The 144,179-nt window shown below is 30.5% G+C and overlaps 13 protein-coding genes and 2 pseudogenes across 15 annotated transcripts in view; 7 read left to right on the plus strand and 8 right to left on the minus strand.

Annotated features, from left to right (window-relative positions):
* The window catches only part of LOC129304472 (rho GDP-dissociation inhibitor 1-like), a 2,957-nt gene extending 1,543 nt beyond the window's left edge, over positions 1 to 1,414 (plus strand). Inside the window, exons 4-5 of the mRNA XM_054944142.1 lie at positions 1 to 117; positions 1,103 to 1,414. The exon at positions 1 to 117 is cut by the window's left edge and continues 8 nt beyond it. Coding sequence (XP_054800117.1) covers positions 1 to 117; positions 1,103 to 1,174 — 189 coding nt within the window. The 3' untranslated portion in view covers positions 1,175 to 1,414. The remainder of the gene's footprint in view (positions 118 to 1,102) is intronic.
* A 4,359-nt stretch (positions 1,415 to 5,773) lies between these two features.
* On the plus strand, positions 5,774 to 8,271 carry LOC129304478 (acyl-CoA--sterol O-acyltransferase 1-like; annotated as a pseudogene).
* Positions 8,272 to 11,783: 3,512 nt separating this feature from the next.
* Positions 11,784 to 13,049, plus strand: LOC129304476 (acyl-CoA--sterol O-acyltransferase 1-like). Its single transcript, XM_054944151.1, has one exon. The coding sequence runs from the start codon at positions 11,885 to 11,887 to the stop codon at positions 12,980 to 12,982; it is 1,098 nt and encodes a 365-aa protein (XP_054800126.1). The 5' UTR covers positions 11,784 to 11,884; the 3' UTR covers positions 12,983 to 13,049.
* Positions 13,050 to 14,455: 1,406 nt separating this feature from the next.
* On the minus strand, positions 14,456 to 18,964 carry LOC129306108 (fumarylacetoacetase). The gene is made up of 14 exons (XM_054946474.1): positions 18,691 to 18,964; positions 18,254 to 18,332; positions 17,973 to 18,031; positions 17,756 to 17,880; positions 17,574 to 17,648; positions 17,162 to 17,237; positions 16,924 to 17,023; positions 16,777 to 16,836; positions 16,525 to 16,595; positions 16,348 to 16,410; positions 16,158 to 16,222; positions 15,670 to 15,766; positions 15,407 to 15,532; positions 14,456 to 14,679 (listed from the first exon to the last, which is right to left on the minus strand). The coding sequence occupies exons 1-14, from the start codon at positions 18,892 to 18,894 to the stop codon at positions 14,617 to 14,619; spliced, it is 1,263 nt and encodes a 420-aa protein (XP_054802449.1). The 5' UTR covers positions 18,895 to 18,964; the 3' UTR covers positions 14,456 to 14,616.
* A 10,471-nt stretch (positions 18,965 to 29,435) lies between these two features.
* Positions 29,436 to 32,028, minus strand: LOC129306591 (mavicyanin-like; annotated as a pseudogene).
* Positions 32,029 to 40,990: 8,962 nt separating this feature from the next.
* On the minus strand, positions 40,991 to 44,182 carry LOC129304486 (uncharacterized). The gene is made up of 2 exons (XM_054944163.1): positions 43,450 to 44,182; positions 40,991 to 43,305 (listed from the first exon to the last, which is right to left on the minus strand). The coding sequence occupies exons 1-2, from the start codon at positions 44,180 to 44,182 to the stop codon at positions 40,991 to 40,993; spliced, it is 3,048 nt and encodes a 1,015-aa protein (XP_054800138.1).
* A 1,543-nt stretch (positions 44,183 to 45,725) lies between these two features.
* Positions 45,726 to 52,886, minus strand: LOC129306975 (phosphatidate cytidylyltransferase 2-like). 2 transcript variants are annotated; one of them, XM_054947810.1, is made up of 12 exons: positions 52,758 to 52,886; positions 51,170 to 51,321; positions 50,529 to 50,782; positions 50,224 to 50,375; positions 49,903 to 50,044; positions 48,686 to 48,842; positions 48,213 to 48,260; positions 48,029 to 48,115; positions 47,766 to 47,894; positions 47,616 to 47,672; positions 46,096 to 46,179; positions 45,726 to 46,009 (listed from the first exon to the last, which is right to left on the minus strand). In XM_054947810.1, exons 2-12 carry the CDS (start codon positions 51,248 to 51,250, stop codon positions 45,920 to 45,922), a joined length of 1,281 nt encoding a protein of 426 aa, XP_054803785.1. In that variant the 5' UTR covers positions 51,251 to 51,321; positions 52,758 to 52,886; the 3' UTR covers positions 45,726 to 45,919. The 2 variants fall into 2 exon arrangements, with proteins under 2 accessions (XP_054803785.1, XP_054803786.1); XM_054947811.1 differs by lacking the exon at positions 52,758 to 52,886 and having other exon boundaries at positions 51,170 to 52,750.
* A 6,570-nt stretch (positions 52,887 to 59,456) lies between these two features.
* Positions 59,457 to 60,647, plus strand: LOC129304488 (uncharacterized). Its single transcript, XM_054944165.1, has one exon. It carries the CDS (start codon positions 59,457 to 59,459, stop codon positions 60,645 to 60,647), a length of 1,191 nt encoding a protein of 396 aa, XP_054800140.1.
* A 5,033-nt stretch (positions 60,648 to 65,680) lies between these two features.
* Positions 65,681 to 69,970, plus strand: LOC129306679 (recQ-mediated genome instability protein 1-like). Its single transcript, XM_054947385.1, has 8 exons — positions 65,681 to 66,243; positions 66,740 to 66,910; positions 67,523 to 67,668; positions 68,038 to 68,171; positions 68,265 to 68,830; positions 68,934 to 69,044; positions 69,129 to 69,257; positions 69,343 to 69,970. Exons 1-8 carry the CDS (start codon positions 65,710 to 65,712, stop codon positions 69,508 to 69,510), a joined length of 1,959 nt encoding a protein of 652 aa, XP_054803360.1. The 5' UTR covers positions 65,681 to 65,709; the 3' UTR covers positions 69,511 to 69,970.
* Positions 69,971 to 77,614: 7,644 nt separating this feature from the next.
* LOC129306902 (mediator of RNA polymerase II transcription subunit 11-like) lies at positions 77,615 to 80,616 on the plus strand. Of its 2 annotated transcripts, none has more exons than XM_054947701.1 (4): positions 77,615 to 77,963; positions 79,197 to 79,286; positions 79,401 to 79,505; positions 80,258 to 80,616. In XM_054947701.1, the coding sequence occupies exons 2-4, from the start codon at positions 79,233 to 79,235 to the stop codon at positions 80,432 to 80,434; spliced, it is 336 nt and encodes a 111-aa protein (XP_054803676.1). In that variant the 5' UTR covers positions 77,615 to 77,963; positions 79,197 to 79,232; the 3' UTR covers positions 80,435 to 80,616. The 2 variants fall into 2 exon arrangements, with proteins under 2 accessions (XP_054803676.1, XP_054803675.1); XM_054947700.1 differs by having other exon boundaries at positions 77,626 to 77,963; positions 79,389 to 79,505.
* A 3,467-nt stretch (positions 80,617 to 84,083) lies between these two features.
* Positions 84,084 to 87,276, minus strand: LOC129306687 (serine/threonine/tyrosine-protein kinase HT1-like). The gene is made up of 3 exons (XM_054947392.1): positions 86,433 to 87,276; positions 85,493 to 85,948; positions 84,084 to 84,502 (listed from the first exon to the last, which is right to left on the minus strand). Exons 1-3 carry the CDS (start codon positions 86,865 to 86,867, stop codon positions 84,254 to 84,256), a joined length of 1,140 nt encoding a protein of 379 aa, XP_054803367.1. The 5' UTR covers positions 86,868 to 87,276; the 3' UTR covers positions 84,084 to 84,253.
* A 23,791-nt stretch (positions 87,277 to 111,067) lies between these two features.
* On the minus strand, positions 111,068 to 113,099 carry LOC129304496 (zinc finger BED domain-containing protein RICESLEEPER 1-like). Its single transcript, XM_054944180.1, has 2 exons — positions 111,156 to 113,099; positions 111,068 to 111,106 (listed from the first exon to the last, which is right to left on the minus strand). The coding sequence occupies exons 1-2, from the start codon at positions 113,097 to 113,099 to the stop codon at positions 111,068 to 111,070; spliced, it is 1,983 nt and encodes a 660-aa protein (XP_054800155.1).
* A 2,347-nt stretch (positions 113,100 to 115,446) lies between these two features.
* On the plus strand, positions 115,447 to 121,624 carry LOC129304559 (uncharacterized membrane protein At1g16860-like). Its single transcript, XM_054944257.1, has 4 exons — positions 115,447 to 116,312; positions 118,928 to 119,083; positions 120,249 to 120,460; positions 121,056 to 121,624. Exons 1-4 carry the CDS (start codon positions 115,578 to 115,580, stop codon positions 121,246 to 121,248), a joined length of 1,296 nt encoding a protein of 431 aa, XP_054800232.1. The 5' UTR covers positions 115,447 to 115,577; the 3' UTR covers positions 121,249 to 121,624.
* Positions 121,625 to 124,977: 3,353 nt separating this feature from the next.
* LOC129306353 (tropinone reductase-like 3) lies at positions 124,978 to 128,321 on the minus strand. The gene is made up of 6 exons (XM_054946906.1): positions 128,047 to 128,321; positions 127,151 to 127,267; positions 126,613 to 126,747; positions 126,346 to 126,471; positions 126,141 to 126,242; positions 124,978 to 125,370 (listed from the first exon to the last, which is right to left on the minus strand). The coding sequence occupies exons 1-6, from the start codon at positions 128,182 to 128,184 to the stop codon at positions 125,221 to 125,223; spliced, it is 768 nt and encodes a 255-aa protein (XP_054802881.1). The 5' UTR covers positions 128,185 to 128,321; the 3' UTR covers positions 124,978 to 125,220.
* A 6,958-nt stretch (positions 128,322 to 135,279) lies between these two features.
* Positions 135,280 to 140,754, minus strand: LOC129306749 (uncharacterized). The gene is made up of 4 exons (XM_054947483.1): positions 140,196 to 140,754; positions 138,423 to 138,872; positions 136,604 to 136,919; positions 135,280 to 135,553 (listed from the first exon to the last, which is right to left on the minus strand). Exons 1-4 carry the CDS (start codon positions 140,631 to 140,633, stop codon positions 135,420 to 135,422), a joined length of 1,338 nt encoding a protein of 445 aa, XP_054803458.1. The 5' UTR covers positions 140,634 to 140,754; the 3' UTR covers positions 135,280 to 135,419.
* Between the last annotated feature and the right edge of the window lie 3,425 nt (positions 140,755 to 144,179).

Consider the following 144,179-nt stretch of genomic DNA (forward strand, 5'->3'; position numbering starts at 1 on the left):
ACTAAAGAGATGATTGGAACGTTCAGCCCACAGGAAGAAGCTTACACCCACGAAATGGCTGAAGAGACGACACCGTCTGGCTTGTTTGCCAGAGGCACCTATTCAGCTAAAAGTAAGGTAATTCATTTTTTTTAATCAATTAATATTTCACGTCCAGGTATATATGATCAATTGTTCATTTTCATTCTGAGACTTAGCTTGCTTAAGAAAATCAAAAGATCCGAGTACAAGTTAATGCCTAATTAATTTGCGTTAATTAACCAGTATACTAATGAATAATTTGGAAGGAATTCTCTCTATAGTACTTGGCGTAGTTCAAGGATGGAGCCAGAATTTAATTATGAGAGGGCTGAGATTGATAAGCAAATACTGGATTTGATTTTATCTATACATTACTTATTCTAATTACTTTATCAGAATCAATCAGATGCAATTAAACTATCGATATTGTTTGAAAAATATATAAATTTTAGTTTATCTTTATTAAATGCATCATCTGATCTTTAAAAACAATTTCTTTCTCATATATAACATTATTTTACTTTACTCAAAGACAATGACAAAAAGGTAAAATTGAAAAAAAAAATTTAAAGATATACCTTTTTGATGCAAAGTTAATTATAAAAAGGACTACTAATTTCTTGTAAAATGTGACTTATATATAGACTGTAAGGAATATATTTAGTATAAAATTTGTAAGAATTTTAGAGTCAAAAAATGTATAATACTTAAATAATACTGGGAAAAAAATTGAAAACTCTACGTGCTTATTAAATGAAACCTACTACTGCAAATTGCAATAGTGAGTTTAATTTTTCCTGGCGGTGCAAATTGCAAACAAAGTAATAATCAGGGTTGATAACTATAATTATTGTAAGACATTTACTAATAAAGATTGATTCAGTTAGCAAGAAGTTAACTTAATTATATCCCATTAGAATATGTGTAGTCCGATGCAAGCCTTGCTCACTCCAAATATAAGGATCTTATTGGTAATTTGATGTGCTTTTTTTTATAATTTTCTATGAGCTTTCAAAACCGACATGCAACTAAATTTGAAACAGATTTCTGACAAGCATTAATGTTGTTTCTTGATTTTCAGTTTGTTGACGATGACAACAAATGCCACTTGGAGATCAACTACACTTTTGATATCCGAAAGGAATGGAATTAAATTTAGTTAGGAGTCAATTAATTAATTGATTTCTTTAATTTGACGATAATATTGTTTAATCCTTCATCGTTAATTGTTCTTCTGGCTCTAACGCTCCTCAATGTTTTTTTTCCATTAATTGGTTATTTCTTTCTAATCCTGTCTGAGAATAGTAATCTTAACGATGAGGAGAGGATCACAACATTGGTTATCATTTGGTAGATTTAATTTTTGTCAATAAAATTGAGTTCTTCCTGCTTTCATCACCACTATGGTATTTCTTTTCTTGTGTACAATATATATATATATATATATATTAACTCTAAGTTTAAAAATATAAGGTATTTTTAATCGAATTCACTCTCTAATAAAGTAATTATCTACTTTTCAACTAACTCTAACTTTTTATATTTATCCCTATTAAATATCGTACAATAAATATAAAGTTATTATCAATAGGGATACTTTTTTAAAAAAAGATAATGATTACACCTCAAAACACTAGAAATGCCTTACATTTTTTAACATTTAATTTTTTAAAAAATGCCTTACATTTTTTAACGGAATGAGCATTTGATAATTGATGGTATATATATTATTTCATTTTTCAATCTTCCAATAAAAAAAATTCAATCAGTGATCAGTGAGCTAACGCCAAAGTAGTACATTTCTATTGAAGTTATGATTTTTACAATTCAACTCAGTTTATTTTTTTAGGGAGAGAGAGAGAGAATGGGTTCTTTTAGAGTTAAGAATATGTAAATTTCATAAATTTTTTATTTTTAAAGAAGAGAGAGAAAATTTTATGTTTTATAAAAAATAATAAAATGATAAAATATTGAGACAAAAAATTCATAAAAATTCATAATTCTGATCAATTTTAGATATTTTTTTAATAGATTAAACAAGTTGGTGCAATATAATACATACCCCATGTGTTATGGTCGTAAGGTGTACTGAATGTGTTGATGGGATGGTGTGCATATGCGCGTGCTTCTCTAAATCGTAAACCTTTTCCCCCCTAAAATTTATCAATTTTTAAAAGAAAATTACTGTCATTTAAACAAATAATTAGGATTCAAACTCCAGTCATTGTATATGTATGTATCTACACATTGTTTTTAGTACCTCGTGTGGGAGATATTCTTCTGTTGTCAGTGTAACTTACTCTTTATACTTACAAAAAGAAAAAAGAAAATTATCGATTACTCTATATAGTTACACATTGTTTTGTACTTTATTATAAGATAAAAATTAAAATATTTATAAATTTATAAATAACCAAAAAAACAAAATGCAGTTTAGACAGTTTATATATACTATTTATTTATTGAAACTATGAGGAAAAAAAAACCATACTGATTAAGATTGATCGAAACTGAGGAAAAATAAATCATAATTCAATTACTATTTTCACACTCTTCTTTTCCCTTAAACACGCACACGAATATACATTAGTAAGAGTGTCAAGTTTACCAAAGCCAGAGTATGCTTCCAAGTTTAAGGAATACTAACAATGGTATTTACATATTATCCATCAACAAAATCTCTACATTAACAGTGAGATTTGAACCTACAACCTTATGGGTTATAGATTTAAAATTTTTAAAATTGATATTCATGAATTTATGTGAAGTTTGTGTTTTTATATGTTTCTATAAAAAATAATAAAATGCGAGAAAATACCCAAAAAGAAAAACTTTACACAAATTCAAGGTATCAACTTTAGAAAATTTAAATCCCAGAAGAATAAATCAACCATGCATGGTTTACGCATGCATCATGATTTATTGTAATTTTTATTTAGTTCTTGTTTTTGTGAAGGTTATGGGAATCAAGTGATGTGAGTGTGTTGTGGACGCAAGTAGCACCTCCAAAAGCTTTTCTGAGACGTATATTGAATAATAACAATCAAACAATGAAATCAAGCGTTAAAACTGGAAGGCTAAAATTCGTCGTTTTCGTCACAGTTGCCACACCACCTCTATTTTCAGGATTGGTGCTTAAGTTGTCGAGGCCAAAATTTTGAGTATAGTGATTACTGGTTAGTTGAAGTCATGTGTTGTCGAGGCCGGTGCAAGGGAATTAATAGCTATAGGGAGAGCATGTTAGTGTGAACATGAAATAAACAGATCACACATGAGAAAAAATAGAATGCTCAAGTGTGAAAAAATTGTAACAAAAATAATGGGATCAGCTTAACTAGAAAACTCAAGTTTAAATTTTGAAGATACAACGGCCTCAGTGTTAGAGCTTCCATCGAAAATGGTCCTAACTTAACTCGATTTGGATTAATTTGGGCCTATTGAAGTCTGCTCAACTTAATGTGAGACAAGTTTAAGATATATACCAGGTACTCAACCAAAAAAAAAAAAATAGTAACAAAAAGTATCTCATTTAAAAGTAGTAACAAAGAATATTTATTTTCTCTCAACTTATTTAAATGTATATAATTTTATTTATAGAGTAAAAAGAGATTATTAATTTTGGTTCTATTTATAAGGCATTTCATTATTTTCTATTTTCTATGTTTATTGTTACCTTTCTGCTTTTATTAAATATTGCTAGGAAAACATATTAAAAATGGTTTTTTTTTGTCTTTATGAATGAATAGATGTGAAAAATTATTAAATTTTAAGAAAGTTAATAAAGTTTTATGTTTTTCTTAGTTCAAATGAAACATACTAGAATTGATTTATAAATAAGACTAGAAGAGTATTTCTTAACTTAAAATCAAATAACATTAAATTTATGAGTTATTTTCTCTTATATATATATATATACTCCCTCTTGTTCCTATTATAGGAAACTTTTTTAAAAAAATCTTTTAATCCTTAATATAAAACACTTGACGGGGATATTAATTACCTTTTTTTAATATTACCTATAATTAAACTCATTACCTTTAAAAGAAAGCGTTGAAAGCTTTTAAAGTCCTCCCTAAGGACCAGCTTTGTGACAGAAGAACTCGAAGAAGTTCTTTGACTCCATCAACGGATGACCACCCAAGAGATAAGTGAAGGGGTGGTTGGCATAGAAATTATCTAGGAATGGCTCCTGTTGAAGGTTGGAAAAGTAGGCCGTCGTCCACAACTTCAGAAACCAGACGGGCCCATGGAAGTTGCTGAAGGGCTTCTTGATTAGCGACTCCCTCATGCCATTATAGAGATGACATAGAAATATAGTCCCTAGGGCTATTTAGTTGCTATAGAGCAGGGACTGGGTGATCCTCAAATGCAACTGCACGAGGCCAGGATCCATTGGCTTAGCAAGATCCATATGAAGACCAGGTCTTCTGTGATTGTGACGGGCTTAGAGGCTGGCTTCTCAAAGAATAGCTCCATAATCTTTGTATAGGAGCCTGCAGCCCTCATCTCCCTCTCCAAGTCAACAAGGAGGGTAGTGTAAGAGTCGTGCTTATCAGAGATTGCGTAGAAGTTCTCCTCCCCAATGATGGGCAGCCCCAAGAACATAAAGACGTCCCATAGTGTGAGGGATATTGGACTGAGCTCGAAGATCAAGGCATTGCAACTCGAAGCCCAGAAGTTGAGAAGGGTCGTTAGAAGGTCCACGGGGACATCGACATCGGCCAGAGATGGTTGAATCAAGTAGTATAATCCCATCTCCTTCCACTGAGGCGCATGATCTGATTTCAAACACCTCACCCAGTTGACCCAAGCATGAGGAGACTGGGGCCAATTCCTAAGCTTTCTGCAGGATGACTCGGGAAAGGGTAAGGTCGTTCGGGCCAAGACCAGGTTGCGAAGAGAGGTTAATGGCCATGGATTCGGTTACGTGGGAGCAGTGACTTTGGACAAGTCAGGAGAAATCGTCAGATACTCGACGTCGCTTTTGTTAGAGACTTGAAAACTCTAAGGCAAAGTGCTGGACAAAAAGGAAGCAGAGTTATGCACCTTTCAATAAAATAGAAAGGCTAAACACGAGAAGCAAAAAACTCACTAAAAGCTACTGATTCGTGGAATGACAAATCCTCTTCAAAAGAAGTGAATGATTATTAGAGTAGGAAACCAGTCTAAAAGAAAAAAAAGGGTTTTCCAAACAATAAAATACATACCGTTATGAGCCCACCTAGTTGGTTTACCGAGTTTTGGATAGTCTCCAGAGACTACCAGCAAAAGTAGAAGGTGCGACGGTGGAAGAAATAGCAGAAGCAGATGAGGCCATTTGAGGGTTAAAGTAAGAGAAATGTAGCAAACTGAAGACTTGAAGTTCAACAAACAACAAAGAAAGCAAGAGAAGTAGCCAGAATTTGGAAATAAGCTTATATCAGCAGAAGGTGCTTAGAAGCAAAGCGACATTTTAATTTTTTCAAACGTGCCACGTGGCTTTTGTTACTAGCTATTGGCACGTGGGGGACATTGTTTGGGCCAAATATGAAACGTTGCTCAAATAGGTCACGAGGCTAGTTTTGCTGAGTAATTGAAACATCAGGCCTAATATAAACTAAAGAGGCCGGCCCAAAGCTCAATAAAGTCTACAACAAATAAACATGTCAAAATTCTATCAGTTTAAATATTAGACCGTTAGCACAAAGATGCGATCCTAAGTAATGTCGAAGTCTACGCCCAAGGAGTTTGGTAAAACGGGTTGTTTATTAAAATGGAGAGACCATGCCATAAGTTTTACGAAATTTTTGATTCTTTGGTAGAACTTGCTAAGTCTCAAAGAAAAGACTTCTGCTATTCGACACTATAAATAGAAAAAAAAATAGAGAAAGCTAGTCAACACTCAATCAAGACTCACATAATTTACATTTACTAGTCCTTTTCAATTCTTAGTTTTTAATCTATAATTTTCAATACTTTAATAAAATTACACACTTGTTTTACCAAAGCCTATTATCTTTTTATATTCAAGCAAACTGTGGTAAGAAAACTCGGGACCCCTTTCATTATCTATTGAGACTCAACGTCTCTGGCACACCTGTTATTTATTGTTCAACCACAAACACAAGGCATGGCTACTTCAAGTGATAGTATCTCTGTTACTGCCATGCCATACCCAAGCTTGCTCCCAAGGGCTTTCTCAGACTGTTAGCCATCTTACCATTGAACTTCCTCTTTCTCACTCTTCCTCTCTCTCTCTCCCCCCATACTGTTCATCTTAGTGGCTCCATCAGTTTCTTCATCTCTTGGATCGCCAACTTCAAGCTTCTTCTCTTTGCTTTCGATAAGGGTCCTCTGCGTTCTCAACCGCTTCTCTCTCGCTCTCTCTGCTCATCGTCCTCGCCTCCTTGCCGGTCACGACAACGACGACGATGCAACAAAATCGTAGTTCGGTCAACAAACGTTTCCTCATGATCCGTTATGCTGTTAAAGCTCTGGCTTTTGCCGCTGTATTTTGGGCCTACAGTTACACCCATTACTTGCATCTCAAATAGCTAGGTTCAATTTTTGTTCTTTCTTTTGGTTTTCTTTATGGGAAAATTTTGAAATTAATTACGACCAAGAAACAGGCATATCTGGCAACAATGACTAAGCTTAATTTAAAGCTGCATTATAATCACTATCACAAAAAACATTTACGAAAACGTTTTGAGTGTACTTTCGTAAAGTAGACGCTCCCATATATTCAGATGTGGGAGTGCTTTCTTGAAGCAACGCTCTGGTAAGTTCACCTATAGGTGTGCTTTTGAGCAGAAGCGCCCTCACATATGAATCTACAAGATCGCTTGTAGTCTTGTAAGTTAATTAGGTACGTGAGCGCCTCAAACAAAAAGCACTTATGTAGCCTCATTTATTTTTTTTAGGGGAAATTAATTATTTGAATTTCATAATTTTAATTTAATTACAATTCAATTTTTAAACTTTAACTCATTATAATTCAAGTTTTAAAATTTTGACTTAATTGTAACTTAGTCCTCAAACTTTGTTTCAGTGTAATTCAATATTTATAGTTTTAACCATTAAAAGATTAGTTCCTATATATTAGAAGATAAAATTATAAAGATTAAAATTATTTTAAAACTTTAATCTTTATGATCTTTATGAAGATTAAAAGGTTTATTAATTTAAAATAGCAGTCCCTAAATGTCAACATAATTTTAATTTTCACAAATTTATTTTCAAAATATATGGATTAATATTTTAAATGGTTAAAATTATATGAATCGAGTTGCATTGAGTTAAAGTTTAGAGACTCAACTACAATCGAATTAAAACTATAAAAACTGAGTTAAAAAAATTAAAATTCAAAAATTAAATTATAACTGAATCAAAACTATATAGACCAAATGTTTAATTTTTCTTTTTTATTATAAGGGCTCCTACAATTTATTTATTTATTTATTTGTTATAGAAATGCTTAAATACTACTACAGATTCCTAAAGCTCATTTGAAGTTTGTTTGCAACTGCTGTTACATTTCAAGACTTAATCCTTTGCCAAATATATATTTATTGTAACTAGTCCTTACTTGAAAATTTTCTCTTTTTTGAAAAACCATCTTAGCTTTTCAAGTTTGTCATGTAACTTGCTAACAGATAGCTGGGAAGGAAATTTTCTTGATTTTAATAACAATTTTTATTTTTTTATATTGGAAAGATAATTGATATATTTTATTTTTAATTTTCTAATAATTTTTTTGAGATAATATATTTTATCTCATTTTTCTAACAGGTTCTACTATCTTTTTATTGCATCCACATGTACTTGATCCGTGAGGCCAGTCGAAACATGATTGCGTTTTTGGCTCAGAGCTTTGTGAGTAATGAGCTTAAACCACAATTCAATGAGCCCTACCTCTCTACCTCCCTTCAAGACTTTTGCAGCCGAAGATGCAACCTTGTGATCGTCAAGATTTTAAAGCCCACTGTGCGTGCACCCATCTTAAGCTTGGCCCAGATATATTGGGCCGTATTTGGGCCACTTTTCGGCAGTTGGGGCCACGTTCTTGGTTTCTGGGCTAATGCAAGAGCTCATTCTTTATTAAATTGGAAGCGTGAAGCCTACGTGGAGGTCACGCGGTTCTTTGTATTGCAGGGGTTTTGTACGCTCGTTGAGTTGCGTTTAAAGGTAAGCATTACCGCCGCGCTCCGGTTGCCGAGAGTGATGTCAGGAATTTTGACAATTGGATTTTTTATGAATACCGCTTTTTAGCTGTTTGAAAAAAATTATGAATGACAATTTTATTTTATTTATTATAAGAGATATTCTAATCTTCTAATTTATATTTAATCATAAAAAAATAAGTATTTCCTGTAATTATTTCTTCATACCATATATAATTTTAAAGTTTCATTTTCACTCGCAATCTTACATCCAATCCCAATTCTACTCTCGGCATGAGTAATTGAGGTCTTGCGATTGAGGATCTCATACTTGAGAATGATGATTGAAAATGGCTGCCATGGGTGGAAGACAATGTTGATGCCAAAGTTGGGAACAAGTCTGACGAGGGAGAGGGATGGAGTAAGGGGCAATTTGGTCTAAAGATTTTCAATCCTGGAGTTGATTTTACAATATGGAGATGGTACTAGGTAGTCTTACCTAGATGGAATTGGGTTTGGCATTATAATTTTTATTGGCACTTACCAAATATAAAAATGAGATTACTCAATTCTAGAGTTGGGAATACAGGCGGGCTCGACCCTTAAGGGCCTAAGCTCTAAAGCTCGGTTTTTTATTTTAAACCTCATTTCTCAAACTCGGCTCATATGTGAAGGGCTTAGGGTTAGGCCTGCAAGCTCTTTTTCAAAAAAATAAAAATAACAAAAATAAAATTAAAATTATAAATAAGTTAAAATATTCTAAAATTAAAAAAATAAAATTTTCATAATTTTTTAAAAATTAAACAACACACATTTAGAAGTCTAGTAATAAAATTTAAATCTTGGTTAAAAAAATTTCACTTTTTATAAATACACAAACATAATAATTATAAAAAAAATAAAAAATATCAAGAATTTTATACTATATACTGATATTTATTAAATTATATTAAATTAATTTTAAAATAAATTAAAATTAATAATAATATAATGTATAGGATCATGTGAGCAAGCCATTGGCTTCAAACACGTGTTCTACCAAAGAAAAAAAAATAATAATAATAATAATATAACAGGGCTTGAAGAGCTACTCGAGCCTGAGTCATTTTTTACAGGGTTTATCAGGGCTAAGCCCTCAATCCCGATTACTTTAAAAAAAATTATTTTTAAAGTTCAAACCCTTATTTAAATAGGACCTCCAAGTCCAACTCTTTAAACCTGACCCTTATTTCTGACTCTACTCAATTCTAGTCTTAAGCTTCCAATCCTTCATATCTAAGTTCATATCTAAGGAGGCCTAACATACAATCAAGAAAGGGCGCTTGTGCAATACGCGGAACTAGGCGCGCTTGTGAAGAACGTTGCTCATGCTTTCGCATCCAAAGCTTCGCCCACTGCTAGATTTTTAGTTCAATAATATAGACTAATTGAAGTACTAATCTCTCTTTAGATGGGAAAAAAATAGTTGAAAGAAAAAATATATGAAGAGAAAATTAAAAAAAATATTATCATCCATTTCATCTAGAAGGGTAAGAGAAAATAGAGAAAAAAGCAAGTAAATAAATATCACAATGACTATAATATCTTTATATTAAAATATATACTGTTTCATATAATTATAAAATATGTTATTTTTATTAAAAATAAAAATTTGACATTTTTTAAAATTAAATAAAATATAACACACACAAAGGTGTGTATTAGGTATTATATTATCCAACATTATCAAGAAAAAGTAGATTATCCAACATTATTAATAAAAAAGAACAAAGATATTTATTTTGGATGAAACTTGCACGGAAATCGACAGCAAAACATGTGGATCAATCTTCACTCCATATTTTCTTTACTTTCCTACTTTATTTTCTTTCATCCAAAACATAGCATGTTACAATATTTTACAAGGGAACTTATCATAATAATTGCTTATTTGTTATGTATCAAGGTGATTGTACAGTTGAGAATTTGAACTTGTACTTTCCCACATCATATCAGAATATATATGAACTCAAGTAAGCTAAGCTAAAATACTTAACAATTATTTTGTATTAATTAATCTCTGCGCAGTCGGAAATACGCATCAATACAATTTATAATAAAATCCAATAAACATAGATGTACAATTAGTCCAAATATAATATATATCCTAATTCAAAACCTGTATTTATAAGGTAAGTGTCCAATATTTATATAGCTTCTAAATTAAACTAAGTTGCCTAAATAATCTATCAAATTAGGATTGGCTAATTAAGTACCTATAAAATGTCACAATACCGTAAACAATCTAAACAAACTACTCGCATATATGGCTAATACTTTTAGACAGTACCCAATTCCGGAACACCATTATAGCCAACTCGATCAAGTGCTTCTTCAATTTGAGCACTATAATATCTTTTACAATAAATGTTCTTAAAATACTGAATGCAAAGTATCACAACAAAATTAAGTTACATAACTATTAAAATCGATATTCTAAGTATTGATAAATAGCTTATTAGGAATTGTGTTGCCACCCTGGGTGATGATGCGTGTCGTTCATCAATTTCATGGCGTGGTAGCCATTATCTACGCTTCTGGTTGTAGTAAAAATTGTAAATTATTGTACCGGCAAATAAATACCTTCTTGGCTCTGATCCTGTTTACAAGTCATGTCATTAAATTTTTATATCAAATTTTTTCTTTTACTCTCCATTAAATATTGAAGAGAAAAAATATATTATTGAAGTATGTATATTTAATAGAGATAAAATTAATAATTTATTAAATTTTAAGACAAAATTAATGAGTTTTAATATTTTTCTTAATACTGATAAAATATATTAAAAATAACTTATAAATAGAATCAGGAGAGTATATTACATTCCCCAAGTATATGGAATCACAAGGTTTGAATGGGAGGCTATCCTTTTTAAAACTAACTAAAAGAACATAAATCAGCTAAGCGACATCGAATTTTTGTATTTTAAAAAAACAGGAAAAGAGGCCAAAAATTTGAAGGGGGCTCAAATCAACAAATAAAGCCCAGAAGAGGACGTGCGGCGGAGAGCTTGCGTGTCGATGGCAAAGAGGGCTAAAATATCTCGTTGAATGGGAGAAGTCGGACAAAATCAGAGAGCTTATAAAATGTTTACTTAATACAAAAATAATCCTAATAAATACACGGATATATACAAATCTATATAAAATAAATCTTAATTAATAATAGATTAATTGCCATGCCTTTAAAGCATAATTTTTATTTAGTTAGTCTTGTAACGTAATTTTAGAATTGTTTGGTCCTAATTATACACTAAAAGTCTCCCAATAATTAAAATGCTCAAGAACTACGGCTTCATATTTTTTTTATTAATATTGCTTATAAATAGCAATTCAATTCAAACTATAATCGGATACTAAATGTCAACATTTTTTCAAAAATTTTTAATTCATCAAGTTGGGAGACTAGCCTTCTCTGCCAGGGGCAGGCCCTTCATCATTGTACGGACGGAAGCTACATCGATATTTAAATTGTAGTTGAAAAAAAGAAACGAATGAATCAGAAATTCAGAATCCACGTGATCCGCGAGAAAATAAAAGGGAGGAAATAGGAAGTACGACGAAAGACGTGTAAATCAGATCTCTGGATCTAAGTTAATGTTCATAGTTATTCACTTCACACATTTCTTCAACTATTCCTTTGACGAGAACTCTCAAGATCTCTAAAAGATCAAGAAACAATAATGGAGGTTGAAGGTGAGATCAACAACTTCATCATCGTATGGACTGTAGCTGCAGCATCATTGTGTTACTGTCACACAATTGGGAAGCTCATTCCCAAAGGCACACTTAGACTCATCTTCCTCCTTCCTGTAATTCTTCTCTTTCTTCTTCTTCCTCTCAGACTTACCTCCATTATTCTCGGAGGTCCCTCTGCTTTCTTCCTCTCTTGGCTCTCAACTTTCAAGCTTTTTCTTTTCGCTTTTGGTAAAGGTCCTCTTTCACCAACCCCACCACTTTCACAGCTTTCTCTCTCACATTTCATCCCTCTTGCTTGCCTCCCTATTAGGTTTCATCAGTTTCAGATCAAACCTAAAAAGTCTCATAAATCCAAGTCTCTGGTTTTGAGGATGAAGCTTCTGGTTTTGCTCACTTCTAAGCCCGTCGTTGAAAACAAAGAACGTATGAATCAAAAGCTCGCTTTGTTTTTGTATAGTATTTACATGTATATAGCATTGGAGATCATTTTGAATGCCGTCTCAGTGCTTATTACTCGAATGTTGTTTCTTGGGGCTGAGTTGGATCCACCGTTCGACGAGCCGTACATGGCCACCTCGCTGCAAGACTTCTGGGGAAGAAGATGGAACACAACGGTGAACCGTATTCTACACCCCACCGTGTACGATCCTGTCCTGGGGACGTGTAGCCTCGTGATTGGGAGAAGGTGGGCTCCGTTGCCAGCCATAGTTGCGACTTTCATGGTGTCTGGGTTGATGCATGAGCTGATATTTTATTACATCAAGCGGGAGAAGCGCACGTGGGAGGCTTGGGAGCCCACGTGGGAAGCGACATGGTTCTTCCTGCTTCATGGGGTGTGTTTGGCCGTTGAGGTGGCCATCAAGAAAGCAACGAGGGAGAAGTGGCGGTTGCCGGCGGCGGTGTCGGGGTTGATGGCGGCGGCTTTTGTGATGGCGACGGGGTTGTGGTTGTTTGTGCCGTCGCTTGATAGGTGTCGTGTGGATGTGAAGGCGTGGAGAGAGTGTGCTGCTTTCATAGAGTTCGTCAAGAATGCCTGTGGCTTCTTAAGATTCTCATGTTTTTCGGTCATAATAAAAAGATAATAATTTGATCATTTTTTATGATGTGTCATGCTGTTTGGCTTTATTTTCCTGGAATTAGATTGGCTTAAATCCACTTTAAATATTAGTTATATGACAAAATCTCACTATTTAATTAAATCAATGGATATGTTGTTGAATCACATGAGAACTATTCTTCAAATATTACAAATATCAATTGATATTTACAAATTTTATTCTAATATTCACAATTTTTTTAAATCATAAAAATTCAATAATAATTCACAAATTTGTAAATATTTGTTTTGAAGGTTGAGATTTTTATTTCAATTAAAAATAATTTGGTCTTAATTTATTAATCATAGAAAAGTCCTTACTTACTTCCTAGAGACTTTAAAAAAATTTTAGCATTTCAACATACCAAAATGTCATTTGAATAATTTAAAGAAATTTTAATGTGATTTTCTTATAAATATAACATTTCACCGTTTGATTATCATCTACATTAAATATTTTTCTCATTCGGATTTGATAAAAATAAAATAGACTTACTATGGGTAGAAATTTAAAGTACGGATACTAGAATCAATCCCAGAAATTTTCATGAAATCAGTCATGTGGGGTATCGCGTGTGAGAATCTATATCTCAGTTTATTAGGGGAGCTTAAACTTAAATACGTGTTGTCGGTAGTTCACTTTCTAGCACACGTACGTGAGCCATAACTATCATGGAGCTTACTTCTAAGCCTAGTGATAATTTTTCCACAAAAAAGTCATAAATATTAATTTAAATAATTACAAATTCAAAGTTCAAATTATAGATGGAAAATCTAAGCTTTAAATATAACTTTCATTTTACAACCAAGATTCTTATAATTATCTAAATTTACATTTATAACTTATTTTTCAAGAAAATATTATTGAAAACTTCACTATTGTTAATTTTACCTGTCATTCTTCCTAAACAGCTTCCAAGGAATCTTCCCCACAATATAGTCACCACGCAAAGCTACCATGCTGACTTTGGGAGGATTACATTTGGGCATTTTATCAGAAAATTATTGAATTTGAAGACATCCATTTACAATTATCTTTGTTTTTTTAAACAAATTTAAATGTGATCGGTTATGATATTGAACACATCTATTTATAATAATATGTTAGTTCGATATATTAATAGCCTTTTTTTTGTTTGTGTTTTTGAGTGTCAATAATTTTCTTGTACAAGCCCCATGTTAGTCTGCCCTTAGTTTTTCTCCTCCTAACGTGTATCTTTTTTAGACTTGACTGTCATTCTACCAACTGTTTAATTTCTAGGACTTTTTCTATATACAAACACTAAAAAGGAGGAAGGAGGAGGAGGAGGAGGAGGAGAGGAGTTCCACCAAGACCCAACTTGATAAAGTCCTTGTATGAGATATTTTCGGAAAATTATGTTGTGATTGATACCATACTGTGACGCGTACAGTAGTACGCTTACTCCCCACCCTAAGAAAAATGAAAAAAGCATGCTCCTAAAAAAAGCCAACTTTTATTAAATTGTCTCCGTCCATCACATTAAATTGTACCAAAAGTACAAAAGAAGCGAAGCAATGACGAGGACTACCCATCTCCTTGATTGTACAGCAACAACAACAACAGTCTTACCCAAGTGGAGAAAAAGAATAAGACTGTCCTCAAGGGGGTGATGGAGCAACCTTGCCAAAGCAGGTCCCAAACCCAACTTTGTAGCCGTTCCCCTGCAAAACAAATATTTTCACGGCTAATCTCAAGAATCCTGTGTCATACTAGAAATAGAATGATAAGATCATAAGCAGATGAAACATTACGTGCGATGCATCAAACATTTCAGCACAGAAAGTTGGATCAACTAGAATTTTAACATTGCCATGTGATTTGATTCAAATGGTACTTCCACTAGCCACAAGTAGCAAGAAGTCTTAATGCAAGTGGTTTCAATTTCTATCCTGTCTTTTTATCCAATACCTTACTCCCAATCCCTTGCAGACTCCTTGAAACCGGAAAAATATTTAATTATAAACTTCCCCAGGATATCACTGTTAAAGATTTGAAGTCATATAATGATTAGCTAGCAAAGGATCTCAAGACAAGGTTGAATGACTTTTAAACTACGCAAAACACAGAATTAGATTTGCAACATGAGGAACTGTCAATAATAAAGTTCTTCTCCGTAAAAGATGCTAAGCAGTAATTGAAGACTCAGCTCTAAAAATTAGCTCTCTAGAGTAAGCTGAGCACAAGCAGCTGTAAACGAAATGCTCACAAGAATTTAGTCACAAGATCTGAAGCAATAAAAAATATATTAGCAGTCATTTAGCTATATGTTAAGCTATCATAGTCTCTGTTGGCCACAGAGGATGTGCTGGTGCATGAGCTTGAAACTAATTCATGCACGTATTCAAGAGAGAAAAACAAGCATGATTTAAGTAATTAATTGATTGTAACCTGGCAATATCCAGTAAATATGACTTCATCTCCATCTTCAAGGTATTTCCGAGTTGCCCCATTCAACGATAGTTCCTTTTGTCCATTCCAGGTTAACTCAAGCAAGCATCCAAGGGAATCAGGCTCCTGCAGTGAAAAAGGTGAATTTCAATAAAAAAAATATATACTTATTAAACAATGATGAGTAACTCCACTTAAGTGTAAATAAAAGCATGGATCAAGCAGTTAAAATTATTTTTTTTTTTTGGGTTAAAAAATCTTACAGGTCCACTAATTGTCCCTGTTCCAAGGAGATCCCCTGGCCTTAGGTTGCAGCCATTAACTGTATGGTGAGCAAGCTGCTGAGTCAGTGTCCAGTATCTGCACAACAATAGAGACAGGTAGAATAAGAAGGCTGTATCGGTTAAAATATAAACATCATTAATAGCTTTTAAGGATGAACAATTCAAAAACAAGATACATGTCCATATGTTTGACCCAGGTTAGAAACTCATGTCAAACAGGATGTAGTGTTTTATTTCACATGGGTTATAGATATTGTTCTCATGACATGGTGTCCATATCTTTGTCAATACCCATGCTTCTTGGGAAATGGGTAAGCATTGTCATGAACACTAAGAAACAGGGACAACTTATATTTTGTTGTGTCTTGGTATTCAACACATTCCAGACTTTATATTACAATCACATCACAATCAGCCATTGAAATAGACTTCAAGGCTAGTTGATAAAAATAACTAAAACTCCTTACAAGTGCTTCAAATTACTCCGTGTCACCAATGATAAGTCCTCGTGCTCAGCTGGTTTAATTCGAACCTTGCAGCAAGAAAGAAGTTTTAATCATTCAGGAAAAAGATAGAACATTATAATACTGGCATACAAATGTAAAGAAGACTATTCGATGCATATGTAAAAAGGTGCCAACCATATATCAGTTTTACCTCCAATGAAATATCGTAGTTTTTGGACACTTTTTCAGCCAAATATGGCAGTGGAGGAGGATCCTGCATTACACGGATAGATCAGATAGGATGCACAATTTTTTGTCAAACTTAGATGCAAGATGGCCAATGGCAAAACGACTACAATACTAGTCTCCAAAGAAGGGATCCAGATACCTGTTTTGGGGCATCAGTAGCAAAAGGTTCTAATGCTTCTAAGGTCACAATCCAAGGTGATATCGTGGTACCTAATTAATTAGGCATCAAAATGTAAGGCTGCTTCCCAAATGAGCAACTTAAACCTAATAGTTTTTCACTAATATACAATATGCAATCACCCATGTTATAACATGTACAGCAAAACAATGCTGAGATCTAACTTTTCCAATAGGGATTAAAAGTATGAATCAAGTACTCTAAATTCCTTACCAAAGTTCTTGCCAAGAAAAGGGCCAAGAGGAATGTATTCCCATCCCTGAATATCTCGAGCTGCCAAGACCAGTTTAATAAACATTAAGAAAAACAACAGAGAGAGGAGGAATTTGAACCAAAAAAAATTTCAAATTGGATAATTACCACTCCAGTCATTCATCAGAACAAGTCCAAAGATATGATCAGCAGCCTCATTAATATCCACAGGTTTTCCCAGTTCATTTCCAGGTCCAATAACAGAAGCCTGTAAAATATTAGAGTATCCGTTACCAAAAGTTGTCAACGCAAAAGATGTGAACTATGAGTTTTCAATTTTAAAATGGAATTTTATGTATCACTGAGTCAAATGGCCAATTATGATCTGCACAAAGAAACGACTAACCATTTCTAACTCGAAGTCCAGCTTTAACGAAGGACCAAAATAAGGTGTGGAGCCACCAATTGGATGACCCTGACCTCTAAAGCAGCATAATATAGCATAAGATTGTGAGGTAGAAAGCATAGCAACAGAACTCATAGTACTTAGGACCATAACCTAGTAATGTAGATGTAGTTGATTTGATTTCACTTATAATGCATAAGACATAAGAATCTGATACGAATTTTACACATTACACATCCACGTAGGCATGAATTAAAAAGGCTCATGCATAAAAGGGAAAAAACTACGATTCAATATATCTCCATAGGTTCATCACCAACAAGACTCACAAGAAACAGATAGATTTTGAAAGATGCTTAAGCAAATGAACTCAATAACAGCAACGGTTCATAGTTAGCTATAAACTTCTAACCTTGGCCTGACAATATCAGTTCCAGAAATAACAACAGAAGAAGCTCGCCCATGATAGGCAACAGGCAAGTGGTACCTATGACATAAGAGGCACTTTATAAGTTAAGCCTGAAATTTACTCTTTTTTTTTTTTGTTTCAAGTAATATTCAGTCCAGATTGTAAAACCTTTCAAATCAACATACCAGTTTTCAAGAACAGGATTCTGTGGCCCACGAAAGATTATCCCACAATTTTTAGTATGATGAAGTGAACAAAAGAAGTCAGTATAGTCCCCAATGGCAATAGGAAGAAGCAATTCTACCCTGTTCTGCATATGTAGTGAAAGCAAAGTTAACTAGGGGAAAAATGATAATGCATTACCAGGTAAACCAATTAAACGAGAGTATTAATGTGCAATACCATTGGCACGAGGGATTTCTGCCTCAAAGCTGCATTGTCCCTCAGGGCCGGTTCATTAGCTACGTCAAACAACACCAGTTTAGCCAAACTAATCTAATCGACCACAAAAAGTCATCCTACTCAGTACAAATTGCACAGTTGTTGCGGATAAAGGGGCCAGAACTGCAGCCCATACAAAATTAAACTTGAAATATACATAGATGTTTAGTTATTTACAATTTCTGAGCTAATAATTTATTTAAGAGGTGAGCATTTAGTAAGAACATGAAGTTGGGTTCAACCTGATAAGAGTTTTTGAAGTGTAGCACGAGCTTCCTTCCAGGCTGGCCGTCCCAGGGATACAAACTTATTCAGATTAGGCTATAACCAGAGAAAAATGAAATCAATTAGTATAAAACCCTATCAGGAAGACAAAAGATGACACTGCCTTCAGAAACAGTAACAAATAATGTAGACAACTACTTAAAATGAAATGCCATGCTCAGAAATTATCTCTAATTGGTAACATCTAAGTGCAAAGAATGTGTCAATCATGATAATTCGATATTGGCAATCACTTTCCGCCTATTTCTTAGGGGGAAAACTAGCAAAACAACCCGAACCAATGAAGGTTTTAGAAGTAACCCAAGCGCATCTTAGAATTTTAATTCCTGACCATCATCATGATAGAAACTAACAAAAACAAAGAGTGCGAGTGAGAGACAGATGAATGAGGAACCTGGAGGAAGCAATCGGAGTTCTTGAGGAGAGGACCGTCAAAAAGACCGGCAGAGGAAAGCTCAGAGAGGTCCAAAACGTAGTCGCCGATGGCGACTCCGGGTCGAGGAGACGAACCGGGCTCGGGCTTGAAGACGCCATAGGGAAGATTTTGTATAGGAAAGTGAGAGTCAGAGTGAACTTCGACGAAAGATTGCAGAGCCATTGCTGGACCGAAACGGCGTCGTAGCCGGTGGTGGTGGTCGATGAAGAAGAAGAAGAAGAAGAAGAAGACAGTGAAGTAGGAAGAGGGTCTGGCTATTTATCTTCCACGCTCTTTTCTTCTATTGACTCTGTCTTTACGTGTACAATAATAAACAATTAATTAAATAAAATTTATTTAGTATAATTTCTCAAAAAATTGATCTCTTCCCTTAAGTCCTTCAATTCAGTCTCTCAAAAAAAAAATTAGTAATAAGATTGGGTTGTAAATTGAAATCAAATCATATTAAATGACTAACACTTGAGGGCTTAAGGGCTGAGCTGCAAGAAGTTAACTAATTTTTAAAAATATTTTTGAATTTGAATTGGAGGGCAATTCAAACCCTTTTTTGTGCGGCAAAGGACGTGATTTAATGAATATATAAACAAATTTGGCGGTTGAGTTTGGGGTTGATGAATTTTGGGAGGAGGTGCGGTTAGATATAGATAAGCCACCACCTACCCTTCCACAAGAGGCCAGGGCCCACTTTGACTAGGTAGATAGTGATGGTGTTGCATCTTGCTGGGTTCGCCGTGAATTCCTGAATTATACAAAACTCAGATAAAATATTTGGGAGAATTTTAAATGAGGTCCAGAAATGTGATATAATTACTAATGAGTCTTAAAAAATTATAAAATTTTAGTTCAATTTAAAGAAATAAAAGTAAAAATAATTCTGACTATAAAAAAATTAAATACTCTTCATTTATCATGTAGAATCATTAATTGTTAATGTTCTTACATCTCTTATTAATTTATCAATATTATTTATAAATTACATTCGTTTGTTAGTAATATTAATTATTAATTTACCAACATCATTTGTAAATTGCAAAACTTGTCAATAATTTATAATTGATGTTAATAAATTAATAAATAAAGTTAGCAATTTAATAATTGATATCGCTGCTTATGATTAACAAATAATATTAAGTTTTATATAATTATTGACATGTTAATTTATATAATTTACAATTCATATTAATAAATTGACAAATGAAGTGAGGAAATTAATAATTAGTAATTCTGTAAAACAAGTAAAGGGTACATTAATATTTTCATAATTAAAAGTATTTTCACTTTTATTCCCTCAAACTAAACTAAAACTTCAAATTTTTTTGGAACCCAGTAATTATGTTACATTTCTTATTCTTATTTAAAATTCTCTTAAGTATTTATAGATGGGGTCAACATTATGTTATATATTGTCATGAAAGGAAGAGTTGTAGTGGGTGGGTCTAAAAAAAACAACGGGGGAGATCTGTATATAAGTTCAAATAAGGAAAACAACATTTTGAGTTATTTGGGACAAAATCTCATAGATGTTTAAAGTTTCTTAACATCAAAGGTAAGGGATCACACAATTTCTCCTCTTCCTCTTCAATTTATTTGTGGGAATACATTGTCGATGATGTTTGGTGGGATGACAGTGGAGAATCTGAATTTTTGATAGAATGTGGAAGTTGTTTTGAAAGATTGAGGTAAGTTTTAGTTTTATCTTGACTCGTTTAAGTTTTTAATCGACGGATTTTTTTTTTAAAAAAAGTGATTATTTAGACAAACTCTAGGTTATTAGAAGAGGAAGTTCGAATTTCTAAAGATTTAATGAAATTTTCAAGGAATTTTTTTTTGTTAGAACAGTTGGATTGTTGCTACGTTATGAAATTGATTCAACTAAAATTTTTGGATGATAATAGTGCTATATTTAAAATTTCAGAAGGCTTAAAATTGATTTGGTTTGTTGCATTGAACTCAATATTGTTACTCTTAAAATTAGAAAAAAAAAATTGATTGTAAATGAAACGATGGGACAACTGAATATAAATGGCGATGAATTGTGTTGTTGGGCTTGTAGGCCAATCTTGACCACATTGGAAGGTTTGAATTGGTGGATTTGGTTATATATTAAAAAACAAAAAACAAGAATTGTTGGATTTGACACTCATACCCTAATACTATTGGTTGTGGTTACCCTTTCTTTTTTAAAGAGTAGAGGCAGCTAGGGTTTTGTTTCTTCCCATTCTTATTTACAAACCATTATAAATAAATGAACCTAATGATGTTAATTAGATATGGCCTTAACTGGAATTGTGGATATTGGCATGAGTAGGGAAAAACAAGCGAGTTACATTGTGATGTTGAGACTGTGTATGTATGTACACACACTATCCTGGATGAGTTGTACTGTTGACATTGACTATATATGTTTCATCCTTTTATTATCACACAGTAATGGTGCATGGCTATAAATTATTAACCCATGGCCGGATGTTAGAAGGAGCGTACAATTAATTTTAACCCACCTCACCAAACCATTTACCTTTGGTCTAGTAACAAAATGTGTTGGGATAGGACTACAATGCTCATAAATTATAGCCCACTAGGCTTCAAAAGGTGTGGGCCTAATTTTACCTAAATCCTAAACTGCAAGTAGTATATGAGAAAGGGAAGAGTTGTATGATCATAAATTGGGACTTGATCCTTGAAGCCGATCAAGTTCGTTTTGACATTATTGAACATTTGTGATTTTAATCAAAATGGTTAAACAAGGCCGGTAATATTTTAGAAATACTCAAGTTTAATATTTTCCATATGATAGATTCAGTGATGTAAGGAAGGCAGTTGACTAGTGACCTCTTGTTCTCTTCAATGCAGACCACTACATTCCCCTTAGTACTTGGTACTTGTACATATTAGCTGGAGTTTGTTGTACAAATACCAAGTGTTTAGGAATCTATTTTTACTGCATAGGGTAAAATGGTAATTAATGTATTTATAAATACTCATGAATGTTTTGTTAATTGTGCTGAATGTTGCGAACTTCAATTGATAGTATAAATAACGTAGTATAATGGAATAGTATTTGTTGTGTTTAGTGAGAGGGGAAGCCCCTCCACTGCAGCAATAGATTAGTTTTATTTATGTTCGAGCTCCTCAAATATGGTCTTGAAAGTTCATGTGTTGACTATGGCAATAGATTGATTTTATTAAGATTTTAGTTAAAATTGAGTTAAGGGTGTTACAGATTGGGAACCTTCAAGTTAATATGTAATAATTTATAATTCTTTTTTCAAAATTTATAAATCCTCCTTTAAAATTTTTTAGCTCAACTATTGTATTTAAAGATTTATATATAAATGCATTTTTTACACTAGTTGAGTTGTAAATTAAAACTATGTGATAAATTATACGTTTTTCTTTAAAATCTATAAGTCTTTCTAGTTGAATTGCAAGTTTGGTTGGTTTATCTAATTATAGATGAATTTTTGGGATATTTTTAGTATGAGCAATTGAGGTTTTTTTTGGCTAAGGAATGAATTTGGTTAAAAATCTTAGGTGATAAGGCCCTTTTATCTAGAATTTCATATTAAATGAATTTGATTTGAGTTATTATTTTAAAGGAAAATATCATTAAAATCCCTTTAAATTATTTAAATAATATTTTGATCCTTTGAAATGCCATAATTCTCCTAAAATCCTTAAGAACTTTTCTATCATTAAGAAATTAATATAAAATACCAAATTACCCTTGATTAAAATAAAAATCTGAAGCCTTAGAATAGATACTTCGCATGCTTTTCTACTTTTGCTTCTTCTTCCCCTTCTTCTTTTTAATGTTTTTTTAGTTGCTTAAACTTTGCAACTTGCCAAAAGACAAAGATATAAGTGACCATTCTTCCTCTATTAGCTTGCATTGGGGTAAAATAAATTTCTTCTTCTCTTATGTTGATTTAGGTATTGATTTCTATGTGGGGTAAATTTCTTCTCCGATCCATGAAAATTGAAGTTGATGTGAGTAACCTTAAAGTTGAAGTTAAAGTTGATGTGCTTAAATGATTAGGATCTCCATTTCTCTACATGTGTAAGGATTGAATCATGTAGGTAGGAGTACGGACTCTGTATGAATAAATGTTAAATGATATTATTTTTAGTTGTGCTGTAAATACATAAACCAAAGTTGTTAATAATAAATACAAAGTTGTAAATATAAGAAAAATAATTGTTGTTGGATAAAACATAACATTTATATAATTATGATGTTTAGAAAATAGACATGTTGATGAACGGCTGTTTCATGGTTAAGGTCTAAATTTATCCTTGTGCTTATTTTTTAAAAGCACTAGACACCCTATACTCTTAAGTGGGGTAATTTTACCCTTAAACTATTTTTTTGAGAAGCAAAAAACCCTTTATTAATGAATTGTTAACTCTACCATTATATACTGACGTGGCATGTGCATAGGCTCATGTATAGTGTGACACGTAAGACTTTGACCATGTTCTTTAATACTAATTAGCCCCTGAACTATTTTTGTACGAGTGCTGAGCACCCTAAAGTCTTTTTTTAGGAGTGCTGGACTCCCTGAAATCTTGTTAAAATAAAATTTAATAAATATTATTAAAATATTGAGTATTTTAATATTTAATAATTTAAATATTATTATTTAAAACATTATGCCACCCATTTAATATTTTTAATATTTTATAATTTTGTATTAAAAATGAAGGGAATGAACCTCAAATTAATGAAGGAATTTTTTCTTTTATTTCTCTATTTTTTTCTTATTAATAACTTTTTTGTAGCATATTAATGGAATAAATGATATCTTTTAAATAAATATTTTTGTTGTCATTTTGTTGGTCTTGATTGTCATATTTCTGATTTTACTCCTAACACTACAATATACAGAGACTGCAATATACAGAGAGTATTAAATTTAAATAGTGCAATATTTTGAGAAAAATCGTTAGTTGGCAAAAAAGTTAAGGAACTTAATCAATATTAAAAATATAAGTAAGTTTCGACATGTATAAAAAGCGTAACAATTTGGGCATTGTCTCAGAAAAAAGATTAAAAATTGATATATAAAAAATGAGAAGTCATCTATAAATTTAAAAAATGCTAATTTGCATTGTTAATATTTAAAAAGTAATTTATAAATTTTGAATGAAAATTTATAAATAATAATATTTAAATTATTAAATGTAAAAGTATTTAATATTTTGGCAGTATTTGTTCAATTTTAATTTATTTTAATAAAATTTTAAGGTACCAATGCTCTTAAAAAAACTTTAGATTACTCAGTGCTTTTGAAAAAATAGTTCAGAGGTAAATTGGCACCAAAAAACATGATTACAGTCTTACCTGTCACTATGCATGGCCTCATAAACATGTCACATCAGCATAAAATGACAGAGTCAACAATTCATTAATAGACAGGTTTTTTGCTCCTCGAAAAAATAGTTCAAGGGTAAAATTACCCCACTTAAGAGTATAAAGTGCCTAACGCTCCTAAAACATAAGTATAGAGATAAAATTAGACCTTAACACCTATTTCATTATTTCAGGGTGATATGAGAAATAACTTCTTCTTCTGCTTCTAGTTTTAGAAAAGAACTGTTTTGTTATTGCCACATAAGGGGATAATTTTTAAAAAATATAAAAGTAAAATACAATATGATAGGGGAGTGTGAGTGTAGAACTAATAAGAGAGAGAATGATATTTGAAGAATTGAAAATAACGATATCATCTTATTTTGACATTGACACTAATTTTAGTGACATAAAATACACTGTGAGCTTTGATGAAAGGATCCTCAAAGACCTTGTTGATGACTGTGGAATTACTATTCTATTTGAGTATAATGTTGGAAGCAGTTATATGTATATAGGTTGTAAAGAAAATGACGGTAGAAAAACAACAATTGAAGAAGCACCAATGTAAGTTACTATATTAATTTCTCTAAAGAGTTATCATTTGCTATAGAATACTTATTATTTTAGTAACTAAAGTTATGATTGTCAGTATAAATGTAAATGACACGTGAAGTTAGATAGATTGTAAATGTAGGATGAAGCAATTCTTCTCACTTTTAGATCCAAACTCTCATTCTCCTATCGTACAAGATCATGATTTTGAAAGTTGTAAATCATGTATGTTGGGTAGTCTATCAAACCTATGTAACTGTCAATAAAACCTTAGATAGTTATCACTTATTAAAGTTTTCTTATCATTTAAATTAATGAAAGTTGTTATTTTTTTAATTAATGTGGAAAATCATTTTTACTAATTTAGTCAATTTTGTAGGGTATTGATAAACTATAATTCCTTATTGCATTGTTGAAACTTTAAGAAAAACAGTTGTGAATATTAGAATAGAACTTATGAATAGCTATTAATATTTGTAACATTTGAAGAATATCAAAATTTTAAATGTAAACTTGCGAATTATTGTTGAATTCTTACAATTTTAGGAAGAAAAATTCTTAATATTAGAATAAAACTTATAAATGACAATTGATATTTGCATCACTTAAGAATATCAAGATTTTAAATGTAAACTTGTGAATTGCTGTTGAATTTTTGCAAATTTAAGAAGAAAAGTTATAAATCTTAAAACAAAACTTATGAATATCAATTAATATTTGTAACACTTGAGGAATATTAAGATTTAAATGTGAACTTACTAATTGCTGTTTAATGTTTGAGACTTTAGAAAGAAAAGTTAAAAATCTTAAAACAAAACTTGTGACTCAAGGTACAGAGTATCTGCCTTGAGGTTTGGGATTTTTATTTCAATAAAAGATAATTTGATCTTTTACATTAATTCCTTAATAACAAAAAAGTCTCTAAAGATTTCAAGAGAATTGTGACATTTTGAGGGATCAAAATGTTATTTACATAATTCAAAGAAATTTTATTATCATTTTCTCTACTTTAAATTCAAGTTTCTTACTCTAAACGTGAATATTGATATAGATGCTCTTCATAATCACATTAAATAAGGATTAAAGACTACCTTTCCTAGATGACTAAGTTTTATTAGATTAATAACATCCATTGCTAACTTTTTAATATTGGGTTTTCAAAGTTTTTGAAGGAATTTCTACTTATAATTCTGATCTTTTACACTAAATCAAATGAGTGTAAATTAGATATAGAAAGAAAAATACAATGACTATCAAATAAGGCACATTTCACGCCCAATCTCATCGTTCTATCACATCATATTTGGATGCATAATTATCCTCCATCCAATAAAAATTGTAAGACATTTTATTTCAAATATTATATTAAATAAGACCAGAGAAGTATATTTAAAATGAGAATAAAATGAAAACTTGCACATAGTTAAAGGATTAAAGAAATAATTTAGCCAATTTTTTAAAACAGAAGAGGGATATGGGGGTAACATAGTCTGAGATAACAAATTTTTCTATATATTTGGTATTATCATAAGGTAACATATCATAAAATAGTTTATGTGAGAATAAAATAAGTTATCATTCAACCTATTAAATACATGGGCAATGATTTTTTTTAAAAAAAATAAGTTTAGATTATATTTCAAATTGCAGGAGGTGAGAAATTTTAAAAAATATTGATATTTTTTATTATGTGTGCCGGTAACACAAAACAAAATAGAGGTTGTTCCTTAAATTTAAAAAAAGAGTAAGTGTACATAAGACCCACAATAAAGAATAATGGGCGTGGGACATATCATTAAAAAAATGTGGGGTGAATATAAACCCATAATTTAATTAATAAAATTTATTTAGAAGTGGAGAAATTTTTTTGTTATATATAGTTGAATTTGTAAATTTTAAAATTTAAACAAGGTGTAAAAAATAATAAGTTTTCATATTTTAAAAGATCATATAAGATCCACAATAAAAATTAGAGGTGGCTGTAAGATTCTCAGTAAAAAATAATATACATGCTCCATCCGTTCAAAATATAAGATATTTTTTGAGAATTGAATGTTTAAAAATAAGTATTTTTGATATTTGAGGTATAATCATTCCCTTTTTTAAAAGTGCCCCTATTGATAAATGATTTTATATTTATTGTAGGGTATTTAATAGGGGTAAATATAAAAAAATAGGGTTAGTTTGAAAGTAAATAATTAATTTATTAGGAATAAGGTTTGATTAAAAATAATTTTTATTTTTTAATAGAGGGAGTAGATCGTGCGCGGTGCACACGTATGTAATAAAAAAAAAAGGGGTAGAAGTATATTTTTGCGCTTTAAAGTATGCTTTAAGGAACATCCAGCACCCTAAACTATTGGTCAAAATAATTTGATCCTTAAATAATTAAAATGTAACATTTTTACCTTTACTGTTAAATTTCCCAACAGTTAATGCTGAAGTTTAATTAGCATTTTCTAACAGTAGATGTGGGTAATTTAACAAAGAATGCTGGGTGTGGGGTGCTTTCCGGAGAATACTTCATGGGTAAAAATACACATTATTAATTAAAAAACTTATTTGATAAAGTATAAAAAGTACATAGTAACTGGATGAGTTATTTCGAAATTAATTCACGCAAAAATAATAAATAAATAAAATAATTTATTACTTTAAAATTTTATATGTATAAAATAATAAATTATAGAATAAAAGATACAGGTAAGTGTTTAAAAATAATTTACAATTATTTTATTAAAATTTTACATTTTAAATAAAAATAAGAATTAGTTATTTTATTATATTGAATTCATTTTGCATTAATTAACTAAGAAAATTCATATTTTATTAAGTTTTTTCACATACTACATTTTAAAATTTTTTAGAAAATTATATATTCAAGTTTAAAATGATTATTAAATAATTTTTATAATTATTAGATTTAAAAAATGAATAAAAATTTAAAAGCATATATCATTTAAATGTTTTGGGGTAATATGAATAATTTTTAGATAATATTTATATTTAAAAATTATTTTAATTCAACATTATGATTTAATTGTCAACTAATGATTGGGTGGATGGAAATAAAAATTTAAAAGTTAAAGTATATTTAATCCTTTAACTTTACAAATATTTTACTTTAGTCCTTTAACTTTATAAGATACCTTTTAATTCTTTAACATTAATGCTGTTCGTTTTATCTCAATAAATTTTTACATTAAATTTTTAAATATTAAAATATTAAGTTTAATTTCTTTAAAATAACAATGATTGAAACAAAAAAGAATCATTTGAAATTAATAATATTAAGGTTAAAGGATTAAAAAAATCCTTTACAAATTAAAACATTAAATTAAAATTTTTATAAATTTAAAAAATTAAAAGTATACTTTAGCCAAACTTAAAAATAAAAAAATTGCTTGTATTTGTATATATTGATTTTAGAGATGTTTGTATAGATTTTAAAAATAAAAAAAAAGTATATACATTAAGATAAAATAGAGAGAGGACAATATACTTTACTTTAAATTTTAAGTATTTTAAAATCATTTTTAAATTTTTATAATTTTTATTTTATCTTTTATAACTAAAAGATTCTCATGCATCACCTAGGATTAAATATCGTATATATGTTTGTATGTTAAAATGTTACGCTTTGTATATCATGTGGTTTTCTAATAGAAAAATAAATGTGCGATCCATGGTAAAAAATTTAATAGCAAATATAAGATTTATATAAAAATGATCTGATGAAATATATTATTTGTTGCTCATATTTTGTATAGATATAAACATAATAAATTTTACACTAAAATACAAAGTTAAATAACAAATTATAATACAGAACATTTTATTTTTTAAATTTTAATTTATATGAGAATAACATATATAGAAATAATATTTTTTTATATTTTTAACATACAGGTAACAAATTTTTATATATAATTGTTTAGGATTTACATTCTTTAAAATATCTAGAAATTTTTTAAAGTTTGCTTCTTTTTTTAACAAAGAAATTTTTTTATATTTTACAAAAAAATAAAATGAAAAAAATATAAAGAATTTTTTTTTATGATATGTCTATATGGACAATGTTACTTTCTTTAGAATTTAAATTTATATATATTTTCATTATAATAATAGACATATCACAAAAAATAAACACTTTTTTAACACTCACATTTCCTACCAAAGGAAGCTATAAATTATGTTATACTTCTTTCATTTTCAACTGGAATTATTTTAAATTTCCTTATAAGCAATTGATCTACCGAATTTTGTGAAGAGCTGTTTACATGTAACACGTATGTACTTCCAAAAACAAAAAAAAAAAAAAACAAAAGAAAAACCAATATCAAATAGCTTCGTTCGTGGAGGATATAATAGATATGTCATATTTGCCGAGGATATACACCCACTCCACCCCATGATTTCAATAGGAATCTTTTGAACTTTAAAGGTGGACCCAAAAGAACCCAAAAGAAAAAGTCTCGTGAAAATTTGTACTAATTATGTTTTAGCCTTTTTTTACCTGTCCAATAAGTGCCTGAGAAGAAAAAAAAAAAAACATTACACACACATACACATACATTTTTTGGTTTATCATTCATACACTGATTTCTTACCTTTCAATGAATTGATTTATTGATTTCAAATATAAACAATTACATATAAACAAACGGACATAGGTATTGTGTCGTATTTAATTATTCAATATGCAAACTGATGCTTGCTTATCACGTCTACTTTACTACTATCTATTGATGCAAACAAGTGATTTCATCAGTATTCAAGAGGAAATACACGAATCTGCAAACAGTAATAATCTGACATTTAGCAATTTTCCAACAACCCAGATAGTCATAAAAAGCAAAGGCCAAAATCCTCAGTCTAATAAGACGCTGCCACATATACAAACTCCACCTTCTCAAAATTACTTACTTTCAGCCCTCAATAGATTGTTCTAGAAGCAGCAATCGCATCAATATGTGAAATAAAGGGGCTTTGCAAAAATCAATAAGCGAAGCCCATAGTAACATAAAGCATCGGAACAAGCAGCATCAGAAGAGAGCTCGTACGGTAATGGGCTGATCCAGAAGGTGAAGAGGGCCCATCCGCCACAGCTTTGTTGGGGACAGTGGAAATAGTCGCCATGGAGGAATTGTCTATGGTTCTTGGGAGAACGTGAACATGGAGCTTCAGGCCGTTCTTGCAGTTCTCGGCATCCGTGCTTGCGAAGTACCTTATTCCTTCCTTTTCAAGCGGGATAGTGTGCAAACCGTCCGTGTACATCTTGATAGGTTTGTCAAATCGCACGATTCATATTCTTCCTTGCTATGCAGCTCAGCCACTAAACCCTGCGCCACAGAGTAGGTGAGCCCTGCCCATAAGGCAATCACCCGCAGGCAACAGAATGTCCTCGTCATTCACATTTTTCGAGAAAATATTCAACATAAAAAATTATATAATCAGAATATTAAAACTACTCCTAAATTGTACATTTAATTATAACAAAGCTGCCATGCCATTGCAGATATAAGAAGAGGTTGTGACATTCTTTTCCTTATTGGAGCTACTCTGTCTTAAGTGGTTTGCTGTTATGTTCCAACTTTCAAGCTTCAAAACACAGGCTCGAGAGCTGCAATCCAAAAAAATGATATTCTTTCATTTATTATTTTACTTTTTAAATTTTCTGTTAATTTTTTATATAAAAAAAGAAGATTAAAGTTTCAAGTTTCATCTAGTGGAGACTTTGCCAATAGTTGATCGCTCTTTCCAAGAAAGGAAGGGAAGCAGAAAACAGAGAAGTTTATATGTAATATATATATATATATATATATATATAAAAAGGAAAATAACGTTTAAACATATTTACATTATAAATATTTTTTAGGTGTTAAATATAGAAATAATGATCAAATTTTACGAATTCATAATAAAAAAGTTTATACTAATTTTTGAGAAAGTCAATTTATAAATTATTCACAGCTATATTTATTAAACAAAAAATAAATTCTCTAAATTCTATTATAAATTTCTTAATTTTGATAATAACTCTAAATTTTTCAGATATTTTGATATACTTTTTAAGAGGTTTGAGTTATTAATTGTATTTCCCCTCGGGAAAATACAGAGGCCGTGCGTTGTCTGATTGAAGCTTGATGTGTAATCTGAATGAATTTGATTCCCAAAGAAAAAAGTACTTGTAATAAATAAAGAAAAAAGTACTAGTTAAAAGTAAGTTAATATTCTAATTCTAATCCTCTAAAATTGGAAATGGTTGTTGTGGGCTAACAGTCTCATTGAAACTAGCATCCATGGATTACACTCGTCAATCTTTCTGGCGCAAACAAGCCAATAAGGATTTAAAGCCAGTTTTTCTGTAGAGCCAAAGAACCATGCACAAATTGAAAAGTGGCGATTTAAGTCACAAAAATACAAAATAGAAAAATGGCGATTAGGAATTGGACAGAGTCAGAAACTCCTAAAAACAATGGAACATCAGAGAAATGAATTGCTAAACTCTTGTTTCCTGAAGATCATGAAGAGAAACTGAACGATAAAACCATCGCAGTGAATCCACAACAAATTCACATTCCGAGGCCAAAAATTTGATAAAAGAGGACGACGTTATTTACCTTATTGAAGACCAACGAAAGATTATGTACCAAAGCCAGAAACTAAGCAAGAATTGAATTGAAGAATCTCCTTATAACAAATGACACAGGAAAATGATAGATGAATAGATAACTAGAGTAGATTTACGAAATTATCACAGTAACCTGTTGATAACATAAAAATATGCAGCACTGAAGCCTGAAAATCAGTAGTGGTTGAATTGAAGAATCTCCTAACAACAACTGACAGAAGAAATTAAAGGAATCGATGAATAGATAACTAGAGGAGATTTACGAAATTCTCGCTTTAATTTGTTAAGTTATGTAGTAATAAAGCCCGAAAATCAGTAACAGTTGAATTGAAGAATCTACTTATAACAAATGACACAGAAAGGAAAGAATCGGTGAATAAAAAGATAACTAGAATGAATTAAGAAAATCTCACTTCGTTGATTAAAAAGAAACGAAACACTCACAGATTTCGTCGCCGACTCTGAATGTTTTACCGGAAGACCAGGAGGCGATGTCGGAAGATGGATCCCAGCCACGGTCTCCTCCGACGACATGGCGAACCTGAGCTCCAACAGGTTTGCCACCGAGGCTCGCCATAGCAGAGATAAGAGCCAGAACAACGATGATGCCTTGAAGCCTGACCATTTTTCACCTTCTCGAAAGCCTCAAAAGCGAAACGAAGGATCTCTCTGCACGCAGCTTGTTTGTGTGTGTGAGGACTGAGTGAGGAGAGTGGAGTGCGAGGGAAGAAAAATGCCTTTTTATTTGGTACCGTATGGCGTATTCGTCAACCGTCACTCGCAAATCCTACAGATATGAAATTGACTGGCAGGTGAATATCAGAATATGGCGCGCTCTCCTTCGCCCGCCACTCGCTTCGTTTTCACCCTACACTTGTCCAGTTCTCCTCCGTATTAACTATTTTTTACTGTAATGCCATTGCATATTTAAAATCACATTTGAATTTATTTATTTATTTTTTAATAGTAGGGCACGTGCTAAGTGACAAAATGTATCATGTTAGCTTATAGAAAAATTTTACGACTAAAATGCAGAGTATGAAAAATGTGAACGTTTGGATTGTCGATGAGCCAATCAATTATTTTTTAAAAAATATAATTAAAAGTGATCATTCAATCCCTTATAATAAGATCTTTAATTTTGTTAATAATCATAATTAGAGAGTGATTTATAGAAAATTCATTATGTATTAATATGTGAGTTTTTATAGAGTCAGAATAGATATCAATTTTATCAAATTTTTCAACTTAACAAATATTAAATCCTTTCAAGATGCTTATAAATTTTATTGCTGTACTTGAATAATATTCAAAATATTTAAAGAAACTTTTAATCTAATTACTTTTAAGCTACTTTCCAAATGAATGACTTGATCACGTTTGAATTTTGATACACGGGAATCAAAGGAAATGAGAAAGAATGCAATGGATGTCGGGAGCGTCTCGAAACAATAGTGATACCCCAGAAAATATCAACAAATGTAACCTAAAAAAAATTTAATATCTAATAAAGATTTTGAACATATGCGGCGCTTATTAATTTATTAAAATTTACTTGTTAAAAATTATTTTAATAGATTAATTTTTTTTCGATTTTTTTACTAATATTCTCCCTTTTAAAATCTACATTTTTTTTATAAGCTTGTTTAAATGCAGAATGACAAATAAATCGTATTGAAATAGGAAAGTGATAAATAAATACAACGAAATTTGATAATTTACTTTGAAATCTCTTGAGACTTATCCAACATTTTTTGCAAAATTATATTTATGACCCTAAACAAAATAATAAAAAATATAGAAGTTAATATGCAAATAAAAATTGTTCATAATGAGGGTAAATTTGTTAATATAAGAAGTGTAGAATTTGAAAATGGTGAAAATTTTTGTTCTACTAGAAGCGTATTTGGATTTCAATTAAATAAAATTGAAGATGAAAATACTAATTAATATGATTAATTTTAATTATGATAAAATATATAAAACCTTTCATGAATTTTGAGATAGTTGCATATGATTCGCACCTTTAAAAATTTACAATTAACTCTCATAACTTTAATTTTATTTTTCAAATCCCCTATGTTAATTACCTTGTTACGTTATTAACAGAATTTACCATGTTAGATCAAGAAAAGCTATATAGAAGCTTATATAGTATTTTACGTAAGTAAATAATAGGTATATAAAAATTATATTATTTTTAATATTTATTTTTGTATTTGTTTTATCCATTTTTTGTTATTAATACTGCATAGTTTTCTTTCATAAAATGATAAATTTTTATTTATACAATTCTTATCAATTATAACTTTTAAATATTTTTATTTTCACTTATTTAATACAAAAGGTTATTTTAATTTATAAAGAATAATAGAATTGTAATTTTTCTACTTAAATTCTGTTAAAAATTAATAAAAATATTTTTATGTCATATGCCATGGGTATTTGATTAATCTCACATGGAAAACTCTACTAATAATATAACAGAATTAATTAATTATAAGGGATTTTGTAAAATAAAATTAAATGTTAAGGGAGTTAATTTTAAATGTTTAAAAGTGAAAGGGTCATATGTAATTACATCAAATTTAAAAAAGTTTTATATATTTTAACTTTTTAATTATAATTAATTATATTATAAAATAATTGTGTTTGGATTTTTTTTCCTAAGGTATCCGGATAATTGACAACTATAAGACTAATTTTTTAAAAAATTTGAGCACCATTATTTAAGAAATTGTTTTCTTTCAAGTGATGCTCTTCTTGCACACTTCCATGAATTTACAATAATTAAGGCTCTGCCTGTGCGTTGTGCAACTTACCTGAAGTTATAGTTTAAATTATATTATATTGTAATTATAGCTTAAATATATAAATATAATTTAAATTATATAAATAAAAAATAAATGAATATATTTAAATTTAAATAAAATTAATAAGTTAATAAATGGATATATAATGGCCCCACAATGCACATTCCTTTATGAGGGAGAATTCACATATGTCCTTTTGCATGGAAGAAAAGTGATGTAAGGATATATTTGTACAGTTATAAAAGTCTGACAAAATTCTATCAACTCATATGGTCTCACTTAGATAATTGATAATAAGAAGCTACTGAGAGGAGCTTCATTCATAACCAAGTTGTGGAAGCAAAATTGACTTATGAGATGATAAAAGTAATTAAGTTAAGAAATTTTTTAAACATTTTGGATGTCAATCAAATATAGTGGTTGAATTTTTGGATATTTTAGAAGAGCTTCAACTTTGTTAAAATATGAGATTTATTAAAATTAATATCTATTTTGATTCCATAAAAGCTCCCTTCTTATTCAACATAATATCCTTAATAATCATTCCATTTTTGAAAATATTAAGAGAGTTAAATATTTTATCATGAAAGACTGGATTATTACTTTCAATCACATGTTTAGGGAAGTAAATAATTATGCCAAAATTCTTGTTCATCAACTCTCACAAAAAAACCTTGATATTGTTATATTTAATGATCCACTGTCAAGCTATCACTCCCTTATGAAATTTCATATGACTTGATTCCGTTTTTTTTTTTGCACCGATTTTTTTTGGTCTTGTACTAAAAAAATTTTTGACTTATGGGGAAGAGGGCATGTTGGGCATTCTCCCCAGAACCATGATTTTAAATCTGTTTGAATTGATTGCGAAACCTATCCAAGCAGGTACGAGACTCGATTGGGTGAGGTCGTAAAAAAGTCATTTCAAAGCTCTAAAGAAATTAAAATAAGAGTTGTCTAATCCAAATGATAAATCAAAACTTCTTACAAGATTTATGGAAATGAAAAAAATTATACCCTAAAAAGGAAAGTTATAAAAAAGGCAAATAATGAAAATCCATATTAATGACCTAACGTTATGTATTTGTACTTGTTTTTCTTGTAGTTCTGAGTTCTGAACTTAATTTTTAAATTTGTACAAAGACCATGTGGTTATTTTTTTTGTTTAACGAAGCATGTTTTAATATTATTTGATCATATGCTTTGCATATTTATGTATTTGCTCTTTAATACTGATGAAATTACTTGCTTACTTCAATAGATAGTGATGAAGTACACATATAAGTCCTTGTTTGGAACCATGGAATGGGGTTGAGGGAAGGAGTGGCTTTTTTAAATGTTTGAAATAAGCTAATTCGAAAATAGAATGGCCTATTACTTCATTTGAAGTAAGTCTCATTCCATTAGCAGACATACAAAAAGAATAGTCCTTATTTTCTGGAAGTGATTTTTTTTTAACCAAACTATCCTTTGTTAATAACTTTTTAAGACAAAATTATCATTTATCTTTTGCTCTCCACTTTTCCTCTCATCCATTCTTTTATTTGTTTTGCTTACTTCTCCTTTCACCTTTGCCAATGGTAGCCACTACTTCTTGCCACATTATTATCAACAAAGTAATTTAGTTCCAGGCACAAAGTCAATATAAAAATAAATCAGTTTTATGATTATTTTATATTAATATGTAATAAGATTTTTAATACAAATACTCAAAATAAAGATATCATGTTTATGTAATTACAACAAAGTGCCTAATATGAAAAAGAGAAAGAATAATATCTCTAAATAATGTGAGTGGAAGACGTTAGATTTAGGATTTGTGTCAAGCCCATTTTCTGCTTAGAGTCTATTTAATTTATAAGTAAAATTCTAGCTTATTTTACCAAAAAAAAATATATATATTCTAGCTTACATGTCTAATTTAGTCCCTTTATAATTCGAGAAAACAATTATCTATCAACCTTCACACACAATACAAGTAGGATAGAATCAAGGGATTAGTAGGGACTATGACTTCCTAATTTTTTTAATAAAGTATAAGAATTATATATTTTTGACTTTTTTAAATTGGTATTACATAAAAGCCTTAAAATATTATATGAAATTTTCATTTTAATTTTATAGTAATTTTTTCTGCATGCATAATCTATATGTTTTAGTAGCTCAAAGATATAGTTATTATAGAATTTATTTATTTTCAACAAGATAATGCTACAATTGCTCTTAAGATATTGATGTCATTTGATTTTACTCTCATTTTAATTAAAAAGGTTATAAGAATTATTACTAACAAATTTTGTCGAGCACTGTAGCAAAAATTTCAAAATATTAAATGCTATATGCTTGATATCTACCATAAAATACTTATCCAAAGTTAAGATGTTATGGTTAAGACATGTTCTTCTAGAAAAAAAAAACATAATTTTATATCCTTATACTTTGCTTACATTTTGTTATTTATCTTTGTACTTTTTTTGATATTTTTGATACCTATACTTTTATTTTTTATCATTTTATATCATTCCAAAGTCTCTATACTTTGCTTACAGAGGAACATAAAATAATAAAAAATAAAAATATAGGAACCAAAAACATTAAAAAAAAGTACAAAGATCGATGGTAAAATACAAGTAAAATATAGGGGTCAAAAATTATGTTTAAAATTTTTTTTTTAATAACCAAGCTATTAAAATTTATTATACGAATGGCTTTTACTATGATACACTCAGATATTGTCAACATAAAAAAGCTGTGATAATTAAACATGATTATCATATTGATATATTTATTTATTATAATTATTAATTAAAATAATTAAATAGTAAATTAAGTAATATATATTTTTAGATTGTAAAAAATTTAAATCCAAAGAACGCGTTTAAATCATCCAATACTCATGGAAAAAATGAAAAATCTTCACAATTTAATAATAATTTATATTAAAAAGAAATTTGTTAAAAATTTAATTGTAAACATAATAATTAATTATTTTTATATCATGAAAAATTGATGAGTTAATTGAAAAAATAATATATATATATAATTAAATATAAATATATATGTTAAAATATTTATATTATGTAAATTATATATATAAATTTAATTTTTTTATTATATATATTTTATCATCTCAATCCTTCTTAATAAATTTTTTTAACTGCACCCCTAAATATGAGGGTGTGGGTGCTAGTTCTATGGGATGGAAACATATAATAAACAAACAACTTCTTTCACGAGTCCCGTCAAGTTCCTCCTTTTCTCTGCTCTCGGTGTGTTGTCATTTGCTGTGTATAAATATAAGACTAATTTTTATGTGATTTAAGTATTATTTGGCTACTAAAAAAATAGGTTGAAAAAATAAACTAAATCACCCTCTCTTTAATAAACATGATAAAATTTATTAATTTATTATAAATGTGAGAATTATTATATTCTTTAAGAATATCATAAATCATAATTTTTAACTCCAAAAATTAAATTGCTCATTTTCTTTATAAATATGCTTATCTATCTTTTTTTATTATTTTATTTTTATCTTTATTTTTAAAATATATTCTGTTTCATTTCTTTCTAGTTGGTAAGTAACATCAGATAGAATCCGGGACGTCTTCCAAATTCTCACAATTTTCATTCTTCCAGTTTTTTTTATACCTATTTTTATTCCCTTCAAAATCTTTTCGCTGCAGTAAACTAACCGGTGTTTAGTCCCTATTATAGGTTTGGATCACATGCACTTCTTTAAAATAACCGGTGTGCATTTCTTCTTTTTTTTTATGATTTTTTTAAATATTTTCTTAAGCTTATAAATATTTTGAATATCTCCCAAAATATATTTTTTTAAAAAAAATAGCACACCATGCATTTGTTCGCAAGAATGCGTATTTATTATCCAATGCCGTGTTGTTTGTAATATAGTTTCTTCACCCTGTCAAAGCTTTGTGAAGTTACATGTTTTGTAATTTTGTGTACCCAGAACAGTGCATTGTAGTAAGCCAATAATAGCCAATCAAGACTCGTTAACAATTTCACATGCGAGGAGTGGAAGCGAAGCTTCCTATATGCAACGAGCACAATTCATTGCTCGGACAATTTACCAGATAATAAATTTACAATGTGGGTATAGCAATAGCTAGAGCCGGTAATTTTGACCAAGTTTAACAGGTCAGTGTAAATCCATTTGAAAAAAGTTAAGATTGAATTTGATTATATGAACTTTTTTAAAAAGATAAGATAATTTAAGTCGGATGAGAATAAGTTAACCCCAATTGAGCCCAAGTGTTGGAATTACTAGCTCTACATGTATGTATAGGCAGTAATTTTGGCCAAGCCCGACAAGCTAGTTCAAATCAAGTCGAAAAAAATTAGGGCTAAGCTTGATTATATGAACTTTTTTAAATAGTAAGATACTTTAAATCTAATTCAAGTAAGCTCAATCAACCCAAATTATCAGTTCTAGCAACAGCCATGTAAGTTATTCCATTTTTTTTCCTATTTTTTTTAAATTAAAGGTGAAATTGTGGGCTCAAATTTATTAGACTTTAAGTTAAAAAAATTTAGTTCTTGGTCTAAGTTAAAAAGTAACATAAAATGAGTTTAAAATTTAAAATATTAAAATAAAGGGTGTAAAATATAAAAACATTTACCACATACATGTAATTTCCCTCCAAGTACCCGTGGCTCCGTCACTCTCTTGTTTCGATCCATAAAGCAATTTTTATGCATGAATGCTCAACGGTGGCAAATTGGATTATGCCAACAAACAAGACATGGTATGTAGTTACTGATATGTGTTGCTGTTACTGACATGCATGAAGTATTGTAGTTCATGTGTTTGAACTTCGCACACCATTCAACATATCTTTGCAACTTTGTAATTTTGATGTTTCGATTATTTATGCAAGAGTTATAACACTTTCTGTAGGATTGTTTATTTTATACCAAGTCCTTTAGTTTGCACTTTTCTACTGATAAAGATTAATTATTTTCTCTGATATTTATGTTACACATACAAGTCTCCTTGGAACATTCCATGATGGGTGTATCTATAGTGGTGGAAAATCTTGTTAGCCTCCCAGAGATCAGTTTTTCATATTTAATTTAGTGACCGATCATGTTTAATTTTAAATTTGGTATTTTACAAATGAGGAGGGGTGAGGTATTTACAGGCCTCCCCTTAGATCTAGAATGTTCCCACCTCCTTAATGGACGGTGGAGATTAAATCTATCCTACGGTTACAATTAATTCTCTAGAATTCTCTTAACAAATATCTAGATATTTAAATGGAAGAATCTAGAGACAATATTAAAATATTGAGGCTAGAGTTGTGTAGGCTTCTCTAGAATGTTCTTGCACTCTCTAGCACTCTTAAGATTAGCTGGGAGCCTTCTGGAGGGTTCTGGAGCACTCCGGACCTTGTGAAAAATGACGAAACGTGACATTCTCCCCCACTTGATTTCGCGACGCCCTCGTCGCGCCTTCCTCCTTGTATCGTTGGATTTGGTCAGTGAACTGCTACAGGAGGTCTTCAGGTTCCCAACTTACTTCAAAGTCTGGTTGACCCTTCCACTTGATTAAGTACTCAGTATAGTTGGGAACTCCTCTCTTTCTGATCACCCTATCTGCAAGGATTTCTTCTATCTCCTTGTCGTACTAGGTGACGACCGTTGTTGGTGCTCTCTTAGAGATACCTCGAGATGGATCTTCTTCATCTCTATAGTATTTCTTCAAGAGACTAACATGGACGACAGGATGAATCTTAAGCTTGGGAGGGAGTTGTACCTGGTACGCAACCTTTCCCACACGTTTGATGATAGGGAAAGGGCCTTCATATCTCCTGACCAAGCCTTTGTGGACTTTGCGTAGTGACTTGAATTGATTCGGCAATAACTTAACCATGACCAAGTTACCGACTTGAAACTCAATGGGGCGCCGCTTCTTGTCTGCCCACTTCTTCATTTTTCGAGAAGCTTTATCCAGGCATGCACGAGTAACGTCGGCTTCTTGCCATTCCTTGGTAAACTTATAGGCAGCTGGATTGTCTCCCTTGTATGGTGTGGCAAGTGCGTTGGGGGTTAGAGGTTGTTGTCCGGTAACTATCTCAAAAGGGCTCTTACCTATCGACTCGCTTCGCTGCAAGTTGTAAGAGAATTGGGCCACATCGAGCAACTTAGCCCAATCTCGTTGATGAGCGCTCACATAGTGTCGAAGGTAGAGCTCTAACAAAGCGTTGATTAGCTCTATTTGTCCATCGCTCTAAGGATAAAAGCTTGTTGAGAAATTTAAATCTGTCCCCAAGAGCTTGAAAAGTTCTCTCTAGAATTTCCCGGTGAATCGGGGATCTCGATCACTGACGATGTTGCGAGGGATCCCCATAGCTTCACGACATGTTTGAAAAACAAGCGTGCCGCTTCATCAACCTTGCAATCTGCTGGGGCTAGTATAAAGGTGGCATATTTACTGAATCTATCAACCACCACCATGATACTCCCACATCCTTCAGACTTAGGGAAAGCAACTATGAAGTCCATGGAGACACTCTCCCATGGTATCTCAGCCACCGGCAAAGGTTCGAGTAGACTAGCAGGATGTTGTTGTTCAACCTTATCTTGCTGGCACACTAAGCAAGTTCTCACATATGCTTCGACATCGTCTTGCATATGTGGCCAATAGAAATGATTTTGTACGAGAGTAAGTGTTCTGGTCATACCTGGATGTTCAACCCATATGGAATCATGGCACTCTTTTAGGACATCCCTTCAAAGGTTGCCCTATTTCAGCACATAGACTCGGTTCCCAATGGTGTAGAGTATTCCATTATTCACCCAAAATCTTCGAGTCTTGCCTTCGGTGGCAAGCTTTACTAAGTTGCTTGCGGTTGAGTCCTGAGACATACCTTCCTTGATTCATTCAAGGAAGTCATTATGGGGCATGCTTGCTGAGAGAGTGGCTAACTCGGCTTTCTTGCTTAAGGCATCTGCCACCACGTTCACTTTGCCTGGCTTGTACTCCAACCAATAATCAAACTCAGCAAGAAAATCTTGCCAGCGAGCTTGCTTTGGGCTGAGCTTCTTTTGTGTTTGGAAGTAGCTCGTAGCAACATTGTCTGTCATAATAGTGAACTTACTCCCAAGTAAGTAATGACGCCAGGTTCGTAGACAATGGATGATGGCAAACATCTCTTTCTCTTGTACCGTGTAGTGCCTCTCCGTGTCATTGAGCTTTCGGCTCTCGTACGCAATAGGGTGTCTTTCTTGCATTAACACGCCGCCTATTGCAAAGTCTGAGGCATCAGTGTGTACCTCAAACGGCTTGGAGTAGTCGGGCAAGGACATAACAGGCTCTTGTACGACCATCTGCTTGAGCTTTTCAAAAGCATCTTGGCAATCTTGTGACCATTGCCAAGACTTATTCTTCTTGAGCAAATCTGTTAATGGAGCAGCGATAGTTGAATACCCCTTAATAAACCGTCGGTAGTAGTTCACCAGACCAAGGAATGATCTTAACTCTGGGACCTTGGTGGGCGGTTGCCATTCTTGAATAGCTTGCACTTTAGTTGGGTCCATCATGAGCTTCCCATCCTTGATCTTATGCCCCAAGAAGTCCACCTCTTGTTTGGCAAAAGAGCATTTTTCCAACTTAATATAGAGTTCGTGATCAGAGAGTACCTGGAAGACTTTCTTCAAGTGTTGAGTATGCTCTTCAAAAGTCTTGCTGTACACCACAATGTCATCCAAGTATACCACCACGAACTGGTCCAAGTAAGGGTGGATCAACTTGTTCATGAGTGTGCAGAACGTTGCCGGGGCGTTCGTCAGTCCAAAGGGCATGACAAGGAACTCAAATGCTCCATATCTCGTCACGCAGGTTGTCTTCGGCTCATCACCTGCGGCGATGCATACTTGATAGTACCCAGATCGAAGATCAAGCTTAGAGAAGTACCTGGCCTTTCCAAGCTGATCGAACAAGTCGGCAATCAAAGGTATCGGGTACTTGTTCTTGATTGTGATCTTGTTCAAGGCCCTGTAGTCAATACACATCCGCAGCGAACCATCCTTCTTCTTCTGGAAGAGGACTGGAGCACCATATAGGGCCTTGGATGGTTGGATGTACCCAGAATTAAGGAGATCTTGGAGTTGTCTCCTCAATTCAGCAAGTTCTGGAGGTGACATGCGGTAAGGTGCCAAGGCAGGTGGTTTGGTACCAGGCTCCAACTCGATCTGATGGTCTACCTCTCTTCTAGGGGGTAGTTTCTTAAGCAACTCGTCAGGCATGACGTGCTTGTGCTCCCGTAGCACCTCTTGGATGCAAGCTGGCAAGGTTTCCCGTGGCTTGGTTGGGCCATTCTCTTCCTCGGCCAATGAACGTACAGTGGCAATATACCCTTCTAAGTTCTTGAGACCCCTCTTGAATTGCAAGGTAGAAATCATAAGGTTGGATTTCTCCAAGCGTTTCAAGGGGATTACCCGAATCATGTTAGAGTCAATGACCACCATAGACTTGGCTTCGGGAATAGGGAAGGCATGTGCTTTGCAAAAGAAAGCAAGTCCCAATACAACTTTGAAATCATCCATAGGGACAATAGTAAAGTCTAACGTACCTTGCCAGTCCCCGATCTTCACCTTCACATCCTTGGCAATCCCAAGGACTTGTTTGGCTGGGGAGTTCACTGCCTTGATGGTGCCTTCTCCTTTGTTGAGTTGGATACCCAATCTCTTAGCTTCTTCAGCCTCCATGAAGTTGTGGGATGCTCCTGTGTCGAGCATGGCAAAGGCGGACTTGCCTTGAATGGCAAGATCAGCATAAAGTAGACCTTTCTCTTCTTTCTTAGATGGAAAAAAGAGTCCAGTCAAGGAATTCAAGTGTTGGAGGGAACCAAGGTCGATCTGTTGCTCCTTGTCCCGGCTATCCTTCATCTCAGCAACTAAGGCATTCATAGCCTTGCGGTTGGGGCAGTCACGAGTCCAGTGTGGACCATCGCACATGAAGCATGGCTTCGGTGACTTTGAGGCATCACGCTTGATTGAGAGTGGTTTATCCTGTCTAGAACTCCCACCAAAGAATCTACCACCATCCTTACGATCAGAGTTCTTCTTTTGTCCTCTTTTGTCTCCTCCACTATTACCAGGATTAGGCTTTTTGGACTTGGTGGAGTAGTCGATTATGCACTCAGCAGCAGCAATTGCCTCATCTAGAGTTTGCACTTTGCATCTATCGAGTTCTACTCTCGCTCAGTCTTTAAGTCCATCCATGAAGTAGAAAAGAGCCTCCTTGTTGGACAGGTCCTCGATCTTGAGCATGATAGTAGTAAACTCTTTAATGTAGTCAGGAATACTACTAGTTTGTCTCAACCTATGAAGCTTACCTCGAGCCTCTGTCTCAGCATTGTGGGGAACAAAGTGCTTGCGGAGTTCTGATTTGAACAGCTCCCATGTGTTGAGAGTGCAGATGCTCTTCTCTCGCTCAGCATGCTTTCTGCGCCACCATAGTTGGGCTGCATCCCGGAGAAAAGTTGAAGCATTGTTGATTCTGATCAAGTCGTTATAGACTCCTATGGCCTCGAAGTACTGTTCTAGGCCAAAGAGAAAGTTCTCCACAATTATGGCACTACGTGCCCCATTGTATATGGCCGGCTTGGGCACTTTCAGTCCCTGAGAAGTGGCGTTTGAAGTACTACCACTAATAGGGCTACTCACACAGCGATGATATTCCCATTCATGACGAATCTCATCCATTTGAGAGTGTAGACCTCGCACCTCATCTCTCACATATTTGCCGAGATCGGCGAGATCACGTCTGAGGGAACGAATGTCTTCCCCTAAATCATCGTTAAGGTCTGCAATCATCAACTTGGCAGCCTGCGTTATCTCAGCATTCTCTTGGATGAGATTGTTGAGTTGATCGTCGAGTCCCCCTATAGTAGTTCTCACTTCCTCCATGTTAGATTCCAAGCTAACAACACGAGGTTCAAGGGACTCACCTGCGGGTGCCCTGCTCCGGCCTCGCTCTCGCTTGGACCTGGGGTGAGCTTGCTCCTGTTGCGCATGAGCTTGCTCCTGTGCTTCCGTGCCAACGACGTTTCCTTCCTCAGTTGCCATCGTACAATACCTTCCTTCAAGCACAACGGCAGAACCGAGCTCTGATACCAACTGTCACGGGGCTAGTTTTTCGACCCGTGTGGTACTTAGACAATCTTCACTGAAAGTTGCTAAGTAAGCCTGACTTGTATGAAAGGAGGATACTTGGCTAAGTAGAGGAAAGGAAAAGCTTGAGGGCAAAGAAGAGTAGAGAGAGTTTGGAGAATGTGAGAGTTCTATTGCTTTGAGAACTCAAGGATGATTTACAAATGAGGAGGGGTGAAGTATTTACAGGCCTCCCCTTGGATCTAGAATGTTCCCACCTCCTTAATGGACGATGGAGATTAAATCTATCCTACGGTTACAATTGATTCTCTAGAATTCTCTTAACAAATATCTAGATATTTAAATGGAAGAATCTAGAGACAATATTAAAATATTGAGGCTAGAGTTGTATAGGCTTCTCTAGAATGTTCTTGCACTCTCTAGCACTCTTAAAATTAGCTGGGAGCCTTCTCGAGGGTTCTGGAGCACTCCAGACCTTGTGAAAAATGACAAAACGTGACATTATGCTCCCTACGTCCATTCTTCCATTTATTTCCATCAGAACTTATCAGGCAAACATTTCAGTGTATAATAAAGTTTACAAGTAATTTGTATAATAATTATCTAATATTTGAAAAATTGTGTCAAATTACTATAAGAACTTGAAAATTTTTGGTTAGTAGCTTGAGACCTTGCAAGTAGAGTTGGAAATATGAGCCGATTTAAACCATATAGGTTGTCCCATATTGAATAGGAGAAATGTGAGTTAAGTTGGACTCAACTTAATTTTATATGGACTAAAAAAATCTCAATTCAACTCAGGCCTTGAGGGTGTCAACTTATTTATTTTTTTTCAATTTATTTTTTAAAAAAATATACTTAAATAATGAGTTTCAGATTAATATTCTTTCATAATTCATTCTAGATCTACCAAAATATTAATCTATAATATTTGTATAAAATATATAAATTGGTTCAGTTAAATAAGTTATACCCAATATACTTTATACCTACAAAATTTTTCCCTTTTCCTTTTTTAAATTTTTTAAAAATAATATGGGTCATTTGTGCCAACTCTAACCCCTTAAGTTTAACCCATATGATTCATGATTATATGATCTGGCTCAGAAAAATTCAGTTTCTATTTTGGTCAATTTTCTCTCCTATCAAACCCGACCCTTATAACTGGTTATTCGAGCCAACTCACATAACTGAACCTATATTCTCAATTCTACCTACAAGCTCTTTTCTTGTTCTGACAGAATATTTTTCTTTCTGGCATAAGAATGTCAATGAGCAAAAGAATGGAAAATAAAAATCAAATTAATTACTGTTTTTGCCTTGGAACATGACTAATTCAACTTGGTTCTCCAAAATACAAAATCCTTAATTTTTTTTCTCTCTCAATAATTTTTGCTCACTCAGTACTACTCTTCCACAGCTAAAATCTGTGAAACTATTTCCTCAATTTGATCTTTCAAAAAAGACAAATCAGAAGAAAATAATTGTGAGCACCAAAAAAAAAACTTGATCACATTTCAAGAACTAAAACAGAAATTTAATCAAATATTAGTGGTCAAGATATACTATACACACACTGACAGCTTCCTGATTTTGCAAATAATATTCTCTGAGAAATTAGAACAAGCATGTACAAATTATCTCCACCAATCCTCCCTCATTAATTAATGATTAAATCACAAAGTAGAAAATCTAAGGCTGCCTTTGAATACCTTCTTGCAACATCTGACCCAGCCTCAAGTATAGATCTCGTTGTTCTTCAAATGTTAGGTTCATCAATATCTGAGGCAAATAACATCAATAAAATCATTTTTATTCAATTATTAAAATTTGATTTGTGATTCATGATATAATAACACGCAAAATACCTGATCTAAAATCATTTCAACTGAGAGACTTTGCGGCACAACAAATGATTGATGATAAATATATGCAAAAACTGCCATCACCATCTGCAAATAGAGCCAAACAAAAAAAAGAGAGTTGATAAGCAAGCAAGCAGATGGAAATTTGGGTTGATGAATGTTACCAGTTAAGGATCTTAAAAAATTAAAATTCTCCGTCAAGGAGAAAAAGAACATGTTATTAATATTTCACGAATTTACAATACACGCTTATCAAAGTTATACCTTAGTGTTCCCAACTTCACCAGAATATTTTCATTCAGAAATATCAACAAATTCAAAATACTATTATAGCATAAAAAAACACCACGTCATAAACTTCAAGGAGCATGGCTTGTAACTTCCAAAAACAGCAATTACTTATTTCAATGGTTCTAGTAAGATGTTTATTTTAAGGTCTTAACTATTAGTATTATGAGCTATGAATCCTAGAATGTTATTTTCTCTAGAAATTTCAGGCAGGATTTTTCCCCATAGGAGGAAGGGCTACACTTTATGAACCATTTTGAAAATTTTCTTTTTTCAATTTGGATAAGAATGAAACAGTATACTACCTACTGGACACAAAAAAAAAAAAAAAAAAAACCTATTAGATAGAGACACGTACAACCAAAAAACACTTACTTCACTATGATATGCAAATATACTAATACCACAGACATATGCGTAGCATTCCAGTTGATCAGGGTGGACTATGATATAGACATCCTAGTGGCATAAATTCATCTAACATCAAAGTGGCATTTGGAACTCGTGTATTCTAATAACTTCCCGAGCATGTAGAAACCGTATTACCGGGGGTAAAAAGAGACATACAAAGAAGTCGTCATTCTTATATTATTTAGAAATTAACAACACCAATTTTGAATTTTCTTATGTTTGTTATTTCAAACATCATACAAATAGGTTTCTCAACACCTGAAAAACTAAATTTCCCACGTGACAAACTACAGCTAAAAGGCTGTGAACCTTTTCAACTGTGAACTAGAAAGAATCGAGAGAATATATTTAGCATCTTTGGTTTACGGAAAATTGTTTTCTAGAAATGAAATTGGAGATTTACCTAAAAAGAAAAATGAAATAGGCACATTTCTCATTTCCTGTCTAGAAAGTACTTCACTAACTACCAAATATTACATTAGTATTCGTGATCATGTTTACTGTTAGGGCACATTTGGTATATGGAAAAGTTATTTGAAGGAAGGGAAAACGAAGAAAGAAAGCATTGGTATTATATTTGGTAGATGGAAAAGTGACTTTGCTGGAAAGAAAGCTTTCCATGTTTATGGGGAGATATTTCCTATTCCCATTTTGAACCAAATGGCCTTACGTGAGAATGCAGGGTGAGCTGAATATAATTATTACCATAATAAAAAAGAAAACAAAAAAAAAAAGTTCAGTATATGGCAAAATGAGCATGTCATTACAATATCATTGATAAATTCAATATAGTTTTGCTAAAACCAAACATCAAAAGAGTTTACCTGACAGTCCATTCTGTCAGTAATTCCACCATGACCTGGAATACTGTCACCAAAATCCTGCAGAGATAGGGTATACAGAAAAAAAACGTTAAATGCCAGCAACCAAATGGATAATGATAATTGCCCAAATGCTGAGTAACAAATCCAGACCTTTATTTTGAAAGCTCTTTTGAAACCACTTGCAAAGAAACCTCCAAAGGGTGCAATAATTGAAGCAAACAAGCCAAGACATAAAGCATGCCATTGAACTGGCAGGATTGATATCTCTTTCCAAGGAAACTGCACAATAGGAGATATTAACTCTTCAAGTGTTAAACATTGTCATCTCTTGTTTGCAACCCTATATGTAACATAATATTGACCTATCTTGCACAATAAAGCAGGCATGAGTTCAAGGGGATCAAGTGGCTCACCCATTGAGGAATAGTTCCTGGTAAAGGGTAAGATTCTGGCTTAAACAGTGGACCGGGATCACAGGAAAGCCAACCGGTTGATAAATCCTGCACGTTGTTTCCAGGGAGACATGAAATATAAGTTACTTGGATTTTGCACGATACTTCAAAAATATCAATTAGTTATGCTCAGTTAAAGATCTACCTTCCTTGGACATGTTAACCACTTGGAACGACCCATGATGTTTGCTAGCTGCATTAGCAGTTTTATATAATTAACACCTAATTCTTAAAAGAATGACATAGGTAGGAAGACATGTCAAGACAAAATTACGGACATAGATAAATAATATGTCAACGGTAATTTATTTTATAATCACATCAACACCAAAACAAAACAATGTGAGGGTGTGTGTCTCTCCACACCAACCCACTAAGCAAAGATGATCCATCATGATCATTTTCCCAAACATCATCAAAGTCAGTAAGGACTTAATTCCTGTGCATCTTTATAATCAAATTGGTAGTCAATCTCACAAGAAATCCTGTGCGTGCATGCGTGGGTGGTGAGACCTAATCAGTAAAGATGATGCCTCGTGATCTTTTTCCCAAACATTATCAAAGACAGCAAGAACTTAGTTTCTGCCTCTTTAAGACCAAATTGGTAGTCGTTCTCACCAGAAATGCAGAGGTTATGGTTGCAATGGATGCTCCAATAAAGCCCTCCCAAGTTTTCTTAGGAGATAACTTGATCAGTGGGGTTCTTCCAAAGAAGAAACCAAAGATATAAGCAGCAATGTCATTGATGACAATAAGTGTTGCTGGAAGAAGAAACCTGCATAGTGAGTTCAAGTGTTATAGAAAACAAGCAAAACAAAATCATCAAGTAATTATTTGACAATTTTAGATGCAGAATCTCCAGGCCACGAAAAGTCAAAAAGCAATCACAGTAAATAAAAACAAAAATTCTACTAACAAGGAAAACAGACATATCATCCCATGTACAGCTGAACAAACAAAAGAAGAAAAGAAACGGTTGCAGATGGGATCATATTACACAGAATAATCATACGCAAAAAGTGGAGGAAAATTAACGTTCATCTTCAACCTGCTTTCATTTTCAAAAATACAAGGCACGCAAGATATGGCACCATTCTTCACACAAAAATAGAAGTCTAGAACTAAAGGATAAAACAACTGAACTCAGCCCAATTCCCTTCACTGAGGCAAAAAGTTGGCAAGAAGTCATGTATGAAGAATCAAGTTCAAATTGATTGTGATATGGTTCTCCAGGATGAGGATATACTTATCTGAATAAAGAATAATATAATATCATTCCTCAATCATTAAAAAAAAAAAAAAGAATCATCTGGCCATCCATCCCATCTTTCATATTCCAAGGTAATGAAATGATAAATATTGAAGTTTCCAATATTCTGTTTTTTTTTTATAACAAAGTTTGCAATGTTCAAAACAACAAAAAACAATAGGTGAAGTGGGGAGTTGAGATAAGTTATCAAGATGAGAATATACTAATATGAACATCTCCAAAGGAACTAAAAAATACACTTCCATATAACTCCATCTTCCCTGTCCTACTGTTCAAATCCACATATAAGGTTATAACTGATAGGTATCTGCGTACTTCAGCAAACAAAGCCTATAGTTGATAGCTACAGCATCAAATTTTGGTCAAATAATTAAAAAAAAAAAAAGATTACTGTACAGAGATCATATAACATTCAACAAATCCAGGTTAACAAATATACTTCATAAGGATAAAGAAAGACGGCAATATGTAAGCATTGTGGAAAAGACAATCCTCAAAAATTAGTGAAGAGAAGTTCTCAACATAATTATAGCACAACATTCTTTTCCTTAAGAAGTCATATTACCAGAAAATTCCTTCAAAAATGTTTGCGACAGTGAAGGAAGATTGTGTAAACACAACAATCAGAATCATGTGTGTCCAAGCATACTGGCTAAATTGATACTTGTACATTTTCTTCTTTAAAGTGAGAATGAACCACATAAACCCTGACCAATGAAGAGAAGGGAAGTAAACCAAAGTATCAGTAGGCAAAGGATAGGTAAAAAAAAAAGAATACCACAATCCTAAATATCAACTAACAAGAGATTGGTCATCGATCTGGCAGATATATGGCACAAGCACCAGTAATGAATATTAATACACAAGATTGATATCCAAGAGTCACCTGCAATGTACAAGGAGTAGCAGATCGCCATATGATACTTTATAAGGCTGCTCACAAGCTTATATAAAACCTTGTCTGATGTCACAGTGTTGACAAGACGTTGACTCAGGATTCGTCCATATACAAATAACATTGCAGTGAAGAAGAAATGCCTGAGATGGTTTTAAAAATGAATCAATAACATTGTATAAAAATTGGTGCAAACAAGTCATTTAGTAACTAGGAAAAAAAATGATAGTTTATCTTGACAAGAACAAATAACACTCTTGTGCCTATGACGAGGACAATCAACTTGAGACTAATACCAATTTAATAGCCTAAATCCTGGCAGCTGCCTATCTTCATGAGCTCTCCTGAGTAAATTGAAAAGCTCTCTTGCCATAAAGATTTGAATAACCACCACCATCGCAGTAATATAGAGGTGACCCATATAGATGATTGAAGCAAAGCCAGAAATCATCCAAAATGTTGAATGTGCACGGATCCACATAGACTTGTATTTGTTCTTGTCATGAACAAGTAAATTGGTTCCATTTGCTTTGCCAACTTCTGGAATGGCCTGACAAAAGAAATCATCAATTTAATAACTTTTAGATAGTATTAGTAACATTTCTAGAAAGATACCAGTAGTAATTAACCAAATAGTGAAGTTATAATTACATCAATGTTGTATATAAAGACAACAATATTAATAAGGAACACAAAACTAATGGAAAAAAAAGGCTCTTGTCAGTCTTTTTTTTTCCCCAAGAAAAAGACAAAATATTTCGATTGGTTTCCAATAATTCCTTTCCTCAATAAGAATTTTAGAACAATTAGATAATGTTTCAAGTTTCATTCACATTGTAGGAATATCCAAAAGTGCAGGCAAAACCAATAACAACATGAGCTGCACTTAATGTAAATAAATAAATTTGACATAGATGAAAAACTTAAAGCAATGAACCTCATTTGAGCGTTTCTGATTTCTAGCCCGACCAGTGGGAGTTGATGGGGCATGGACATGGGGACTAGTATCCTTCTGCATAGCTCTTTAATCAGATATTACCCAATTCAAAGGCAAAATAGAAGGGACATGTGAAGGCAGAAGATATCAACCTGCAAAATAATTAAAAACATAAACGTAGCCTCTGGGCATACCTGAAAGTATATTTCAAAACTCCCTCACATAAAGAGACCCAATAAATCTGCAGTCAACTTCACAGAGCAAAAGAAAAGAGGACAAAAATGTCCAATTATATGGCATATTGAGTTAATAAGTTAGCTAGATACCCTTAAGAAACAAAGCATACATCCCAAAAATGTAGCTTTGGTAAGCGCACTGTTTAAATGCAGATTCTTTTTCTCACTTCAATCAACAAAAAGCTATATCCTCCACCAGATTTATAAATGTTACAAATATTAATATTTATAAATCTATTCTAACTTTCCACAGTTTATCTTTCATCCACCGTAAAATTTAAAACAATAGCTATCCTTATGTTACTAGTCAATAAACAAACTCCTGATCTTTCTTAATCTGGCATAATCTTACCTATCTCAAGTGTCTGATACATTGATATAACTTTAAATCAAGGGTTCCTTCCAATGCAGGAAAAAATTATGAATACCTTTGTTTCATTAATCAGATCAGTCTTTGAAAGCCCTCCTTAATTTTACATTTTTAAGGTAGATAATAAGTTTGTGGGGGTGGGGAGTTGGGAAATCAATGTTGAATTGTTGTAAGCGTAAACTACAAAAACAAATAAGAGTATAAACTTGTACTGGGAATACAAACTGAGGCCCATATTTTTTATCTTATTAACAAGACAACATGTGCCTCAAAATTGTCTTGTCCATTGGCGAATTACAAACCCAGAGGCGATCCTAATAATATTGAAATAAATGCATAGTTTGACCACAGATTATATGTTTTATTGTCACAGGAATAGAATACAATTCATGACAAACATCGTCTGAGTTGTCTTCAGTTAGTCTATCACTTCCTAATTTTGAGGATTACAACAATTACTGTAAAACCGTGGCCCCTAATCAGAATGTTCCACTATCAATTAGGTAAACTTAACCCCGCGGAAGCTTCCTCCAAGCAATGACTGAATATGTCCAATAAATTACCAACCCTGCATTACTCCAGGAAATTCAGATTCAGACTAGAACTTCTATAAACTCAGTATATCTTTCTAGCCGCTATGCATCATTCCTTCCCTTTCTACGAAGTTCCCAAATCAAACAAAGCTCTCAAGACTCTTTCCAAGAAGCTAACGAGAATAAGCCGCTATAAATCGATAGCATGCGTACTATATGAACAAGGAGGAGATAATTAATTTCACTGACAGATTATAGAGAAGAAACGACATCTAAAGAAGGAAACTAGATTCAAAATCAGAAACACTTTCTTCGCAGTCACATCTCAATCAGAGGGAAACAACTTGAACCATAGGATCAAACAAAAACATTGGAAGCGCCGACAAGAACATACAAAATAAATATCTATCAGTAAAAAGCGAAACGAAAAGATTGTGAAAGTGCAAAACCTTGTTTCGTTCAGCTGAGCGAGGAAGCAACACAGAAAATTTAAAAGGCAGGGAGGCAGACAGAAAGCAAAGAAAAGAATAAGAATAAAGAGGAGGAACGAGCAAAGCAAAACGTGAAAAGGCTTCTTTGTGACACTGGAATTCGGTTCCTTTACGCAGAAAATATTAAAAAAAAAAATTGCGTTTAAAGACTTAATAAAACTTTTGCTCAAAAAAAAAAAAGAATTAATAAAACTTGAACTAGATTAAAGACTAAAATACACTTAGTATCCTTCTATTATATCTTAATTACACAGAGATTTTTTTTAAACACTTATATAATTTTTTCTTAAAATTAAAATATATGTTATATAAACCTCCCTTATATGTTTAAAATTTCATTTTTATTCATGCAAACATTAATCAACTGTTAAATTTGACTTTTAAATTTTTAATTTTAAAAAATGTCTTTCTTTAACATGAGAATTATTTAAAAATTTATATTTGACGAAAAAATATTTTCTATATACAACTAAAAAAAATATAATAAATACATTTTCTAATTTTTATTATATTATAAAATTTATTAATTTTTATCATATTATAAATTTTTTTATCAAATTTATTGAAACTTATCTATGTTTTTTTAAAATTTCTAAAATCATATTTTAAACACATATTTTAGTTCATCACATGACATAAAATAATATAAGTTCAAAAGATTATATAAATAATTTAAATTTATAAACATATTTTCTTACAATAGAATTATATAACCGTCAAATAATATAATTTAAGATTTATTAGGGTGAGGAGAAAATTAGTAAATAAACTTTTTTAACATAATTTTTTAGTTAAAAATGAATTTTAGAATCTTTTCAGAATATATTTCTAACGGAGTTAATGGATTGAATTAAATTGTGTATTTTTAAAATAGAGAGAATGTTTGTGTAATTAAGGTAAAATAAAAAGGTAATTAGATTATTTTACTCTTGATTAAAAGATGTCAAAAATATTAATTATTTAAAATATTATTCAACATTAAACTTAGTTAAAACTATTTAACGTCATTATTAAAAATTGTTTTTAAAAAATAATATCATCTAAATTAAGTAAATAATTATTGAGTTAAAGTGCAAATTTATCAATGTTGAAAGTTTCCGTTAGAGGGAATTCGTAATCTCATTCGCGTAATGTTTCCTTAGAAATTTTAAAACTGGTGTATTATTACGCTAGCTAGAGTAATGATTAAATAACAACAACCCTTAGTTGAATAATTTTGACTAAAGTCAAAGGATAATCTTGTTCTAGAGTTTTTTCAGGATGAGCAATTAATTAGCATAATAATTTTTGGTTATAATATTCAAATTAGAAGAAGTGTAACGTCCCAAAATAAATTTTAAGATTTTAGAATCAAATATATAAAAAAATATTTTAAAAAATAGTCACGAACAGATCGTTCAAAACTAAAAGAAGGAGGAAGGTTCAGAAATTGATATCCAAGAGAGGGACGTATGGTGGGATGACATAACAAAGTCACAAACATAACAGAAAATGAAGGAAAAAGGAGGAAAACAAAGAGAAGTTATTGCAGCTCTGCTAGAACTTAATTGTTGACATATTGCGAGTCATTTGAAGTGGTTTATTTTAATCAAAGGTAATTATCCTAACCCATTTTTCTTAGTTGGGAGATTTGGGATTTCAAATCCTAGACATTTTCTACCAATTAAAAGGGCTTATATCATGTTAATGGGATTTTATTTAAGTTTTAATTAGAATAGATTCGTTATAACTTATGATTTTGAGGATTTAGAGTTAAATTTGGCTTGAAATTGGAGATTTGAAGAGAATATGACATTTTGGCATATTGAAACTTGATTTAATGGTTTGGTTGGGTTTGTTTCAGGTTGAATTTGAGAGTGATTGGTTTAGATTGTTGATTTAAGCTTGAATTCTCAAATGGACAATTTTGGGGATCTAAGTAGTGGCTAGGAAGTGGGAAATTTGTACAACTGAGGTTTATTATAAATAATTGAAGTTTTCAAAAGATTAGTTAATAAGTTGAATAACATTGGAATGAGGGGTTGGTATTGGGAATTTAGCAATAATTAAGATGAAGTTTAAGATATTTTTAAGGTTGAAAATAGCTTAGTTCGCCATGTTAGGCAATCCTATTGATAAATGTGGAACACTTATGAAAGGTTGATTTTGATTGGGGATGTTGGCAAGTGGAAACTTCAAGAGATTATATTGAGTAAGCTAAGGCATGAGGTAACCATAATTAATTTTCTTTTTATGCTTGTGTATTGTACATTTGAGTTGTTTTCATATTGTAAATAGTTGTTTATACTATGAAAATATTATGTATTATATTTATATAACTTCTTTAGCAAAATGTCAATGTTAGCGTTGAATTTTGATGGAAAGCACGATACAATTGTTAAGTTTGAAAAACTAGTTGGTTTAGGAACACACATACATACATTTGAGTTGGGAAATTTTATTATGTTGATATGTCCTATTTTTGTGAAGCATTGTGTTGAAAGTTTCATATAGTGATTGGATAATATATGTAATTAGTATTGTATATGAAAAAGTTGTGTGTGATCATATAGGATAATTAACTTGTAAATATGCTCAGGCTAAACCTTTGACTAAAGAGTTAGCACCGTGGTGTAGTTATAAGAAATATTATTATTGATCATGTGAATCCCTATATTACTACTTTTGATTACATATTTTTTATCAACTGTCACTAGAAAGTGCTAATAGGATTGGCCGGAGGCCTTTATAATTGTTGTGTGCAGTGTAAAATCCATCCTCACTAATCTACACTTAATCACATATATGATACTCTACCATAATAATTAGAAGACAAATAATCATATTGTAGAATTATGATGATAGAAAAAGTTTAACTATAGTTAAAATAAGCTAATTATAAACACAATTAAAGACCTACTATTACTATAGTTGGAAAAAAGTTTAACTTATATAATATAATATTTAAGATAATACTTTATCATAGTGGTAGAAAGGAGTTTACATCATGATAAAAATAATTAAACTAATTAAGTCACTAGAATGTCTATTGTTATAGAAAAGAAAAAAGCTACATACATTGAGCCTATTACGGTAAAAAAGAATTTTTCTTAATAATTCAAAATAAAATTAAACATTCTACTATGGAAGAAAAATTCTACCATGATAAATAAAACACAAAATGATTTATAAGCTATATCATAGTAGAAATGTGATGCCAAAAAAAAAATGAATCTGATTGGTATGGTGTTCTTATCTCCATCTACCTTGACTCAAGTGTTGAATCTTGATAGAATTATAGCTTTCAATTTTTCTGTTAATTATACTAGTAATGTTAGTTTGTTTAGATCAGGAAGGAATTGGTTAATTGCTTCATTTCTTTATTTTTATTTTTGTGCTTGAACTGGTTATTGTTTTTTTTTTTGGTTTTTTTTCTTTGTGTGTTTTTATGTAATAGGTTGTATTTGTAAGTTTTTTTGAGTGTTTTTTTAGCTTCGACTATTAATGTGGGTATTATAATTTTTTTAATGATTAATAAAATGGATTCTTTTTTGGCAAAAAAAAAGAACCAATGTAGAAATAGGATTCTAAAATTATTTAAATCAAAAACAAAGTAAAACATAGTTTAGAACTTAAAAATCCTTTGTAATTGCCGTCCTTTTTTCACTGTAGTTCTACAGTGATTGGATACACAAAATTAAACCAACTTATTGAGATCTATGGGGCCTGCAAGGATACTTCTTTCTCTCCATTTCTCCCATCTCAATTATATATATTATTTTATTAAACAAATTTTTTAAAATGATAAAATTAATGAATGATTGAGATGGAAAAAATGGAGGAAAATGAATAGAAAGAAGTGGAGAGATTTCTCTCCCCATGAAATCCTCATACTGTTGCAGTGGGTGATGATGTTTTTATTTTTATTTTTTAATTTGCTTCTGTGCCTTCAATTTTTTTTTCTTTTTAATGTGAGTCTAGAAAAACCTGGCCTCATCATTTTTTTGCCTCATTTAGATATTATACGAAAAATTAGATGACGGACATTGCAAAATAGTGGGTGTGAAACAAGCAATAAGATTGTAAATTTAATTTGCACGGATCTTGTTAAAAAGATAAGTTTGCAATCCTATTAAAAATTTTTACTGTTTTAAATTTTAATTTACACATGATAATAAATTCTAAATAAAATATTTTATTGTTTTTACTCTTAGTAAGAACAAGATAATAAATTGTAGAACAAAATAAATTTTTATACTTTTAGTATGTATGATAGCAACAAATTATAAAAATAATGTGTTGTTTAAAATAACTTCTAATACAAAGGGACATAGGGTAAATTTATATTTTGCAACTTAAAACACTATTATTTGTTGTAAAATTATCAAAGACAATATTTAATCAATGTAATTTAAATTAAGTTTTATTCATGTTTGGTTGTTGGAGGGGGATGAACAGGAGTGGAGGTGAGGATAAGGGAGATTTTGACAAATTTAATTTTTTTTAATTGATTGAATTTAAAAATAGAAATAAGATGCAAAATAATCGATTAAAATTTTCAACCTTACTTCTGATTTTTTTAAAGAAAAATTAAACTTCTGAAAATATCTCATTCTTTTCTTTTTCTAGCACAGGATAAAATATAGTAAGAATATAGCGCATTTAAAAAGCATAGGAAACAATTCGATTGAAAATAAATCAAATCAAGGCTTGAAGGGGCGAAATTGTCCCATCAGGTACGTTTGTCACGGTGGATTGAAAATTGATGTAATTAGTTTTAAATAGCTAAACAATTTATTATGATTCATATTTTGATTTTTTTTGTTAAAAAACATACTGACATTAATTAGTCAAATTTGTAATTACTAATTAGTACTATCAATTTTGTCCATTGCATGTATGATTGGCCTTAATTAATTATTAATTATTCTTTATAAAGAATGTGAACATTAATTATTGAAATTTTTAATTACTACCATGTCAATTTATTCAATGCATGCATTAATTTTTATGATTAACAAAATGATCTAGTTAATTAGTGTTAAGTAGTTGATAAATTTTTAGTTGAGTCAATCATATTAACCTGCTTAATTAAATAATGGGACTCGTAAAAAAAAAAAAAGTAACACTGATTGAGTGGTCTAATAAATCAAATCAATTACATTAAATTTGAATTTCTCATTAACATTTAATGTTAATTAAAATTGCGTCAATCAATTATATTCCATTGAAATAAATTAGGATAGGAGGTTGACTTAGTATCTCAATGGATATGATAAATGTCAGGAAAAACAGTGACATAATGACATACTTCAACTACATGATTTTCATAATAAAGCTCTTTCCGTTAAAAAATGTCAAATTAATATCATTTATTCATATTTATTTTTATTTAATAAAATTATTTAAAAATAAGTATAAAATGATTTATTTATTAAGAATAATTTTAAAAAAATACAATAATTATACTTTAAAACTCTAAAAATATCATATAATTTTAAACACATGAACTCTCAAAAAATCTCTTATATTTTTTAATAAAGGGAGTAAACATTTTAAGCAAGATTTAGGGTTTTAAAATGAAAGATTTAGCACATGGCTATTGAAAATATGCTAGAGCAAGGTATCGGAACATCTTAATTATGAGTAACTTAGTTAATAGTATCATTCATGCATCCATGCAATCCTTCTGGTGGGCTTTGGCACAAGAAGTTGTGGTTAAAATCTTATGATACCAATAACTTCGTATTACACTTATAGAAATTTAAAATATTGAAATTACTTTGTGTTATGAATGATATTATGGGTAATGTTTCAAACTAGTGGATGGTTGTTTGAATAGTTTAAAAAATTGTTGAGATTCAAAGTCTCACATTGTATACAGTGTTAAATGATTTTGTCTATTTAAAGTTAAATAGATATGTTTATTAATGTTAAATATGTAGCTGAGGAATGGCAATTACAGTTTAATATAAATACGTCATTGAAATTCAAAAAGATACGTCTTTCAACATTTTAGAGAATGTATCTATGAATTTCAAAATAGAGAATGTTAAGATATATTGACATATTTATTAGAGACAACTTTTGGAGGCACCTTTTTATTATCTATAAATTCTCTCTATGCAAAGGAAAAGTGCAAAGAATATTTTGTGTGTTCCAAAAGGCTTTGTTGTATCTGCTTGGAAGAGTATTATTGGAGCTGTTTGAAATTATTTTTATTTTATTATTTTAAGAATTGGTGTTCAGCAGAACATGTTCTGAGAACAAAAAAAAAAATAAAAATAGGTATTTTTTTTATTCTCTCTTGTTCTTCAGAACAATAATCACAGAACACTTAAAAGTTGTTTTTATTTTTTTGTTCTCCAAAATAATATTTTATTTTTTTTGTTTTCTAAAATACTTTTTGAAAATACGTTATCAAATAGATTTTTTTGTTCTTTTATTCTGGAGAACAGAAAATTGTTCTCAGAACAAGTTTCCAAACAGGCCCATTATCTCTTATTCTTATTATTAACAGATAATCACTCTTTTTATCATACTGCGTACTTTTCTTATTTTTAATACTGACTGAAATTAGAGTTTTGTTTTTTTCCAGATATCATATTTTAACTATTCTATACTTCCATTCATCACACTTCATGACTCATTGACTTTTATTATGTTGATTCAGGAGCCATGTACTTGCCTGATGATATAACACTTGAGATCTTCTCATGGTTACCTGCAGAATCTATTTACAAGTTCAAATGTGTCGACAAGTTCTTCAACGCTCAATTTTCAAATGACACCTTATTCATCAAGAAGCAATCAAAGAATTCCTTGCTAAGGGATGATGATTCGTGTTTCTTTATTCAACCAAACACAAATCAAAGATACAGTGCAACAACTGAGTTCCACCACCTGTGTCCAAAGAAGCCAGCCTCTAGTGTCTCTAATAAATTTTTACAATTTTTAGAACACTACCCATCTTTTAGAATTGTGGCTTCAAGTAATGGCTTGATTCTTGGCCGTAATAATGGAGAGTTATTTATGTGCAATCCCGTGACACAATCATGGCTTCCCATTTCTACTCCAAATAGTTTGAACAAATATCCTGATGCTGATCTTAAACTTGCATTTGAGTGTAACCTTGAAGATTCACATGATGATTTCATGTTATTTTTATTTGAAGTTCAAGATGAACGGGCTTCTCAGTATCATGATGTGAAATTCTACTTTAAAAAGGAGGGTATGTGGAAAGCAACTGAAACAAGCTTTTTCACTGGAGCTAGATCCTTGAGGTTTGACATGCATGTTTATCACAGAAAAGCCCTCCATTTTATATCAGACTGTTCAGCTTTTCTTAGCAAGAAGAGTCCTTTTTTCAGGCCATATATAATGGCTTACAATGTTGAGGATGGAAGGTCAAGAATGCTCAGGCTTCCAAAAGAAGCAAGAACTGGCTCTCATGACTCGACTACCCAAATGGGTATATATAAATGGGGGAAATCAGCAAGTCTGGATCAATCTATTTGCTTAGTGAGATTAAGAAAGAATGTGTTCACTGTCTGGGTTTTAACTGATTATGAGGTTAACCAATGGAGAAGGATTTTGAAAATAAGGGTGGAAGCAATAATAGGTTTGAAGGATGAAGAAGAGCCAATTATTGTGACAGGATTCACTGTTTCGAATGGCAAACAACTGATTTTTGCTACAAAAATGAAGGTTTATGGCTTTGGATTGAGTGAGGATAATTACATGATTGTTGAAGAAGTCTGTGAACATGGATTTGAATCCGACTCAGTTTGCTTCACTTGCTACTCAGATACTCTTCATCATTGTGGAGATGGAGCCACAATCTTTCCATTGTTGCCGGGGACGACATAGCTAAAATTTAGTTATTAGGGAGGCCAAGTTTTGGAAAGCATATGTAATACAAAGTTTATACAATCTTTAAAAAGAATTAAAAACTCATAGGCCATGTACCCCGCCATTCTTCCCTCCTTATACCATGAATTACTACAACCATATTAATCATTTTGTAATGTTGAATCTGTTGTTTTTTTATATGATTATTTAAATCAGATTTAAACGTTGTCGTGTCTAATTAAAGGTACATCTCTTTAAGGTTTTTTTTTTTTTTTAATGAATGTAAAGGAGAAATCATGGTCTTCGCTTGTTTTGAAGGTACATGTATTGTTTTAAGATTTTCACAAATGCACGGGGTTGTGAAAAGTAATACATATAGAGTAAAGTATCGTTTTTATGCAGATTTATCTAAAAAATATTACCATATAAAAAACATTGCAAATTCAATTTAGTCAAGCAAATTTAGAGTGTGTTTGGGTAAACCACATTCCACTTTTGGAAAGGACTTGATATTTACGATGTGAAAAGTTGTTTCAGTATCAAATAATTGAGAAAATATGCTTTTGAAAAGTATTTTTTAAAGTGATTTGGATGTGAATTTACAAAAGTAACTTAAGATAGAATTTAAAAAGTAGAATATTATTTGACTATGCTACTCCTTTAATATATTTTTCCTTTATTTAAAATATATTGTTAATTTATTAAAAATGTAATTATTATTTAAATGATTATTATTATTAGAGATCAAGTTTTTAACATTATAAATTAAATAATTAATCTTGTTAATTTTTAGGATTGATGTATATTCAACTATTTATATAATTTTTGTCCAATATATCAAATTTTATATTTTATACTGTTATTAGTTAATATATCAATGATGTTAATTGTCAATATTAAAATATGTTGAACTATTTATCATATAATTTTTTTAATATATCAAACTTTATATTTTTTTTTATTTTTATCATTTAACACATTAAATTTTAACGTATTTAAAATTTTTATCATATTTTTTAAATATTTTAAATATATTACATTTGTATGATAAAAATTATAAATCATCATAAAACAATGTTTTTTTTAATAATTGTATATTCAAAAGTATATTTTATTATCATAACCCAAACAACTTTTAATTTACTAAACTGACTTTCTACAAAATGTATTCAAACATAAATTTTATTATAATAACTGACTTTCACTAAACTATCTTTTATCAAATGAACTTTTGACAAATGGACTTTTAACAAATTGAAAACCAAATACATATTTAATTGGCCAAGGTTGATTGCTTAAATTATGTTAAAAATTATTGCGGTTAATTTAGGCTGGGAGTACATGCTCTGGAATTGGAGGGCTTGATTAGGAATCATTTCCCTAGTAAGAAGTTGATGATTATTATAATGTAGATGCTTTTCTAAAAACTCATGCTTGGCTTAATCAAGGGTAATTGACAAGCCATGATGCATGTTACTGTCAGTGTGTTGAATTGACTTGTTATTGATCATGTGGTGTTAAGTTGATTGCCGACTTCTTGTTTAGTTTCTTTCAATGACTTTATTGTAATTGGGACATATGTCGTTACATGGTCTGAGCTTGTTAACTCGTCATCAAACTATAATAGTTATGTTCATTCATCAATTGTGTAACAATTTCATATTTATATTGTTATATATAATATTATTTTTATTTAATTATTAGGTTACTATTTCAACCACTTAGCCATCTAACTGGTTAAATCATAATAACTATAAACTAATAGCCTTTTCGATTCCTTACCTAGTCTGGCTTTTAACATATTGCTTACATATTCAAATCCCTAAATAAAAACAACCCCTCAATCAAACAATGAAATAAAAGTAAATTTAGAATATATTACAGCATCAAATTTCCAAATATATATATAGTCACTCAATTAATTAAATAAAAATAACTTTTAAAAAGGAATGAATGACACTGTGAAACAAATTAAGATATTAAAAATAGATATGTTATTGAATTGATTGAAGCATTAATTTAAAAGTCAATAGTTTAATTATAATGATACTGGTTTAAGATAAATTAATATATTTTTAGTTTTATATAGAAGATCTCAAATAAATAAATTACAATATAAAATTTAAATAATAATAAGAATAAAATTAAAAAAATATTAAATAAAAAATGTGTGGTATATGCAATAAATATAGGAAGAATCGCACTCCAAGCCCTAAAATAGCAAAAAAAATTACTTAAGCCTAATACATTTTGATATTGCGCTGTAGGCCTAAGGGTTCTTGTTACAATTTTTCTTGAAAGTGAAAGTATAATTTTGCCTTTATGTAATTTAAAATTTTAGATCATGTACAATACAATATCTACAAATGCACAACATAATACCCATAGATACACAACACGATATCTATGGATACACAACACGATATCCATGCATGTTCAATTAATCTGTAAGTTAAAATATACATCAGACAGAGTATGTATAGTACAATATCCATGAATACACAATATGATATTCATGAATTTTCAAAACAATGTCCATGCATGTCCAGTTGATTTATAAGTTAATTAAAATAAAATCATGTGGAACATATACGACATGATGTCTATGGATACATAAGGTGATGTTCATAAATTCTCAATATAATGTTTATATATGTCCACGCATGGACATTTAGTTGAAAATGCATGAACATTGTGTTATATATTGTGTACATCATTTATATATTTTATTAAACTTGCTAATTAATTAGATATACATAGATATCATGTTGTATATTGATGGACATTGTGTTATGCATGATCTAATTTTTCAAGCCACGTTAGGGTAAAATTGTACTTTTTCTCCCAAGAAAAAATTGCAACAAGGGCCATTGAGTTTGTAGTAAAATAACAGAATGTATTGAATTTGCAATGCAATTTTTTAATCTTTTGATGCACGCAGTGCTATTCCCTCATAAATCAACCTGCTAGCCTATATCTTTTTTTTTTTTTATATTATTCAAACCATCTCACATCACATGAATTTCATCTTGAGAGAATGATAGAGAGGTTTTAAAAGGATCAATTAATTTAAATTAGGTCTTAACTGTTAAATTTTAGGAATTTATAACTCAATATTTCAATTTTACAACTCTTTTGTGATGAATTTACAACTTGTATTTCAAATTTTAATAAGAAAAATAAATTTTTTTATGCTTCAACCATGTTAAAATTTTAAAAATAAATTATAAATTCATCACAATACAGTTGTAAAGTTAAGAGATAAACTCATGAATTTTTAAAATTTAACACTTAAAATCCAACTTAAATTAATTAATTTTTTTAGCACTTTTTTGTCATTTTTCCTTACCTTTCTTACCTTTCATCTTCTTCCATTCTTTTTTAGTTTGTTGTGCCTGTCATCTTCTTCCCTTCTTTCATTCTCGTCAGCTTGCTGCCAGATGATTTAATTAAGGTTCAACGTGGACGCTTCTCCTTCCTCATTCTCTACTTCTTTTTCGCTAGTATTCATCAATCTTATTTTTGTTCTGTTTTTCTTCAATTTTCTTATACATTTTTTTACTTTAATAATCTTTATTTGTCACTTTTTGATTGTGTTTTCTGTTTTTTTCATACCTTTTTTCTTGTTGAAACTCCCTCAAAAGTCATCGTTTTAAGCTTTGGGAAGCAAAATAAAAATAAAAATAAAAATCAGAGAGTTAATGGACATTATAGATCATAAAGTATTATGCAAAAAGTACCCTAAACTTTAAATTACTAAAATATACAACATGGACCATAAGCTTCTAAATCTAAAGCAAATTATTCTCACCATTAACTTATAAATAACGCTATTAACTTATAAATAATGCTGTTAATTGTTGACTTTGTGGGGTCTAATCAAATATTGATATAGTAGTTGTTTGCTTATGAGTCATTAGTTAATGAGCATAGCAGATTTTAAATTATTGCGAGCGTAGCATCTTGAACCTTAAATTTTAAAATTCAAACTAAATTATTCCCACCATTTATGTGTAAAATGTGAACTATTATGCAAATTAAACTAACCTTAATGTGATCTGTCGTAGTGAACAACCTATAATTTTATGAAATGACATTTTTTACTCCTTTTTTCAATGTTTTTCAAATAATTGGTATATCATACTTTTATATACTCTATAACTTTAATTTACTCTTATTTTGAATAATATTTAGTTATTTAATGGTAAAAACTTGATATCTCATTTAAAAAGGAGTTTAATTATCAAATGATTTTAATTAACTAATTGATTTGGGTTTGAAATTTGTTTATAAAATTTTCAGCTTTCGCATCCATCATTTAAGGCTAATTTGCTCTACATAATAGTCAATATTCTACACATAAACAGTGGAGGTAATTTGTTCTAAATTTTAAAGTTTAGGATCTAGAATACTACTTACGTAATAGTTTAGAGTCCGTGATGATTACTAACCGATGACACATTAGCAAAGAACTACCATGTCAAAATTTGTCTCACAAAGTTAACAGTTAACAACATTATTTATAAGTTAATGATGTAGGTAATTTACTTTGAATTTAAAAATTTATGATTTATTTTATACATTTGAAGAATTTAGGATCCATGGTGTTTTTCATGTAATATTTTAAAGTTTAAAATGTTCATTAATTCAAAAAATAATAACCCATTCATGTTAATCTTGCTTATTCTCCCACTCAAATGCATATTACAAATCAGTATATAACTGGTAGTATATTGCGAAAGATGAGTGGGGATTTTTTACAACTTTAATATCGTGAAATTAACGTGGAAGATGAGTGTTAGATACCTGAAATTAACGTGCACGTGCATTTAAATTAGCTGGCAATTTTTTTTTGGGGGTTCATCAAAATTAGTACAATAAAAAAATTAAATTTAAATGATATCATTGGGTTACACGCTGAGCCCATAGGGCTTACATGGGAGAAAAAGTGTCCAACCTTTTTGAAGAAAAATGTCCAATAAGCTCAAGCCCACAACAAATGGTTGATCTAGCGGCTTATTCCCTCTTCATTTGTGAAAATGGAGGGAAAGTGAAGAGGCAAAATTCAGAAAAGTCTACAATGGTGATACGCCGACTTCGGCTGGACTGTTCCGACGACGACGAAGACGATACCGTATTGGCGCCGCCGCCGCCGCCGCCTCATCTTGAAACGGAAGCTGATTTAGCTCCTCAACATCAGACTGCAACTGATTTACCTCGGAGCGGTGCTGCTGAGCCTCTTGAAATTTCTGACGACGATTTCATTGACGTCTCCGATAGTCCCTTGCCAACTTCTCCTCCGCGGAATCAGCATCCCGGGCCCCAGGAGATTCCTCCATCTTCCCGTTCAAATTCCAGTGAGGATCCTGGCTGTCCCATTAGCGATTCTCTTCGACGCCTCGGGTTGAGCTTGAGGAGAGAATGGCTGGATGCTTGTATTCGTGAACTGGAGAGCTCCGTTCGGGGCTTTCCTGGCTTTGATGTTACTGCGAAGGCGAAGTTGTGTTTTGAACAATTCCTATTTTCTGATATGAACTACTGTGGGAGCGGCGTTCTCCCTGCAAATGTGGATTCCATGCATCTTGTTGATCTCCCTGGTCCGTATGTGTTACAGGTGGGGCTTCGTCATCATCCCATCATTTTCTATTTTTAATTTCTTTCTAACAAAACTGAACAAATTGCTTATTTCTTATCGACTTCCAAATTATCGCAATTTGCATTGAAGTTAGGGGAAAAAAAACTATGGTATCGTGCGTTTCAAGTCATAATTTATGTTGTTATTGTATCTATTAGTTATCAGGTTGTAGTTTCAAGTGAGAAGTAACCGTAATTTTGATGCTGGCGCAAATGCTTAGAAGCTAAAATGATTGCCTGGATAATTTCTTTCTCAATTTTATTTTTTCGACCCTACATTTGAAAGCATTCTTTCTCAAAAATTCCACGGCATCGCAGGTGGCTGTGACCCAAATTATAACTTTTAGTGACGCGGTTCAAGGGTTCTTGTTTGGATGGCTGCTAGAGCAGTCACTAATGACGTTATCTATTTTCTGATCATAACTATTACACTCAGATGTGGAAATAGTAAAATCACATGCTTATTAATTTGGCAGGTTGATGAAATAATTAATATTAGCTGTCCGCTTCGTGGCAGATATCAACAAGCAACCCCTGGACATAAAAGGTGCTTGAAGTTATCTATGACTGATGGTATCCAGAGGGTCTTTGGAATGGAATACAGACCCGTTCATGCTCTTGAAGTCTGTGCTCTGGCTGGTTTGAAGGTTGTTTTGTCTGGTGACACCCTTCCCCCCCCCCCCCCCCAAAATCTGAGTATATAGAATTGTTGCGCCTGAAAGGGGGAAAACAGAATTTTCTGACTCCTCCTTGAGTGAGGCTGACTTATTGAGGTTGAGATTGTTAAAATTCAAATATTGTATAGCATAATTAATATGCATGGCTGTCATGCAATTTAGCTGGAGATATTTTAATCTTATAATTGTGCAAACGATACTCAAAATAATCCTCATCCATCATATATGTGGCTATGCCATTAACTCATTATTTTTGCCTAAGAAAAATACTTCTTTCCTTCACTGACTTTTAGCAAGTGCTTCCTCAATTAACACATTTTGTCCTGTGTGAATTTAATGAAAAAAAAAATGAAGTAGATAGTTAATTTTTGCATGTGTTAGTGTTAGTAAATCCATTTTCTTTTTTCCATTTTGGTATTGGCTAGCCTAAATTGGTTGTAGTCCATCTTAGTTCTCTCTTTTGTGCCTTTCCCATTGCTTTATCAATTCTTATGTCTTTTGTAAAACACAGAGGACTTAAGTTCTTCTTTTTCCTTGCTAGCAAGGGTGATACTGAAGGATCTTTATTAATTATACTCATAGGTTGCCATCTGTAATGTACATGTACGCCATGGACTTCTAATGCTGGTCCCTGAAACCATAGAAATCTTGGGGGGATTGGTCAAGCAGCTGGATGAAGCACGAAAGCGGCTTGTTGATGAATTGAATAAACCACCGAGGGGAAAAAGGTACACTTTGTTATATCAGATGATCTGAACAAAGGCGTGTAACTTAAATTATATAATAAAATGAATGCCGCCCTAGTGCAAACTGGAAACTGGAAAATTTTATGTTATTTCTTTGTTCTTGCATAATGTCATGTTTAGAGGAAACCATTGCTGGATAATTGTATTATGTCAATTTACTTTAACATAAAGACTCATCTAAAACCTTGCGGATCCATTACTGGAGCTTCCTTTAATTGTATTAATCTTGATGTTAATAAATGTTAGTGTTGTCTATGGGTCTGATGGCCATAATTCTCATGGAAATTAAAGGTTTTTTTAGAACCTAAATTTGCTGGTTGATTAAACTATCTCCATGATCCTGAAGTGCAGAACAAAGAATGGAGTGCTTCCTCCCTTGACAACTAGAGCAACTCTTGCTGCATGGCCTTCAAGGGGAGCCGATAATATTGCGAGCAGTAATTCTACTGTGCATGCTGCTCCTTCAATTCAAACAAACAATCTGAGTATGCTTTAGTCTTACTAACAACTGAACTTTTTGTTTGCATGATTGAAGTTGTTTGTCATCTGATACATTTTCCATGCCTGTGAAACTACAGATGCTAGCCTGAGAATGTCTGATGCTGGCAACAGCTTAACTGCAGATACTCTAGCCATTAACGCTCAAAATGCTGCTTCCAATTTAATGCCTGACATGGTTTCAACTGCAGAATTCATGCATGTGGATACACGTGCAGATTCTATGGCTAATCAATTCTCTTCAACCATTGCTATGACAAAGGAAATGGATATAAATACTGTTAACATAACGGGGGCAAATTCTGCTGGCAACCTATCTTCTCATGCAGTTTCAAATGTCATGGGAGAACACAGTAATGATACCATTCATGTAAGAAGACAGAACTCTGTGGCTGCCCAGTGCTCTCCTATTGCTCAAAATGTTGAGGAGAGAAAGAGGGATAGAATTCCAATAATAACAGAGAATGCTCTTGTCGGATCCTCCTCCAGGGTTTCGAATATTGATGATGTCCCTATGTTTGAGGCAGATGATCACCCGCTGATGCTGTCTGGAGACCGGGAAATTCCTTTCACGTACTTAGCCAGTTTGTCAGCCAAGTGGGCCACGATGAAGGAGAAAGCTCCTTTTGTTCGGGGAAAAGTTAAGGTATAGTGTTCTTTCTTGGATGAATATTCTGTTGAGCAATTTTCTTAATATATGAATGTCATCCAAGGTTTTACTATTTTTATCTAAAATGCATTTTTTGTAGTGCTTTTTGACTGGTGTCAAGGGATTCCAATATAAGCAGAGGAAAACATATGAGCTTCAAGCATATGTTGATGATGGTAGCCTTATATCTGAGATTATCATAGATCATAATGTAAGTCTGCTCGAATATTAGATTTTTTATTATTGACATTGTCTTCCTCATGGTAATAATTTGATCATTTATTTTTGTTTTTAGATTGTTCAGAAAGGGATTGGCTATTCTCCAGAGGATGTCACTGTTGCTCTTTCTTCTGAAGACAAGAAAATAGTCCAAGACATGAAGGAGACTATGCGTAAATTCCAATATTTTTTAGCAAACTTCGAGGTAGTACAATTTATCACATTTTAAGATTTGCTTGGACATTCTTTCCCAGCTTGTTAATTCATTTTCTCCTTGTATTTTGTCTTAGGGGGTAATGCTTTTGGAATTAAATGCGAAGTCTTTTCCAATCGCCATTGAGATGAACCAAGGCTGTCCACCATGTGATGCATGGTTACTTTTAAGAAGGCTGAGGTCCTTATTCCCTGGGCGAGCTCAAAGACATAGTTCCCCAGAACCCATTGTATTATCCCCTTGATTATATCCGAATGGTAATCGCCTCAGAATTTGATCGGGAATGAATAGTTGGTCTCAGAAATTCATCACTACGAGCACACATGCGATGCTGTCCTTCATTTTAGTGTAAGATGAAACCGATAAGTATTCACCTTACTCTGACCAAAACTTACCTAATCTTGTGAAGAGGATATTATTATGTACAGATGATGACCATTTATCAGGCTGTAGATGAGAAACAGAGATCAACCATCGACTTTGTCATGATAATTCTTGCTTTTGGGTTTTGTTGTGCTGTGGTTGGACTGAGGAGGGATTCAATTCTGAAGGATGAGATGCCAAGTTCTGTCAAATTTGTTCATGAACATGGGCAGCATTGTAAATATAAATATTTTATTAATTTATTTTACTGTACATTTTCGTGACAGTGATTTTAGCATCGCAGTTTTTTAACTAATTAAATTCTTGAATGCTTGCTTACAGTCTCTTCTTGTTCTGTTCATCACCCCGTTAAACTAGAATCCCCATAAGTTTTACATTATGAAGTGGTTGCTTTCTCAAAAAATGTTTCAGTTCCGGCATCTTAAAGACCAGTTTCCCTTTCTGAATAATTGTTTCATGATTGGAAATTGTACTTTTAAATTTAATATGTTACAGTTGGGCTTGAGCTAAGTTTCCTTGACTACTGACTTGCGGTGTGGATATTTCTTCAAACCATTTAGTTGGAGTTTCTTGCTTCATGGAAAAACCTTTTGTTAATTGTACCTCTCTCTGAAGGCCGAGATTAGCCTCCACTTGTTCCAACAGCTCCAAATATTTCAGGACTAAGCCTACCAATAGAGTTCTAACGGTATGTTTGCTACGTAGAGTGAATTTTAAAGAAATGGGGGTGGGAATGGGTTTTAAAAATATATTTGCTACGCCATAGGAATGCTTGAATAATTTTTATTTGATGTATGCAATTATAATAACAAAATACTATAATACCCTTATTGAAAAAAAAAAATTGAAAATCTTCAAGAGACCATCGTGTATAACCATGACCTCCAGGAAACCGAAAAATTGAAGGCATCAAGATTAGCAAAGCAGCATACTCATAATCCAATATTTGCTTCTTGATCTTCGCTTCTCTTAGCCAAGCTAAAACCAGAATTTACGTCTCCAAAAATGCGTCTCAACCTGAAGCTGGCAGAATCGACAACAGCTTAACTTTCAAGGGCCGGACAACTTGGGTCAAATGCCTAGGCGGGCAATTTGACTGCAATACTACAGCAAAAAAAATTATTTCCTCATATGCTATATTTTTAAAAGTATTTTCCTATATACTATAAATTTAAAAATTAGCTTGATACATACTGAGTTCCAAAATTTTTTCTTTAACATAAAATTATAGAATTTGACTTCAATCAAGCCAAGTTCTATACTTTATTTTTTTAAAAAAGTTGATGTGATAAGCTAACAGTCTTCTCTCTATTATTTTCTTTGCGTGAATAATTATCTATTTCTCCTTATTTTTTATTCTATTGTTCAGTATCTTGAAAAATTTGAAGGTATTACCACCTCCTGCTCAGACTATCACCTCTCAGCGTGCGTGATTGTTATCCATGCAGATTTGAATATGAATTTTATATTTATAATATCACATTTTCAATCTGACATTTAAAATTCATGTGTTCAAAATTATTTATTTGGGTAATTTAAAAAGTTTCAAATGAAAGAGAGAGACAAGTTGATATTTAAAACAAAGATAAAAATTGAAAGTGATGTGTTAATTTCTCTCTTTTAATTGATGAGAAACAAGTAGCAATAAGAAAACGTGAAAACATCAATAATAAAAATACGAGAATGAAATGTTTGAAGTGATTGAAATTTTAATTGACTACACTACGAAGGAAAATTGAAATTACAGAAGAAATAAAATAAAAAATAGATAAATTTGGATTTGGAACTTAAATTTTTGTGTACCAAAAAAAGATATTTGATTAAACCCAAATTCTCATTAACCCAAATAGACTTGTATAAAATCATTAATTCAAATTTCTCATGTTTTTATTATTGATGTCTCCATGTCTTCTATGAATATTAAAAATATAAGCAAAAGTTTATTTATTTATTTAACAAATTATTATCTTTTATTTTCTCTGAACCACAATATAAATTATTAATTAATTAATTTATGTTTTTTAAAAAATTGATTAAAATTTTGATTTTCTAATTTTTCTTACATCGAACTGTACCCTTGAGTATTATTTTCTATTGTTGCTATTATAAGGCATGTCTAACTATTTCACAACAATTAAGAAGATATGGTTAAATTATTAAATTTTTTTTTAAAAAAATAGAATAAATTTCCAATGGTACTGCTATTTAAATGAAAGTTTTTTAAATTTACATTATATTCTCTTTCATAGTTAATGAATTTAAATAAGAATTATTAAACAAACATAATTAATATTTAATAGTCCATCAGGTATCTTATATTAAGAATAAATTTTTTTCCTTGAAGGTGCTATATAATAGGGGCTTGAGGGAGTGTAAGAAAAATATATAAAATATACCCAATATCTTAATCTTTGGAGCAAGAAATTTTGTTTAACAAATGTCATATATTATAATCCGTAGAAAATACATATTAAAATTTTTTTGTATGTTCATTTTTTTAGCTGTAGCCCTACTTTGGCCGGCCCTCACATCACATGTTCTTAATATAGACCCCACCACTCTCACTTTTCATGGCTATATAATTTTTTTTTTTTAAAAAAGTGTCAAATATTTTTGGCTCCAACATTTTACTCCAATTTTCAAATTGAATTTTAAAACTATTTTTAGGGAGAATTTTATCAAAGGACTAATGATATAACTTATTTATGAATCAAGCTTAAAATAATTTGAAATATCATTATATATATATATTTTTTGTCTAAATTGAAATTTAATTGTGAAGTTAAATCATCAGAATATTGTTGGTAAAAAAAATCATCAGAATATTCTTTTTCAATTAAATTGAACAAGAAATATAATGAGATAATGGGACTGCTAGGAGCTGACTTTGCTGTATGGGGTTAAGGTCAGGGAATGGCGCCGTCTAGTAACAAAGTTATGTTATGAGGAGAAAAAAAGGGAAAAAATACCAACATACTATGTAAAAATAATAATTACCAAGATACTATAAAAAAAAATATTTTTCAAGATGCTATAGAACCACAAATTGGTTTGATAGGAATCGAGTAGAGTCAGGTATAATTTCACACAACTTGGTTTGATTAAAGCTAATTTTCACAACTTGTCTTCATTAAAACCATTTCCTCCTACCTATTTCTAGTCCAACCCATCATTAGCTAATCATTAATTTTATTAACATAATCATGATTATAAAATAATTATTTTTATGGTTACTAATTTATTTTCTACAAAAATAATTGATGGTTTAATCATTAATGAAATGATAAGCTACTAAGTAAATTTTTTATTTTAGATAATGATAATTTTTTGTAATTAATTTAGATTAAAGTAGAATAAATAATTATTTGAAAAATATAAAATAATAAATGAGTCAATAATAACGAAAGGCTATTGTTTTTTCAAAATAATTAAAGATTAAATATTTTTACATTAAAAAACATAATCTATATATGATGGCTTTGTGTATCACATCTTGGTCTCCTTATAACTTGTTGCAGTTGCCCTTATCTTGTAAGTTCTTTTTGTTGAAATTTTGATAATTTTGTGGTTGATACAATTGGTGGGGTATTCAAATAAAAAATAGGAGACTTTAGAGGGGAGATCAAATGCTATGGAGTCGTGAATATTTCATTCAAGGGCCCTCCACATTCAAATGTGTAACCATTGTATTCGGCTACAAATAATGGTGGAACATCCAATAAAAAAGTGAGTGAGCCAAATTGTTCAATATCTAGAGAGCTAAACTGGTGGGACAAGGATGATGGGAACATGCAATGTGATTGTGTAAATAGGTTAGAAGAAGAAGGCCTTCTTAATCTTGTTCCACTTCATCTTCAACGTCATTAGGTGGTTGTGTAGATAAATAGTTTCCATGTCTCCGACTTTGTCTTCTTTGAGGAATATGTGGGCGTGGCACATCTATTGCAAGAAGAGCAGGTTGAGAGGCCATTGTGAAGCATTGTTCTCTCAATGCAAGTAATATGTTGCGTTGTCTTAACAAATCCTTTCTTGTTAATTTGTTATAGGTATTTGTAGAGAGTTTTAAAGACTTAACTGTAAACCTTTCATTATATCTGCTTTAAATTAGTTAAAAATATTAATAAATAGGAATATTAATTGTAAAAAAATAATGATAATGAATACTTACTACAAAACCAATTGCAGTAATTCTTAAGCTAATCCAACTTTGAGTATGTCTCCAGTACCATCGCATGTACTTGGATGTATGTGTGATCTAATGGCTTGTTTGATATAGGAGACTCTATAATATCATGTTCCCATCCTTCCTATGTATCGATGAAGTTTGAATACTCCTCAATCTAATTTGATGATGTTCTTCCCCTAAGTTGTACTGTGTGGACATTTCTCAATTTAACTAGAGGAAAAGAAATTGGTTGTTGAAGCCCAAATTGTCTCATGATGTGATCAGGATAGTACCATTCTATTATGTGAAAGCATATTAAGGGACTTTAAGCCCTCCAAATTTGTAGTGTAACTAAACAATAGCTTGGAATAAAAAGTTGCACCAATTAAAAATTATATGGTTTCTAAATTATCTCATCATTATCACGGTCACCACCACTATTTATATAAAAATCATACGCATCTTCATCTTTAAAATCATTCATAATATTTTCAAATGAAGTTTGTAAAGAAGATAATATACTATTATTACTAACATCAAGACAAGGATAATCAAAGGGATGGAAATTTTTTAAGTACAAGCTAAGCCTTCTTTCTTCTTTCATTGGATCTATATGATTGTTATTTGATGAAAATAAAGATATGATGAAGTCCTCTAGTGGTTGTGATTTAGGAAGATCATCAACTTCTACATTTGAAATGTGTGCATATAGCTTTGATCCTATCAAATATCACAAATTTATATGCCACATTTGTTCTATATCAAAATTGTTCTGCAACTTACATGCTCAGTATCTTAGTGGATTTATGACTATTGGATATTTATATACTAGATTGGACACAATTTGATTGGAAAGAAGCTCTAGTATTTGTCTAGCATCTTGCTTTAGTAGGGCCAAAGTAATATTTACATCAATCCTCATTATTCTCATATCATCAAATTCAAATGTCACACCATCTAGATTATTGAAAATTCAATCATTTGTATATATGCACATTAGCTCTTTCTATTGTCCATTTTCCCTGTATATTAAGCAAATCAATATCATGGCACCAAAAAATAATCTAATTTCTACACAATAAATCAAGCACCAAAGCATTTTTTAATAACATTCAAGCATATACATTTTAACAAATGCCAATTTATTTATTTATATAATTATAATATTAATTTATTTTATTTCCCTCACAAACTATGTTGATATTTTTTACCTTAATAATGATTAAAAGCTAAATCATCATTAAAAAATTAAAATTTTTTTGAAAAATAATTTTTTAAAATACTATTTCATAATTAATTAGATAAGTTTCTTGGTATATTTGAACTAATCTATTCAAATTTTTTTAAAGAAGTTACTTGTGAAAATATAGCAACTTGTTAAAAATGTCTGCATTTTTTTCACTTAGCAACTTGTTAAAAATATCTGTATTTTTTCATGGGAAAATTATATGTATATAAAATGATTGGTAATTTTTTTAGCTAGATTTACTAACCATACAGAGCATGAGAAATTTAAAATTCATATATAAATAATATTAATAAAAATACAAAATATTGGTGAATGTTACCTCCGTTCAAAAATATAAGGTATTTTTTGAAGAGTTGAATGTTAAAAAATGTAAGGCATTTTTAATTTTTTGAGGTGTAATCATTATTTTTTTTAAAGTGTCCCTAGTGATAAAAGCTTTATATTTATTATAGAGTATTCAATAGGGGTAAATATGAAAAGAAAGTGTTAGTTTAAAAGTAAATAATTATTTTATTAGGAGTAAGATTCGATTAAAAATGTCTTACATTTTTAAATAGAGGGAGTATCTTTTTATCATCTCTAACATATTAAAATTTTATATTTATTTATAGGATATAATTTCAAACAAACTATTTGGCTGTGTTGTTCTAAAATTTTGTATTGATATTTTACCAGCATCACTGATATATAATAATCTAATAATTATATACAACTTAACATCTTTGAAACGAAATCAAACGCCATGTGGTGGGTATGATCTATGAACATGTTTTTAGAATAGTAGTGTCCAGTGAAACCAATTAATATTTTAATAATATACTACCTTTTTTTTTCCGCTTTACATGAAAGCATATGAAATTATTATTACACAACTTTAATTAATAAAATATCACTTATCTCTTCCCCATAAAAAAATCACTTAGCTAGAGTTTTTATATAAATTTATCATGTAAATAAAATAACCACTAATCATACATAAAAAATTACCAGTTTTAATCAAATTCTAAATATTAAATTTCATGATAATCAATAACATAATAGCATCAATAAAATATCACAAGGCTACAATAAGATAAATATTTACATGTATAAAAAAAATTTTAAAATACATAAAAAATTAAACATTTTTATTATAATCAAAATATTAAATCATATGATCGATGTGCTTACTTTCTTAAATCTAATGTCAAAATAATAAAGATCTTTAAGAGCTAAGGAGAGCCAAACCTAACACTTGTAAAAAAAATGGAGCAAAGGAAAAAAGAGGATGCAGATGCTGGAAGAACTCTTTTCAAAGCTTCTTAACTACATTTTAAGAAATAAGAGAAAGGGAAAAAAAAAAAAAAGTATGCATGCTGACGGATAAGATACTACAAGAATCTGCTTAGAAACCATTAAGACTTGACACTGCACATAGCCATTGTTGAAGCGTGCTGTCACATTCCAATATAAACATTTTAAAAAAATAATAATAAAGCGAGCTTAGTGTGGCACGAATTGCTTTCAGCAAAGAACAAATTCCCTTTTTCATAACTCAGTACTATAAAGGCCGAGTAATAGAATATTTGATCAAATTGGTTTGTGATAAATCGATTTTCATTGTCGAGAATATGCTCCGTACCATTTTTGTTTGCTTTTTTTTTTTTTTGGAAGCCTGAATGCTCCATGCCATTTTTACTAGAAATATTCTGACACAACGAAATAGGTTTGTTAGAAACCGAATTTGCCTTCATAATATGTAGGAAAATAATTTTCAAAGTATAGTATATGAGGAATTTCTTTTTTATTTTGAAGCATTTTGGTCAGAAACCCCAAAGCAAATTGATTCGCTCTCATATTGCCAGCAAAGATAAGGTTTTTTTTTTTTTTTTTGGGACAAAACAACAAAGATAAGTTAAGTCACACCCTTTCTTCCACATCCGCCTAAACAGTCAAACAACTTTTTTTTTTTTTTTGCCATTCGATCAATAGTTAACGTCATGCCGGATTAATAGACTGGGGGAGACTGGCCAGGTTTTTTGGATTAATGGATGCTAATTTAAAGATAAGATACAGCTCCTCACTCTTAGATAATATTTTTTTTGACCATTTTTGCACGTTAACACTTATTAAAATTATAAGCTAACAAAAATATGAAAATAAAATAATGGCTGAATTGTACTTTTATTGATTTAACTTTATATAAAATTTTAGTTTGATTTTTTAATTTAATAAAATATCTTCTTAATTCTCTAACCATTTCAATTTTAAATAATTGTTTTTTGTACTAATAATTATTGTTATTTTAAAAAATAAATTTAATATATTAACATTTAAGTATATTCTTTCAATATTTAAAAATTTAATATGAGAGAAATGTTAAATCCCATTAAAAAAGATGCCTGCCTAACCATATTTTAAATATAATTTACCTTTAACAAGTGTTAAGGTTAATTTTTTTTATTTCATTGTTCAGTGTCCTGAAAACTCAAAAATATTACCCTCTTCTACTTAGACTAATCTGCTTTGTCAGCCCATTTCAATGATCGCTTCCTGAGTATCTCAAGATATTTTTGATATATTTATTTAGATTCAAACTTGAGAGTACATGAGAAACTAACTGTTCAACTCCACCTTTTGAACCAAACCCTCGATTTAAAGCGGAGTTCTTAGCGGCGACGTTATCCAGACGTTTGATGTATCCACGCACAAACCCAATGTAGACGTTGAGGAAATCGTTGTCGGCGGTGCCGGATGTGAGAGAAAATCCGTGGGTGGGGCCCATATTTGGCTGAGATCGACTAGGGAAAGCCAGGGTTGACGGAGAAGAGGGAATCGACGCCGGAGGTGACAGCTGTGCCATAGAAAACTCGCTGGGAGTTAGACTGCGTTCCAAGGGCGAAAAGTTTTTGCCTTCAAGGTTCGGATTTCATTAACTTAATTCTCTCTTGGCGTCCAACCTTCCAATGATTCGATTATAGTTTTTCCCCCTTTCACTATTGCATTTGTGTAGAGTGAAGATTTTGGTTCAAGTTAGAGTGGACAATTTGTCGATGTTCTTCCTTGCAAATAATTCTTTTGTCTATGAAATGCTGAGATTATCTAAGCTCTTTAATATTAGGCTGACTCATACATGTTGGGGGTGGTGGGTTCCATCCCGTTAGCTTTCAAGCTGGTTTCAGTTTGCCACTATTCCATGGATTTGGTTCGAGTGACCTAGGTCAATTCACTTTACTTACTGAGTGTCTCACATGTCACCATAACTACCGTTCCATTTAAGTCTCAAGAGATTTTGTCATTTAACACTCATAAAGTACCAAATCTCAAACTTTTGGAGGGAACAGGTAGTGCTTTGATCGTAAGGATTATTGTTAAAGGGAAATATATATTGATAATTTTAAGTATTAATGAAATTCAATGGCTGTAATTGAGACACTTATTGAATAGACTTAGGCCACAAATCGAATTCAAATCCCTACACTCAAAAAAGAAAACATGCATGCAACTCATCAAGCACAACTACTTAGAAAGACACCCACTCAGAAATTATTAGGAACATTAGAGATTGCCGACTTGCTTGTCTACCAGACATCCCGCATGACTTTGATATTAGAATATTAGACTATCCACCACCTAATTATATAAATTTTATGGTTTCAGACATGACTTGATTTTTGTCTGTTTGCACAATTTTTCTGTAGCCTTTGTTTAAAAAAAAAAAAAAAAGTATGCATATAAAGTTTCATTCTGTTCCACTTCTTATGGGCAAATCCGGTACAAATGCCTCTTTATCAATCTTTTTACAGCTTCTTCTTGGGTAGTTCAATAAATGTATCTCCCTCTTCCTTCCTTGCTGGAAAAATCTCTCCTCCGTTTGAAGGAATCGCTTTTCCCTGGCTTATGCACTGTTTCTACTTTTGTGCAACCAAACGAGGCTGTTTTCCATTTCCCTTGTTAAAATTTCTCCCAATGAGACAGGTCCTTAGATTCATTAAATTTTCTATTTCCATATTGTGATGCATTGGTTGGTCCAAAAAAAAAAAAATATTGTGATGCATTCATCTCCATCAAAGGAGACCTTTCTGTTTATCAACTTGATGTTTGGTTCTAGACTCTAGTAGACTTGATTGCTTGTTGTTGTTTGATTCCACAGATCTGAGTGGGAGATCTCAAAGGTGTAGTAGCATCAATGGATTCACAGGGTCAAACAACTTCATTACAGAGACTCCAGAATGTGGAGAAGGTGATATTTGAAATAATTTAGAGCATTTACGGAATGACAAATGCTCACAGTTTATTGTGAACATGTCATTGATATATATAATTTTGTGGTGGTAATATGTAGAGAATTGTCAAGGTTTTAGAGTTAGCAGGAGGAGTCATGGATGAGCTGGCAAGCTCGACAGGTCCTAGGAAAGATGTGGTCCAAAATCACTGCCTGGAATTCATGCAATTAATTAAGGTATTCTTCTTCTCAATGTTTGGAAATGCAATTCCCCTTTATTTTTTTGGTTTAAATTTTGTCTACAGATGTAAGGTAAAAAACTTAGCTGCAGGTTTTCTTTAGATCTTTGTAATCAAGTTATTCAATAACAAAATGACAAGCATTGGGCCGAAAACAATAACAAAGTGATGAGTAGAAATTTTATTTTACAGGTTAACATTGAATGATTGGGTCACTGAATAAAGTTCTTTCACACATCAAGTTTTAATTAAGAAACCTAATAAAAAATGTCTAAAAGGCTTTGCTGACATCTTTACCAAGTATCAATTCAGTATGTGTTCATCCCTCCTTCCTTCCTCCATAAAATGCTGGACACTCATTTTCAGTGAAACTGCAGCATTACCTGTTAAAAACCTCTCACGTTCTAAATTAACAAAATGTGAAGATGAATGCTTAAGATGGTGAAAAGCATCACAAATAGCAGTTCATAAAATTGGTGTCTACTCATTCTCTCAATGATTTTAAATTCAGTATTTGTTCTGTTCTGTGACAGACCAGGAGACAACCAACTAGCTCAAATCCCCAGCAAAACTGCCTTTAGATAATTGGGGTGAAATTGTGTAATTGAAGATAAAACAAATGTACCATGCTCTAGTCGTGGCTTATTACAACCAATTTCAATGAAGCTCCAATCCATTTTGTTAGCTGAAGGATGCAAATTCTATGTAGTCTTGTTAATTTTTTTTTTTTTTTGTCTAAAAACCTTTTAGGACATCCAGGTGGCATTGCGTGATGAAATCAAAAGTGCTTGTGAGTATCGCACATTTGAGAAGTGCGATTATGGTTCAAGAATAACCAGTGAGATTTGTTTTAAGAAACTAGAATATGTTATATCGCAGTTGGATGGAATGAAACAGACGATTGATGAGTATGACACAGCTGTCTGAGATCTACATAGGAGCTTTCCTCAGATGAGAACCTTTGGTTTGAAATTCATTGATTTGGGGATTTCTGTATCTAGTTATTTTAATAGCCTCATGTCCAATTATTATGGACTCTACCTCGTTCATTAATTCTTGTTTCTTGGTACAGCTATGGCATGGGATAATGGATGGATATTGGATAACTATATACTAGATTGGACACAATTTAATTAGAAAGAAGCTCAAGTATTTGTCTAGCATCTTGCTTGAGTTGGGCCAAAGTAATATTTACATCAATACTAGATGTATGGATATTGCTAACAAAAATAATGGATCAATAATAAAATCATGTTAGAATTGTTCTGCAACTTACATGCTTAGTATCTTGGCAGATGTATAGATATTGGATATCTATATACTAGATTGGACACAATTTAATTAGAAAGAAGCTCTAGTATTTGTCTAGCATCTTGCTTGAGTTGGGCCAAAGTAATATTTACATCAATCCTCATTATTTTCATATCATCAAATTCAAATGTCATGCCATTTGGATTATTGAAAATTCGCTCATTTGCATATATGCACATTAGCTCCTTTCTATTGTCCATTTTCCTTATGTGTTAAGCAAATTTTTTTTTAATTAATCAAATCAATATCATGGCACTAAAAAATAATCTAATCCCTACATAATAAATCAAGCGCCAAAGCATTTTTTTTAATAACATTCAAGCATGCACATTTTAACACATGCCAATTTATTTATTTATAAAATTATAACAGCAATTTATTTTATTGCCCTCTAAAATTATGTTGAGATTTTTTTGCCTCAATAATGATTAAAGGCTAAATCATCATTAAACAATTAAAATTTTTTTGAAAAATAATATTTTAAAATACTATTTCATGATTAATTAGATAAGTTTCTTGGTATATTTGAACTAATCTATTCAATTTTTTTAAAAGAAGTTACTTGTAAAAACATAGCAACTTGTTAAAAATATCTATATTTTTTTCACCTAGCAACTTGTTAAAAATGTCTGTATTTTTTCATTGGAAAATTATATGTATATAAAATAGTTGGTGATTTTTTTTTTCTAGATTTACTAACCATACATAGCATGAAAAATTAATACAATTCTTATATAAATAATATTAATAAAATTACAAATATTGGTGATATTTATGTATCTTTTTATCATCTCGAACATATTAAAATTTTATATTTATTCATAGGATATAATTTCTAACATACTATTTGGCAGTGTTGTTCTAAAATTTTGTATTGACATTTTATTTGTATCACTGATATAATAATCTAATAATTATATACAACTTAACATCTTTGAAATGAAATCAAACATCTTTGAAATGAAATCAAAAAGCTATGTGGTGGGTATGATCTATGAACATGTTTTTAGAACAGTAGGGTCCAGTGCAATCAATTAATATTTTAATAATATACTTCCCTTTTTTTTGTCTTTACATAAAAGCATATAAAATTATTATTATTATTATACAACTTTAATTAATAAAATATCACTTACCTCTTCCCCCCCAAAAAAAAATCACTTAGCTAGAGTTTTTATATAAATTTATCATGTAAATAAAATAACCACTAATCATGCATAAAAAATTACCAGTTTTAATCAAAATCTAAATATTACATTTCATGATAATCAATAACATAGTAGCATCAATAAAATATCACAAGGCTACAATAACATAAAAATTTACATGCATAAAAAAAATTCTAAACATACATAAAAAATTAAACATTTTTATCATAATCAAAAATATTAAATTATATGATATATGTGCTTACTTTCTTAAATCTAATATCAAAATAATAAAAATCTTTGAGAGCCAAGGAGAGCCAGACCCAACACTTGTAAAAAAAAAAAAAAAATGGAGCAAAGGAAAAAAGAGGATGCAGATGCTGGAAGAACTCTTTTCAAAGCTTCTTAACTACATGTTCAGAAATAAGAGAAAGGAAAAAAAAAAATAAAGTATGCATGCTGATGGATAAGATACTACAAGAATCTGCTTAGAAACCATTAAGACTTGACACTGCACATAGCCATTGCTGAAGCGTGCTGTCACATTCCAATAGAAACATTTTAAAAAAATAATAATAAAGCGAGCTTGGTGTGGCACGAATTGCTTTCAGCAAAGAACAAATTCCCTTTACCATAACTCAGTTACTATAAAGGCCGAGTAATAGAATATTTGATCAAATTGGTTTGTGAGAAATCGATTTTCATTGTCAAGAATATGCTCCGTACCATTTTTGTTTGCTTTTTTTTTTTGGAAGCCTGAATGCTCCATGCCATTTTTACTAGAAATATTCTGACACAACGAAATAGGTTTGTTAGAAACCGAATTTGCCTTCATAATATGTAGGAAAATAATTTTCAAAGTATAGTATATGAGGAATTTCTTTTTTATTTTGAAGCATTTTGGTCAGAAACCCCAAAACAAATTGATTCGCTCTCATATTGCCAGCAAAGATAAGGTTTTTTTTTTTTTTGGGACAAAACAACAAAGATAAGTTAAGTCACACCCTTTCTTTCACATCAGCCTAAACAGTCAAAGAACTTTTTTTTTTTTGCCATTCGATCAATAGTTAACGTCACGCCGGATTAATAGACTGGGGAAGACTGGCCAGGTTTTTTGGATTAATGGGTGCTAATTTAAAGATAAGATACAGCTCCTCACTCTTAGATAATATTTTTTTTGACCATTTTTGCGCGTTAACACTTATTAAAATTATAAGCTAAAAAAAATATGAAAATAAAATAATGGCTGAATTGTACTTTTATTAAAATCATGGCAGATGTATGGATCAATAATAAAATCATGTTAGAATTGTTCTGCAACTTACATGCTTAGTATCTTGGCAGATGTATGGATATTGGATATCTATATGCTAGATTGGACACAATTTAATTAGAAAGAAGCTCTAGTATTTGTCTAGCATCTTGCTTGAGTGGGGCCAAAGTAATATTTGCATCAATCCTCATTATTTTCATATCATCAAATTCAAATGTCATGCCATTTGGATTATTGAAAATTCGCTCATTTGCATATATGCACATTAGCTCTTTTCTATTGTCCATTTTCCCTATGTGTTAAGCAAATTTTTTTTTTATTAATCAAATCAATATCATGGCACTAAAAAATAATCTATATACTTAGATCAATAATACTAGAATTGTTAGAATTGTTCTGCAACTTACATGCTCAGTGTGTATGTTCATTAATTCTTGTTTCTTGGTACAGCTATGGCATGGGATAACTTGTGGTGTTATGTCTGAATGGGATATTACCTAGCTTTATACTATAGATATTGGGAGGATATTGAGTATTATTTTTGAATGGTGTATTATTTTTGGTTACCTACAAGTATCTTCTTATTAGAGGCAATATTGTTCGAGACATAGTCAGATATGAAATATAGGCACCTCTTCTATCAAAAATTTAAACCTTGGTTTGCCACGTGATGAGAGACTTGCCTTTTAGATTTAGCTCCCGTTGGTTGGATGGTGTATTATTGCATCATGAGGTTTAATTAATGTCAATTTGTAGATACCGTGTTATTCTTTCTCTATATGCATGCATGATTTCTGGTCAATTTTACTAAAACTAATTCCAGAGATAGAAAAGGAGAAGAAAATTAGGGAAAAGAAACTTAAGTTGCATTTACATAATACAGTTGGAAGGAACATTGAAGCATGTACAATTACAAGCAAATGGACAGGATATACAGATTGAGGGTTTTTTTTTTTTTTTGGAGGGGGGGGGGGGGGAGGAGTGTGTATGAGCTTACATGCGGAAGAGGATAAATCAGGCATGTACAGGTATAGAGGAACTCATGGACACACAACCTTTTAAGCGTTGAATAATGACATTTTTATTGATTAAGGTTGAATAATGAGTGAGAGGTAGGCCTTCCTTGACATATTCATCATACTTTTCCAAAACAGACACAATTTCACTGAAATCTGGCCGCTTGGAGGGATTGGCCGCCCAGCAACGCTTTATCAGATGTGCGAGCGCTGGCTGACAATTTTCTGGCAGCGGTGGCCTTTGGTTCTGCCCAAAATAATTCAACCCCATGTTTCAGTAAACCATATAGCAGCATTATCTTTAATTTCTCATTATACACAAAAGCGTGTTACCGTCTCCTACTATTAAAAAGACTAGCTAATGGCTTGCAGGAATAAGCCCTGTTTCTGATGCTAGGTCCTGCAATTGAGATAGAGATCTGGTGCAGAACATATGGCTATATATATTAAGAACAAAAAATTATTCAAATCATTATAATTTACCAGACAAATGGCTACAAGGCAGAAACATTCATAAAATGACTATGCTCACGACTATTTATGGCATTATATAGTCCTTGACGAACGAATCGTCTTGACAATATGGAAAACCAAATTACCGCATATGTTAACTTAAACGGATAACTCAACTGTTTTATCTATTAAGCATGATAAAGTTGAAATGTTTAATATCGTAATTGAGTTCAAACAAGGAATCAATATTAAATGAGGTAAAAGAACAAGAAGAGGAAAAGAAGAAAGCAGGGAGGGGGTGTTTAAGAATGAAAGCATATACAGGAAATCCAACATACAATTTCCACAACCTATAGTTCAATTACAACTTTAGTATATGGGTTACGATCTTTGAAACCTAACAATTTATTTTGCAAACTTCACAAAGAGAAAACATTAGATATTATAGTTCAATGACAATCATTTTTTTGTAAAAAAAAAAAACATTAGATATTATAATTAAAACTAACATCTAAAGGCCACGCCACATGATTGTCGTTCTATACCTCGTTTCTTTATTATTTTTTGTTATCCCATTTGTTCAGATATTGCAAGACAATCATGTGACTTTTTGTAACTAATTTTAACCATATAACTTGTCTGACTTTTTGTAATATCATAATTTAAAGGAGTAAAATGTAACATTTTAGAGATTATAAACTAAAATTGTTATTAGGCCGCAGTTCAAGAAAGCTATGTATAGTTTACCCCTAAGAAGAAAGACATTTTGGCATAGTTATCTTACCTTCTCTGACACAGCAAAAGCAGCTTGCACAGGGGTCATTCCTTGGAAAGGAAGTAACGCGGTTGTGAGCTCCCAAAGCACAATTCCAAAACCATACACATCTACTTTACGAGTATAAGGTTTTTCCTTGATCATCTCTGGGGCCATCCAACGATACGTCCCCATGTTTCCTTTGGTTTCCCGGCACCGCGTTTCAAGACATGATGTGCCAAAATCTGCTACCTTAACCCTCATTTCATCATCGAGAAGCAAGTTAGTTGACTTGAGGTCTCTGTGCATTACACCTTGTGAATGAAGGTACTCCATACCCTTAGATATGTCAAGTGCTAGCCTTAGTATAGTTTCGGTTGAAAGAGAGTATGGCTCTTTTTTGTTCAGGTACATCCTCAGATTTCCTTGTGACATGTATTCTGTTATGATACAGTACACCGGTGGTTTTCTACAAGCTGCAATAAACTGTAAAAATAAGAGTATTTTAAGGATCAGTCCTTATTCATCCTCATACATAAAATAATTGCGTCAGATAACAACCTTCAACAGAAAGAACCCAATCTAGTTACTGGCTCTGCTAGTACCCAAAATATGACAAACAGAAAGTAAACTCCGTATAGGACATCAAGTAGATGTATTGAACATTAAGCCAAAAAAAAAAAATGTAGTTGAAGTTTAGAAGTCTCTCTCTCTCTCTCTCTCTCTCAGAATTCACTGTTAGAAGAGCAAACATCAACAATCTTTGCAATTTTGACAGTCCGGTGAGCGTTATGATTGAAGGTTAGTTCAATATATTCAATACCAAACTAATTTGTGCTTTCTAGCACGTTTTTACAAGTTTGATATGTAAAGAAGAGCATAACTACAAATTTTAAAAAATCAAACTCCATGAGGAAAACGAAATAAGAAGGTCTCATAATTAGTTTCTAATTGGAATGAAAGATGGTACCTGAACAATATTAGGATGAAAAAGACGTGAAAGTAAAGCAACTTCAGATTTAAATTGCTGCCCCGGTAAAGATCTTTTTTCCTCGTCCTGAGCTGGAATTCTAACCATTTTCACAGCCACAGCTCTCTGCTTGTAAATTCCACGGTAAATCCGACTGTGAGCGCCGGAAGCAAACTTGTTTCCGATAAAAAGCTGAGAAAGATCGGCAGTCCATTCTTCCTGATCCTCCTTCAAAGCCTCCCACGTCTCAAAATTCTCAGACTCCAATATCATCGACCATGATTCCAAGCTTTCGAAATTCTTCCTTTCCAAATTCTCCGCATCACAATTCAACTGCCTCTTGGACGACGACAAAGAAGAAGAAGAAGCCGCGGGTAATAACGATTTCCCCTTCCACTTTGGTAGCCGAAGTGGATGAAAACACGACGCCGCCATCAAAGCTCGATATGAGTTATTACAAAATAGTTACAGTGATACTTACTATCAAAACATTCCGTCAAAAGGGATTTAAATTTGAATCTGAATTTTCCTTGGGATCGTAGGAAGTGATTCCGAAACATGAGGGTTTTCTTTCATGAAACTATCGAAATAGATTTGTTCAAGAGTTGAAATTAGCCAGAAACATAAACTGGAAGACCAGTACTGCAAGAGATCACACGAATCAGAGGAGAACCAAATGCATGGGAATTCGAATTGAAGGACAAGAAGAGGGAGGTTTAATCATCATAGGATCAATAAGAAGGATTAGGACTGCAAAGATGAATTTAAAGGAGGAGGACGAGGAGGAAGAAGAAGTTGCAGGTTCAGGGGAGTCTCGTGACTCGTGAGCGATGGGTTCAAAAGTGGAGGAGAGAATATGCATGTTTTGTGAATGGACTATTTACGATATGATTCAGCACTTTTTTTTTTTTTTTTGAGAACAGGAACGGAGTTTAAAATAAGGTTTCAAAGGTTAAATTTTAAAAATTTATAACTCAATTTTTAAATTTTATAAAAAAATTTATATTTTATATTTTAATAATAAAAATAATTTTTTTATTTTTTAATCATGTTAAAATTTAAAAATAAGTTATAAATTTATTATAATGTTGTTATAAAATTAAAAAAGTGAGTTATAAATTTTAGAGTTTAATATTTTAGACTTAACTTAAATTATTTGATCCTTTTAAAATCTCTTTATCATTCTCTCTTTTTCCCCCTTTTCTCACAACTATATTTGTAATAAGTAATCCTATTTGATATATCATCACCCCTATCAGACTGAATGTGAGCATATTTATGCAAAAATTTGAATATTAATTTGTTCTGTTATAAACACTTGCACTAGATTTAACCTCATTTGTACTTTCTCTATTTAAAAATGTAAGATATTTTTAATTAAATTTTATCTCAATAAAGTAATTACTTACTTTTTAACTAATCCTATCTTTTTATATTTATCTCTATTAAATACTTTGCAATAAATATAAAGTCATCATCAATAGAGTTTTTTTAAGAAAGGCAATGATTATACTTTAAAAAACTAAAAATACCTTATATTTTTAAACATCCAACTCCTCAAAAAATATCTTACATTTTTAAACAGAGGGAGTGTTTTTTTTCTTTTTCAACATCATAATTCATTAATGAAACTTATTTTAACTCTACAAAAAAATTACTTTAAAATTATTTTTTTATTATTTCACTTCTTAAATATTTTCCCAAAAATGATAGTTAAGTCTCAACTTTAAATTTATACTAGTTAGGTATATGGTAAAATTTTCTAAAAAATAAATTGTATATATTGATTTAAATAAGTACAATTTTAGAAATTTCAATTGTAGAGAAGATATTTAAATTTCAAGTGTAAATTTTAAATTGCATTTAAAATGTTTATTTATAATTATTTAAATCAATATTTGTAACTTATTTTTAAAAAAAATTATGAAAATCTAATTATAATTAATTTAATGTTTTGGGACTTAACTATCATTGTCTCTTTAGTAAATGGAAGATATTTTCTTAAAAGCATATATTTTTTAGAAAAAATAAAACTCCAAACTATATTTAATTTACATTTTTATATTTATAATTTTACTAAAAAATGCCTTGTAAAATGTAATGCAATGAGTAGATACAAAATTAAAAAACATTTATAATTTTACCAAAGTTTAAATTCCTATTAAAAGAGATGTCTGTATTTAATATATAATAGTGTTTTAAATAGGATTGCTTTTAATAAGAGAATATTTGTGAATAAAAAAAAAAACATATATAGACCCTCGCTAAAGTGGATGGGATTGATCTCTTTTAATATATTCAAATCTTTATGGATATAAAGAAAAGGGAAAATTTCTTATCAGAATCAAATAAGATAAAGACTAAATATAACAGCATTAAAAATTGAGTAAGAAAAGTTACAAAAGAAAAATTGCAAAATAAATCTTTCACAGATTTCTTTAAGGAGTTACAAGACATGAAAGATTTTAAAAAGTAAGCACGAAATATGTGACAAAATCAACAAGAAAACTTACAAATTAAGAAATACATCTTTGAAACATATCTTCCATTTGTTTCTAAAGAGAAATTTTCCCATAAAAAATATAACTTGATATTTGAATTTAGATTAATTGGTAGTAGCTTCAAAATTTAAATGTTAAACAATCATATATTAAGAAATAAGATATAAAGAGATTAATAATATTAAAAAAATGATGTAGTCATATATTAAACAATCATATATTAAGAAAAAAAATTTAAATAATTAATAATAGCTAGGCAGGATTCTTTATAAAGTTATTCACCAAAAAATATTTAAAAAAGTTTTGGGATAGAATTTTATAGATAAAAAAATTATATTGAGAAAAATCATATAGTCATCAAATTTAAATTATTGAGTGGTCATCAATGAGTGATGTGACATAAGTGGGCACTAGGTATTGTGCTGGCACTAGGTACTGTGCTGTCTGCAATTCGCATCCTCTGGCAAATATGCTTTGGGACATATGCCTTCTTTTGCTCTCCTTGACTCCTACTCTACTCCACATTGTTGCGGCCCACAAAAAAGTCATGCAATTCAAGTGCGGTGGCAAACACTTGCACAATGAAACATCACATTACAAATAAAAGTTGATATAATTAATAAAAATTTAATACATAATTTATTATAAAAATGTAGAATCAAGTCTGGTTGTTGATGTAAAAAAATTTTTTATGAGGCATTTGTAAGTATCTTTATAATGCTCTTTAAACCTATAAGTCTGCTTTGATTTTGATAAATTTTTAAAATCTTACTCATCTAAATTTTTACTAGGCCTGTGAATTGAACAAAACAACAAATACATAGCAAAATTATCATTTTACCCCTTCACCTCTTGTCTAATAACAATCTTGATAGTTTTTTCTCTTTTGTTTTTTTTTTAACAGAGAGATCTTTTTATATTGTTCACTAAAGAGATAGAAATAAAGAGCCCATTTGTTTAAAATTAAAAAATAAGTAATTTTTATATAATTTAAAGATTTCATAAAAAGATATTTATTTTATAAAAATCTTATAAAAAAACATATATTATTTTATGTTTTGGTACAGTAATGAAAAAGTGATTATTTATTAATTATTTTTAAATTTTATAATATCTTTTTTATTTTTATTTTATAAAAATAATTTATCATTTAAATATTTTAAAATTTTATGATATTTTCAAATATTTTTCCTTTTTAAAATGTTTCTCTCATCTACTGTATCATATTATTTTTAAAGTAGCTTTTTTAAATAATCAGAAATATACTTTTTTCTATATTCTAATTATTTTTAAAAGTTTAAATAAACATAATAAAACTCATAAAATATATATTTAAAACAAATAAGTGATTATTTTATAAAATACGCTAAAACAAACAGGCCCAAAAAATCTAGGTGATAAGATAAAATTTTATTATGGGAAAATGACAATAAAATCTTATTGAAATATATAAATGACAATCAGGTTCCTCAATATGTCATAATTCCTCTGAAGCCTTAAGTACATTTCTAACATTACTGATCTTAGGTTAAATGACTCAATTGCCCCTTGCTTAAAATAAAAAAATAGCGCGTTCATGTAGAAAGTTATGATTTCTTATTCAATTCTTGTAATTGACAAGATAAAAATTGTGATTACTTAAGTAAAAGTTATAACTAATTATTTTCATAATTTGGACTTCAATGATGAAAGACATTTCATGTGAAAAATTTTGATTTCTTATTCAATTTATATTATTTGCAAAATAAAAGTTGTGATTAGTTATTTTCCTGACTTGGACTTCAATGATAAAAGAAATTTCACATCAGAAGTTGTAATTTTTTGTTCAATTTTTGTAATTTACAGAATCAAAGTTGTGAGTATTTAAAAAAATTATGATTGGGATTAGTTATTTTGAAAACTTATTTATCAATTATAAAAGAAATTTCTGGTAGATAATAGTGATTTCTTCAATTTTTACGATTCATAGAATAAAAAAATGAAACTAGACCCATTATTTTTATTTTAAACGAGAGATAATTTAGCCATTTAACTTAAAATCATGAATGTCAAAATGATATCCAAAAATTTAGAAAAATTATGACATTTCAAAAAATTTGATTGTCATTTAAATATTTATGAAACTAAAAAACTAATAAAAGTAAAAGGATTATACTCATAGTCTAATACATGAAGTAGTTGACTTAGCCAATAGAATTAGGTTTAGTGAAAGAGGTTAGACCCTCACAAAATAGCAAACTAATGTTTGAATCTTCATTAAAAGAGGTGTCCACATTTAATGCCTGATTGTGCCTCAAACAGGATGTTGCCTCCAATAGGTGGGTGCTTGAGCAATAAAAAAAATTAGTTATCTCATTGATGAATATTGATATTGATTGTTATAAAAATAACTTATTATAAAATTTTTTATGAAGCTGTTATTATTTATAGTTGTTTAAGTTATAATGTCTTTACCAACTTAACATGATAGGTAAGGCTTTCATTTCCTAAGTTTGTGTTTGGAGATTCTTTGAGTTAAACCCGACTCGTATGCATTTCATGGTCAACAGATAGATCAGACATCAACCAAAAAGACCAATAATTCAAAACTTAAGCTTGGGAGTTGTGATGCTCTTGCGTTTCCACCCCCTTCGTAGGGTTAAGGACCTATTAGGGTTCTTTGAAACCATTAGGGTTTCTCTCTCCTTTAAGAGAGTCTCTTTAGTAAGGAGAGCCTCTTCTGCTTTTAATGGCAATGAGTCCCAAAGCTCTTCTTCATGGCAGTAATTGAGGACTCATGTGGAAGAAGTGTGCGTAAGTTGGGTGCGTGGATGTGTTAAACCATGGAGGTGGATTTGGGGGTGAAGGCAGGTTCAATGACTTCAACATCAATAGTAACATTGGTGAGGTTGGTTCTATAGTCATTCTCCTAGTAATAATCGAAGCTTTAAAGATTGCACGATTGAAGATTAAAATGAAGAAGATGAAGAATCTAATAAGGCCAAAATTTGAGGTTAGGGAATAGCAAGAACAAGACCGATCAGCAACCATGGTGATTTGCCTTTGCATTGGTTTTCTCATTTACATAACCAATGTGAATGATTTGCGATGGGTGCCTCCTAGTACAATGATGGGGATAACTGCCAATTTGTGTCGTCAATGATGTGTTCAATGGCTATAGAAACAATGTCAATGAGAGTTCCTTAAAAGCAAGATTGTCAAGATAAGTTTAATCTCATTCTTAGTTCTCCCTCGTGCTATGACTTTGCTTGTCTAATTTCACCTTTTGTTTGCAAAGTTATTGATGATTTGAGATGGGTTCCTTCTAGATATTAAAAATTCATTTACAATATTGTGGAACGTTTTGGGTTGTATTCGTTTAGAATTACAATACTCAGTTTAGGGCACAATCTTTTTTGCCTAGGATATTCTAGATGCAGTCATGATAATAGGTGTTTAGATCCTGCAAATGAGAGCTTGCAATTAATTCTTAATGTCTAGAGCAACTCTTTTGGGGCTTTTGGTAGAGTTTCAACTTATTTTCCATTAGTTGAGGTGCTTGATGAGAGATACACATGATTACTATATTCAACCTTTGTGGATTTCTTTGTGAATCTTGGCAAGTCACTAAGTATTTGTTGCTTTCTATGGAACCCAAGTACTCTTTTCTAGGTTGTTGTATGGATGGCTCGTACTGCAGTGAGAGGGATGTACTCTTCGATTGGGTTGTATTGCCCCCATCCCTATTGGTTTCTCTCCTAGATTTTAGGAATCTGGCTTTCTCTTTGTTATTGCCCCTTGGTTTCCTTTCTTCTTTTCTTTTGCCGTTGGTTCTTGTTTTTTTTTGGATTTGGTGTAATTGCTCTCTTTGAGCTTTTCTTTGTTTTTTAATGCATCTCTGTTTGTGGCCCAAAAAAAAAGGCCAATAATTCTAAATTTTTATGATCCAAGTGATTATATCAATGGTTGAATTAGTGATATAGAAATTAAATAAAAACATTACAGATGCATATAATATATATAAGAACTTAATTTACCATATATCTAGCTATTAATAAAATAATACAACATGATTATAAATTAATAACATTATAAGTTATATTTTATAATTTGTTAAATATAGATGAATACTGATTAACCATTTATTTGGATTGAGTGAAAAAGTAAAGAGAAAGGAAAATGAGAAGCCAAAACTCAAAAAAATAGTTTAAAAAAATTACTATTTTGGAATTTTAATTTTTCTTTTTAATTTTTTTTCCTTCCTATTTTTTTTCACTTTTCCCTCCATCCTAATCGAGTCTAAATAAAATATAAGTAGACTCAAAACTAGATACATTTGTACTATTGCGGTCAACATTTTTTTTTTGATGAAATAATCCCAAATCATAATACATATATTTGAAAAGTTCAAAAATGAAGTCTACTTTTTAAAGGGTCTAATTTTTAGATTTTTTTGGTTTCTATTTTTAATTTTTTTTATCCTTTTTTATATCAAGTTAAGACTTACCATGGTTTTTGATAACCATTTCATGTTTTGACTTAATGATAATTCAACTTTGATTCAATCCGTCTTTAACTATCAAAACTTTTCGTTTTTTTAGTTACCAACAGAGCTGTTGTCGTGTATAATCCTCCATCTAAACTAGTCAGATTTTTACAACACTATAAGCCTCGTTTGGTATGATGGAAGAGTTTTTGATGGAATCGGAATCGGAATTCGAATTGGAATCAGAATAGAATTGAGTTATAAATGTATGTTTGGTATGAAGATGGAATCTGAATATAATATTAATAAATATATGTATTTAAAATAGATAAAGACCAAAATGCCCTTATAAAAAAATAAAAAACTCAACCATCATGATGGAGTGTGTATGTGGGGCACTTATGACAATTCCATAGAATTGTGGCAATTCCATCATGATGAAGATGGAATTGAATTTTAGGTATTTTGGTAGAATTGGAATCCATAAGGAATTGGATTCATGCATACCAAACAAGTGAAAACATGATTTTAATTCTAATTTCATTTCTCTTGAACCCAATTCTAATATACCAAACATGACCTTAAGTACTAACAGGTCGTACAAAAGGTACAGTACCTTTATAATGTGGCTTTTAGTGTACTCTATTTACGTTGTGAGGTAATGGTTTTATATTCTCTTTGAAAACCTTATCTATCTTTGGGTTTAATAAATAAACAAAAAATATATATTGGTCAATATATATATATATATATATATAAGCATATGATAAAAGAAAAAAAGATAGTGAAGTATTTTTAATGCTAATTAGATATGTTTTTCCATTGGGTTTAAAAAAATTGACAACTAAACTATAGACACATAAGCATTTGAGATCATAAACTTATTTTTGGTGTAATATTTTTTTTAAATTTTAAAAATAATGTAATTTAGCCTTTACTGTTAATAAAAATTAATTTTAATCAGTTATTAGTTGACTAAAAAATAATCTCAATAATTATAAAAAATAAGTTTGGGAGTCTTAAATACTCCTGGACAACTTATAATTTAGAGATTAATTTATCATTTAATCATTTATCACATCAAATCTTAATTTAGCTTCCTCCACATAAAAGATTCTCTTTTGGGTTAGAAAAGAAGGCCATAGCATATTTTTGTTTCTCTTTTAAGAAGTTCCAATTAGGTTACTTTATATGCAAGAGTTGATATAAACTAATTACTTATTATAAATTATTATTGCAAGATTTTTAGAATACTTACGTGTTTGAATTAATAATAATCTCTTGATTCACATTTTTTGTCGATGAACCTCATGACCTGTTATTCGACATATAATTTCCCTCCTATGCTTTAATTAAATCAAATATAAATCAACCAATCTACTCTTCTGTTGAAAATATTGGATCAATTTATTTAAAAGAAAAAAAAGAAAAAAACATATTGTGTATTGTTTGATATTATCAACATTGTAGTGCGGAAGGCAATTAAGGATTGTTAATTAGTAAGGAATCAAATGTTTGAAAGGGAAAAGAAAAGAGTAAGTATGGAATCAGATAAAGGCTAATGAGTTGATTGATGAGAACATTATTTTCTTTCTCCCAAACCCTCAATCCTTCACCGTCCAAAGTTTCCTTAGAATCTATCTTTGAATGTGATCCCTCCAGCCTCTAATGACCCATTTAAATTCAGTTTGAATGGTATTAATTTAAAATGAAAAAAAATTATAAACTTAACCTTATATTTTTAAATAGGGACAAATCTAAAAGTTCCTTTGATGGGCCAAATGAAAGCCTTTATAAAATTTTGGGGAGCAAAATTAATTTTAGTATTTTTTACAAACAAAAAAAATGATACTTTTTAAAAGAAATTTTGTAACATGGGTTCTTGTCTCCCATGTATCCGGTACTTAAGGTTTTTTTTCCTAATTAAATCAAACTACATGAATTTTTTATAGATTATTTATTATATAAAAAACACTTATTATTAATGTTATTAAAAAAATAAAAGTCACTTATATTGATTTGATTATATAAAAATATATTAAGTATATAAGAATAAGTATATAAATCTTAACCATTTAAAATTTTCAATCCTAACTTTTTAAATGATAAATTTATTTTTTAAAAATAATTAAAAGTATAACATTATTTTTATTTTGAATTCTGCACCTAATAAAATTAAAATTTAACATTTAAATTAAATTTGGACTGCTCTTATTAAATATGGATGGTTAGAATTGATAATGCGAGCATGAAAGATGATTTCATAGCGTTTTCATTAGATGAGTTTAAATATTATACACATGACATCAATATATCTTCTAAATCTATTCCCTTCAACTTCTTTTTGAACAATAATCCCATGTTGTTTGGGGTTGGTATGCTGTAGCTTGGTCAAATTGTTTTTCCTTTCCCTCCATTATTTCAAAATTTAATATTAATTTAAAAAAACATATTTTATATTAGGTTTTTTTAGTACAATGTCACAAAAAACCAATTAGTTCATGTTAGAGTGAATAAATTAAGCGTTGGCATCTTATGGGTGGTTCGATAAAAATAGTGGTGTTTGAGTTGTCATTCAATACATGACAAGAAAACTAAGTTTTGCATTTATTCGCTTCTTTAAAAATATAATTAAAAGTTACACTTCAATTTTTCATAATCAAGTCTTTTATCTTATTAATAGTATTTGAGATAGATTGGTTCTTAGAGTAGTTCTATTGAATCAGTATGAGAGTTTTAGTTGAATCTAGGTAAATGTTAATCTTAGTGAAATTGCTATTCTAACCTAGGTTAAGGCTTTTTAGGACACCGATAAGTTTTAAGATACCAATAAATTCTATTGTAGTATTGGAATAATATTCAAGGTGTCTAAAAAAACTTTTAATTCAATTTCTTTGATAATCTTGAATGAGGCTTTAAGTGGTAGAGCCATTGATGCTTGTAGAGGTGTCAATATCTAATCTTATCTAGCCAAATTCTAGAAGGCACCATTTTTCTTGAACTCGATCATGAGTCAAAGATCTCTTGTTGAGTTTTGATTACAAATTGAGGTCACTAATAATGACTTGGGTATAGGAGGAAGTGATGTCTTTAACAAGAGAGTCTTCTTCAAATATATTTGAATTTGTATCTCTCCTTTCAAATATTTCAGCATACATGAGTAAAGTCTTTACCAGGGGTTCTCCCAATGTTATTTTTTGCATTCCAAAAAATCCAATAATGTTGCAATGAAAGAGAAACCAAAGTATTAAGTTTAGATTTTTTGACTAATTTCAATCATACTTCCCTAAATTTAATTAATTTGTACAATCATGGAGGATGTTGAAGAATCAAAGGGAATTGCTGTCAAAGGGGTGAAGTTTGGATGGTGAAAGAATCTGAATGGGTGGAATTTTTTATGGCAGGAACACCATCACTTAATGCAGAATTGATTATACGTCATCAATTATTTCTCTTTGTTGGAGCCATGTCCCTATTCTATTCTTGCAATTTCCTATTATGTTGCAAGGGATCGAATTATGAAAGTTTTACAAAACATTAACCTTTTATTATTTTCTACTACAGCTGATTGCCCTGTTTTCATATGTAGGCTCCATTTGAAGTTACGAAATGTTTTTGCCTATATATGATATGCATAATATAATGCTTGGTCAACTAAAGTTCTGAGAAATGCAATATGTTGACAGACTTTCTTGCTGTGTCTGTATATATCACTTCTCTACAGTGAAAAATGGATCATTCATGATGTTAAATCCTTTCTGCTATCTTTTAATGCCGCTTCTTTTCTAAAATGAAACCTAACTGCCAACACTATCTTGACAGTGTAGAAATCCTTCCATGGAGTCCCCCCTCCTTTTGAAGACTTGTTCTTTATGCTATAGTGTTGCAATTTTGAAAATGGGAAAGTTAATTGATTTTTTGTTTGAATTTTGTATGGTTGTTGAGGTTTCATTTTGCTAGCATTAGAATTTTTGTGCTGCTTCTCCCTAGATATAAATTTTTATTGCATCACCCCGTATCATAAGAAACCTTAGAACTGGCATTATCATATCTCATCCAAATTAATCTGAGCCCCTACTATATTAAATCATTATTAACAACGACAGTCTCATGAGCATCTTGAAAAAGTCCTTTAGTATATTAATTTATTTAACACGGTTTTGCATATCTTAAGACTTGAACTCAAAACCTTAGATAAATTAATTTAACTCTGTTAATTAATTGAACTAAACACTCCTCAATTAAATATACAAATTTTGAGAGATGGTTCTTGCAGTCATGTGCACATGCGCTCGCATTTATATAAAATGTTTTATCTCCTCATGATTCTGTGTTATTAAATTTTACACCTTTTTATGTCTGTAGAAGGGAAGATCAAGGAAAAAGCATCATCAATCAACCACCATGTGCTGACGCTGCTGTGTTTGTTTCCCCTAAGCCATTGATGTTGATTAGTCATTGTATATTGTATTATGCAGAGTTAGTAACATGACGGCTCATGTCTTGAGAGGTATGTTTACTTGGACTTTGTTTGACCAATGAAACCATAGGAAATATCACAAAAATATGTAATACAAGCTAGCAATGTATGGTTGGATGTGAAGGTTTATGATTTCTTTTTTCTTTTTAAATTACAAGAAAGTATATAGATACATATATGCTAATATTGCAAGGGTAACCTGGAGTTTTGAGGATTTAAGTAGGTTTAGGATGTGATGATTTTATGGTAACTAGAACCACCATGTAAATGTTTGAGTAAAGATAGTCAACTCAAAATGGGTTAAATTTTAAGGATTTTTTTCGAAGACATAATTTTCAGAAAAGGAGAAAAATTAATAAGATTAGGTGCGATTAAAAAAAAGTACTTAAAATAATTTTACAATTTAACATGTCATAATTGTTTACATATTAGAAAAATTTTATTTGAACAAAATACATGAACTCAGTTGAGTCTTTTAGATTTTGTAAGAGTCTTGGAAATGTTATAAAATAATTATGAAAAATAATTTGAGAATCTCTCCTCTATTGTATTTTGTGTCGGATAGTTACTATAGTTCTACTGTAGCCATCCCAACACTTTTTTAAAAAATATTAGTAATTTTTAAAATTATTACATAGAAAATAAAAATAAAATATTATAAAACTTTATAATAAGGTGAATATGGGACCCATAGTAAAAAAATGAGTGATAAATATGAAACTCATACTAAACAAATATTCTTTTTCAAGCATAATATAAGACATCTTCTAAAATCTACTTGATCTAAAATATAGGGTATTTAATAATTTTATAATTATATATATAAGTGTGGGTTAAGATTTGTAAATAGTTTTACTTACTTATCTCCTTTGCATTTTATCTACATTAAACATTACTGTAATCTTCTACTCATTTTAAGAAGTTGAATTCATTAAAATTTTCTCTCCTCCCTATCGTTCTATATTACAACTAAGAGTTAATATCTCATACATTGCACGAGTATAAATTAAAATCTAGTTTATAAGACCCAAATGTAAGATTACAAGAGCAAATGGAATTACACCAAGTTATATATATATATATATATATAACTTTAAAAAAGTGGGTGAATGATTGAAATTATATTTATATTATTTAATACTAGACAAAAATAGAGTAACTAATATTTTTTTTAATTTTATTAATTTTATCTCTTGTATATTTGTTATTGTTTGAATACTTAAACGACAATTTTTTATGATTATTAATTGCAAAAAAAAGGTAAAATTTGAAAGTTAGATTTTTTTAACGATTTTAATGATATAATTATAATTTTTTTAATAAGTGTAGAATTGATAAGTTTTCTTTATATTAAGGATTGTTTGTTCAGAAATATAATGTACTATTAACTAAATTATACACCTAATAAGTTAGTTAGTTATTTATAAAATTACATACTCTCTGTATTTATTCTTATTTAGTAGGATGTTTTACATTAAAAAAACTTATTAATTATAAACTTAATTAAAAATAAAATTTTATTAATTGCACCTTGAAATGATTCAAAATGTTTTATATTTTTTAACATGATATTTAACAAAATACCTTATAATATTAAATGATTAAACAAATACACACACACTCACAGTCCAACCAAAAAAAATTACTCCGTCTACTTCATTCTTCATGTGCACCGCGAGAGGCCAAGACCCTTGGGTTCTACTAAGTCCCTTAATACAATATTTTTGGCGTGACTTGAGGCCTTATATGTGCTTAGTAAGTGATCTAATTCTTATTTCTAATTTTTCTCTTCTTTAATTTTTGGATTTTTGACGGTAAAAAAATAATATAGGACTTGATTAGCTTCGAATTTTTGGGTTTTCTAATTGATTATTTAATTTTTAATAAAGATAAAGATGTCAGATTAAAATTTTTTCTGGTTGAGTTTTATCCAAATTATTGGGTTGAGGAATTAAAGTTAGGGTTTGATTAGAAAATTGTGATTTATGGCCATAGTAGTAGTATATTTTTAAGGATAAATTAGCTCACTAGCAAAAAATAAAAAATCTTCTACCCAAAAACTATAGACCAAATTTTTGAAAATTTGATAGTATGACTGGTTCATATTGATATACAATAGATTTATCAATGATATATAAAGAGTTTATCATTAAAAATTTAAAAATTTACAAAGAGTTTATCATTGATATACAATGGTATATCATTGAAAAACATAATAAGACAGTCATAATGTAAAATATAACAAATATTGGACTGTTTGCTTTGTTTGATCCTATAACATGAACTATATTTACAAAGCCCCAATTTTGAATGGATAAAGGGACAAAAATATTCAAAAAAGAAATCATGATCGAAGAGTATCCGGTAGCATAAAGTGAGAACAAATGAATTCCTATGGAGTTATTTTAATCGGTGCATCTGTAATCAAACCATTAAATTTTAACGATGTTGACTATTATGTTGTTGATCTAAAATTTAATAGTTTGGTTACAAATGCACCAATTAAATTAACATTATGGACACTCCTATATTTTTTTACTTTAAATTGTTAAATGTTCCTGGTTGATGACTTCTTAAATATTTTTGCCCTCTTGCCTAATTTGAATTTAATAGTTTGTTTTGGTTTATTGGAGGTTATATTGAAAATTAAATAATTTGGCTTTGTGGAAAATGTTGAAATGTGGATATTGATGATTTGGTGTAAGGCTGCACAAAAGACAGGACAGTACTGGATTTCATCCTAGCCCGAAATCCAGTCTCTTTTATGAAAAGGACTGGATTAGGCAACCTATAGTCCGGTCTTGTTCAGTGATGACCCGAAGATTAACAAAATTAAACTTGGTTCATAGGATTGAGAGACTGGTCCTGTCAGTCCAGTACTCATTTAACTTTTTTTTCCTTTTTATTCTATGGGAGGCAATAATCTATTTTAACATAATAAACTCAATTAAGATAGTAAAAACACTTATAATAATAATAAATCCATAATAATTTCCAACAATAAGAAAAAAAATATTTTTGTTATAGTTTAAATGATTTAAATTTATAACTTTAATAAAAACAACATTCAATAAAATTCAACAACACTATATTATAACAACAATTTAGAAATAAACTCAATAAATCTTTATACAATTATTTCCTTAACATCAATTACATTTCAAACATTTTTCAAAAATAAATTAATTATAATTATAATAAAAAAATTAATAGAACTGGATTGGATCAAGTGATTTCGATGTCTAGTTTTTTGTCTAGTCCAACTCGAAGAAATAGTCTAGTCTTTTTAGTCCTGAAAGATCAGTGTCTATACGGACCGAACAAGACTGAGATCATTTTAAATTGGACTGAATCAGATAAGACTGAAAAATTTTTGTACAGCACTAATTTGGTGGGTTGAAACTTATGCGCTGGAAATTGAGATTCTTGGACGGTTTGAAGAGTTTAATGATAAATAATGATGCCGGTGAGTATAATAGAGTTAAGGAATGAAAAGATTGTGATTTTGGGACGGTGAATCATGGAATAGTTGAATTATTAGTATTTTTAAAAAGATTAAAGCGGGCAGGCCAAAGGGGTTTTGGTTACTATTTAGTTTTGTTAAATATAATTTTTTAATTACTTGCAAATATTTTTTTATTTAAGACAATCATGTTATATTTAAAGTTTAATTGAGCATTGTGAATATATCTTCTAATAAGGATTCAAATATTGATTCATCACGTTGTGAGAGACTAATTCCTTATATTTTATTATTAAGAGTATGTTTGAAAGTTTAAGATGAAATAAAAAGAAACGGCTATTAATGGAATAAAATGTAGTGGAGTGGGACGGATGAAATGAAACAAAACATTTCATTGTTTGAGAGTTTCATTAAAAGAATAAATAATTTTATTTAATTATTTATAGTAATTATAAAATTAATAGATTTGAATAAGATATAATTATATTTTATTAAGGTAAAGGGGAGTGAGAGTGAGAGGAGGTGAGAAAAATAAGAATAATTTTGTAAAAGTATTATTTATATCATATCATTTCATCCTCAATCCTTCAAATTAGGAGGTCAAGAAAAAATGAGTTTGGAATGACAAGGGATGGCTCAGAAGGCCATTCTAAGCCATTCCACTCTTTTTTAAAATTTTTTTTCAAACAATAGCATAAGGCTTTTAGTTATTACTTTCATTCCATTTCATCTTTAAAAAAACTCTCAAACATTACCTAAGAGAAAACATAATTATCAATTTATCTAATTTTATTGGGTTTTGCTTTTAGTCATTATAGTTTTTTTAGTATTTTCAATTTCAATATTTTCAAAAAGGTTAGGTAATATTTGTTTTTCAGGTTCCTTTAGTTTCATATTTTTAATATTTTTAGTTTTTATAAGAATTGAATATATTAAAAAAAATTACATAAACTAAAAGTAAAATAGAAGAGAATTATAGAGATCAAAAATTATGTTTTTTCTATTATTAATGGGTATGTATATTTCTTAAGTAAATTGACTTGTTGGACTTTAGAATTGGACCCTTCCAAGTCCGGTCTTGTATCAAGTATAGTTCTTTTGTCGAAAACTTGAGGAGCCAAAAAAAAGACCAAAAAAAAAAAAGCTTGAGGTTACCATTTTAAATATTAGTAGTTAACTTGTATGCTTGTTGAGGTAATTATGAGTATGTGTTGGTATTTTAATTATATGTTATAGTATTTTGAATATGAAGACTGTACAATAAAAGTATAGTATTTTGTTTTTAGTAAACTGGTTAGTTTGGTGGCTTGAATTGTTATCTTATAAGAGACTACAAGTTAAGAAAAAATTATACAAATAAGTTAAAAATAATAGGGAGAATACATTTAAGAACCACTCAAAAAAATTATTATAAACATAAACTAATATGAAATTGATTATTGTTAAAATAATAATGCGATTTATTTTTTTTCAAATGAATAATTTGCTTGAATGATTCTTGAATGTGATTTTTTCAAAATAATACTCCCCCATCCTTGATATTAAATGAAGTTTGAAAGCTTTTTTTGTCCAAAATACAAGATGGTGTTAGAGTAATTAATTTTTTTTTTCAATTTTACTTCTCCTTTATTTGTTATCATTTAAATTCTCAAACAATTTATTACAATCATTAATTACAAAGAAGGTTAAAATTGAAAAGTTACAAATATTTTTACAATTTCAAGATTATAAATAATATTTTTAATAAGCGCAAAATTTATTAATTTTGTATTATATTAAGAACAAAAGTAGTTTAATTTATTGCACCAATTCAAGCTGGCATGAACTAACATGTGTTTTTATCCCTTATCTTGTGTTTTTAAAAATAAAAGTATTATTGCTAATCAGCAGTTATTCTAATAAAAGGGGTTACGATGAGTATGAAATTTTAAATTTGAGTATATGTGAATGAAAAAAATGTCTTGGAGAAAAATATTTTAAATTGGGCTCAATAATGTACATGTAAAAAAAGTGTTGTCATTGTGAAACTAATACATTATATTTGTATTTTATCCTATTCATCTTTATAATGAAAGTGAACGTTTTCTAACTACTCTTCTTTTTTCCTTCATTTTATTTTCTCTCATTTTTTCCCTCATGTAAACAAATCATCAAGCAAAACTAGTTGGAAGCATATACTTTGTTAATCCTGTGGAAGAAATTTATCTTTACTGTTGATAGTAGATATTTATAATATTTAAAAGAGAAAATAAAACTATCATCCATGTACTTTTAACATATTTTGACATTAGTCCTTATATTTATTTTTTGCATTGCTCTTAGTCCTTTAAATATCATTTATATGCAACATTAATCCTTACTATGTTTGATGACTTAAATATGTTAAAGTGCACATAGCTTTATCAATTTTGTTGCTAATTTAATAAAATTATGATAAGTTAGATGTTGTATGAGCAAAATGACTACCAACCTAGATACCTTTCTACCTTAGTCATGGCATCTCCTTCCTTCAAAAGCTTCCACCTATTATTGATACAATCTACATATATATATAAAAGTAAAATTGCAAGCTGTCTTCCAAGCTCGACACGCGTCTTATTTTCAAAATGTTGTAAGAGAAATATTTAAGTAGACTGGGTACATCTCATCATTTATGGTTTGTCCCATTAAAACATGACATTTAGATAGCATTAAATATAAATTAATTATAATATTAATGATAGTAAAGAGAGAAAATGTAAGAAATCAAATGAAAATTCTGTTATAAAAATAAAATCAATTTAAAAAATATCACAAAAGATTTTATTTAAATTATTTAGAGTATTTTAATTGGATAGATTACAAATAATGTGGTGTACCTGATCCACCTAAGTATTTCTCATGTTGCAAATACAAAACGCCACATTAGCTTCATTTGATTCTACTAACTTATTTTCGTAATTTCAATTTATATTTTAAAAACTGATTTATCTTAATTCAGTTTTTTTCTCATTCCTCTCCCATCATCTCTCCCACTCTTCCATCATCAATCTTATTCCTATTGTAAACATTTAATTTTAAAAATCAAGAGATTATGGCAAAATAGAAATAAGAATAATTATAAATAATATATTATTTATTATGATGGATAGTATACCATTTTAAATCAAGTAAATTATGTATATATAAAAGTAGAAAGTTGTCATTTATGCTCTTATTTTTTAAAATATAAATAAAATAATAAATAAATAAATAAATATAAAAAAATTCCACTACAAGTATCTCTTCATTATCCCAACTTTCTATTAATTTATTTACAATTTTGAATTTTTGATTTAAAATTTAAAAATTACAAGTAAATTATGTGTAACTTCCTTATCTGCAAAAATCTCTCCATTATCCTAACTTCCCACTTCTTACTCATAATTTATTTTTTTAGTTTGTATTTAATTATCTCCTTGGTAATTGCTTCTTGCTAAGGAATTGAATGATTCACATTGCCTTGGGTTCAAAAATAAAAGGAAAAAGAAACATGCTAAAGGGAGATTTGAGAACATGATCAAGAGGAATTTACAATTACATCTGCAATGAATAAAAAAGAGGAGACGCAATCGCGGCCGCGTTTGTGGGGGTGAATATATCTCAATAATTTCAATATGACTAATATTATTGCTATTACACAACAGCCACTTTTATGATGATGAAAGTCTTTAAAAGTTACTTTATCTTATTGTTATCCTTAAGTCATTTACACCTTATGGAATAGAGCTTGTGTTTATTATTGTTTCTCGTATTATTTGTTCATATATTTTACTAGTGTCTTGGCTAAACAAATATATCTTACTAGCATTTATTCATGATTTTCATCAAGTTTTGTTCACTTTCACCAATTGCCATATGCAGTAAATGCATTGCTGAAAGTCAAGATTAGGAGCAAAGTCATCTTTTTCTTAGCTTTTGATATATGTAAAATTTGTTAGGATTGCAATGAGGAGGAAAATGATTTGTCTTATTGAAACTTTCCTTCAATAACTCAATTTATTATGATGACATGTTTTTACTTTTTCTATGTTTCTCCTCTCCCTTCAGTCGAAGCCTTTTATCACATGGTTAGAGATGCTTATTAGATTGTTTATGAGGTGTTGTGCAGGCATTATGGACTAGAAGTAGGCATGTGAAGTAGTACTGTCCTATGTATCCTACTAAGTGTGACCCTACTATTGTGGGCCAATAATTAATGATTTTAGTGTATATATGAGATTTCATATATGTAGTGTGTGTGTGAATTTTTTTATCATTATCTAAACCATTTTTTATCATTATGTAAAACCACACTTACTTTTTCTTATTACTTACAAAATTGAGTTATGAATCTTTATGTAGATTTGAAATAGAAACATAGATTTTGAGTCTAAATAGTTGCTGATCATCTTAGAAAGTGCTATAGATTTGATAAACATGATGTTTAAGTGGGATCTCAAGAAAAGAATTTTTGTTGTAGTTTATGTGAGTTCCTTGCCTTGGTATTGCATGCCATAAAATTTAGCTCCACAGATTTGCTTAAAAGTTAAACCTAATGTCTATGGAGTTTATGTAATTAGATCATTCTTAATTATCTCTAATTGTAGCATAATTTTTGTGTATAATTGGAAAAATGAAGTCTAGAGAGCCTTTTTTGTTTTGGTCCAACCAATCGGATTACCACGTGCCAGCTATTTTTGACAATTAGAGTGCTAATGTAGTTGATGGGTTACAAGATTATATTACTCCGAGTTGCTTTAATCATTTATGATCTATATTGTTTTTGTTTTACTACTTTATGGATTTTTCTATGTTTCAATCCGCCAACTTATTTGTTGTATTCTTTTAAGAGGTTATGTTCAATAACATTTCTTTTCACCTAGATTATTTCCATTTTAATTTTTTGTAAGTGAACAAAACATGTCCTAATTAATAGCCATTTGAGATAATAAAGGACCTAAAAGATATAATAGGACATATAGTGGTCATAATAAATTTGAGAGAGGCTCTTGCATAGTTGTATCTCGTATGTATCATTTTGCAAATGTAAATTAGTCATAAAGGACAACAATATTTGCAAATAATAATTATTATTGCTATAAATATAAATAATCACATAATTGAAAAGGAAAAAAAGATAGACATAACTACTATTGTAAATTCAAAAGTTGAGTTTAGAGAAGACAATCCCTTGAATGGCTATCAAATTCCTTAAAGGACATAGTTATTAGCAATGACGTGATAATACTCTAGGTAATAAAAAAAATCAGGATAAATCATCAAGCTTTTTATATAAAGTTAAATTATTGATTCTTATAATTATTTTAAACAATGTTAATCAATTGAATATTTAACTTAATATTTTTATGTAAATAAAATAAATAACTTTAGTCTACCCAAAAAGTAATTTTAATTTGAAAACACAATTTCTCAATAAACCTTAAATCATATTATATACATTAACAATCATTTATTGTATTTATACCCGTACATTGCACGGACCACATTTTAGTTTATAATAATTGCAACAAGTTAGTGAAAGAAATAACATGTTTTTTGTACATGTTAGTCATCATGAAATTTTTAAAATTATATTTAAAAATATAAAGACTAATGTTGTAGATAAGTAAAATTTGAGGGACTAAAATCAAAGGAAAAATATATGGATTAATATCAAAATACATTAAAAATACAGACATCAATAGTTGTGTTTTTCTTTTTTTATTTTTTTTTTAAAATATAACTTGCTATCTAAAAATGTTGATATTGATGCGTGACTCTTGGTGAAGCACTTTCGAAGCCTAACTTATTAAAATAAATAAACAAACAAATATAGGTGGATTGGCAACTTTCGAAACGTGAAGGAAAGCTGATGGAAGTTTCCACAAGCAAGGCAGGCAATGAATGACACGGCCACGATGCAGCGCTGCTGGCGTCTGTACGTGCACCGACTTTCCCATGACTCGGATTTACCATTTTGCCCTCCACCTCATAATAACAGATTACCGGTCATCTCACCGCCAAAATTCAGATTACTGACCAATAACTGCTTAACACCCACGGTTAACTAACTAACCGCATCTCTCTTTTCATGGCTTTTGGAATGACCAATCGTCAGTATTTCAAATTGGAGTTTTAGAATATATACTCACAATAAATAAGTACTCCCTCGTTTAAAAATATAAATTATTTTTTAAAAAAATTAAATGTTAAAAAATACATGATATTTTTAATTTTTTAAGATATAATCATTATTTTTTTAAATTACCTTTATAAATAAATTATTTATATTTATTTTAGGGTGAAACACTCTATTTAATAGGGGATAAATATAAAAAAATAAAATTAATTAAAAAATAAGTAACTACTTTATTGAGATGAGAATTAATTAAAAATATTTTATATTTTTTAATAGAGAAAGTATATCAATCTCTAACATACTTGTGTAAGGCCGTCGTTAGTAATAATAGTCCTACACAACGTGAGTTTGAATTAATTTAAACAAAAAGTTATAATACCCCCGAAATCTTGAAATATAGTACTATGGAATTAAAAAAAAATCACCTTCTACCTTATATTCTAAATATAAGTTATAATTATCTATTTTTCATATATTAAATAATTATAGTTAAAGTTAGTTTTTCATTTTTAAGTAAAATTTTTTTCAAGTTTGTCTTTGATAATTAATATTTAAGGATAAGTAAATATATTTGTGAAAAATAAGCATATAAAAATATAAAGATTTATATTTGGGATCCTAATACTTAAAAAAAGACTATATTTTAAATCAAACCATCCAATATTTAAAAGCAACACTGAATTTTCTAATTCAATTTCCTTATTAATAAAATAATTATAATATATTCATAAAAAGGATAAAATATATATAAAAATTGTTTTCTATCTCCCCCCACCTAATGTATAGTTAGACAATTGTGGAATAATCAATTTATTCTTGGTTATATTTGTTTGAATATTGATCAATATTCATATCTCATTTCATTTTTTTATTAAATACTCCCTCCGGTAAAAAATATAAAGTATTTTTTATCAAATCTCACCCCAATAAAGTAGTTATTTACTTTCAAACTAATCCTATCTTTTTATATTTATCCCTATTAAACATCCTATAATAAATAAAAAGTTAATATCAATAGGGGTACTTTTGAAAAAAGGCAATAATTACACCTTAAAAGATTAAAAATGTCTTACATTTTTTAACATCCAACTCTTTAAAAAATACCTTACATTTTTGAACAGAGAGAGTATCTCATTTGATATTTATTATGAGTTAAACCTAGGAAGTTATTCAATTTATTATTTATTCATTCTTAATCTAACAATTTATGCACGCGAAGAGTTAAAAAATGAGGTAGAAATTTAAATGTATTAAAATAAAATAAATTTATATCTTGGGATAAAAAAATATCTCTAGTATTAAATATAAAAAAATAATCAATTAAAATTGATATGAGTTATAAATATTCTCGTTACTTAAACATATGATTAGAAGTTTGATATAGAAACTTAGTTGGATAAATCTACTATTTGTCTCAATATTTCAAGGAAAATAATATCTGTTGTCTGTGGATTTTATTTCTCGTGCTCATTAAAAGAATATTTTAAGACATAGTGTATGCAAATACTTGCAAAGAATAAAGTTCAAACACTAAATCATCTTATAAAAAAAGGTTAATATACAATTTAAACTCTGAACTATATGTTTATGGATGATTTAAATCTTAAACTTTTAAAAAGTGCATTCCAAACTCTAAACAATTTAAGTTGGGTAGAGCCAAGAAAACAAACCGAGCTTGTCAGGCTAGCCTATTTAAATCCGCATATGCATATTTTTTTTAATTAATTCTCATACTTTTCACTCTTTTTAGATGTCAAAAAAAAATAAACTAAATTTTACTCCATATCACATATCAACCCATATTTACTGAGGATGGAAGGCAAAAAAAAAAGGAAAAATAGCAATAAAGAATCACTGATCAAAAATTATATCAGTCAAGGATCACTTTTGTCAAAATTCGAGTGAATACTTGTAGATTCGGGTTAGTTTTTATCAATAAATATTCATTTAGGTTTTAATAACAACTCATTTTAAATTAACAATAGTTCATTGTAGCTTGTTTTTCATTCAGGTTCTGATAACAATTGATTCTTAATTGATATAAATTTCATACAAAAATTCTTGGCTGCTATTTTTTTAAAAAAATACAATCTTAAATCCCCTAATTCGTCTAGATCCATGATAATGATTCATCCAGTTCAACATTTACTCTTCTAATTTTGATTTGGTGTTTGTTGGCTAAGCCAATCAATTGCTTATTGCATTGCTATTATTTTATTTATGTTTTTAGTTCATTTAGATGTTATTTAGTTAGTTTTTTTGTACTTTTTTTGATTGGGTATTATATTAGAATGAAGTAATTTTTTGTTTGATTAAAAAATTTTAAAAAAATATAAATAGTTAAAAGGGCCTCAAGCCTGCAAGGCCGGCCCTGAGCCCGCTATGTCAAGGGCCGGGCTTTGAATATTAGGGTTTTAAAAGGAACCCTTTTAAGGCCCAAGCCCTTCAAGAGTCGACCCTATAGGGCTGGGCTGGCCCTTTTTGCCAGCTCTAAAGTTAAGGCAATTTCACCCCCTACCGTTAAGTTTAGACAAACACCTGTCAAATTAAAAAAATGTGTAATTTTCACTAGGGCTGCACAAATACTGGACTGGATCGGGTTGGATGCCAACCCGAAGTCTAGTCTGAATGGAGACCGGGCTAGAATTTTCAGTCCAAGGACTGGTCCAGTCTTGTTGGACCCGGGACCTGGACCGGGTTGGACTTGGTCCACCGGGTTACTGGACCAGTCCGGTTTCTTGAATCCAACTCTCTCAAAAAAAAAAGCCCTTATATCCCCTTCCCTATAATCACTTGCATTAATATCATAGGCTTTTTTTTATATCCCCTTTCTTTTTTTATATTGTTTAATATTTTTGCTGTCTACGTATGGCATGAAAACACAATAGAACATATATGCTTTGCATATGTTTCTTTTTTCCAAGTCTTGAGCTAAAGAGGAATGAGAGCATGCATGAGAGTGACGCAAATACATAAACTCATTAATATATTCATATTCAGAATATATACATCTCACTATAGTCTACTTAGTCAACAATTCAACATTTCATTGTCAAGCTCTATAGTCTATCCAAAAAAATGACTATCCACATATTCTAGCCAACCACATGATATAGCTAGCTAGCCAAAAAAATAAGCATTAGCCTATCAAACTATCATCATGCTTCTTCACATAACAAAAAGTTAGTGAGATGTGCCCAAAATATATCCAAAATATCTGAAAGTTTAAAAGTTAACAAACATAAGCGCCATACAACATCAAATGATGCTCACACAACCATCCTCTCCAACATCAGTAACACTGGAAAGATCTGAAAAAATATATAAAATATAAATAGTCAATAGCATTACATCACAAATAAAAAAAATACAACTGAAACATATAATAATTCATATAAAATATAAATAGTCAATATCATCATTGTAACACATACCAGTCTTCACCACACCCTCGGTTTCTTGAAAATTATCAAATTCTTGAAGCATGGATGCAAATTCAGAGATGGATTGTCCAGGAAGCAGCCAATTTTGAGCACATATAAGTGCTTCAGTCATCTTTGGTGATAATGAACTCCTATAAGAGTCCACTACACGTCCTCCTGTGCTGAAGGCTGATTCAGAGGCCACTGTAGACACTGGAACAGCCAAGACATCACGTGCCATCATAGAAAGAACCTTGTATTTGCTAGAATTGGCTCTCCACCATGCTAATATATCAAAATCATCATCAACAGGGGTATCATCAGCAGAATTAGATGAAAGATATTTATCTAATTCTGATTGTGGGTCTAATGAGGTTTTTTCTTTTTGAGATGCTAACCACCTGCGACCTGGATCTATACCCCCTTGGCCTTCAAGCATTGAACATGTTGATGATCCTGGAAGTGTAGAAGAAGAAGCATTGCTTGGGGTACTAGTCCCTAGTCCTTTAGAATACTCATCAAACATACGGTACAAGACATCTTTGATCTTAATTTTCATGGCCATGCAAACTTCAAGATCAAGAAAAAGCTGCTCAAATATATGATTCACATAAGCAAGCTTGTACCGAGGATCCAAAATCACTGCTACAATGAGTAAAGGATTCATATTTTCTGTTTGACCCCAATATTTTTCATACTTGCTTCTCATACTTAGGGACATTTCCATAAGCAAAGGATCAACATTCACAATGTTCTCTTCCAACAACTCATGAATAAGAGCAATTTGATGGAAACAAGTGTTAGAAGTAACATTTAGTGAACTTGAAAACATCAAAGTTATGTCATAGAATACCTTCAAAAATTTGAGAAAGACACGTGCCTTGTTCCAATCACTAGCTTTAGGAGGGCCTTCACGCTTAGTGCCTCCAATGAATTGCCCCATATAATCTTCATCTTCATCTTCTAGGCGTTCAAAAGCCTTTTGAAACTTCAAAGCGGATTCCAACATCAAGTAAGTTGAATTCCACCGAGTATTGACATCAAGGCAAACAAGGCTAGTAGTGTCCAATTTCTCCAACTCAGCAACACTTTTAAACTTTTGGAGACGAGCAGGAGAAGAACGAACATATTTAATTGCATTGCGAATTGCATCAAAGCTGTTCTTCAACTCCTTCAACCCATCATTAACCACCAAGTTAAGAATATGTGCACAACATCTCAATTGAAGGTAATCACCCCCACAAACCATGCCCTTCCAATTCCTAAGCCTTCTTTTCAAATAAGACAAAGCCGTGTCATTAGACGATGCATTATCCATTGTTATGGTAAACACCCTCTCAATTCCCCATTCTAATAGACACTTCTCAATTGTCTTTCCAATTGTGTCACCCCTATGATTCTCAATCATGCAGAAATTTAATATCCTCTTGTGCAACTTCCACTCAGGATCAATGAAATGACAAGTAAGGCATAAGTAATTGAAATTTTGAGTAGATGTCCAGCAATCAGTTGTCAAGCAAACACGATTTGCAGACTTCTTCAACACTTGCTTCAATATCTTGATTTCTCCAAGGTATAGTTGCCAACAATCTCTAGCAACTGTTGTTCGCGAAGGGATTCGAAATCTTGGTTCTAGCTCTCTCACAAAATTTCTAAACCCATACTTCTCAACTATCCTGAATGGCATCTCATCACAAATAATAAATTCAGCCAATGCCCTTCTACATCGTTTTTGGTTGAAAACATGAGAGACTAAGCCCCCTCCTTGTCCACTTGGCGTCACGTAGTTCAACATTGATTGCTTTGGTATTGTGGTAGCCTTATGTGGGTTTTTAGGACATTTTGGAAAGTGCCTTTTCAATGATGTTGTCCCATGCTTGTTTGGGTCACAAGCATAAGTTGCATGACAGTATTTGCAAGAAGCTCTAACCTCTCCATTTGTTTCTTCCAAAGGTAACTTTACAAAATGCTCCCAAACTTGTGATTGTTTACTCTTTTTTGCAGGCTCTTTTCTCTTTCTGCTCACATTCTCTGGACCACAATCTTGTGCAAGGTTAGAGGCAGGATCAATAGCTACAAGAGGAGGAGTTGGTGGAGTTGGTCCAATAAGAGGTGGCATTTCATTTTGACTAGAATCAATTAATTGTGATGGCAAGGGTTGGTCAATACTAGCAGATGCAGAAGTTTCGTCCACCATGTTTCTAATATGAAAAACAAGACACAATGTTAACTTATAAAATCACAAACACAAGTATAGAGTCAGACTTTTCTCAAAGAAGTATGACATATACAGAGGCACAGAGCCACTTCTCTGTCATGATCACCAACAAACCAAATCCAACAATTAATATTATAAGCACAGGTAATCTAATTGTTGTAGAAATTTATCTTTAAAATACTGATATAAGGTTCAAATATCAGAATAGCAACCTCACCAAAAATAGAATAAATATCAGATTATATCAACCAAAAATAAGGAATGATCCTCCAAAACCGAAGCCATCTATAGCAAGTTAGCAACAAAAGATCAGTCATCAGTCTATAGCAGCAATAGAAGCGTCTCTCGCCAAAAGGGTGGAAATGTGAACCTTTGAAAATGGCAACAATAGTACATCTCTCACCGTAGCAGCCTCAACGAAAAGCAAACAAAACCAGAAAGAGAGAAGTAACAGAACAGAAGCATGCGAAAATGGAACAGAAATTGTCGAAGAAGCCAGAAACAAAGCAAGAAAAACCAGAAACCAAGCAAGAAAAACCAGAATGCAAAAACAGAGCAACGGAAAAACCATAAAATAGAGCGAGCAAAACTAGAAGAAAAACCATAAAATACGAATACCTTTCAGCTGCATGCTTGAGTGATGTTCTTCTTCATCGGCATGCTTGAGGAAAAACAGAGCAACGGCCGACCAAGGAAAGGCAGAGAGATGAGTGAAACCAGAGAGTTACAGCTAGGGCAACGGGAGAAATGACAAATGAGGTACTGAGCTCAGAGCCTCGGACAGATACTCAGACTTCACGGACCGAATCCGAGGCATGCGTGTGAGGAACTGTAACTGAGGGCGGCGTGAGACGTGAAGGTGAGGCTCAGAGTCAGCGAGTCAGTCTGTCAGCGTGAGATTTTTTCATTTTTTGTGTGTAAATAATATAATTATTTAATATTTAATATTAAAAAAATAACCTGGACCGGGCCAGACTAATTGGTTCAAAAGATCAGTCTCTAGTCTGGTCTAACCCGTATGTGTAGTCTGACCCGTTTAGTCCAGTCTTTTATTCGGGTTGATTTTTTTAAGACCGGGTCAGACCGGGTTGCACCGGGTCAAACCAAACAGACCGGGTTTTAAATTTTTTTGCACAGCCCTAATTTTCACTAAATGAGGGTAGGAACGAGGGAAAGTAAAATTTAGTAAAAATTACATATTAGGCTCCAATTTAATAGACGTTTATTAAAATTTAACGGTAGGATGAAATTAATTAGTTAGGGTTTGAAAAGCACATTTTAAAGGTTTAGAGTTTAAATCACTTCTGAACCTATAATTCAGAGTTTGAATTTTATATCAATTCTAAAAAATATTATAATAAAAATCTATATTTGTAAAGACCATAGGCCGACTATATACTGAATTATTGATTGATATTTTTCTGCAAATATTTTATAATTAATAGATTTTATGGGATTCATAGACCGCAATAATAATACAAGCATTTTTGGTGACCTCGATAAACTTTCCTATATTTATTGGGGGAAATTATTAATTAGCAATCAAGAGAGAAATATCTAAAAGGATGAGAACCAGTAGGACATTCGTCAACACGTAAGGGTAAATTTAATAAAAAAAATTTTATTGACAAAAAATTATATAAAAAACCTCAAAAATTATTGAAAATAATAAAAAAATTACAGAAGACCTAAAAAAATATAAAAAAAATTCTTATATTTTTCTATAATTTGGTTGCTTTTTTATAATTATTTAGTTAATTAACAGTTAAAATTAATACTGATTAATGAATTTAGGGTTATAGACACTCTTGAAAGGATCCAATTTTTTATTTAACCTTGATATTAAATAAATTTTGTTAAAGTATATTTTTAATTTTTTAATTTTATATAAACTTTTAATTTAATTTTTTAATTTTATAAAGTATCTTTTTAATCTTTTAATCCTAACATCATTAGTTTCAAGTGAGTATTTTTTGTATTAATTATTGTTAGTTTAAAAAAAAATTAAACTTAATATATTAATATTTGATAATATTTTATTAATATTTAAAATTTTAATATAAAAATTTATCAAGATAAAATTAATAATGTTAAAATTAAAAAAATTTTAAAAATATTTTATAAAATTAAAAAATTAAAATAAAATATTGTATAAAGTTAAAAGTAAAATATATAATTATTACCATATGTTTTTTTTTTTTCCCGACAAGCTGTTGCACGTGTATTTATATTAAGAAAGACAAAATTTCCTCCGACCCCTAAATGTCGGCACTGAGATTTCTGGAGGATATAGGTGTCATTATAACAAAGCTCAAACCCATTTCCGCCATTCCATTAAAACTCTTTGCTCTTCACACTCACTCACACCCACCTTCTTCCCTCACAGAACAAGCCACAAATGAGAGAGCAGAGGATGCCCTGTACTCTGCCACTGTTACTACTGCGCTTCTCTCTCTAATGGGGACTCGAATCCCTTCGCATAAGCTTAGCGGTGGGCTCTATGTCTCGGGTCCACCTGAGCAGCTCAAGGAGCGACAGCCTACAATGGCGTCACGCGCCGTCCCCTATACTGGCGGCGATATCAAGAAATCCGGTGAGCTCGGAAAAATGTTCGATATTCAACTCGCTGATCCATCTTTGAATGCTTCATCTTCGTCTAAATCTTTGCACGGTAGTGGAGCAGTGCGCTCCGGCGGTGACTCGGGTGCTCCAGGGAGGCGCCGTGGGTCGGGCCCGATGCAGAAGAAGCAATCGTCGGGCCCGTTGTCCCTGCAACCTACGGGGCTCATCACATCGGGTCCAATAGGATCCGGCCCGATTGGACCGTCGGGCGGTGTTGGGAGGAGGTCGGGTCCTATCCCGCAAGCTGGTTCGATCGGGAAGACGGTGTACGGTTCAGCCGTTACGAGTTTGAAAGACGACGAAGTGAAGGTTGGCTTTAGAGTGTCGAAGGCGGTGGTGTGGGTGTCGTTAGTGCTTGTAGCAATGAGCGTGCTTGTTGGGGTGTTTCTGACGGCCGCAATGAAGAAACCGGTGGTTCTGGTGGCTTTAGCGGCAATAATTGTGCTTGTAGTGCTTTTGATTATATGGAATCTCACTTGGAAAAGAAGAGGGCTATTAGGGTTTGTGAAGAATTACCCAGATGCTGAGCTCCGAGGCGCCATTGATGGGCAGTATGTCAAGGTTACCGGGGTAATGTCTCCTTCTATACGTTATGAAAAACCGTACACTTAATAGTATCATCCAAAAGTTATATATCTTAGGAACCTAGTCCATCATAATCCTAAGAATTTAATTCTAGCGGAGGAGAAAATATTCTTCCTTCGATCAGTGAATCATTAATGCGAGAGAATGATCGTAATTGGTTATGTCATGCATTTGAAGTCATGGCTTTGTAAATTGTTTGAGCTGCCTAATTACTTATTTTGTCAAGTCCGCAATGATTAATGCTGATCGTTGGCCTTTTAATGAATAATTATTAAATTAAAAAAAAATTGTTAGGTATGGGTTTGATTGCACCTGAGGAATGGAATTAATTAATGATTGTGACTCCTTTTTTCGTGATTGTCTCTTGTGTTGAATGGCTGTATGCCAGCATGGCTGTCTCACCAACTTATCTTGAAAAAATGGTAATTTTTCGAATGATGTAATCAGGGATTATGCGTTACGGTGTAAAAGGACAGCAAGGGCATAGCTGAGTAAGTCGATTGATTAGGAGTACTTGCTTTTTTTTTTTAATGAATGATTAGGAGTACTTATTATTGCCCAAAAAATTAATGAAATTTTGGCCACCATGACAATCTGAAACTGAGTCTTATCTTTCCTTCTTGCTTTCCCGATTCCTAATGCATTGTCGTGTTTTGTGAGGGCTTTTTTTTACAAGTGAAAGCCATAGAATTTGCTGCTCAGAGCCCCTTGTTTTCCGCTTCACTGTCTCTTCTTTCTGTCTCGTTGCCCAATGCAAGCTTTGGCAATACTTTAGTGTCTAAATTACTCCCTCCAGTCTCATAATCTCTTCTGTCCTTAATACAAGGCAAAGTTAACCAATTTCATGTTTATTAAGAAATACTCCCTCCATGCTTATGTGTGTGATGTTTACTAGAAGCTTATTTTGTTCCTAACTATAAGAAATGTCATGATATTTTTGAGTGATTGAACAATTTTACCCATATTGTCTTGAAAAGGGAAAAAATATTAATTGCATATTTCACCCATCATCATGACATTAATTGTGACATTATTAAGGGTAAAGTTGGAAACTTATTGTAGTTTTATGTTCTTTCAACTAAATAGCAAATTTTTATTGATATGCGGTATATGGATAAAAACACCTTATTTATAGGAATAGATTATTGTCTAGGAATTCAAACCATAATAAATAAATAAGGATAAGCTTGGAAAAAAAATTACTTTAACTTTGTCTTGCATTAAAGACAAAAAAAAAAAAAAAAGCTTTTAAAGTTTGCTTTATATTAAGGACCAGAAGGAGTATTAAGCAAAGAATCTCAAATTATAAAACACTTTGAGGGGAGATTTGATGTTCAAGATATAAGATATTTTGAGAAGATTAAGCTTTCATTAAATAGACTTATTTCAATATTACCCTTTCTCTCTCTATTTAATTTATGTCCATCTCTCCTTTCAATATATTAGATGAAGGGTGTTTTTGAAAGTTTATATTTTTGTTTTGAAAAAATAAAGTTGTTAAGTGTATTTAATGAGATTTATTGGTATGTGAGATTTTGTCTAAAAATGTAGTATTTCACAATGTTTAAGAAAGTTTGTTATTCCTCTTAATTATGTTAATTATGTCAGAGATTAAATCTGTTTTCCTGAAATGCCCCTGATAGGAACATTTAAATTTTGTTCCTTCCTTAAAGATGATAATTTATTGCCTCTATTTCCAACTACTATTTAAAACAATTGGTTTAATTGATCTTAACTAAGGGGTAAGATTGGAAACCTTTATTAACTGCATTAGTTTCTGCACATATCTAAAACCAAGAAATTTTAGTTTTTGCTTATATGAGGGTGGAACATCAATGCCTTTATCAGGCTGCACAGAAAGATATGTCCTGGTCATCGGGGATATTTCAGTTTCTTTTTTTTTTTTCATTTTTATAGACTTACTTGGTAGAAAATTAAAAGAACACTTATGAAAGTTGTTAAATGAGACATTTTAGTTAATAATATTCCTAAAAGCTGGGTTAATGATAAAGTACAATGACGTTATGTAATTCATGTAGCTGATTCCATCTAATAAGATAAGGCTTATTGTTGTTGTTGTATTGTTTGCTCATTGAGCAGGCTCCCAAAGGAGTTTGGTATGTGCAAAGCATAATTGGGATGTTTAATAATTATTATACCTCGTTTTGTTATCCCTTAACAGTAATTCTCTCTTAATGCTACTCCTTTTTTCTTTTTTTTTTCTTTTCCTTAAATTGAGGGGTACAAGGATCGTTTCTCATGTAAAATTACTACTTTTAGTTCCCATTGCATTTTCTCTTTTATTCCATTTCAGTTTTCGTATCAAATGAACAGGCTTTGTTTCTTTCTTTAAGTCAACACTCTAACGTTTTCAACAGGACGATTTTTTTTAAGGCTGATCATGTGACAGAAAGATAAATGCAGCGCTTTTTTAGCATGCTCATTTTTTGGAAAGACATTTGAATTCCTTGTGCAATTTTTCTGTGATAGAGTTGTCTTCATTGATATGATTAACAACTCTAATGAATAAGTCATCTGCCTCTATGAATATTTAATCAGACTGTAATTAGACTGATGATATATCCTGTCTCTTCCTATAGATTGTGACCTGTGGCATTATTCCTTTGGAATCTTCATACCAGAGAGTACCTAGATGTGTATATGTTTCCACAGAATTGTATGAATATAAAGGATGGGGTGGTAAATCAGCAAATGCTAACCACCGATGCTTCTCTTGGGGTTCTAGATATTCTGAGGTTAGTTTTTTGGACTACTGTATAAAATATTTGTCGTTTTGGTGTCATTGTTTATTAAACGAACCCTCTACTACATTGAATCTATGTAGAATGCAATAGAATGTAAAGAAGAATGAAACTGGAAAACTGATTTAATAAATGATAAATGTCCTCAAAGAAAAAAACTTTAGTTAATATTGAATAAAGATTACAAGAATATGATTGATATTCATGTCTGTGGTGCAATGGAAATATATTATCTTTTCATTTCTTTATCCAATTACTCCCCGAGTGTTCATTAAAATTTTAAAGATTGATCAGAAACAAAAATGATAATGAGGAATATGAGATATTTGTATGAAAGATACAGTCTAAGAGCTTAATAAAATCAAAGGAACAATAATGAGATGATGAAGGATTAACATGTTCGTGAGAACCATACAGTTACACAGCCTATTAAAATTAATTAGAATTTCAAGTTCAGGGCAGTTTTCGATTCCCCTCAATTTTTTAGATAGACTAATACTCACTAGCAAGCCTGCATATTGGTTTCCATGATTTTGTTTATGCCCTTGCCGCATCTTGATGAAAAGCTAAAAATGTAAGTTAATAATAGTTTATTGTTTTGGCAATTTCACCGTAGTCCTTACTAATCTATGGCCAAACCATTTTTTTTCCCCGAAACAAATTAGTTTTTTGTGTAATCTGTCCCAGCAAACCAATGGATCAAATATATCCTAAGCTGAAGTCTCAAATGGTGTCCTCTGTTAACCTAGCCCAGTGCATGTTATTGCCAAATCATGGAAAGTGACCTAACGCATTTGATTTACAATTCTTAAAATTATTATAACTATTATGTTGGCATGAACGATTGAAATACTCTGTAAGATGTGAATAATCAACACTAGGAACCAGAAGAAAGATAAAACTATCATCATCAGGATCGCAGCATTTTCTGTCACTTGGAAGTGTCTTTGCCTTACTGAGATTTTGAACTTCATTCATAATTTACCTCTGCTATGCTTATCGATTCATTCTACTTTTTCAGTTAGTGAACATATCTGAATTGCTATGTCCTCTCTAATTGCATGATGATGGTTTTTGGCCTCAACATTATTTACCCATGTTTTGCGTTCTATTCATCTCTCTTCATTGTCAACAATTTAAAAAAAAAAAAAACGGGCAGAAATATGTAGCGGACTTTTACATATCAGATTTCCAATCTGGGCTACGAGCTTTAGTGAAAGCAGGCAATGGTGTTAAGGTTGCTCCGTTTGTGAAACCTGCTGCTGTAGTCGACATAAACAAGGAAAACAGAGAGTTATCTCAAAATTTCTTAGGCTGGCTAGCAGACCGTAAACTCTCTAGTGATGACCGTATAATGCGCCTCAAGGAAGGGTATGCACTGCATCTTTCTGACCTATAATTTCCTTTTCAGGTTGCGTTTCCGTTTTCAATTTCCTAGTGCATTATTTGAATGGCTTCGGGTGTAACTGCTTGTGAATTTCTTTCAAAGTGGGAATTTTGTGAAGTATGCCTGAAGCAGAGAGATACAAGGGGGGAAAAAAGAATGAAAAGAGACCACTCTCCCTATCTATCTATCTATCTATCTATCTAATGTGGATCCCCCACCCCCAATTTACGGTTTCATGGGTTTGGAGAGTGATAAAAGAACGTGGCTAAGCATGGGATTTCATCTCAGCGTTAAATTTCTTTATCTCTATATGTGCTAGGTAAAACCTTTATTCCCATGAAAATATATATTATTTTCCTTTTTTACCCTTAATTCCATTTTACAATGAACACACAGACAAAAAAAAATATAAGTTAATAAATACAAGGGGTAAGATGAGAAAAAATTTTACAAGCATTTAGTTGTTTGTATTTGGACCAAGATTAGTTGGGATAAAATGTAAATATTTATATTTTGAACTAGAAGGTGTACTTCATGTGCTTTTTGAAGTACTTAACCAGTAAATTTTGGGAATGGCAGGTACATCAAAGAAGGGAGCACGGTAAGCGTGATGGGAGTGGTTCGCCGGCATGATAATATGCTCATGATTGTTCCCTCTACGAGCCCTGTACCTATAGCTTGTCAATGGAAGCGATGCCTTCTTCCAATGCATGTGGAAGGCCTTATCTTGTTATGTGAGGATAATCAGGATGCCGATGTCATTCCTGTGTAGTACGCCTCTTCCAAGCGTTTTGTTTTTCATGGGAAATCAGGCTTCGGAATCTGGAAAGTTTATCTGATTGGAAGATGCAAAGCAGAATATGATGATAATGAGGACATGATCATGTCCATGGTTAATATGATGTCCAGATATTTCTGGAGATACATCGAAGTTGACTGTGATGGAAGCTTGAAAATGTCTGTTGCCACGAATTTTCGTCTCTTATGATTTTATAATGTAAATAGGCAAATATATGTTTATATATATATATATATATATATTCTTTCGTTTCAGTTGATTCTAGAAGCAACCGAGTTTTGTCGTTTAATATAAAAATTTCTGACGATGTATGGCGAATATATATTGAGTACGGTGCTATTTGATATGAGCTGTAAAGAATTGAGAGTTTAGTATAATGCCACCACGACGATTGGAAAATCTTGGATGAGTTTTGTCTCTATGCGTGCGTGCGTGCGTATGTGTTTATGTATTGTACGCACGCATGCACGGAGTTTGTGTATATATATTTGATTATGTACAAATGTATTTTTATCGTAGACAATCTCAAGACATGGTATGATATAAAATATGAACTTTTTAAATGAGGATTTAAATATTGATTCATTATATTATGAGGAATTAATATTTTTTACTGGACTTAATTTTTGTTAGTAGGGTGTATGTAAATATATATACACATACAATCACACAAAGGGTGAACCCACCTGACAAAAAACAAAACCCAACTAGAAATATAGGTAACCCCCCCCCCCCCCCCCCCCCCCCCCTCTTAACCGACGAAAAACATCTACTCTCCCTCACACTGCGTGCACGCACACATGTATTATTACAATTTTTTATTATTTATTAAATAAAAATAAACTTATACTATATTAGTTTATAAAAATATTTTTATAATTGTCTCTTTTACCAAAATTTGCACCAACCCATGATGAATATTAAAAAGAGTGAAATTTAGTAATATATATATTGTACATTAGTTTTTTTAGTAGATTGTTTTTTAAAAAAATATTGAATAAATTATATTTTATCTTATATACTTAACGCACATGTTTTCAATTAAATTAAGACATGTATATTATTTATAAATTATTTATTTTATAATAAATTTTCATTATTAATGTAATGTTAACACATTAAAATATACTGGTTTGTAGGAAGATATTAATCCTATGGGGCCTTGAAATGTCCATTATGGGAGAAATATATTGAGTCTTATGTTTTATTAAACTTTGGGATGAAAGTTATTCTTCTAGTCCTCTTTATAAGTTATTTTTACTAATCTCATCCTGATGTAAAAAAAATAAAAGAATTAAAAATGTGCAAAATTTGAAATTTGTCCTTGTATAATAAATCTAAAAAGTAATGTCATGTTACTTTTTTTTTTTCTTATGAAAAATAATTTTAAAAATAATTTTTAAATATTATTTAAAAAGTCGCATCGTGATTTATAAATAAGACTAAATAAACATTCTAAAATGTACCTTATGAATGATACTGGAGGAAGTACCAATTAACCATTTGTTTGGCCTAAAAATATATTTAAGTATCCTCTTTACCTATATATATATATATATATATATACTTGAAATCTGTGATTAGAGGTGGGAAAATGGGTGGACCCGGCCCTTAAGGGCACAAGCCCTTGAGCCTGTTTTTCAAAAAATGATCAATTTTTAAACCCAACCCTTATTTGAAGGGCTAGGGGTAGCTCGTAAGCTCGTTTTATTCTTTAAAAAAATTAAATAATAATAATAATAAATTTAATAAAAAAATAACTATAAATAAAGATATAGAATCTTAATCAAGTTTTAAAATGAAAATAAAAAATTTTAATCCAAATTAACCTTATCAAATTCAATAAATATAAAAATTTTTGTATCATAAAGTACAATATTAATCAAAACTAAAAAATAGACCTTACAAAGTAATCGTGTTTAAGAAATTAATTAAAAAAAATGTCAATATTGTGTTAAAATAGATGGCAAAAGAACCAAGATCAATTTTTTTAACAATATAATACTTAAAAAATCATCTATCCTTTGGGGAACAGGACTTGGAAGGCCATCCAAACAAAAGCCTTTTTTTTTCAAGGCATATCAGGGCTGGGTCTAGAAGCCTGATTTTTCAAAAAATCATCAATTTTTTAAATTGACCTTCTAAGCTCAACCCTTATTCCCGACTCTACCTATGACATAAAATGTTCTCTCCCTCTCCCCTTACTTTATACATTTTCTCTAGTTTTGCCTATTATTAGACATTTTCACACTGTTTAACTCACTTAACCAACAAAATCATGTGAAAATTTCACATTGTCACATATGAAATTTGCCACTTCTTCTGTTGTTATGTTTATTTGTAATTATTATTATCAAATTTAAAAAAATTCACTACTTTTTCTGTAAGATAAAAAAATTATCCTAATATTTTTTCTAAAAAAAATCCACAATCTATAATATTTAATTTTACGTATCAATCAAACCCAACAGCCTACATTATTAATCACCTTTGTAATCATGGATCTCGATTGGCATACACCACAAGATTGACTCCAGAATGGAAGCCGCAGAGAAAGGAGCCGAAAAAGAAGACGGCACCAAAATGTGATAACGAAGCCAGAGGCCATTAAGTTGTAAGGCCGCTTGTGCTTTGCTCTCTCAGCACAAGGAGATTTGAGAAGAAAAGATGCAGATGTTTTGCAAGTTGAAGTCCCACATGAGGGTTTTATGAAAAGGAGGGGAAGGGAAGCCCATGCATTGTTCATGAGATTAAGCATTGCTTTGTCAGTCTTTATTTTTCAGAACCAGAACTGCAATGAAATATAAACTGTCCTCCATTTTCACTGATTTTTCAGTTTTCTGATTGATTTTCGTTTTTGCAAGTTCAAGTTAATTTCCGGATAAGACTAGGTGCTGGTTCGTTGGTTTTCTAGTTAAACTTAGAGCTGGAAAATAGATCAACTTAGATTATGTAGGTTGGAGAAAATATGAGTTAGAGCAGTGGCGGTGCCAGAACATTGGATAAAAAGGTGCAACATTTTTTTAAACTTCAATTGAACATTTTTTTTTTTGAACCCAAACATCTTTAAAATTAGATTAAGAGGTTCAAAATATTTGAATTAAAAGGTACAAAATAATAAAACATATAACCCTCCTTGTAATTTTCTCTAAATTTACGAAGTGCATTTGCCCCCTCTTACATACACATAGCACCGCCCATGGGTTAGAGCAAGTTTTAACTTATTTTCATATGAATTGAAAAAAAAAATTTCAACCCAACCCTCATAGATTAGTGAGTTAAATAGCCACCCACAAACTCCACAAAACAAAGTTTTTTTTTTTTATAGATACATTTAAATGATAAGTTTTAATATGACATTTCATACAACTGAAAAAAAATTCATATCATAAATGAGCGAGATTGATCTACTCTATCATGATTCATTGCAAATCTCCTTGTCATGTGGAGTTTTGGTGCCAAAACTCCTTCCTTTTTTTTTTTTTGTAAATAATATGGTTTAAAGTCAATCTAATCTATCAGGATTAATCCATTTGGTTTACTAGTTATTTGATTCAGGCCAAAATTTGGACCATTTTTACTAACCTGACTCTGATCAACAGGCAATACCCCTAAAACCCAACTATATTCCCAGCTCTAGTTAAAACTGACTGGTATGGTCTAGCCTTTACAATTACAAGAATGCTCTAATTGATATCGAGGTTTAAGTTGCTTGGACAATGAATTCCACATTATAAATTAATAGCATCTTATACCATACCATAGACCGCCTGAGGTGCTCGTGCTACTTTATAGTTCCAACAGAACGAGGGTAACTAACAGAATGTTTTAACTAAAAGCATTTATTATTATTTTTTTTCTGTAACCATTAAAAAAAAAAAAAAAGCATGAGACCAGGTTTATACTAACCAAACCACAGAAGCACATCATGACAGCAAAAGGAAACTAAAGCCTGGAGGGAGTTCCTCCAGCAACCACCAGAGTTTCTCCAGTTATATAAGATGCGTCGTCTGATGCCAAAAAGGCGGCAGCGGCAGCCATGTCTTCTGTCGTGCCAAGCCTTTTCAGCAATGTCTCTTCTTCAAGCTTGTTCCTCTACAATGGCACAAATTCCCATCAAATGACAAATAACAGATTAGGAAACTTGGATGAAGCTATTTAGGGCCTGTTTGGTACAAAGAATGGAAAGAAATAGAAAAGTGAATAAAATGCTAAAACTGATTTTGTAGATATGATATGTCCTTTATGCCTTTAGATGAAAAAAGTAATAAAAAGAGACAGTTAAGTAATGATAATATAGATAGATATTACCAAAGTAATGAAAATTAAACTGGTTATTCAAAGGGAGAATGATAAAGAGGTCTAATTAATTTAAATTAGGTTCCACGTGCCAAACTACAGAAATTTGCAAGTCCATCTCTCAATTTTGCAACTGCATTTTGATGAATTCACAACTTGTTTATCAAATTTTAACTTTGTTGAAAAATAAAAAAAATTATTTTTTCTATTAAAATTTGAAATACAAGTTACATTTATTACAACAAAGTTGCAAAATTGAGAGATTGAGTTGTAAATTCTTAAAATTTAGCACTTGAGACCTAACTTGAATTAATTGATCTTTTTGAGACCTCTTTATGATTCTCCCTTATTAAAATAGTCAAGGAATTGATTTAAGAGTTAATGGTCAAAATTGTAGCCGAACTATGACTAAACCGGCCATAAACAAAATATTTTCTTAAACTGGTCAAAATATTGACTTAACAGTTTATCAGTTCAATTAGACAAGTTGGCTTGGATTTCCATACTATAGATATTACATGCTTGTGCATGGCTACCGAAATATCTTTTTTGTTCGCAGTACTTACAACGACTTCATTATTGGTAAGAGAGGAAGCAAAATGAGTTGGCACAAAACCAGGAGCAACACAGTTAACACGAGTATTTGGGGCCAATTCAGCTGCCAGAGCCTAAACAACGGATTAAAACAAAATTAGCATACAAAAAGTTAAAAAAAAAAAAACTCAAGATTTGATAAAATATTGATGAAACTAATGCAACCAAAGTACCAACTTTTGTAAGTCCAAGAAGGGCCGTTTTGGTCACTCCATACATGGCCATTGAAACTGGTGGGTTATAGCCAGCTATAGAGGAAATAAGAACAACAGAAGAACCCGTCTGCAAGTAAGGAGCGGCATCCTGCATAAAACGCAAAGAAGATAACACATTGTACAATACAAAACAGCAAAAAGTAGTGGCCAAAAGGAATATGCTAAAGCAGATCTTTTTTTTTTCCCTTTCCTTTCATGGTTTTGTTTGGCCTTCTGTCACCGAAATTACCTTCAGAAGAATTATGGAGGCTTTGACATTTACTTCCCACTGCTTGTCAAGGACGGAGTCTTCGGTATGCAATAAGTTATCAACTGAGGGATTTGTAGCAGCATTGGACACAATAACATCTATCTTTCCATATTTCTGTAACAAACCAGAATGTTCATCTACACCTTAGAATGGCATACAAGCGTTTATGAGGATCAATTTATAGAGATTACAAACTTGTATGCACTTAGAGGAGCATAGTATAATTGTCAGTCCAACAAGCAGACAGATAAAGATATAATAAAGAGGAATAATAAAAGGCATCAGAGAATAAACACTAGGGACAAGATGACCAATAATACAATGACAAAATCTGACCTGATTAATTCTTCTGTAAAATACTCATCAGTGCCTAGATTGTAGTAACACACTGACATGTATACTTACACTGAATTGATATGAAGATGAATTTGAGCAGCAGAATTGAAATCAATTTGAGACTTCAATTCGACAAAAATTTTCAATGAATGAACTTTGTGGTTATCAGGTAAATAATCACCTCTACGGTTTTGTCTATCAAATTCTTCCTCTGTTGTGCATTTGAGACGTGGCAAACAAGAGCTAATACTTCAATTCCTTGAGCTCTGAGCTTCTCAGCAGCTTCATCAACATTTTTCTGTAGTCATCAAACCATAGAGGAAATTCTTTCCAGTAATATGAACATCACTGTAGAAGTATCATATGATACCTTTTACAATCATAAGAAGCGTAAAGACAATAAAAGAGATTGGATATTCTATCTACCAATCATCACCAGTATTCCTGCTCAACTTCTCGGCAAAGATAAGTCAACAACTAAGAAACCTTCCGTCTTCAGTAGATATACTAGTTGGAGCAAATCTCGGGAAACTTTCAAAGCAAGTATTGTCAAGTTCTTCAATAGAAAATGAAATGTGGAATTTTTTACAGGTGAACTTCGGATTTGAGCCTTTGCAAAAATTCCCAGAGACAGTAATCAAGTAAAGAAGTTTCAGTTTTGCAGGGTTTCATTCGGTACTATTTCCCTAACGGAGGCAAACAAATTGATCCAAAACCAGTTTCAGTTTTGCAGGAGAAATCCAAACCAATAATCAGTGTTCTATCGATTAAACCCACTAAGCAAGAAATCAGTTTTCCACAAATTCCTCAATCACATAGGCACAACTAACACATCAAATTCAATATTTAATTAAAAAAAAAAAAAAACACACACACACACAACACCAATAGCAAGCTATAGATGTTCACAGGCGGTAAATAATATACGATTTATTTCCTGTATAACTCACGGAGATCAATCAGGACTCCTATTCAGGCAAAGAATACAAACAGATTAACGAAATTTAGGAAGCAAGGCATAATTGAAATCGAAACAATTTTGAAGATTTTATCCTAAAAAGAAAAGAACCAACGAACCTGTCTGCGAGAAGAGATGACGACAGTTGCTCCCTCGAGGCCAAGCCTTTGGGCTATAGCGAAACCGATGCCCTGAGTTGAAGCAGTAACAATAGCTACCTTACCTTGAAATCTCTTCCCGATCTTCGACTTGTCCATTTCTATTTCTTCTATGAACCAAACTGGATTGAGAGAGTGGACTTTGGGAATGGGGGTACCACTTTTTGCTGCACGATTCAGATGGGTTCTTGTCTCATGGACTAATTTGTTGAGTTTTTATTATGTTGTAATATTTGGGACTTGCACCCCAGGGAACTAAGCCGGCTTCGAATAAATTACTAAAATTTCGATGCTATCCGAATCACCACGAAAGCTACACATTATATTGGACTTATTACATGTATGAAGTTAACCGTTTTTATGATAAAGTGGTAGGTTGTTACGAATATTAAAAGAATTCATCTCCCTCACCTCTTCATCTTTATTTTAACTCATAAAACAGAAAGTTAATTACTTTTTTTTCACCTTTATCATATATGTAATATTTGATATGTAAAACTATACTTATAAATAAAGGATGTTATTTGTATTAAAAGGCATAATAACTTATAAAAAATTCTCTCGTTCTCTCTCGTCTTTACTTTTCTTAATATCTTCATTTTTTATTTGTTTAATTTTATAACATGTTATTAGCATAAGAGCTCTTATAATCTAAAGGTTCTATACTAAAGTTTTTCATTGCAAGATAATTTTTATATTTATATATGATTCAATTTATTTTTTAATAATTAGATCCTTTTAATCTTGAACATCATCTAACTCTTATCATCTTTTTATTATAGTATCTATATGTTGAATTTTTTGAAACTTAAGTTTGTAGCTCTTGACATCATTGAGAAAATTATCTACCTTAGGTAATAGATGAGTAAATCCATTTAGATGCCAATGGTCTTGAAGACATAATCAAAAATGACAATCAAGCATCCAATCAAAATAAGGCCAAGGCCATAATTTTTTTTCATCACCATTACACGAAGGGTTGAAAAATAATTATCTGACTATAAGAGACCATCTTGTTCTTTGGAACAGTTTAAAAAAAAGGTATGACCATAAAAAAATGTATTTCTTCCAAAAACTTGTTATGGTTGGATGCACTTATATTTACAAGATTTTAAATCTATGAATGAATATAACTTTGCAATTTTTAGAATCAATTTTCGATTGAAAGTATGTGGAAAAAAGTCATTGATGATGATATGTTAGAAAAAATATTTTTCATATTTCATGCATCCAATATGCTCTTGCCATAGTAATATCATGAAAAAAGTTTTCATAAAAATATTCCAAATTAATTTCTTATCTTTTTATGGTTAACATAATAACGAACTTTTGATAAAAAATCACAAATATCATCCAAGTAGTTCTACCCCATTCCTAGAAGCGAATGCAATGCCAAATAAACTAGCTTAAGGTCATGGCCATGGTTGTGGCCATAGCCGTGGATATGAACGTAGTCGTGGTAGTATATCTTTTTATAAAAAGTGGATAAATAATGAAGAGAAATACAAGAAAGGAACAAGTGGAGATGATGATGATGATGATGATCATAATCATAAAAATAATGAAAATTTGCATTATCATTGTGGTGATAAAGATTATTGGCCACGTACTTATAGTACTCTAAAGCATTTGATTGACTTTTATCAAAAATCATTTAAAAATAAAAATAAAAATAAAGAGGTGAAGACAGAGACACATTTTACTTTTGAAAAAAGTGATTCTAATTATAGTGACATAGATGTCACTCATCTAGATGTTGTTAAATTTTTTGCTAATCCTAATGGAAGAATTGAACATCTAATTTGGAATGGAAATGTCTAGAAATAAATTTCTTAAATTTTAATGTTGTTAAATTTTATAATTAAGTGTCATTTTAATTTTCTTGCATTGGAATAAAGAATTTAGTTATAATTTTTTTAAGAATTTATTTATGATGTTTTTTTTTCAATGAATAAAATGTTAGCATTTCATGTTTTAATTATATATATTTTTGTTTCTTTTAATGAAGAATGAATATTCCTCTGATTGGTACCAATGGCAATAATGGAGAAATGTGTCTTGTTGATAGCGCAATAATTCATACAATATTTAAAAATAAAAAAAATATTTTTCTTCTTCAGTGATGCAAAAAGCCCATGTTCAAACTATATCAAAAAATATAAAGATAATTGATGGCTCTAAAAGAGCTAATGTATTGTTGCCTGGAGGAACAAAATTAACATTGATGGTATATTTTATTCTACTACGGGTAGTAGAAATTTATTGAGTTTTACGGATATTTATAGAAATGAAAATCATGTTGAGACAACAAATAAGAAAATAAATAATATTTTATTATTTTGAATTTAATTTTTGGTAAAAATGCATACCAGAAAAATTACCTACTTTTTCATTTAGCTTGTATTACACATTTATTAATGCAATTGAAATGCATGCTATTGTAAACCAAAAGTTTATAAATGGTAATAAATTCAATGTTGGGCACGATTTATTCAATGTTAAGCCATCTTAGGTCAATTATGATATAAAAAATAATCAAAAAATAATATGGACATTCATTAAAAAGTCAATAGATTTCACAATCTCATGATGTCTCATGTGTTGTATGTTTTAAAGGAAAGTTAATTATTCGACTATTACCGGCAAAAATAGAAAGTGAGTTTCTCACATTTCTAAAATGCATACAAAGTGATATTTGTCGGTCTATACACCCATCGTACGGACCATTTAAGTATTTTATGATTTTCATTGATGCATTGCTAAAATGGTCACATGTTTGCTTATTATCTTCTTATAACCTACTGTTTGCAAAATTGATCGTTCAACTTATTAGATTAAGAGCACACTTTCATAATTATCCTATTTAGAAAATATGTCTAGATAATGTTGGTAATTTTACTTCACAAGCTTTTAATGAATATTATATGTCTCTTAAAATTGATGTTAAACATCCTGTAGCGCATGTTGATACATAAAATGAGCTTGCAGAATCATTGATTAAATGTTTATAATTGATTACATGACCATTACTTATGCGGTCGAATCTCCTAATTTCTACTTTGGAACATGTAATTTTGCATGTAGCATCATTAATTTGTATAAGGCCAACAAGATATCTTGAGAGCTCCCTTTTACAATTGGTTTTTGGTTAGGAACATAATATTTTCCATATAAGAATTTTTAGATGTGCTAAATATGTTCTAATTGCTACACCACAACGTATTAAGATGGGTCCTCAAAGAAGGATTAGAAAATATGTCGCGCATGAATCTCCATCTATAATTAAATATTTAGAACCATCAACATGAGATTTATTTATAGCTCTATTTGTTGATTGTCATTTTGATGAATCAATTTTGCCAACATTAAGGGTAGAAAATAAGCAGTTGAAAAAAGAAATTAGTTAAAATAAATTGCCATTATTTCATCTTGATCCTCATACAAAGTAATGTGAATTAGAAGTTCAAAAGATAATTCATTTATAAAATTTAGCAGATCAATTGCCAAATGTATTTACTGATCGAAAGAAAGTAACTAAATCACATATTTCAACTGTCAATGCTCTAATTAGAATTGATGTTCCTATTAAACAACCTGTTATTGCAAATGATTCTCAAGCATGCATAAAGCACGGTATGCCTATTGATTCCAAAGATAAAAATTCTTGGAAAAGAAAAGGAGTCAAAAACATAAATGGTCAAATCGAGAATAATAAAAAAAAGTTAGTAGTTCATGAAGAGTCACTTAACACTATTAATATTTCAATTCCCGAATAAACTTAGGTACTTGAAAGGGTGTGAAAATAATAAGATCTTAATAAATTATGTTATGAATAGAATATAATAGGACTGGAATGAAGTCAACGTCAATGATATTTTCACATATAATGTAGTACTTGATGTAATAAGTGATAATGAGGATCATGAATGAAAGTGCATTAAGGAATGCAAAAAAAGAGAGGATTGATCAAAATGAAAAGGCACAATTGAGGAAAAACTAAAGTCACTTGAAAAGCGAAAAGTTGTTGGACTTGTAGTCTATAAACCTGAAAGTGTGAAGTCAGTTGAATATAAATGTGTTTTTATGTGAAAAAGAAATGAAAATGGTAAAATTATAAAATATAAGGCATGACTTATAACTTAAGGATTTACACAAAGGCTTAGAATTAATTTTGTTGAAACATACTTACTAGTGATGGATGCAACTACTTTTCAGCATTTGATTAGTCTGGCAATAAGCGAGGGACTTGATTTGAATCTAATAGATGTTATTACAACTTATTTGTATAGCTTACTTGATAGTGACATTTACATGAAACTTCTTAAAGGATTTAAATTGCCAGAAGCATACAATTTAAGTTCTCAAAAAAAGTTAAATAAATATTTATATGGATTGAAACAATCAAGGCATATGTGGTATAATCGATTGGTAAATATTTGTTAAAAGAATGATAAAAAAGGTCTAATTTGCCCTTGTATTTTTATGAAAAGATCTAAAAAAGAGTTTGCTATAATTGTTGTTTATGTTGATGACATAAATATTATTTGAACATCTGAGGAGCTTTTGAAAGCTATAAATTACTTAAAGAAAGAATTTGAAATAAAAGACTTGGAAAAACAAATTTTTTCTTGGATTACAAATGAAATATGTAAATAATGAGATTTTTCTATATCAAGAAACTTACACAAGAAAGGTCATAAAATGATTTTATATGGATAAACCACATCCATTATGTATCTAAATGGTTGTAAAATCATTGAAGGTAGATAAAGATCCTTTTATACCTCAAAAAAGTGATAAAAAAACTATTTGGTCCAAAAGTACCACATTCTAGTGCAATCGAAGCACTATTGTATCTTGTTAGTCACACACGATCTAATATCTCATTTGTTATTAACTTATTAGTAAGATACAATTCTTTACCAATACAAAGACATTGGAATGGAGTTAAGCACATTTTTCATTGCCTTAAGGTACTATAGATATGGAATTATTCTATTCCCAATTACCTATAGCTGACCTTATTGGTTATGTAGATGTTGGTTTTTTGTCTTATCCTCATGTCGGTAGATTACAGACAGGTTATTTATTCATATGTGGTGGTACAGCCATTTCATGGTGATCTATGAAGCAGACAATATCACCCACATCATTTAATCAAGAAGAAATTCTAACTGTACATGAAGCAAGTTGAGAATGTGTGTGGTTAAAATCACTAATCCACATGAACAAACTGTGGCATGTCTTCTAACAAAATGATCTCGACAATCATATATAAAGATAATACTACTTTTATTGCCCAATTGAAAGAAAGGTGCATTAAAAGAGATAGAATGAAACATATTTCACTAAAAAAAATTTCACTCAGATCTTCAAAAGAATGGTGAAATTAATATCCAACAAATTTGTTTCAAAAAAAATCTAGCTAATATGTTCACCACATCATTTCCTATTAAAATATTTGAAAAGCTTGTTTATGATATTAGACTTCACAAACTCAAAGATATCAATTGATGCTATCAATAAGGGGAGTTACTATGCACTGTACTCTTTTCCTTTGTCTAAGGTTTTTCTTTTTCCTTTGAGTTTTTCTAGCAAGATTCTTAACGAGGCAGCATTAAATGTCGTATAAATGAATGATATACTATTTTCTTTTGCTAGGTCTTTTTCCCATAAGGTTTTTTCTAGTTGAAATTGTTAATGAGGCATATTATGATATGGACATTCAAGGAGGAGTACTATGAATATTAAAAGGAAAGTGAATGTTCATCTTCGTCTTCATCTTAATCCATGAAACTTTCACCATCATAAGAGTTAATTATCTTTTATTTGCCTTTATTATTTGTGTAACTTTTAATGTGTAAGATCATGCATATAAATGAGGCATGTTATATGAATCGAAAGGCATGATAATCTCAAAGAAATTCTCTCATTCTCTTATCACTACTTCTCTCAATATCTTTATTTTTTAGTTGCTTAGTTTTATAACATAGCTGATATTTTTAAATTTATAAAAAAATTGTGACTTTTTAATTTCAATTCTATCATTTCCTGAAATTAACAATTAATGACTAATGAGTACAATAAAATGTTGTCTAGAAATTATTCAACACTTCAAATTATTGAAATGTTATGAAAGGATTAGGATACTTCATCTATCCTAATTTATAAAATATTTTTAGATATAATTACATATATCAATAAAATATGTATTAAATATACTTTACAACTTTTGTTTGAAAAAACATAAACTTTTAAAAATATCCTTAATTTAATATTGCATTTGTTAAAAAAAATACTAAAGATAGAGAATATAAGGGGAAGGTTAATGCTAGAAAAGCATTATTAATGAAATATTATATATTTTTATCAAAGTGTCTTTTATTTTATGACATCAAATTTCTCAAAAAAAGATCTTATAAATTAGGATGAATGTAATATTTATTTACAATTAACAAATTTATAATTGTTGATATAGTCAAAGTTATTTATGAATTCAAGAAAAAGTCAATGCTGAACTTAAATAATGTCAGTTGTGTAACATTTCAATTTTTAGGAATTGATTTATTAAGAAAATTAAAGGTAATAAGCACTTATTAACATTCATTTAAATTTATGAAATTAATCTATGGTAATTAGAATTGGGTTAAATGGCAATTTAGACTCTAAACTATAAGTTTAGAAGTGTTTGCTATCTTAAATTTATTTTAGTATAATGTTTCTCTTTAACTTTTGAAAACATATAAAGTTGCTCTTACTCTTAATAACAATTAACTTTTTAAAAATGATAAATAAAAATTATAGAAAATGACCCGCAAAATTACAAACAAAGACTCAAAAAATTACATAAAAAGATTCAAAAAATTTTTTTGATCATTTTCTCTAATTTTTAAGGCCATTTTTTATAATTTTTTAAACAACTAATGGTTAAAGTTAATATTTATCAATGATAAGGGTCATATTGCATGGTTTTGAAGTGTTGAACAAAAATATTGCACTGAAAAGAATTTAGGCCCTAGACAATCATGAACTTATAGCTTAGACTCTAAATTGTCATTTAAAGAGCACGGTGGGATGTGAATAAAAAGGAAGAATAGATTTTGCACATAGTCACGCTCTTTTTTATCACTTTCGTTTTAAACAAATTAACGTCGATCCTATCTATTTGATATTTTAAAGTAATATTGATTCGGGTGAAGGAAATGGGGTCAAATTTTCTTCTAAAGGAGAAGATCAACATTACCCTGATTAAGTTTTCTACCTGCATCAAATTAAAAGTTACATGCAGACACATACACAGACATATATATGAGCGTATGAAGTAGAGATTATGGCTAAACACCAATTGTCTTGTTGAGTAGCGAAAGGCAGAGCGCTAGCTGAATGGCAAAAATGGAATGAAGCCACATTCTATCAAGCATGAATCCAAACATTGTGATTCCTGCTCTGTTGTTTTCCATGTACACCACTGCATCCATTCATATTCACAAATCAACAAAAAAAAATTGCACCATCAAAACTCAAAATGCAAGATGATTTTTTTTTTTTGGTTAAAAGGTAATTTTACTATTAAACTATAGGACCATGAACATTTTAAGACTCTAAGTTCATTTTTGGTGCAAGTTTACCTTCAACATTTGAGAACAATGCAATGTTATCTTTACCCTTAATAGAAATTAATAGTTAGTTGATTATAAAATCACAAAAAAAAAGACCTAAAAATTATAGAGAAAAACTTATAAATTACAAATAAGTACCATATAAAAAATTTATAATTTCTTTAGTCCATTTTTTCAAAGTTTTGAGGTCTTTTTTTGGTAATTTTTGCTATTGTTTTCTGTAATTTTTTGATCAACTATAATTAAAATTAACATTTATTAATAATAAAGGCAATGTAATATCATTTTCAAATCTTTTTCTTTTTTTTTTTTTTTTCATTAGAGGGCCATATACTAAAAGCCATTATAAGTAGGATTGAACCCTCCAACTTTCACTTACAAGCCACTCAACCCTTTTCTTCCCATAGTAATGCTACAGAGCTATGAGAGACAGGATGGGACCTTCTGTTCATATGAATGTCCATGGAAAGAGAGTAGGGGAGAGGCGTGTGGGTGCAGTCTCTCATGTCAAGCTTGGCCCACCATAAACCTCTCTTTCTCTGATCACTTTTATACATTTCTATTATTTATGCACATCCTAATTTTTTTCCTTGAAGTTTCAATTGTAAAATATTCTTGATATGTTTTAAGGGTTCTTATTTGTCATTCTACTTTTTCCTTTCTACCTATCTTTTAGAACACTTCATGCAATAAATAAAGAGCATAACTTCTTTGTAGATCACTTCTTATATATCATCTGTAGATTAACTACTAGGTTCTATTTTTGGTTATAAATTCAACATCAGAACATCACTTCTCTCTGTATATAAAGATATAGAAACACGCACACACGTGCCCACGCATATATGTTGATCCAATGTGATCTACTCTACATAGAAACCTCGAATTCAATGACTTACCTAAAGCTTGCCTCTTGTGAAATGAGATGGTACGTGTGAAAATAGGAAGCAATTTGGTGTTATCTAACTCATCCTCCTCGTCTCCAACCTCTTCATCTGATCCCCAAGTAGCAGTGTTTGATGTAGCAAAAGCTTGAGTTGAAGCTTCAACTTGCTGTGTCTCTCCATTATTATTATCAATGTTGTCAAATGAGTTTATGGTGCAAAACATGTGCCACTTTGCTGCAAGGCTTGCAACAGATTGTGCTTTATGTGTTATCTTCGTGGCACTTCTCAGCATTATGAAAAGCCCACTCACCAGAGTAACTGAGACTAACTGCATGCAATATTTTTTCATGACACAAACAAAAATAGAGCTACATTACAAGGTATGTTTTTTTTAGAAGTCTAGTTTGATTCAAAATATAAATCTTTGAGTAAGTTTTATATATATTTTTTGATTACATTCTTACTTTATTATATTCCACTCAAGTAATTAATAATGATATTTTGAAAATGTTATATTTATTCCATTCAAGTGCATGATTAGAAAGGTATAAAATTTTACAGAAAAATCAAAATTTTAACTAATTTTTTAAAAATAAATTAACTAATAATGACTTATATAATTGTTTGAATAATAACCATTTCAACAAAAATAGAAAATTCATACATAGGTTTCAATTTGCAAATGTTTGATTACCCCTTGGGGAAAAAAGATGAATGCCCAATGAGCATGGTACAACCTAGCTAGTCTCTTTCGTCAAGGCTTGACTAGGCCCAAAAACAATTGCCAAGTTGGCCCCAAACGAGGTTAAGCCACAATATATGTATTTTCATAAAGATATTTTCGTCCAATTTTTTTAAAAAAATTAAGATATGTTTACTAAATTTTAAAAAAGAGTATTTTCATATATGAAAATATTTTTCTTGATAATTAAAATATTTTAATTTTTTAAAAAATTGCTAGAGAATAGTTTTAGAATTGTACATCAAAGATTAAAAAGAAAAAAGAAAAAATGACTTATATCAATGAACCAAAAAAATCTTTTAAAATGTGACTAATAATAAAAAATCAGAGGTATTGCTCTAAATTTTTATTAAAAAATGATAATAAAATCTTTCTAAAATATATATAACAATTCGGTCCCTTGAATGCCATAATTTTCTTAAAGGCCATAAATATTTTTTATCATTAATAAATTTATATAAATTATCAAATTATCTTTATTGAAAATAAATAATTCATAACTTTTTTTCTTTTATTTGTAACTTTTATTTTCATATTCATAACAATATAACAACAAATAATAAATTTAACATGTAAAGTTATGAGTTACTATTGCATTATTACGAACTTAAGAAAAAAAGTTATAAATATAAAAAAAAAGTTGTGAATCATTTATTTTCAACAAAGACAATTTGATAATTTATATAAAATTGCCATTTATCTATTTTAAATGAATTTTATCATCATTTTCTCAATTTTCGTTAGGGTGCTCATTGCACTTCTTCAAAAATACCTTTAAAACAAAAATGCATTTTAACCTAAGCTAAATGCATTTTAACCTAAGCTAAATGCCAACAAAATGCATTTTAACTTGAGAAATTAAAAAAATAGTAATTTTAAGAACTACAAAAATCAACCTATTCGTCAGTTTAAGTATATTTGTAAGAATTTTAATATCAAAGACCCTTGATTATTATAATTAATTTAATTTTAAACTATGAATCATTCATTATTACTCGTGGACCTTTTAATTACTTGACCTAGACCCAATGATTAAAACTAAAACTAACTAGACAGATACAAGTTTTGATTGAGAAAACTAGTGCTTACGACAAGCTCGCCGGCTTTAAGTATATCAACATCAGCACCAGTTTTTGTAGTGAGGAGCAGAAAAATGAGTTGGCTGGCAGTGACCAAAATCAGAGAAGCCAAGATGAATCCTCTGAAACGATGACTGATGATGCTCAAGTTTCTTCTCATGGTCAGATGTTCCACAAGTATGGACCCAACTTCTGTTTCTTTTTGAAACACTTGAGCGAAGTCTTCTAACCTCAGAATTTGAAGGTGGCATATGAGACGAAAGAGGACACATACTAGAAAGAATATTGAGGTTCGATATAGCCATGAAAGTAACTCTATCATGCACAGTGTGATGTTGCTAATGTAAATATCACCATAATATGGTATTTCATGTGAGCCTGTGCTGTACCACCATATTTTGTACCCACATTCTGCTAGGAAACAAGGTAGCCCCCAAATCAATATCAGCTTCATGGTTTTCTGCAGCCATTGCACGAGTTGGGATTAGTGACGGATTCAGAAATTTTAGGTCATGGAAGTAATGTAAATAACTAAATATGATCCTTCATATCTTTATTACAAAACAGTTCTAATTAATTCGGTAAAAGATGTGATTAAGTCATTATTTTATTTGAAAATAGAATAAACTTTTATTATCATCTCTATTTAAATGAAAAATTTTAAATTTGTATTATAATTTGTCTTATAGTTAATAAGTTTAAATAATTTTTAATTTTAGTATTATAGAATTCTTTTTGGGCCCTTAATGATCGGCTGTTTTTATTAATTATGAAGTTATTATTATTATTTTTTAAAATTGGATCAAATTTTCTAGTTCAACTGGTCAAATCAATCTTGAAGTGGTCAAAACCAATAGAACAAGTGGGTAAACTAGTTGAACAAGTTTATTATTTATTATTTTTTAAATTTTAATTCATATTTATAAACTATAATACGCACACCTAGTAAGCATTGAAAAAAAATAAAAAAAATAAATTGTATAAATTATATATATAAATATATATATATATTCATGCAAAAAAATTACATTTATACATATAAATATTTTGAAATTATAAATTATAAATTATAAAATAACTATCCATATTTTGAATGAAAATGATGAAATATTAATTGATATTACATTTTTTTATCCTATATTATTTTGTTTAAAATTTATTTTTTATCTCCACCTAGTAAGATAAAGGCTTGTTGTTGTTGTTATATGATTATTTTTTGTCTTAAATATATATTATTTAAAATATATTAATTTATTTAAAATTTATTACGTCACTTCAAATCACATTTCAATCATTCAACTGTGACAAGTTAAATGATTAGTTTAAGGACCAGTTCAAGGCTTTAAATGTATTGTTATTCTTCTAAATCAGTTGTCAATAGATGTGAAAATAATTAATTATATGGAGTGGGGTCAATTTTCGCTATCTTTTTTCCTTGATCTATCTTCGCTTATCCTAGTTTCTGTACGTATTATTATCACTTAGATTCAAAGAGCAATCTAATTGTACTGTGTGTGGGAATGAAGCATTTTCTCACAAGACTATTCCTATCTCTGCTTTCTTGAAAAACACAGTAAAATTTTCCCAAATCTTTCCTCTCTTATCTGTGGTGTTTTCTGCTATGTATTATCTACTGTATTCAAATTAAACTGTGTGTGGAATTGAGGTATTTTCCCAGTAGACATAAACTGGTTCGTTCTTATTCATCCAGAAGAAGATTCCAGAAGCAACGAGATCAAAAAGATTTCCCAGAATAACACTCAGAGTTCAGAGAGACACAAACCTGAAGCTGTTCGGCGTAGCCACGCCGTATCTTCGGACTCTCGTCGCCGACTTTATCGATGGAGAGAAACTTCCGGATTCCATACTTTCGATCCCAACGAGAAAGGCTGAGAAACGAGAGCGTCGCCAAGACGGAGAGAGAAATCTGAACTGGTATATGATAGGGACGAGTGTGATCGGCGTCGCAGGTGGAGGAACAAGCTAAGAGAAAGTGGGAGAGAAGAGGAACGGCGAAGGCCAAGAAGAAGAAGAGAGACCAAGAGAGAGCCGCTCTGCAAATGTTGGATTGATCCACATAAATCCATCGAAGGTATGATCTGAAACTTCGCATTTCAACTCCATCGTGAGGTAAGTACGAGCCAGGAGAAGACGAAGAAGAAATCGCCTTTTTGTTTGGGAGATTATGATAATTAGTTGATGTTTCTGTTTGATTTTCCATGGAAAATTGAACTGTTTTTCTCTGCGTTCGTTTCGCAGGAGCCAGAAAGCTTGGTGTGACCAGAGGACGTGGCTCTGCTTCAAACAGGACAGTGTGAAGGCAGCAGCCGTTCAGCTCGCTTTATATGTCACTCTTGCAAGGTTTTATAATTGTTTTAAATTTAAATCAGGGGATTTTTTTTTCCCTAGTCTCAAGTTTTTTATATTTGGTCTCAAAATTGAATGAATTTTCATCTTCACCGGTATACATCTAATAATACTATCAATTCAAAAAATCGGGTACTCTTTCTATCCTTTGATAATTCAATAAGGTTATAAGGGTATTTCTAGACAAAAGTATTAAATACTAAAAAAAGACATGCAACATGATTATATTTAGAATTATAATTCTTTTAAAAACGTGACTTATATTCAGAATATGGGGGATAAGAAGAGAGCTGGTTTCATATATCTCACTCCTTTTTCAATAAAGCTAACCCAAGTGTGATGAGTGATGATCGATGACCAGTTAAACTGTCACGCTACTTTCAACATTATGATAAAAACTTATTTGTTAGATTCTAGCGTCAATTATTAAATTTCATTCAATTCTAAAAACAAGTTGAGATAATTTTAAAATATTTTTTAATTTATGTAATTTTTTTTATTATGCACTTGTGTTTTCTTATTAAAAGTAATCATATTTAAAATATAGTTAAGTACTTAATATATATATATATATATATATATATCTCTCTCTCTCTCTCTCTCTCTCTCTCACTCTCTCTTTCTTACAAAAATTTAAATTTTGATTTACATGTTATGACAAACTAGCAAGACCGTGTGACAAAATCATTAACACATCCTATCAAATTTAATTGATACGATCAGATGGGTATTACCTAGGATTAAGCCTAGTAAATTGGCTGGAGCAACCACTGCTTTAGTTTTAATTTTCACAAGGAAAATGTTCTTCTAAATCATTAAAATTATAATTATTACACGCACACACATATATGTGTGTGTTAGCGTGTGTAAACAAGACCAAACATGCCAACATAATCAAGCCGTAACCATCTAGTGTTTTGATAGAGCTGATAATATAAGTCAACTCACAATGCAGTAGGTTGCAGGTTTAGTGGGATAGGTTGGCATGGCTTGCATTCTTCATGGATTGAATTTTGCCAACACGCATAACTCGCAGTGGGTTGTTGGGTTAGTGGGCCAATCCACAAGTAAAATTTTTTTTATAATTTTTAAAATTATAAATTTATCTCTTTTTATTATTTTTTTAAGGTAAAAAAATCATTTATTCCCTTTAAAAATGAATTATTGAAATAAAAATAAGAGTCTTTCTACTTAAAATATATTTCTATCACCACTTAAATATAAACTAATTTAATTTTATGATCATTTCATTCTTTAATATTTTATATGACTAATTAGTATTATACATATAAGAATTAATATAAATGCTCTGTCTATCCCATTTTTTCATCATCCTGTTTTGGTGTTTTTGTTACAATATTGATGCCCCAATTTAAAATGCCAATTTTTTAAAAGAAAATGATGATAATTTAAACTCTAACTATTATATAATAATATAATATATGGTTAGCACTTCATAAATATGTTTAATTTTTATTTGCTAACTTAGGTAGCATTATTTTGCAAACAAGATAATTTAAATAAATTATTATATGAATGAAGCAAAGTATAATAAAATATTTTATTCAATATTGTCTTAATCACATTCAAATTATATTATATTATTACTTAAATACATAAGCAGTGTGTTTTTATTGTTTTCTGCCATAATTTAAACTTGAATTAAATAAATATAAAATTATTAAGTACTTAGATTACAATTCCATGCATGCTTGTTTAAATTCTTTATTTTAAAATTAACCTTATTTATTTATTTATTTTGTTTATTTTTTTAAAAATATAAGGGGGCGGGTTAGCCAGCTGTGGGTTCAAGTTATGCAAGGCGAGCCAAAATTTTCCTACATATAATTAAACCCATTTTCTTTAATCTTTTTGTAAGTTGGTGGATTGAGCCCACAAGTTCAACCCATATTACCAGCTCTATATCTTGACCCCACAATGTTTTGTGATTGCAAAACACAAAGTTGTTTATAAGAAGGTGCTTGAAAATGGATTAGACATGTTGCTGAATGTGCAAAAACTAGTTTAGCTTAGGTCTTTTATTTTTGAAAAATATTAATGATTTGATTTTTATAATTTTGATTTAGTTATAACTAAATTCCTAAATATTGACTTGTTATAATTTAATTCCTCAACTTTGCCTCTTACAATTTAGTTCTTATAGATTCAACCACTCAATATTAGTCCTTATATTTTAAAAAATAAAATTATAAAGATTAAAATATGTTAACATTTATTACTAATTTTTTAAATTACTAAACCCTTTTAATCTCTATAAACATTAGAAATATTAAAAGTTTAAAATATTTTTAATCTTTATAATTTTATTTTTTAAAATACAAAGATCAATATTTAAGTGGTTAAAATTACAGAGATTAAATTGTAAGAGATAAAATTTAGAGACTGAGTTACAATAAAGTTAAAATTATAAAATTGAATTATAATAAGTCGAAGTTTAATAATTGAGTTACAACTGTATAAAAATTATAAGAATCAAATAATTAATTTTTCTTTTACTTTTTGAACAAAATTAGCTTGACATGCTTACAAGGTTCAGGTACTCTCTCCATTTTTATATATAAGAAAAACTATCATTTATTATTTTATTTTTATTTATAAACAAAATCATATATCTCAATAAATATTTGTTATAATTTTCCTAAATTACTTATTATGAACTCATAATTTTCATTCACAAAAAAACAATTAATGCAGCCTTGTTTTGATTAAATACAATGGTATTTTAATTATTTGTTATTTTTAGATATAATTATTATAATTAACTAATTTTTAAGTTTATGATATAATTATTTTCTCTTACATATAAAAATAATTGGAGTATCATTTTGTAAGACATACTTCCACCTTCCTGCCTCTATTATGAGGTACTTCTAATTACTCTACTGAAATTAAGGAAAAATAATTAAATCATTAATTTTGTTTAAAAATAGAATAAATTTTGACCTTATTTCAATTTAAATGAAATTTTTTTAAATTTATATTATATTCTCTGTTATGATTAATGAGTTTAAATTAGTAAGCAATACCATGTGAGTTACATTAAAAATCAAAAATTAAAAAACTATTTTTTCCCTAAAAAAACCCGATAATAACAACCGGAATAGTGTGCAATATTAATATCCTAAAAATATCCCTCTTTTAGGGGGCTCAATCACGGGCACAAGTATCAGCACTTATAACACAACGATCGGCAACAAGTCAGACGGAGCATGAATAAAGGGCTGGGAGCAATGTGATACGTGTAAAAAAGTGACAACACAACGCTGAGGGTTGGGGCATTGTGGGACCCGCCTCCTTCAAGTGGCTATCAATTGGCCTTCGTTACTCTTTCAATCAATTCACTACCCTCTTACTTGTCGGTTCTTTATTAAAGTTATCA

This window comes from Prosopis cineraria, unplaced genomic scaffold (assembly GCF_029017545.1).
Source record: "Prosopis cineraria cultivar Desert tree isolate PC_DT_omini unplaced genomic scaffold, ASM2901754v1 PC3, whole genome shotgun sequence".
In the NCBI taxonomy this organism is placed as follows: domain Eukaryota; kingdom Viridiplantae; phylum Streptophyta; class Magnoliopsida; order Fabales; family Fabaceae; genus Prosopis; species Prosopis cineraria.

Bases quoted from the DNA above. Each gene is read 5' to 3' on its own strand.
- LOC129304476 (XM_054944151.1), top strand. From the start codon at position 11,885: ATGGAGGTTGAAGGTGAGATCAACAACTTCATCATCGTATGGACTGTA.
- LOC129306108 (XM_054946474.1), bottom strand. From the start codon at position 18,894: ATGGCTCTGCAATCTTTCGTCGAAGTTCACTCTGACTCTCACTTTCCT. The intron at 17,649-17,755 runs GTATGTTGATTT...CTTATGTCATAG, and splicing joins AATCCTGTTCTTGAAAACTG to GTACCACTTGCCTGTTGCCT. The intron at 17,024-17,161 runs GTTAGTCGTTTC...AATATTTTACAG, and splicing joins TGGACTTCGAGTTAGAAATG to GCTTCTGTTATTGGACCTGG.
- LOC129304486 (XM_054944163.1), bottom strand. From the start codon at position 44,182: ATGGCAACTGAGGAAGGAAACGTCGTTGGCACGGAAGCACAGGAGCAA. The intron at 43,306-43,449 runs GTAAGCTTCATA...GAGCGAGAGTAG, and splicing joins TGCTGAGACAGAGGCTCGAG to AACTCGATAGATGCAAAGTG.
- LOC129306975 (XM_054947810.1), bottom strand. From the start codon at position 51,250: ATGCAGAAGGATACTAGTCCCCATGTCCATGCCCCATCAACTCCCACT. The intron at 47,673-47,765 runs GTCTGGATTTGT...CTATCTCTGCAG, and splicing joins AAAGAGCTTTCAAAATAAAG to GATTTTGGTGACAGTATTCC. The intron at 46,010-46,095 runs GTATTTTGCGTG...TATTTGCCTCAG, and splicing joins TTGAAATGATTTTAGATCAG to ATATTGATGAACCTAACATT.
- LOC129304488 (XM_054944165.1), top strand. From the start codon at position 59,457: ATGTACTTGCCTGATGATATAACACTTGAGATCTTCTCATGGTTACCT.
- LOC129306679 (XM_054947385.1), top strand. From the start codon at position 65,710: ATGGTGATACGCCGACTTCGGCTGGACTGTTCCGACGACGACGAAGAC. The intron at 66,244-66,739 runs GTGGGGCTTCGT...TTAATTTGGCAG, and splicing joins CTGGTCCGTATGTGTTACAG to GTTGATGAAATAATTAATAT. The intron at 68,172-68,264 runs GTATGCTTTAGT...GTGAAACTACAG, and splicing joins AATTCAAACAAACAATCTGA to ATGCTAGCCTGAGAATGTCT.
- LOC129306902 (XM_054947700.1), top strand. From the start codon at position 79,233: ATGGATTCACAGGGTCAAACAACTTCATTACAGAGACTCCAGAATGTG. The intron at 79,287-79,388 runs GTGATATTTGAA...GGTAATATGTAG, and splicing joins GACTCCAGAATGTGGAGAAG to AGAATTGTCAAGGTTTTAGA. The intron at 79,506-80,257 runs GTATTCTTCTTC...AAAACCTTTTAG, and splicing joins AATTCATGCAATTAATTAAG to GACATCCAGGTGGCATTGCG.
- LOC129306687 (XM_054947392.1), bottom strand. From the start codon at position 86,867: ATGGCGGCGTCGTGTTTTCATCCACTTCGGCTACCAAAGTGGAAGGGG. The intron at 85,949-86,432 runs GTACCATCTTTC...TTATTTTTACAG, and splicing joins TTCATCCTAATATTGTTCAG to TTTATTGCAGCTTGTAGAAA. The intron at 84,503-85,492 runs GTAAGATAACTA...TATTTTGGGCAG, and splicing joins CTTTTGCTGTGTCAGAGAAG to AACCAAAGGCCACCGCTGCC.
- LOC129304496 (XM_054944180.1), bottom strand. From the start codon at position 113,099: ATGGTGGACGAAACTTCTGCATCTGCTAGTATTGACCAACCCTTGCCA. The intron at 111,107-111,155 runs GTTCTTTCTATG...CAGTGTCTACAG, and splicing joins CCAATTCTAGCAAATACAAG to TGGCCTCTGAATCAGCCTTC.
- LOC129304559 (XM_054944257.1), top strand. From the start codon at position 115,578: ATGGGGACTCGAATCCCTTCGCATAAGCTTAGCGGTGGGCTCTATGTC. The intron at 116,313-118,927 runs GTAATGTCTCCT...CTCTTCCTATAG, and splicing joins AGTATGTCAAGGTTACCGGG to ATTGTGACCTGTGGCATTAT. The intron at 119,084-120,248 runs GTTAGTTTTTTG...AAAAACGGGCAG, and splicing joins GGGGTTCTAGATATTCTGAG to AAATATGTAGCGGACTTTTA.
- LOC129306353 (XM_054946906.1), bottom strand. From the start codon at position 128,184: ATGGACAAGTCGAAGATCGGGAAGAGATTTCAAGGTAAGGTAGCTATT. The intron at 126,243-126,345 runs GTTGGTACTTTG...TCCGTTGTTTAG, and splicing joins CCCTTCTTGGACTTACAAAA to GCTCTGGCAGCTGAATTGGC. The intron at 125,371-126,140 runs GTAAGTACTGCG...GTGCCATTGTAG, and splicing joins TTACCAATAATGAAGTCGTT to AGGAACAAGCTTGAAGAAGA.
- LOC129306749 (XM_054947483.1), bottom strand. From the start codon at position 140,633: ATGGAAAATCAAACAGAAACATCAACTAATTATCATAATCTCCCAAAC. The intron at 138,873-140,195 runs GTTTGTGTCTCT...CAATGGCTGCAG, and splicing joins GCTACGCCGAACAGCTTCAG to AAAACCATGAAGCTGATATT. The intron at 136,920-138,422 runs GTAAGCACTAGT...TATTGCATGCAG, and splicing joins TTAAAGCCGGCGAGCTTGTC to TTAGTCTCAGTTACTCTGGT.